The sequence below is a fragment of the Hyla sarda genome, chromosome 5 (genome assembly GCF_029499605.1).
Source record: "Hyla sarda isolate aHylSar1 chromosome 5, aHylSar1.hap1, whole genome shotgun sequence".
Taxonomy (NCBI): Eukaryota; Metazoa; Chordata; class Amphibia; order Anura; family Hylidae; genus Hyla; species Hyla sarda.
This window is the reverse complement of record NC_079193.1, coordinates 111,472,367-111,616,545: the sequence shown is the minus strand read 5'-3', so window position 1 is coordinate 111,616,545 and position 144,179 is coordinate 111,472,367. Positions and strand designations below refer to the sequence as shown.

The following is a 144,179-nucleotide window of genomic DNA, read 5'->3' as shown; positions in this document are numbered from 1 at the left end:
TGTATAGTTATCTCATTTCCCATCCATGGTACTATAGGTACATTTAGGTCAGAGTGTTTTTATACAACTGTATTGTGCACGGGTGGATCTGACTGTGGCTGGGTGAGGGTTAAGAGGGAGTTTTCTTCCTTCTTGCCCCTCCGCCAACACTTACGGATCCCCATTTATACCCTGCTGTACCTGAGAATTTGTGTGCATTGACGAAGGGTCTTACCCGAAACGCATCCACGCTGTCTCTCCTGCTGTTGCTTTTAAATTTTCTGTACCGCTTGCCTATTCGTATTGGAGTAAAGCTGTGTTGGGGATCGTGTGAGCGGACCATTTTCCTGCATCGCAAAAGTACTTCAATGAATATGATTCTTCACGCGGACCCAGCCCATTAAAAATTTTCTTTTAGATCAACTGGTGACAGAAAGTTAAACATATTTGTACATTATGTAACAAAAAAGAGGAAAAGGTCTCAGCTCACCTGGGGCATGCACGGCTACCTCCAGACATAGTAGAAAAAAAGTAGAAAAAGGCCAGCACGGCTGAATGAAATCTTCAAAACTTTATTCACGAATCCTTCACAGTGGCAGAAAGACATGGACATATACAAAAATAGAAAAAATTGCACATGGAAAAACAGTCCTAAACAAGGCTGACGTGTTTCAGGTTGCCATACCCTTACTCATAGCTTGCCAATACTCAAATGAGAATGCCTTATATACTACAAGGCCATCCTTCCCATTAGGAAGGGGAGGGACATCTTATGTCAGTGTGCAATCTAACACAAGTAAAACCAGGAAAATACATGCATCATTAAAAAACACACCCATAAAATCCAATATGACTATGTAACAGCTAAGGAAAACAAAACAAATAAGTCACTTATTAGTAATGCAATATTAGATCCATCTTGTTATTTAGGCCATGCGGATATGTGCAATTCAACAAATAAATCCACATGATCTCTCTATTGTGGAGAATGCATATAAGATCACCTCCTCTTTTACTTCTTTTAATTTTTTCAATGCCACAAAAACGCAAAGATGATGTATCTGAATTATGTTTGAGAAAAAAATGTTTTGAGACATTAGACATGCTAGGCAAAAGTGGACCTACAGCATGCCTAATATGCTCCTGCATTCTCTTTTTTAAGGTGCGTTTTGTGCTACCTACATAATCCATTTTACAAATAGTGCAGGTCACTCTGTATATTACAAGGGTACTATTGCAGTTAATAAATTTGCGAATCATATGGATTTTGCCATCTATTGTACCTTCTATTTTATTACCTTTTGTTGCATAAGGGCACACCACACACGTTACCGCATTTGTGGAAACCTTTAATTGTTAGCCAAGTTGACTGCTCCTCCTCTACACACACCATACTAGGAACAAGCAGGTTTGATAGAGTTGGAGCACATCGGGCAGAGAACCGAACTCCCGGTTTGATAATCTCCCCTACTACTGGATCTGCTGCCAGTAGAGGTAGATGTTTATTCACAATACTTTTTATTTAATTAAATTCCATACTGTAAGTGGTGACAAAAGTGGTCACTTGATCATGAGTATTGGAACATTTCCTACCTGTTAGCAGCCTGTTACGATCCATATGATCCACCCGAGCCCGGGCTTTATTCAGAAGCCAAGAGGGATATCCACGCGCTGTCAAGCGGGTGCAAGCCCTTTCGGCTTCCCTCTGATACACTTGTGGTGAGGAACTGTTCCGTTTCATACGGATTCACTCACCAACCGGTATAGCAGAAATAGTATGCTTAGCATGGCAAGAATCAGCTCTTAGAATAGTATTACCAGTAATATCCTTACGGTAAGGTTCTATTTCTACTTTTTTCGTTATTGGGTTACCCCGCAAAAACAAATCCAAAAAGGGGACCTCCTGTTTGTTGTATGTATGCGTAAATTTCAAATTACAATGATTGTCATTCATATATTGTATGAACGCAGATACTTCATTTGGATCGGACTTCCAAACTATAATCACGTCGTCCACATACCTCCCATACCATGAGAGGAATGTGGAAAACCGATTCTGATCACAAAAAATGAAGTGCTCGTCCCACCAAAAAACGTAAAGATTAGCTAACGCAGGTGAAGATTTGGCTCCCATTGAAGCACCCGTGCGCTGTAAATAAAAATCTTTACCAAACAGAAAATATTTGTGCTTTAAGACATAGTCCACCACCTCTATAATAAACTGTTTCAAATCAAAAGAATAATCTGAAAAACGATCCAAAATTTCTGAAATAGCAACTAAAGCCAAATTTTGGGGGATACATGAATAGAGCGACTCAATGTCGCAGGTAACCCACGGCAGAGAGTCACTCCATGTGAATCCATCCATAATACCTAAGAGATGTTTTGTATCTTTGATGTAGCTTGGACAGAGGCTTACAATGGGTTGGAGAACAGAATCTAACCACTCACACACATGTTCGTTTAGGGAACCGATCCCCGCCACGATGGGACGCATCGGCGGCGGGAATCGGTTCTTGTGTAATTTTGGTAGTGAGTGGAAGATTGGCAAAATTGGTGTTGGCACAAACATATAGTCCACTTCCTTTTGTGTTAGAATGGATCTTGATTTTCCCTCTTCCAGGAGTGCTTTCAAGTCCTTTTTGAACATTTCAGTGGGATCCCCACGGAGTTTAAAGTAAGTGTCCTCATCTGAAAGGAGATTTCCATTTAATTCCAAATAGAGTCCAGTATTGAGGCATACAATTGATCCGCCTTTGTCGGCGGATCGAATAGTTAAATCCTTATTTTCTTTTAGTTTTTTAATTGCGTTAGTTTGTTTCTTGGAAAGGTTGTTTTGTTTCACTTCAGCTGATGTTTTTGCTTGTAAGGTTATTAAGTCCTTCATAATTAAATCCTGGAACTGATCAAAAATGGGAGGCCTTGTTTGTACCGGATAAAAATCATTATTTTTTGTGAAAAAATTCTTTGAGCTGCAAGTTTCTTCTTGTATTGTAAGACCACTGCTTGCTAGTGTGCATAGATCTCTGTACGCTATTTGGTCAGAAAGGGTCCGCATGATTGGTAGCTCTGCACTGGTTTGTATGGATGGCTTCTCCACAGTGTTTGAAGGTTCATTATCTTGAAAAATATCATCCCCTGTTTCATTTTAAAAAAAATGGTTTTTTTACAGTTAACTGTCTCACAAATTTGTTTATGTCCAAGATGGTTTTGTACACATCAAAATGGTGCGTAGGAGAAAAGCCTAGCCCTTTAGAAAGCACGGAAATTTCATCTGCCGACATAATATATGATGAAATGTTAATGACTTGATAGTCCACTTCGTTTTATTGCGTTCTGACGCCCTTCGTCCTATGCTTTCTGCCACCACGCCTACCCCGTTTTTTGACTGCTTTTTATCCTTGCGATTTTTATTTTTGTTATTCACATTTTGCGTTTCTGATTCTCCACTGGTGTCAGTGGTATCTGATATTTCCGATGCATCGGACGTTTCATAATCTGATGAACCAAAAGTAACACGCTGAGAAGAAGTCTGATTTCTTTTACCACGTTTATTATGTTTTTTTAGGATTGATCTCTGTGTTTTAAAGACGTTTTCCCAATGCCCCCAATTGAGAAAGTGCCTCTTGAGAAAGGAATCATCCGAAACACGTGTCGAGGTTGCAGGATTATGACTGGGAAGCCGTCAGCATGTCACAACTAGGTATTGTGTTGATTTAAGTTATTATGTTTCATGTGCTGACCCAACTAATACTGTTAGACTTATATGGCATTACTGATTACTGTATATTTCCTAGTGATATCCTGCTTAGCTTTGTTTTGGGGGTTTTTAAGGGTGGGTTATTTTATGGGTGTTTTTTCTACCTGTTTTTGTATACATAATAAAGAGGAATTTTTTTGACTATATCTTTGGGCTAATTTTGTAGGTTATTAATTATGTATTGATTGTTTGTTTGAAAATCGTGCACATCACGTTGGAATTTTACTTTTTTAGTTTGTTTAATGATGTCCTCCAATGTTTTTATTTTTTCTTTCAATCGTTTATCAAACTCTTCAAATTGGGTAGTGTTGGCATACGGTTGTAATTTTTCCTGAGTTATTTTTATATTAGTTTTTACTTCTGTTAGTTCTATTTCCTCAAACTCCACGATGAGATCAATCAACTTTAAGGAACTGTCTGTTAGTATTAGGTTCCACCTTGTTTGAAAATTCTCATAAAAAATAGAGGTAGGTATCTTCTTTAATCTTAAACCGCGTGGCACTAATTGTTTTTCAATATATGTTTTAAGTGTGGTGATATCCCACCATAGTTTCGTTTCCTTAGTCTATAGTTTTTCCAAAAAGTGCATTAAACAATTTAAATCAATGTCCAACTTAACACTATCACCATTAAATAGATCTTTTGCGGCATGAATACGTTCAGTACAATCATCCACATTCCTAAGAGCTTGTGTAGATATTGTCCGGTACTGCCTCTTGAGACGACATATTGTCAAACAATTTACCCAGGGAGCACGAGGTGCTGAGGTATGCACAAGCAAAATGTAACAAAAAAAGAGGAAAAGGTCTCAGCTCACCTGGGGCGTGCACGGCTACCTCCAGACATAGTAGAAAAAAAGTAGAAAAAGGCCAGCACGGCTGAATGAAATCTTCAAAACTTTATTCACGAATCTTCGTTAAAAACCTTCACGGTGGCAGAAAGACATGGACATATACAAAAATAGAAAAAATTGCACATGGAAAAACTGTCCCAAACAAGGCTGACGCGTTTCAGGTTGCCATACCCTTACTCATAGCTTGTCAATACTCAAATGAGAATGCCTTATATACTACAAGGCCATCCTTCCCATTAGGAAGGGGAGGGACATCTTATGTCAGTGTGCAATCTAACACAAGTAAAACCAGGAAAATACATGCATCATTAAAAAACACACACATAAAATCCAATAGGACTATGTAACAGCTAAGGAAAACGAAACAAATAATTCACTTATTAGTAATGCAATATTAGATCCGTCTTGTTATTTAGGCCATGCGGATATGTGCAATTCAACAAATAAATCCACATGATCTCTCTATTGTGGAGAATGCGTATAAGATCACCTCCTCTTTTACTTCTTTTAATTTTTTCAATGCCACAAAAACGCAAGGATGATGTATTTCAATTATGTTTGAGGAAAAAATGTTTTGAGACATTAGACATGCTAGGCAAAAGCGGACCTGCAGCATGCCTAATATGCTCCTGCATTCTCTTTTTTAAGGTGCGTTTTGTGCTACCTACATAATCCATTTTACAAATAGTGCAGGTCACTCTGTATATTACAAGGGTACTATCGCAGTTAATAAATTTGCGAATCATATGGATTTTGCCATCTATTGTACCTTCTATTTTATTACCTTTTGTTGCATAAGGGCACACCACACACCTCGCGTTACCGCATTTGTGGAAACCTTTAATTGTTAGCCAAGTTGACTGCTCCTCCTCTACACACACCATACTAGGAACAAGCAGGTTGGATAGAGTTGGAGCACATCGGGCAGAGAACCGAACTCCCGGTTTGATAAGCCGTGCTGGCCATTTTCTACTTTTTTTCTAATATTTGTACATTACTTCTATTAAAAAATCTTAATCCTTCCAGTATTTTTTTAGGGGCTGTATACTACAGAGGAAATGTTTTTCTTTTTGGATTTCTCTTATGTCATGACCACAGTGCTCTCTGCTGACCTCTGCTGTCCATTTTAGGAACTGTCCAGAGGAGGAGAAAATCCCCATAGAAAACATATGCTGCTCTGGACAGTTCCTAAAATGTACAGCAGAGGTAAGCAGAGAGCACTGTGGTCATGACAAAAAGATAAACATTTCCTCCCTAAAAAGTACTGGAAGGATTAAGATTTTTTTTAATAGAAGTAATTTACAAATCTGTTTAACTTTCTGGCACCAGTTGATTAAAAAAAAAAAAAAAGTTTTCCACGGGAGTACCCCTTTAACCTCTTAAGGACGTAGGGCGTACCTGTACGCCCTATGCACGGTGTTTAAAACGGGGTCACACCATGACCCCGCATCACACCCGGTCGGTCCTGGCTGCTAATCATAGCAAATGTCTGAACTATAAAAATATATCATTAATTAAATCGCACGGTCAATGGCGTGCGCGCAAAAAAATTCCAAAGTCCAAAATAGCGTACTTTTGGTCACTTTTTATATCATGAAAAAATGAATAAAAAGCGATCAAAAAGTCCGATCAATATAACAGTGGTACCGATAAAAACTTCAGAACACGGCGCAAAAAATGAGCCCTCATACTGGCCCGTACGCGGAAGCGGAAAAATAAAAAAGTTATAGGGGTTAGAAGATGAGAATTTTTAACATATACATTTTGCTGTATGTAGTTATGATTTTTTTCCGAAGTACGACAATATCCAACCTATATAAGTAGGGTATCATTTTAACCGTATGGACCTACAGAATAAATATAAGGTGTTATTTTTACCAAAAAACGCACTGCGTAGAAACGGAAGCCCCCAAAAGTTAGAAAAAGTGAAATTTTTTCTTCAATTTTGTCGCACAATGAATTTTTTTCTGTTTCGCAGTGGATTTTTGGGTAAAATTACTAATGTCACTGCAAAGTAGAATTGGTGTCGCAAAAAATAAGCCATTATAAGGAATTTTATGTGCAAAATTGAAAGCGTTATGATTTTTAGAAGGTGATAAGGAAAAAATGAAAATGCAAAAACGGAAAAAATCTGCGTCCTTAAGGGGTTAACCTGTACAGGACCTAGGGCGTATGCATACGCCTTCTGTCCCTGGTCTTAAGGACCCAGGGCGTACAGGTACGCCCGTGGGAATTCCGGTCCCTGCCGCACAGGGATTGGACCGGGGTGACTGCTGACATCGATCAGCAGGCACCCCGCGCAAATGCCGAGGGGGTCATCAGACCCCCCCATGTCGGCGATCAGCGCAAATCGCAAGTGAAATCGCACTTGGGATTTGCTCAATTCCGGGTCTTACGGGTCACGTGTGACCCGATGACCCGGAGATACAAGGTGATCGGGGTGTAGAATACATCCCCTATCACCTACTGTATCTATGGGGAGAGCTGCAGCCGGGCAAGGGAGGGGTTAAACGGCATCCTCTGCAGCGCTGACCGTTAGCTGGATTCACTCAGCAGTCAGAGCTGCAAGAGGAGCCAGGGACCCCCCCCCCCCCCTTCTGCACCCATTGGATCACCTCAGGAGACCCGAAGATCCCCTAGATCAGGGACAGAATCCACCAGAGGGAAAGGTAGGGAAATCAATGTAATAAAGTAAAAAAAAAAAAAGTAAAAAAAAAAAAAATCCCCCCCGACCACCTAATAGGGCTCAAGAGTACGCCACATTTTATTTAGCGGCCCTATTAGGGGTTCAGGGCGCAGCAATTTGCCCCCCCCCCTTTTTTGGGGGGCCGCATAATTTTTTTCCCCATATAACGGTTATAACATTATACATAGTTACACCAAGCACTCACTACACACTCCAACCCCCCAACCACACACACCCCTCCCCCCGCCACCACCCGCCACCGTAGATAAAAGGCGATGGCTCGCCGGGCATTTTCAGCGGTGGAGGCATACGCCTTACTTGCCTCCGAATCTGCCAGTGAGGACAAAGAAGATCCAACATTGCTGTGTTCTTCCTGTCCTCCTCATCATCTATTAGTGATGATGAGCCCCCCAGAAGGCGGCAGCCAGGCGAGGCCACGCACCCCCCATGAAAGTGCCCCAGTGGCTGGCACTAGTGCGAGTGGTGATGCTGCTCTTACTAGGAGTCCAACCCCCCAGGCAATTTTACCGGAGCTCCCTTTAGGTGAACCTGTCTGGAGACCCCCAGAGGGTTATCAGCCACGAATTCAGGAGTTTGTTGGCGACTCTGGAATCCGGATTGACATGGCTGGGTTCACTGAATTTGACTATTTCAGTTATTTTTTCAGTGGCAGCCTGGTCAATCTAATGGTGGAGCAGACAAATCTGTACGCCAGGCAGTTCATCACCAACCACCCTGATTCTTTTTTGGCCAGGTCCAATGAATGGTACGCCGTCAGTGCAGCAGAAATGAGGACATTTTGGGGCCTCTTGCTGCATATGGGTCTGGTCAAAAAGCCCAGTGTCAGGCAGTACTGGAGCGGGGACATCCTATACCAGACCCTGCTGTACAGTATGGCCATGACACGTAAGCGGTTCGAGGCTATTTGGAAATGCCTTCATTATGCAGAAAATTAGGCATGTCCACCCCGAGGTGATCCCACCTATGACCCGCTTTACAAAGTGAGGCCGGTCATCGATCACTTTGGGGCCAAATTTTTGGAGGCCTACGTACCGCTTAGGGAGCTCTCGGCTGATGAGCATCTTAGCAGTTTTAAGGGGAGACTCATCTTCCGCCAGTATATTCCCTCGAAGCGGGCGCGGTATGGTGTGAAGCTCTATAAACTTTGTGAGAGTACCTCCGGGTACACTCTCAAGTTTAGAGTGTATGAGGGATGAGATTTCCGTATTGAACCCCCAGATTGTTCCTCCACTCTGGGTGTTAGTGGGAAAATCGTTTGGGACCTTATGCACCCATTGCTGGATAAGGGTTACCACGTGTACGTGGACAACTTTTATACCAGCATCCCTCTCTTCACATCCCTTGCCGCCAGATCCACGTCCACTTGTGGGACCGTGCGGAGAAACCATAGAGGCCTCCCTCTAAATTTGATCCAGACACCTATTCCCAAGGGTAAGTCCCGTGCCCTTACCTATGAAAACCTGTTGCTGGTCAAGTGTAAGGATAAGAGGGATGTCCTTATGCTGACCACAATTCATGGTAATGGCAGCTCACCTGTCCCTGTGCGTGGTACTACAACAACGGTCCTCAAGCCTGATTGTATTCTGGACTACAATCAGTATATAGGGGGAGTTGATCTCTCTGATCAAGTCCTCAAGCCATACATGGCCATGCGGAAAACACGTGTATGGTACAAAAAAGTTGCGATCTACATGGTACAGGTTGCCATGTACAACTCTTTTGTACTGTACTGGAACGCTGGCAACACAGGGGCATACCTCCAGTTCCAAGAAGAAGTACTAAAGGTCTTGATCTTTGCTGACCGGGAAAGAGCAGGCCGGACTTCCCAAGAAACTGGAGTTAAAGGTGTCAGGATCGTCCCTAGCCAACACTTTCCAGGTGAAGTCCCCCACACTGGAAAGAAGGGACGATCCCAGAAAAAATGCAGAGTGTGTCACAGGAGGGGGATTCGGAAGGACTCCACCATTCAATGTGACACTTGCCCCGATCATCCGGGCCTCTGCATTAAAAACTGCTTCAGGGAGTATCACACTTCCATGGAGGTCAAAATTTTCCCTCTTCATTTTAATTTTCCATAATTTGACCCCAATGTAACAAGCCCAGAGTACATTCCAAATTTTAACCCCATAAAACCACAAATTTGCCCCCCAAAAAAACTATTTCATTAAGAAAAAATAAAAAATAAAAAAAAAAACCTGATAAGACCTCTGGGGGTATTAAAAAAATGGTTCACTGAGTCACTATCATCAGGGACTTTTATGTTGCCTCAAATGCGCAGCGCTCTCTCTCCACCTGAGCGGGGTGCATATTTGAGGCAACAGGTTAGGGACGGCCACACACATCACATTCCCAGAATGATGATTCAGAGCTTAGGGTTTGGGGTGGGCATATTTTTTTAGTTTTGGCTATGCTCTGGGTCATCATTCTGGGAACATAACCTGTTTTATTAATTTATGTCCCACTGTACCCCTTTGTTAGTTATTAGTGTACCCCATGTAATGCCCCTTGAGGGGGGGGTCCCACTGTTCTGGCTCCATAGGCAGCTGTCTAGAAGCTCCAGGCACCTGACTTCCCTCCTGTTCCTCTGTGACCAGTGAGCAGAGCTGATCTACGCCCAGATACGAGGTATGTCCTTACTCCAAAGAAATGTATTTACAAATTTATTTATTTTTGCTGTCCTGGCACTAAATGCGACATGCCCCCCCATTTCAGCAAAATTAGCAAATGTGATTCCTTCTCTTCTGAGCATTGTAGTGCGCCAGCAGAGACCTTGATGTCCACACATGGGGTATTTCCATACTCAGAAGAGATGGGGTTACACATTTTGGGGGACATTTTCTCCTATTACACCTTGTAAAAATTTTAGGAAAAACTGCATTTTAGTAACAATTTTATTTACACATCCAAAGTCGTCAAACACCTGTGGGGTGTTAAGGCTCACCATACCCCTTGTTACGATCCTTGAGGGGTGTAGTTTCCATAATAGTATGCCATGTGTTTTTTTTTTTTTTTTTTTTGCTGTTCTGGCACCATAGGGGCTTCCTAAATGCGACATGCCCTCCCCATTTCTGCAAAATTTGCAAATGTGACTCCTTCTCTTCTGAGCATTGTAATGCGCCTGCAGTGCACTTGATGTCCACACGGGGTATTTCCATACCCAGAAGAGATAGGGTTACATATTTTAGGGGCATTTTCTACTATTACCCCTTGTAAAAAAGTAAAATTTGGGGTGAAACCAGCATTTTAGTTAAAAAAAATATATATATATTTCATTTACACATCCAACTTTAACGAAAAGTCGTGAAACACCTGTGGGGTGTTAAGGCTCACTGTACCCCTTGTTACGTTCCTTGAGGGGTGTAGTTTCCAAAATCATATGACATGTGTTTTTTTTTTTGCTGTCCTGGCACCATAGGGGCTTCCCAAATGGGAAATGCCCCCCAAAAACCATTTCAGCAAAATATGATTTGCAAATGCCAAATATGACTCCTTCTATTCTGAGCATTGTAGTGCACCAGCAGTGCACTTGACATCCACATATGTGGTGTTTCCATACTCAGAAGAGATGGGGTTACAAATTTTGGGGGGCATTTTCTCCTATTACCCCTTGTAAAAAAGTAAAATTTGGGGGAAAACTAGTATTTTAGTGGAAAAAAAAATCATTTACACATCCAACTTTAACGAAAAGTTGTGAAACACATGTGAGGTGTTAAAGGGGTATTCTGCCCCTAGACATCTTATCCCCTATCCAAAGGATAGGGGATAAGATGTCAGATCGCCTCGGTCCCGCTGCTGGGGACCCCCGGGATCCCCGCTGCAACACCGCGCTATCATTACAGCACAGAGCGAGTTCGCTCTGTGCGTAATGACGGGCGATACGGGGGACGGAGCAGCGTGACGTCATGGCGCTGCCCCTCGTGACATCACGGCCCGTCCCCTTAATGCAAGTCTATGGGAGGGGGCGTGATGACTGCCACGTCCCCTCCCATAGACTTGTATTGAAAGGGGCGGGCCGTGACATCACGAGGGGCGGAGCCGTGACGTAACGATGATCCGGCCCCTGTACCGCCCATCATTACGTGCAGAGCGAACTCGCTCTGTGCTGTAATGATAGCGCGGTGCCGCAGCGGGGATCCTGGGGGTCCCCAGCAGCAGGACCGCGGCGATCTGACATCTTATCCCCTATCCTTTGGATAGGGGATAAGATGTCTAGGGGCAAAATACCCCTTTAAGGCTCACTGTACCTCTTGTTACGTTCCTTGAGGGGTGTAATTTCCAAAATAGTATGCCATGTATTTTTTTTTTTTGCTGTCCTGGCACCATAGGGGCTTCCTAAATGGGACATGCCCCCCAAAAACCATTTCAGCCAAATTTGCTTTGCAAAAGCCAAATAGGACTCCTTCTCTTCTGAGCATTGTAGTGCACCAGCAGTGCACTTGACCTCCACATATGTGGTGTTTCAGGAGCTAATAAGTACTGGAAGGATTAAGATTTTTTAATAGAATTTACAAACCTGTTTAACTTTCTGTCCCCAGTTGATAAAAAAATAAATAAAATGTTTTCCACCGGAGTACCCCTTTAACCCCTTAGGGACACAGACCATTTTGACCTTAAGGGTGCGTTCTCACAGGGCGTATATGCAGCGTATTTGACGCTGCGCAAAATTTACGGCAGCAGTGGGAAATACACTGCGTATTCCTTGCTCACTATACACACAGGGCTTTCCGGCGGCAGCCCTATGTGTGTAGTGAGTTTTGGAGGCGGGCCGTGTGCCAGCGTGTCTGTGACGCGCGGCTCCGCCTCCAAAACTCACTGCGCACACAGGGCTGCCGCCGGAAAGCCCTGTGTATACTGTGGGAACGCACCCTAAGGACTCAGCCCTTTTTTGCAATTCTGACCACTCTCACTTTATGCATTAATAACTCTGAGATGCTTTTACCTTTTATTCTGATTCCGAGACTGTTTTCCCGTGACATATTCTACTTTAACATACTGGTAAATTTTTGTCGTTATTTGCATCCTTTCTTGGTGAAAAAAAAACCCCCAAATTTGATGAAAATTTTGACAATGTAGCATTTTTCTAACTTAGAAACTTTCTGCTTGTAAGGAAACTGAACATTCCAAATAAATTATATATTGATTCGCAAATACAATATGTCTACTTCATGTTGGCATCATAAAGTTGACATGTTTTTACTTTTTGAAGACTTTAGGGGGATTCAAAGTATAGCAGCAATTTTCAAAATTTTCACGAAAAATTCTAAATCTGAATTTTTCAGGGACCAGTTAAGTTTGAAGTGGATTTGAGGGGCTTTTCTGTGAGAAATACCCCATAAATGACCCCATTATAGAAACTGCTCCCCTCAAACCATTAAAAATGACATTCAGAAAGTTTGTTAACCCTTTAGGTGTTTCACAGGAATAGAAGCAAAGTGAAAAAGAAAATTCAAAATCTTCATTTTTTTACACTAGCATGTTCTTGTAGAGCCATTTTTATATTTTTACTCGAGAGAAATTTGTAACCCAATTTCTCTCGAGTAAGGAAATACCTCAAATGTAGATGGGGGGGGGGCATGTCAGGGGGGATGGCACAATTAGGAAGCCCCTATGGTGCCATAACAGCAAAAAAAAAAAAAAAAAAAATCAAAAACTAAAAAAAACACATGGCATACTATTTTGGAAACTACATACCTCAACGAACATAACAAGGGGTACAGTGAGCCTTAACATCCCACAGGTGTTTGATGATTTTTGATTAAAGTCGGATGTGTAGATTGAAATGTATTTGTTTTTCACTAAAATGCAGTTTTTTCCCAAATTTTGCATTTTTACAATGGGTAATAGGAGAAAATGCCCCTCAAAATATATGGGGAATGGAAATACCCCATATATGGATGTAAAGTGCTCTGCAGGCGAATTACAATGCTCAGAAGAGAAGGAGCGCCATTGAGCTTTTGTATAGAGAATTTGTTTGGAATGGAAGTGGGGGCCATGTGCGTTTACAAAGCCCCCCGTGGTGCCAGAACAGTGGACCCCCCACATGTGACCCCATTTTGGAAACTAAACCCCTCACAGAATTTAATAAGGGGTGCAGTGAGCACTTACACCCCTCTGGCGTTTGACAGATCTTTGGAACAGTGGGCTGAGTAAATGAAAAATATAATTTTTCATTTTCACGGACCACTGTTCCAAAAATCTGTCAGACACCTGTGGGGTTTAAATGCTCGCTGCACCCCTTATTAAATTCTGTGAGGGTTGTAGTTTCCAAAATGGGGTCACATGTGGGGGGGGGGGTCCATTGTTCTGGCACCATGGGGGCTTTGTAAACACACATGGCCTTCAATTCCGGACAAATTTTCTCTCCAAAAGCCCAATGGCGCTCCTTCTCTTCTGAGCATTGTAGTTTTCCAGCAGAGCACTTTACATCCACATATGGGGTATTTATACACTCAGAAGAAATTATACACATTTTGGGGAGCTTTTTTTACCTATTTTCCCTTGTGAAAAAATGTTTTGGGTAACACCAGCATTTTAGTGAAAATTATATATTTTTTTTCCCATCCAACTTTAACGAAAATTGTCAAACACCTGTGGGGTGTTATGGCTCACTATACACCTTGTTACGTTCCATGAGGGGTGTAATTTCCAAAATGGGGTCACACATTGGTAGTTATTTTTTGCGTTTATGTCAACTGCTATAAAATTAACCATATTGGTCCCTATGCAAATCATCAATTTAGGCCTCAAATTTACATAGTGCGCTCTGACTTCTGAGCCCTGTTGTGCACCCGCAGAGCATTTTACGTCCACATATGGGGTATTTTCGTACTCAAGAGAAATTGCGTTCCAAATTTTGGGGGTCTTTTTTTCCTTTTACCTCTTGTGAAAATTTAAGTATGGGGCAACACCAGCATGTTAGTGTAAAAAAAAAATTTTCTTTACAATAACACGCAAGTGTAGACCCCAACTTTACCTTTTCATAAGGGGTTAAAGGAGAAAAAGCCCTCCAAAATTTGTTAGGCAATTTCTCCCGAGTATGGAAATACCCTATATGTGACACTAAATTGTTGCCTTGAATTAGCCATGCGCCATGCGCATTTGAGGCCTGCATTAGGGATTTGCATAGGGACCAATATTATACCAAAATTACCCTACAATAAAGATGATAGGAGCGCTCCCTATGTGGTATCGGTGAGGTGTATAGAGAGAATGTCAACTGGTATAGAAAATCGCTCACCTGTGGTGGTTGTGCGGAAAAGGCACAACACTTAGAAAGGCATGCATAAGGAGAGGACTGCAGCGGCTTCCCATGTTGACTAGCAGACGTGAAGTGACTGGATACAAAAGAGAGCAGAATGGAAAAGGAAGCTGGATCGCGTTGTCACAAAGGGGGTAAGCCACGAATGTTAGGATAAGGTGCTTTTATTCTTCAACCATGCAACATGTTTCAAAACCATCCGTTTTTTTCATTTGCCTGATGAAAAAAACAGATGGTTTTGAAATGCGTTGCATGGTTGAAAAATAAAAGCACCTTATCTTAACATTCGTGGCTTACCCCCTTTGTGCGCGATCCAGCTTCCTTTTACATTCTGCTCTCTTTTGTATCCAGTCAAAATTACCCTACGGCAGTGTTTCCCAAACAGGGTGCCTCCAGCTATTGCAAAACTCCCAGTATGCCTCGACAGTCAATGGCTGTCCGGCAATACTGGGAGTTGTTGTTTTGCAACAGCTGGAGGCTCCGTTTTGTAAACAGTGCCGCACCAGACGTTTTTCATTTTTATTGGGGGGGTAACTGTGTAGGGGTATACGTATATGCAGTGTTTTACATTTTATATTGTGTAGGTGTAGTGTAGTGTTTTTAGGGTACATTCACACTGGCGGAAGTTTACAGCGAGCTTCCTGCTGGGAGTTTGAGCTGTAGCGAAAAATTTGCTGCATCTCAATCTTGCTGCGAGAAACTCACTGCAAACCCGCCTGTGTGAATGTACCCTGTAAAACCTCCAGCTGTTGCAAAACTACAACTCCCAGAATGCCCTTTGGCTGTCGTGCATGCTGGGGGTTGTAGTTATGCAACAGCTGGAGGCACACTGGTTGCAAAACACTGGGAGTTTGTTACTTAACTCAGTGTTTCGCAACCAGTGTGACTTCAGCTGTTGGAAAACGACAACTCTTAGCATGCACTTACAGCCGAAGGGCATGCTGGGACTTGTAGTTATGCAACAGCTGGAGGCACACTACTGCAACTCTCAGCATGCCCTTTGGCCTACAGCTGATGCATAACTACAACCCCCAGCATGTACAAACTACCAAAGGGCATGCTGGGGGTTGTAGTTGTGCCTTCTGCTGTTGCATAACAACATCTCAGGAACCCCCCCAGGTCTTGTCACGGGATGCCTGCTGAATGATTTCAGCAGGCATCCCGGTCCCCGCCTTGTGAGCGTCAGGGACCGGAAATGCTCAGGGGGTACAGGTACACCAAGTCCTTAAGGATTGGGGATGCAGGGCGTATGCATACGCCCTGCATCCCCAAGAGGTTAAGCATTGGGGAAGTTTTGGCCTATCCTTCAATCAGATCAAGTACTTTCCAAATATTTACCTTTAAAATCAGCAATTACTTACAAGAGATTGAGGAATCTGCATGACATTCTAGTACATGGTTATCTTAACCCCTTAACGACACAGCCCATTTTGGCCTTAAATGGGCACTGTCAGATACAAAAACTTTTGATATATTGTATAGTATGCAAAACCAATAGGTTTTGCAATTTCTTTCATTAGAAATTTTTCAGTATTTCATACTGAAAAAGCCAGTCAAACAACTGCCCCCCTCCTGTCTGCTTGGACACATACTAGTCCTGCTGTGTCCATGCGTCATCACATACGTCATGGTCACATTTCCTTGATTTACAGCTGTGAGCGCAGGGCACACAGCTGGAGGAAAAATCCTCCCACTGTCAGCTTGTGTCCCGCTACTGTCAGTGCGTACAAGCTGGGAGTTGTAGTTTTATCTAATGCTAGGGGAGATGTGAGCAGACAGCATACTGAGGGAGGGGGCGGAGACCTGCACAGTGAGGTCACGCCCCCTCCCTTTGAGAGGAATTCAGACTAGTGAGCTAAATTAAAAGTGTAATAAAAAAATAAAGGTGCTAGACACATAAAAATTTGATGTACATGGTCAGGATTAGGTACTGAGTGATAGATAAAAAAATGTTTTTTTGTTGGATCTGACGGGTACTTTTTAACCTGTTAAGGACCCAGGGCATACCTGTACGCCCTGAGTCCGCTCCTGTTCTATAACGCAGGGCCACGGCATAGCGGGTCGGGCCCGACCTCCAACAAGGGCTAATGACGCGCGGCACTGATTGCGGTGCCATGCGCTATTAACCCTTTAGACGCGGCGTTCAAAGTTGAATGCTGTGTCTAAAGTGAAAGTAAAACAATGCCGGTTAGCTCAGGGGGCTGTTGGGGATCGCTGCGGCGAAATCGCGGCATCCCGAACAGCTTATAGGATAGCCGGAGGGTCCCTAACTGCCTCCTCGCTGTCCGATCGCCGAATGACTGCTCAGTGCCTGAGATCCAGGCATGAGCAGTCAAGCGGCAGAATCATTGATCACTGGTTTCCTATGAGAAACAATTGAATAATGTAAAAGATCAGTGTGTGCAGTGTTATAGCCCCCTATGGGAGCTATAACATTGCAAAAAAAAAAAGTTACAAAAAAGTGAATAAAGATCATTTAACCCCTCCCCTAAAACCCCTTCCCATTAAAAAAAAATAAAAAAATAAAAAAACTGTGTAAATGCGGAAATGTCCAAATTATAAAACCACACGGTCAATGGCGTAAGCGCAAAATAATTCCAAAGTCCAAAATAGTGTATTTTTGGTCAATTTTACGCAGAAAAATTAAAAAGTTATAGGAGTCAGAAGATGACAATTTTAAACGTATAAATTTTCCTGCATGTAGTTATGATTTTTTCCAGAAGTACGACAAAATCAAACCTATATAATTAGGGTATCATTTTAATTGTATGGACCTACAGAATAAACATAAGGTGTCATTTTTACCGAAAAATGTACTGTGTAGAAACGGAAGCCCCCAAAATTTACAAAATAGCGTTTTTTTCCAATTTTGTCTCACAATGAATTTTTTTTCCCGTTTCGCCGTTAATTTTTGGGTAAAATTACTGACGTCATTACAAATTAGAATTGGTGGCGCAAATAATAAGCCATCATATGGATTTTTAGATGCAAAATTGAAAGAGTTATGATTTTTTAAAGATAAGGAGGAAAAACCCCAGGTCCTTAAGGGGTTAAGGGCACAGCCAATATTATTTTTGAGTTTTCGTTTTCTCCTCCTTGCCTTCTAAAATCCATAACTCTTTTAGATTTCCATTCACAGACCCATATGAGGGCTTGTTTTCTGCATGACTTTGTACTTTGTAATGACATCACTCATTTTACCCTAAAATGTATGGTAAACCCACCCCCAAAAAAAATTTTGTATAAGGAAATTTAGAAGAAAATCATAATTTTGCTAATTTGGGGTGGTTGGGTGGGTTGGTTTTCACACTGTACACTTTATGGTAAAAATGACATGTTTTCTTTAAAAAATCAAATACTTAATTTTTTTTACAAAATAAGTACGTTTCAAATTGCCCTATGTTGACCACCTCTAACTTTCTTATTTTTGTGTATTCAGGGATGTGTAAGGGCTCATGTTTTTTTGTGCCATGATATGTAGTTTGCTTTAGTACCAGTTTTGCGTATATGGGTCTTTTTGATCACTTTTTATTAGTGTTTTTGCAGTTTAAGGTGACAAAAAATTTTTTGACTTTTTTCTCTACTTTTACGCCGTTCACCATAGGGAATAATTAACATTATATTTTTTTTATAGTTTGCACATTCATGCATGCAACTATACCAAATATGCTTTTTATTTATCTTTTTTTTATATATATGGGGAAAAGGGGTGATTTAAAACTTTATTGGGGGAGGGGCTTTTTCACTTTTTTTTTTTTTTACTTTTGTTACATTCATTTTAAGCTTTTTCAGTCCCCATAGGGGACTATTTATAGCAATCAATAGATTGCCAATACTGTTCAGTGCTATGCATAGGGCATCGCACTGATCAGTATTATTGGCGATCTTCTGCTCTGGTCTGCAGGAAGGCAGATCAGTGCAGAAGACTACATAGGAAACCATTGATCGATGATTCTGCCGCTTGACTGCTCATGCCTGGATCTCCGGCACTGAGCAGTCATTCGGCGATCGGACACCAGGAGGCAGGTAGGGGGACCCTCCTCCTGTCCTACAGCCCGAGCTAACCGGCAGCAGTTTAGTTTCACTTTAGACAGCGTTCAAAGTTGATCGCCGCGTCTAAAGGGTACAGGTACACCCTTTGTCCCCAACAGGTTAAGGCATGTGTTCTTAAGGGGTTAAAGGTGCTACTCCTGCACAAGCGTTTGGATCTAGAGGTCCCAAATGGCAGACTTAAAACTTGTGGTCATGGCTTAAGCGAGACAATGTACTTACCCAACCTATCAGCGGTATGAGGTGTGCCATAACCACGCGTATATAAGGCATGACTTTAGAGGGCAAAACAGAAGCCAGCATAGGTTAAACAAGTATTTATTTAGAAATTACAAAACCAAGAATTTAAAACACATCCGACATCTCTTTTTCTGGGTTTGGAATATACCTTACATAGCACGATGATTTCCACCTGCCTAACCTTTTAATAACATGAGCTGGCACCTTGTGTTTGGATGCCGCTGAAGCTGCACCGATTCGAAAGGAATTCCCCGGGAAACTATACAGATCCATACCTAGCAAGGACAACAAGGAATGGACCGAGGCTATGAAAATACTAGTGGTGAGTGGACTGGAGCTTAACAGTAACAGAGGACAAGCAGCAGACATGTCACTTGTAGCCAAAAGTAACTCATCAAACAACCTGACAGGACACCACTTATGTCCCGTGGGAAAGTATGTAATCAACACTTCAGATTAAGATGTCTTGGTAGCCCAAAAAGTAAGTACATATCTATCACTAAGTCGAGACAACTGCTGCTTGAGTACTGCTTTATCTTTGACAGAACTAGTAGTGATTTCACTACTAGTTCTTAAAGAGGTACTCCGGTACCACAGTTTTATGGTTATCTAGCGTGCTTGTAGTGAGTTTAGCACTTTCGTAATTCACATGTTATACATCTGTCCACAGCATATATGTTTTTTACTGACCTCTTTTCTGTGACGGAAGTTCAGTAGTTTTTCTGGTTGTTTTTCACTGTTGTCCACACTCACGGCCATGTTTGTTCACTGCTGCAGGCGTTGCTGTTTTTTTTTTCTCCTGCAATGGTTTTGCCCTTTTTCCACACCCCTAATGAATATTCATTGAATTGTTGAAGGAGGATGGATGTCTCCTACCGCTGTCAGCCTGCCCTGCACCCGGCTTGAATACCCTGTATGAGCGTACACAGGTAATGACATGTAACCCCTTGCCCACCATGGGGACCGTGCGCCCGCAGGGGGAATAAGCTATCATGATCCCCCGCGGGCGCACGGTCCCCATGGGGGGGAATTAGTAACATGTCAGCCACAGCGCTATCATGAGTCCCCCTGCGGCAGTCCCCACATCAGGGGATGAATTGCCAGCCGCAGCACGCTGTCCCCACATCTGGGAACTAATCATATGTGACCCACAGGCGCTGCTCTGCTTCCTGACACCTCCCTCCCCCCCCCCCGCAAGTGATGACGCCGCAAGGGTTAACTGTGAGCTGCAGCAGCGCTGAACATTCTCCCCACATCAGGGAATGAATTGCCAGTCGCAGCACGCTGTCCCCACAACAGGGAACTAGTCATGTGACATGCGGACGCTGCTCTGCTTCCTGAACACCCCCCCCCCCACGAAGTCCCCACAAGAGTTAACTGTGTGCCGCAGCAGCGCTGTACATTCTCCCCACCCTGGATGAACAAATGAATTGGGGCTCAGGGCTTCTGATCAGCTTCTGTTCTCTGATCAGAAGCCCTGCGCCCGCGCTCACAAGTCATTCATTCCCCCGTGGGGAGAATGTACAGCGCTGCTGCGGCTTACAGTAAAAGGACATCGGTACTAATGAATGTGACATATTCCTGTGCCCAGGCTGCAAAAATAAACAAAATAAACTTTGACAAGGGTAAATAGAAAATGAAAAAACACATTTGCCACCAGAGTACCCCTTTAAGAATCCATAAAAAGCAAAGTACATAGCTTCTATAATTATTAAGCTAGGTAAATACCCATAAGGTGCCACATCAAGCAGATCAGATAACTTCCTAAATGTCTCGCCCAAAACCAGCAACCTAACCCCTTTTTTTGTTAGTGGCTGTGCTATGTATACCCCGTAATACAGCATTAATGGCATGGACTGAGAACAGCGAAGGTCGGCTCGGATGTTCCATAGACAAAAAATGCTGGATCCCTGCCAGATATAGCTTGATTGTGTGGTAGGATAATTTTTTCGTATGATGGCAAAATATGAGAAAACAAATTAAGTTAGAGACATAATCCAGTGCCAAAAAACTATTGTAAGTACTCCACGCTAGCTTGTAAGAGCAGGCAGTACTAGGTGCTAATGAATTCATCATGAGTTTACGTACCAGTAGCTTGAACCTTTCTATTCCATGGTTAGCAAGTGGAAATGCAAAACTGGAGTGCTGATCTTGCCTGCCCAGGGCAAGACCTGAAAGAAAACGTCAAACTTTAACCTAGATAGCGCATCAAATGACGCCCCATTCCAATTATCTAGTACAGGGGTACTCAACTACGCTTAGTAGGGGTCCGCTTATCCAGGTCTGCCATCCGGAGAAGGTCCGAGCTAAACGCTAAGACCTGGATCACACCTAGTGGCCGCAATGCCATGCAAGAAATAGGTGCTGCCTGCTGTAAAACATTATTTGTTAAGTCATAATCGTTCTCCAACTGCCACACTCTGTGACCCTGGTATAATACTGACACACTGCGCCCCTGAATACAATACTACTACATGCTGTGTACCTAAATATAATGCTGTCAAACACCATGCCCCAATATAATACCTCCATACACCCTGTTTCTGAGTATAATACTGCCATTTAAGCCTTTCCCCCATATGAACTGTGCCATGATGCCTCTCCCCCATATAAACTATGCCCCTATGCCTCCCCCCCATGTGATCTATCCAGCTGTTGCAAAACTACAACTCCCATCATGCAGACAGAAGAGCATGATGGGAGCTGCAGTTGTGAAACAACTGTAGAGTTAAAGGTTGGAAATACCTGTAATACACTTACTTCCAGACTGGGAGAAAAAATAGGTCCAGGAATATTAGACTATGCAGCCCATTTTTTTTTTTTTACGGTGGGGGTTGCATCAGTCAACACCCATTAAAATAAAATGAGCTGCATACTCTAAAATCACCTCGGTTTAAGTGGCTCTCCAGCTGTTGCAAAGCTTCAGGCATTTTGGGAGTTGTAGTTTTGTAACAGTTGGAAAACCACAGATTGGGGTACAGTGTCACCCATCATCACTGCAGAAATTACAAGTGACTCCAGCTCTGATGGGACAGTAAGGAGAATACACAATTGTATAATGACTCACAGGAGACGTCTTCTCTGTTGTCTTTACTTTTCTTCTTCCTCTGGTCTTCTTTCAGCTCCATCTTCTCTGCATCTGACGCCCACACATCATTAGTTACTTTGTTAGCCGATCCTCATCCTCTGTATAACAACAATAATCATTATAGCCCTGCCAGACATCATGACCCCTAAAAATAATACTGCCAGAAACAGTTTCCTCTGTTTGCCAGAATCCCACCACTGGACTCCCCCCAGACCCATTTTCCCCTCCTCCGGCAGACCCCTAAGGGCTTCTTCACACTGTGGACAGTTGGTTGGCAGAATGTCCGCTTGGTGCAGGCACCACAGAAGCCATTGGCGATAGGACTGCTCGGATGTGCGCCATCTCTATAGATTACAATGCAGTCTGGTGGAATTCCACCAGCAGAATGAACATGTTCGTTCTTTGGGTGTACGTCCATTCTGCTGTGGGAATTCCACTGTGGTGATTCTACAGTATGCACAGAGCAGCAGAAAACCATTAAAAACATTTGGACTCTGCTACAAGCAGATTTCCACCAGAGGAATGTCCTCAATGTGGATGGGCCCCCTTAGTTCTCCTGCAGACTCCTTTGCCCCCAAGACCCCTACATTATTTATCTTTACACTTTTCTGTCCCCTTCTGCCTTAACACTTCCTACCTGCATCATTCATCCCCCCCCCCAATACCCTTGCATCATTCATTCCCCCCCCCAAGACCAGACTCCTGCATCATTCATCTTCCCCCTCCACACAAAGACCCCTGCAGCATTCATCTCTCCCTCCCACCCAGGACCCCTGCAGCATTCATCTCCCCCCCACCCAAGACCCCTACAGCATTCAACCTCCCCCACCACTCCAAGACCCCTGCAGCATTTATCCCCCCCAAGACTCCTGCAGCATTTATCCCCCCAAGACCCCTGCAGAATGTATCCCCCCCAAGACCCCTGCAGCATTAATCCCCCCCAAGATCCCTGCAGCATTTATCCCCCCCAAGACCCCTGCAGCATTTATCCTCCCCAAGAGTCTTGCAGCATTTATTCCTCCCCTAAGACCCCTGCAGTATTTATTCCTACCCCAAGACTCCTGCAGCATTTATCCTTCCCCCCCCAAGACCCCTGCAGCATTTATCCTTACCCCCCCAAGACCCCTGCAGCATTTATCCTCCCCCCAAGACCCCTGCAGCATTTATCCTCCCCCCCCCAAGACCCCTGCAGCATTTATCCCCCCCCCCCAAAACCCCTGCAGCATCCCATCTCCCACCTCACCCCCGCATACTTACCTGTCCTAACACTGCTTTTCTGTGCCAGGTCCCGAGCTGCTCTGGCCTCTTCTAGTTAGGTCTGGCCAGAGCAGATGATGCAGGCAGCGCTAATCGCGCCGCCTGCATCATAGGGGAAGCGCCGGCCCGGCAGGGAGCAGAGTGTTCCCTAGCTCCGGCGGCACTCAGCTATTCATTTGTATCGGTGTCTTAAAGACAACGATACATATGAATGTGTGGACAACAGATGCCTCCTCCGGCCGGAGGTCCAGATGTGGACCTCGGTCCGCCAGTTGAGTACCACTGATCTAGAAAATGTTGCCCCATCGGCAGATCTGCCCTAGCGGCCTGCCCCAACCTAACTGAACTATGTTGGTGAGGTGTGGATGACAATTTTAACAATCTTGAAATGAACGCTCTACCCTGTGGAATCACTCTCATTGCAAAAGCCTGTCCAACAGACTCTGAAGTTCAGATTTGTTTGTGACTTGAGACCTGGAAAACTTACCAGCTATATCTCGGATACTTGTCCTCCAGTAAACTGGCTTCCATCTTTTCAGAGTCTTATACAATACACAGGAAAGTTAACACCCTGGCTGGACCCTCCACTTTTTTTGGGAGAAACTGGACCACCCAGAAGACTGAAAATTGTAAGCAATTCAGCTAACTGCCAAGGGTTCCCCTGCCCTGTGGGGGTTCAATTAACAAAGAGTCATCAAGATAATGTATGACATTACTGCAGCCTGCCACGTTTTGCTAAATCCACAGCAGGGCACATGCCAGTTGATTAAAGTCAGTTTAAAGGGGTACTCCAGTGGTCAACGTGTTTTTCCGTTTTTGACTTACCCTATTTGTTTTGTTTCATTTCTATATTTGCTTCTATTTCCTGTTTCTTGCTGTGCTGAAAACTACAAATCCCAGCATGCCACATGCCTTGCTGGTTTGGGGCAGCTCCTTTTTTTTTTTTGTTCCACCCTTTACCCACCATACTATTTTCCCGGGTTGGTCCCCTTATAAACAGCACACTAATATAATCAGCCCTGGTTGGGATACACTGGCATACACACACAAAAGGGACTACAACTCTGTCTGTGGTATAATACCAGCATGCTGCCTCTGTAGTCTCCTGGGGGTTGTAATTCACCACACCTCTATAGGGCATACACCAGTGTTTCCCAACCAGGGTGCCTCCAGGTGTTGCAAAACTACAACTCCCAGCATGTGTCATTCAGGAGTCTTCAGTCTATTATACCAGCATGCTGCCTCTGTAGTCTCCTGGGGGTTGTAATTCACCACACCTCTATAGGGCATACACCAGTGTTTCCCAACCGGGGTGCCTCCAGGTGTTGCAAAACTACTACTACCAGCATGCCTGGACAGCCAAAAGCTGTCCGGGCATGGTGGGAGTTGTAGTTCTGATACAACTGAAGACACCCTGGTTGGGAAACAATGCACTTTGTTTGTAATATACTGAATAGGCTAGGCCATTGTTTCCCAATCAGTGTGCCTCCAGCTGTTGCAAGACTACAACTCCCAGCATGCCCAAAGACTGTCAGGGAATGCTGGGAGTTGTAGTTTTACAACAGCTGGAGGCACACTGGTTTGGAAACACTGGTATAACATGATGTGTATGCTGAATAGGCTAGGACAGTGTTTCCCAACCAGTGTGCCTCCACCTGTTGCAAAACTACAACTCCCAGCATGCCCAAAGTTTGTCCACGCATGCTGGGAGTGGTAGTTTTGCAACAGCTGGAGGCACACTGGTTTGTAAACACTAGCATACACACACATAACAGAGACTACAACTCCCAGCATGTGTCATTCAGGAGTCTCTCACCCCCCCCTTCACACATAGAAATTATCCCCAGTCCAGTCCGAGATTTATTCCCCTGCAGTCTATACATCCCCAGCCCGTGCACTTTGTTATCCTCCCCTTCAGATAACACTCTTATCTTCTCTGTCTTCTTTCAGTGCAGACCTGCGTCCTCAGAAGACAAAGCAGGGGGGAGGGATGATAAGGAGCTGTGTAGGAGCTTCTTGCTCTCATGCACACCTGCGTCCTCCAGGAGGGGGAGATGAGGTGGCATGGCTTATCTCTCTCATGCCGTTCTGAAAGAACAGAAAAAAAAAGCCATGACATGTTGTCCACAGCCTAATCCTAACCTGTGGACAACAGTAAGAGATCAAACACAGAACAACAGAACTTCTTGGCCCACAAACAGGTAAGAAAAAAAGACACATGCTACGCAAACATATAATACATGTCAATTGCAAAAAACATGAACATTAAAAGTAGATGAAATATAGCCAAAAATCTTAACCACCGGAGTACCCCTTTAATAGCGAAATAATATAGCTCCTGCCATTTAACTCTGTACCATTGCCAGAGATCTTTCTTTATTGGAAGGAGCTTGAAGGCATCTGTTATATTGGCCTTAGATAACCATGCCCCCGTAGCCATGGTTAACATTATCTGGATTGCCTGGTCAATGGAAGCATATTTCATAGAAAATTCACGTGACTGGATTACAGAGTTGACGCTAGGCACTGCTGATGCGCGAGGAGCCAATAAATCATAAATCAACCGTTTCTTGTTGTTGAACTTACCCGTTACAATGCCAATAGGGCTTACTTGCCATGATTGGAACGGAAGGGACTGAGAAAGGGCCAATCAGGTAACATTTCTCCACTTCCACATTTAACAATTCTGACACAGTCACAGGGTGATTGATTGCAGACAGCAGGTTCCAACACTCATATGTGGTCTGCGGCAGTGCCACTAGCCTCAAATGGAATCCGCTGTAAAAGCCGACCAACAACCAATGCACCCACTCTGTCAGGATGAGTTGCTAGGAACCCTTGCAAAACCTCCATTTGAACTACTCCTAGATGAACCATTTTTTATTGAGCAAGCTGAACAGGGATGAGCCCGATAACAATTAAAACACACACATGTAATAGTCGGCATTGATTATAATTACATGTGTCAAGGTTATAATTATTGCATATTTGATTATTTTCTAAATACCTTATGGGTCTTCCCAGCTTATCAACTGTATCAGCCATTTTATGCCCAACCTGTGGTGCTGTAGATTTGTTAACCGCTGAGCCAGACTACACCATGCTGTGGAATGCGATATAGACTGGCACAGCGCACATGAAGGGGCCCTCAGACCCGCAAAGTGCCTACAGAACAATTCAGTGTCAAGCTTGGACCAGTCGTACGAATAATTATGTTATGCTGTGAACAATTTAGGATAACCGTAAAAATATGTGCCGCCATATATGTTGAAAAAATACGCCATATTAAACAAATATGTGTCAAGCTCTTCTCTCCTGTGCGGCTTCACAGAACAGATCACTTCCCTAAACATACTGAATTCTACAATAAATTCAAAAAGTGACAACTTCCTGTTCAATCTGGCATCGTTACTTTTAAACACAACTGATAACTCACAACATGCTATAGTCATAGTGTCAGTTATGTCACGTGTGGCAATTAATAAGGACACCAGATTGACATCCATACCTCCAGGATGTCTTTACGAACATTTGGAGGTACAAAATCAGCCTGAGTAACACTAGGCAGTAACATCACCCTTCCTGCATCAGCACTAGTTTCTGCAGCTGAACCCACCACCTGCATGCTAGTTTCCTGCATAGCTGCAGAAACTGGTACAAGTACACCTGCTGAAGCTACCTGGGGAGCATCCTTCTCTAGGGTCTCTAGCCTAGCTTGCACATTGGTGCATTCATCATAGTTGATATCATGGCATTCAACTGTCCCAAAGAGGCCGCTACAGTATCCTGCTGTCGGCTGGCCCCAGGCATAGGATTGGCCATAAGCAATTTATATAACTCAGCCTTCCCGGCGGATGCAGGAAATAGAATTCCATGTTTAATGAGCGCCTCCATCAATTTTGGGACTGTCCAGGATCAATAAGAGGAAGCACCACCCCTCTGGAAGGGTATCTAGGATGGAAAGTGAATCCTCTATATCTGAGGCATTAGACATGTTTGACCACGCAACCTGTCGGGGCCAAAAGTACCGGTGGAAAATCAAAAACAGAAATTGATGCCTAATGCTGCATGACCACTGCCATCCAATGCGAATAAAACCAACCTGAACCCCAATATCTTTACTTGACTGAAGCACAAAACAGGTACCTGTAACCAAACTAATGCAAACTGGATAAATTAGAGAAAAAAAAAAACACCCATTTGCCGTCGTATAGTAAAACACCAGTGGAAACCGGGCAGTGTACATGATTGTTATGTAGTTAGTGGAACTATACGATGAGCCTGTGGTAAATGATACAACAAACAAGGTTGTACCTGTACCTGAAGACATGTCAGATACCACCAAACGACAGTTGCTCTGAAGACAATGTTAGGAACAACCGTAAGTTTATTCCCATCCTGAAGATGAGTCAGGTAACATGGTAAGCAAACTGCCCTGTGACTATAAAAATTTTAACCCGAAATAAGTTGCTCTGAAGACGAGTCAGTAACAACTAATGAAAGAACAAAACCATAAACATAAATTGCTCTGAAGACGTGTCTGTAACAATAAATGAAACAGGTGACCAAAACATGTTGTTCTGAAGATGTGTCAGTAACAACCCCTGCATATATGTGCGCATAACCTGAAGTCATGTCAGATATAATAGATATACGTGCGTCAAGAAAAAACATGGAGAATGACCAACCACCACTTCAAACACCAACTGTCACTAAACATAAAAAATCATAATTAAAGGGGTTCTCCCGTGCTTAGACATCTTATGCCCTATCCAAAGGATAGGGGATAAGATGCCTGATCGCGGGAGTCCCGCCGCTGGGGACCCCCGGAATCTTGCACGTGGCACCCCATTTGTAATCAGTCCCAGGAGCATGTTCGCTCCGGGTCTGATTACTGTTGATCCCGGGGCCGGCTGCGTGTGACGTCACCCCTCTGCCCCCGTGTGACCTCACACTCCGCCCCTCAATGCAAGTCTATGGGAGGGGGCGTGACAGCTATCATGCTCCTTCCCGTAGGCTTGCATTGAGGGGCGGAGCGTGACGTCACACAGGGGCGGAGGCGTGACGTCACACCGTCGGCTCTGTGGTCGCCAGTAATCAGACTCGGAGCGATCAGCAGCGGGACTCCCGCGATCAGGCATCTTATCCCCTATCCTTTGGATGGGGGATAAGATGTCAAAGCACCGGAGTACCCCTTTAATGCAATGTCCAAAAAAAAAAAACCCGGGTGGAAACATCATGCGTTGGGGCTGTTTTTCTGCTAAGGGACCAGGATGAGTGATGTCTCTCATAGTTGAGGTATACCTATGATGAAAATTACAGGCCTCTCATCTTTTTAAAGTGGGAGAACTTGCACAATTGGTGGCTGAATAAATACTTTTTTTCCCTACTGTATGAAGTACCTCATGTGATTAATTTTAGTCATTGTCACACATTATTGCATAAAACCATGATGCCTGAGTTCAGCTAAGCATAGTGACAGGCACAACCAGCAACTGGCAGCTAACTTATGCAAACACCAGATCACCTCAACTGAGGACACACATCATGGTTTTAAAACACACAAACTCCAGCTGCCAGTCGTGCAGCCGGACCCCAAACATGCATGAGCACCGAACTTCCGCCCGGCGGAGCATAGATTCTGCCCCTGCCATTACATACAATGCTGTACACCGCCGAGCGGAACTCTGGCCCCCCACACTGTCACATGCCGCAATTGAATGGAACCGGAGGAAGGCTGACGTCCTTGTCCTGCGACCCTCTGCCGTCATGCAGCAAGAGCCCACCAGTGGATCGCGCCCCACCCCAACACCTCCCCGAAAACCCTCAGCAGTCTAACAAACACCACGCCGGCACTTACACACCAACGCGCACAGGATCGTAGAAACTGGAACTGACAGGACAAGTGAGCTCACTTGCAGCAGCCAGAGGAAAAACGCAAAATGCAACACCTGTCTGAGGTATCGTAAGGGGGGGGGGAGGGGTTTATATAGGACAACAGCCCCTCCCACAAATACAGCCCTGTGATCTTAATACTTGTGATTCTACTTTATTACAGGGACGAGGTATTGATCGGGTTTACCCAGGGAGTCGTGGTGGAAATTGGAAGAAAATTTTGGCTCAAAAAGAATATATATCAATTGAAAAGATTGGTTCCAGAGTTCCTGTGGGTTTGAATGAGACTGACAATTTGCTATCATTCTTGTAAGTATTCATGTTCTTTTGCCTGTATATATGCATATATTATTGTTCTTCATATTTTTGTCTTCATCCAAATATTTTTAGTTTTTAAGTGTTTTTAGAAGAACACCGCCACATTATGGGTGTCAGGTCTGAGCATTCCTAGATGAACAGTTTCCTGGAAAGTGGATTGGTAGTCGTGGGCCAATTGAATGGCCCCCAAGGTCTACTGATCTGACCCCCTTAGACTTTTATCTTTGGGGTCATCTAAAGGCAATTGTCTATGCTGTGAAGATACAAGATGTGCAGCACCTGAAACTACGGATACTGGAAGCCTGTGCTAGCATTTCTCCTGCGGTGTTACTATCAGTGTGTGAAGAGTGGGAGAAGAGGGTTGCATTGACAATCCAACACAATGGGCAGCACATTGAACACATTTTATAAGTGGTCAGAAACTTGTAAATAACTCATAAAAGAATAAAGTTAAAGTTATTTTCCCGAATGAAGGCACCTAAATTATCCTATACCTCTTAACTTGTCAAAGTTGTCTAGACTGCTAATTTTACTTCTGCCCTTATTTCGTCCTCCATTTTTCCAAAATCCCTTTTTTTCCTGTTAATCTTTAATTTTTAAAAAGGCCATTTAATGTCTGGCTCTATATTTTTCTTTTCATATAATCAGTTTCATAAAAATCACCACCACACATTTACCAATCATTTCACATTATGAAAGTTTTTACTTTTTTTCCCCCCCAAATATGTACAACTTCATCAAATACAAAATACTAAAAAAGAAAAAATAATAATATTCCATTCCAAGTATATTTACATGCTGTTATATCAATTGTTAAAAGATTTTCATGGTCCACAAGTTATAGAGTATCTGACAGCTCAATAACTTGCTCAGAGCTTAAAGGTAGGTTCACAATGCAGAATGTGTTCAATGTTTTTGGAGATTCCACAAGAAATGCATTGCAGTCTATGAGAAGGAGCATTTCCGAGCGGTCCTAGCAGCTGCAGGTCAGTCACATGTGCAAAATGTCCACACCTTTCTTTCTTGCGAACATTCTGCACATTTTACGCCCATGTGTACCTAGCCTAAGTGTCAAGGAGGCTGGGCTGAGCCTCCTCTCTTCGCCACCTCTCCCTGCCTTGACTGATTGCGAAACAGGACTCAGTGCTGGAAGCCAAGCCTTGTACATCAATCATTCAGGGAGGAGTAGGGGTGATACTAGACATGATGTGTAATAGTGCAAGTAAAAGAGCTGACAGATTTTCCTTAAATCTAGCAAAAATATGGAGAGGCTCTTGTCAGTCTGACTACCAAATCGACCTGGGCTACCCAATATAGACACCTATACCCACAGTGTCAAAAATATAGCTAAATTAAAGAAAAATATTAGGGCTCAAGGTCAAGGACATTGATAATAATAATTTTATTAGTAATTATATTATGCACAATAGATGTAAATTGAATGGAATAGCGGAGTCCGTGTCACACAGGGCCCTTGTGATAACACGGCATCAACTATAAGTGGTAATAAAATTTCAATTATATATCTAAAATATATGAATAAAATCAATTTAAACTGTGACCACTAGAGATGAGCGAACTTACAGTAAATTCGATTCGTCACACGAACTTCTCGGCTCGGCAGTTGATGACTTATCCTGCATAAATTAGTTCAGCTTTCAGGTGCTCCGGTGGGCTGGAAAAGGTGGATACAGTCCTAGGAGACTCTTTCCTAGGACTGTATCCACCTTTTCCAGCCCACGGGAGCACCTGAAAGCTGAACTAATTTATGCAGGATAAGTCATCAACTGCCGAGCCAAGAAGTTCGTGACGAATCAAATTTACTGTAAATTCGCTCATCTCTAGTGACCACCATAAAATATGTAAAATAAATTAATAACTTCTGCAATTGACAAGTGATTTGCTACAGTGACATTTTATTAATTTGAGCACTTTTGGCACTTGATCTATATGATCTACGGTATATGGACAATAAGTGACTTCTGGAGCTGATTTTTATGAACTTTGAATTTCTTATGAACTTGTAATTGAATATATTTTATTGGGAAGTTATTAATTTATTTTACATATTTTATGGTGGTCACAGTTTAAACTGATTTTATTCATATATTTTAGATATATAATTGAAATTTTATTACCACTTATAATTGATGCCGTGTTATCACAAGGGCCCTGTGTGACATGGACTCCGCTATTCCATTCAATTTACATCTATTGTGCATAATATAATTATTAATAAAATTATTATTATTATTATCAATGTCCTTGACCTTGAGCCCCAATATTTTTCTTTAATTTAGATTTCCCTTAAAAGTTGTATATATTAGATGTTGAGAGGAAGCACATTAAATAAATGCAGTGGCCATGTATGTGCTATCATACATTTATCCGCAGCCATATTAAAGCATATTTACGGATTTGAATTTATTAAAAACCAATACAGCTATTAAAAAAAAATAAAAAAAAATGACACCTCATCTACTTGCTAAATAACATGGATTAAAACTACTATAGCCATGGTCCCTAACCTGATGATCTCCATCTGTTCTGGCAGCTTGTGTCTGATAAGGAGTTTGGGGCCACTGGTCCATAATATGTGCATAAAAATAACTTTTATATAATGAACAATTGAACATGAATAAAAAGGACAGATCATCACAATCATATTGACATCTTTGGTTTTCACTCTCAGAAGCAGTTTTACAGCATAAATTGCAGACAAGTTTACTCCACTCTGGAGAATATAGCGATAGATTTAATTGTCCATTTCACTGCAGAATATCCTGCAATATAAGGATGATAGTGTAGTACATAATTCACTGCTACAAATCAGCTGCCTCACATATTTGTATAGATTCCATAGCTGTGCATCCACTATAGCCAGTGTAAGTTCACTGTTGAAAGGATCTCACAACCAGTGCAAATTGTGCTCAGACACAAGAACTTGTGCAGGATTTTCCATTTTCACTTCATCTCTGGAATCCTCTGCTGACCCGGTAGTCATAATGTAGCTCCTGGAAAATATCATGTGAGCCATTACAAAGGCGTAAAAGCTATCAACAAATACCTTTCAACTGCTACAACATCATCTAATCATCTGACATCACCATCATTTAGTAAAAGTGGAAATGGATACAGTGAAGGATGGCAATTGTTCACATTTATATTTTTTCTGTTAACACAATCATATGTGAACACAGGTTTAGGTCCACCAAACTGAGACCTCTAAGTCGATTCTCCTTAGGGAGGAGCACCACTTCCGGTGTAGAACGGAGATTCAAAAAAGCCATTAGCACTCCTTGGGCTTTCTGGGTAAGGAATATGCAAAGCAGCTCATCACACCACCTTCTCAGGTGGCATGCCCTAAGATCAGCTCTGGCTCCAGTTACAGTCTCAGAAACTGACTGGGATTTATGCCAAGCCAGAATTTTCTCCAGAAGGGAAGAGGACCCATCTGCAGACAGCTGTTTCAGGGTGCTTGCCCCTCGTCAATACAGAGCAGGGTGTTCTGGCTTGGCCTTTTTGAATCTCCGTTCTACACCGGAAGCGGTGCTCCTCCCTAAGGAGAATACTTACCCCTTTTAGCTAGTCACAGGCCTCTCACCACAGCCAAGTGATTATGCTTTCTCTTAGCACCACCAGTCCATTACATAATAAAAAAATATATAGTCTGGTTCGGGAAGGAAGGAGCGGCCCTTAAGTCTTGGCAAGACCGACTAGGAAGGATAAACTCGAAGATCGGACTGTGGAGCTCCAGAAAGCTCACGATGGAAGGCAAGGCACTTGTCCTGCGGAGTGAAGTTTTGCCTGTGCTCCAATATACCGCACAGGCCTGGCCTCCCCATACCACAGTTTGCAAGGCCATCACCCGGACAGTGTTTGGCTTCGTCTGGGGCTAAATGGACAGAGTCAAGAGGACCGTGATGTACAAGGAACCCCGCAAGGGTGGGAAGGGAATACCCGACATCCCCGCTCTGCTGAGGGCCTCCTTTGCATGTGTCACGGTGCAGCGGACTCTTGTTGAAAAGACTGGCTCAGCGGGCAGGTCCATTTCTCGCTTGCTTCTCATGCCCCTCTGGAGACAGCTGGGCTGGGACAAGTGGGACAGCTCCATCCCTTACAACTGGAACACTCCCTGGTTCTATGTTGTCCGGTTTGTGAGGGAGCACCAGCTGGAAGGACTGAAACCCGACCTATGGAAGCCGAAGACAATCCACAAGCTCATCCGAGCTAAGGACTTGACCGAGCTGGTTCCGGGACTCCCCGCAGCCACTGCAGAGACAGTTTGGAACAATGTGGCCTCAAAGCGGCTTACCAATGGACACAAGGACTTGTCGTGGATGGCCGTCATGGGAGGTCTCTCTCTCAGGTCATTCATGCATGCCCGCAACCTGTGCAAGACCCGGTACTGCCCCCGTTGCCCCTACGTGGAGGAAACATCTCTCCACGTGTTTTGGCAGTGCCCCTTTGCACAGGGTCTGTTGGACGCCCTAGAACATGAACTCAGAGACTCAGTGCCCAGGAGCTGCCTATCGTACCATTCGGTGCTTTACGGCCTGTTCCCTGGGACCCACGACGTGGAGGCCATCCAGGAGGCCTGGCGCCTTATGAACTGTTTTAAGGACGCAGTGTGGCTTGCCAGGAACCGCCTCGTGATCAACAGGGAAAACATGTCCGTCCGGGACTGCCGCAGGTTCATCAAGAACCTGCTTAGAGACTATTCCATCTTGGACAGCTCGGCCGTTGATGAGGAAGAAGAGGAGTGAAGACCCCTCTCCTTCTCCCATGTCTCCCTGAAGATACAGCCCAACAGTTTGGCCCTGTGATCCGCCCCCTCCCTACCCCCACATAGTCGCCCACACCCCTACCCCGATCACAGATTGTATTATTTGGTTTTTGTTTGATCTCTTGTGCCTTTCTATTGCAGGATTGAGCTGAATGTTAGAGTAGCATGGTGTGCGATGTATAGCTTAGGGAACCTTTGCTGTGTATTGTACTATCATGCTTTATGTGACTGTAATTTATTGTACGACTTGTAATGACTGAACGGAAAATAAAGCTCTTTCAATCAAAAAAAAAAAAAAAAAATATATATATTTTTTTATTATATAATGGACTGGTGGTGCTAAAAACAAAGCATAATCACCAGTGCCAATGTCTTGCAGCTGCCATTCTAATGACACGGAGTCCTTGTTGCTTACCACTTCCTTGTACATGTTGACCCCACAGGAAGTGTCTGCAGAAATGACCCATCTCAGCCAGTAATTGGCTAAATGGTCATTTATTGCAGGGATAGCACTGTTGGAATCAGCAGAAGCATGTTGGCACCATTGTAACTTTAGCTGTAGCGTATGCTTTTTTTTTTTTTAAAGCACCATGAGTCCGTTATATAAAAAAAAAGACATCATCAGAATACTCCTTTAAATAAAAATATACAATAAACAGTACTTACAATATAATACATCTAACATACCAGGCCTTTACATGCAGGTGCCCAAAACCCTGTTTTGTAGGTGATTCTTAACCCCTTAAGGACACTGCCTGTTTTTACCTAAATGACCAAGCCCAATTTTTAAATCTGACATGTGTCTCTTTAAGTGGTAATAAATTTGGCATGCTTTTACTGTGCAAAGGGATTTAGAGATTGCACTTTATATTAGTGGTAAATTTCAGTTGAAACATACAGCATATTTTGTGAAGAACTCTATTGTGAAAAATGTGAAAATTTCTGGCATTTTTTTAACAATATTTTTTCACGACATTCACTGTGCGGTAAAAATTAGGTTATCTTTCTTCCGTGGATGTGTACGAATATGATGATACCCAATTTCTATAGCTTTTTAGATTTTTTTTCCTTTTCACAACAAAATCTATCTTCTCTTTTTTTTGTGTTGCCATGTTCCAACAGCCATAACTTTTTTTATTTTACACTCAGCCGATGGCTGGTCCTCACAGGCTGCCGTACTAGGCAAACAGGAGGCCATCAGCTACCACTGGGACCCCACAATTGCATCCCCCAGTCAATCCCATAGAAGCAGTGTTCAGTACTGACTACGGCATTAATGGGATTAACACTGCTAAGACCATTGTGATCTTTGTCTTGACAGCTGTGGCAGGATTCTGCTGCCGATCTCCTGCGCTGCGTCCCAGAGAGCAGAGGATCGATAGGATGTATGCATATGTCCTATCGGGTGAACCTGTCTGAAGTTAGGATGTATGCATAAGTCCTATAGCAGGAAGGGGTTAAAGTTAAAATATGTGGAGCACACAACTGCTCCTTTGGATAGGGGATAAAATGTCTAGGGGCGGAGTGCCCCTTTAACAATATATACAAATTTTTTCTTTAGAAACGTAATACCTTACCACTGGATTGAGTTACAAATGTCACTTTATATGAGAGCACCATGCCTACAATACATAAGAACGAGGCGATGAATCCGAAGATCTGAAAGTAGAAAAAAAAATCAACAAATTCTTTATCAAGTTAATTAATCATTGGTCAAATAGTATCAACAGATATTTGCAGTTCTGTGAAACAGCCAAAATCCTAATTTAAGGCACTGAATTAGACTAAATCGGTTGTCTAGAGAGTATTTTTATATGAAAAGGTGCTCAGACAGAGCTAACATTTTTTTTTAAGAAAGGTGTACTCAACTCCAGCAATCCCCCGCTGCCCTCATCCCAACGGTGCCCAGTCCCACACTGCATCACTTTTTGCTCTAGGGGGTGCTCTCTCAATGAATTGATGGCTGCTGCAGAGTCCTGTCTTAGCCACCAATAGGCTGAGCGGGCACTTTCTTGTGTTAGGATCTGGTCCCTCAGATGTTTGTTACGGATGCTGCAGTGTATCACTATTTCTACTCAAATAAATACAACTCTCAGAATCACCTAAACAATAGTAGGGGTATCAAGAGAAAGCTGAGAGTTCAGGTGGCTACACACTATAATTAATCGTATGCCCTATACCGAGGTACTGAGTAGCACTTTACCTGCAGGGCCAAAAGTCAAAGGATAAAAACAGTATTAGGATTCAGACCTCAAGGTATAGGGTGAACTGGGAATGTAAGTAATACTGAAGATGTAGCTGGCTGTACAAAATTAATTATGCTTTATTTAGATTAAATATGGCTGCCTATTTTCTGAGCGGGGCCCTTGATACAGATATAGTACATACACTATATAATAAAATGTGGTAAAATCAAATATGGTCAAATATATTTGCATAAATTTATGATATGATACATACACAGATAATGCCTCCTAGTTTTGTGCCAATTTAAATGTCCAGTGTAATGCGCATATATGCATATATAGGTTTTCAAAGTCTTGCTAAATCCGTTGGTTGGAATTCACAGTGTGAATCAAGTTGTAAGTGCTGCAGCTATGGCACGGGTATTCACCCGGCATAATAGAAGAATATTACTTGCGAGTCAGATGTATACTGCGATGTGAAGATGATATCGCTGGGACTTGCCGTCTTCATGGAAGGTTGCGGTGAGATGCCGACTCTCTTAGCTGTCGGATGGCACGGACGTGCGTCCGGCTCAGTAGGTGAGAAGATTCCAGCAGGAATGGTGATGTGCCATCTTTAGCAGCGGCATCCTCGTATAAAGATTTGTATTTTGGGCACGTATCACACCACAGTGGTCCCCAAACAGGGGGACTGCAGCGCTTGCAAAAGTAAAAGTAAAACCAATGTGGTTGGTTATTGCACTTGCAGACAATGAAATAGATGGTGATATACTGGCAAACAGGTGGCAATAGAGATAAAAGTGAGGCCAGACGCATTTTGGGAAGGTGGTCTTATACAGGCTATCATTTTGATATACATGCATTTGATATAAAGTAAAAAAAAAAATACTTAAAAAAACAAAATAAAAAAGGAATATACGTGTATTTGAAATTAATATTCATTCTAAAACCAGCTAAATCTCTCTAAAGTGTTGATAAAATGAGCAGTATAAAGATTGTGATATAAAGGTGTGAAGAATGGGTATACATTTAAATGTAATTAGGAGTATAGCAGTACTGAGATGAAACTGCAGAGAAATGAGATAGGTAGATAAAATATGGAAAATAAAAATATGGAAAATATAGAAAAAAAAAAGAAAAAAAAAAAGCTAAGTAAAAATGAGTAAGTGTGAAAAATGGAATTAAAATATGGAAAAGGTAAAAAGGATAGAGTAGAAGTAGGCATATAATACAGAATAAGTGGCTTGCCAGAAGTGTGGCCCTGTGGGCGAAGACTCGGCCACTGTCCAAGCACTGGGTAAGCAACCGGGCATTGGACAGGGAGTCAGAGCCCACCAAGAGTTCTCTTAAAATAAACTGAAGATCTCCAATTCTGAATTTCGGTTCAATTGTTTCAAACTTGCATATTTTTCTCGATTCTGATCTTGACGTCTTTGCTATGAAGTCTCCTCCTCTCCAATCCTCCCTGACTATTTGGATACCAAAATATTGCAACTGTGATGGGTCTTGTCTGTGATTTACTCTGCCCCTAGAGATCTTATCCCCTATCCGAAGGATAGGGGATAAGATGTCTGATTGTCTGATCCGGCGGCGGGACCCCCGGGATCTCGGCTGCAGCACCCCGCTGTCATTACTGCACAGAGCAAACTCACTCTGTGCGTAAGGACAGGCAACACAGGGGCCAGAGCGTCACGGCTCCGCCCCTTGTGACATCACAGTCTGTCCCCCTCAATACAAGTCTATGGGAGTGGACGTGGCAGCTGTCACGCCCTCTCCCATAGACTTACATTAAGGGGGCGGACTGTGATGTCACAAGGGGCGGAGCCGTGACATCACGATGCTCCGGCCCCTGTATCGCCCGTCATTATGCACAAAGTGAGTATGCTCTGTTCAGTAATGACAGCGGGGTGATGTAGCCAGCGGCGGGACCCCCGCGATCAGACAGCTTATCCCCTATTCTTTGGATAGGGGATAAGATGTCTAGGGGCGGAGTACCCCTTTAAGGAAGTGCGCGGAAAGGGGGTGTTTTTCATTTCGTTTCCTAATATTTTATGTGTTCAGATATACGAGTTTTGAGTGGTCTTTTAGTTCTTCTTACGTATTGCTTTTTGCATAACATTAAAGAGACCATCACATGCAATACCAAACAAGACATTTATGTTTTACAGTGCAAATGCAAAAAGCAATAAGTAAGAAGAACGAAAAGACCACTCAAAACTTGTATATCTGAACACATAAAATATTAGGAAAGGAAATGAAAAACACCCCCTTTCCGCACACTTCCTTAAGAATCACAGACAAGATCAATCACAGTTGCAATATTTTGGTATCCAAATAGTCAGGAAGGATTGGAGAGGAGAAGACTTCAAGATGTCAAGACCAGAATCGAGGAAAATATGAGAGTTTGAAAAAAATTGAACCGAAATGCCTCAATTCAGAATTGGAGATCTTTGATTTCTTTTAAGAGAACCCCTGGTGGGCTCTGACTCACTCCCTGTCCAATGCCCGGCTGCTTACCCAGCGCTTGGACAGTGGCCGAGTCTGTGCCCACAGGGCCACACTTCTAGCAAACCACTTATCCTGTTATTATATGCTCGTTTTTAAGCCTATTTCTACTCAATCCTTTTTACCATATTTTCAATATTTTATTTCTATTTTTCACACTTGCTAATTTTTACTTTTTTTTCTTCTATATTTTATCTACCTATCTCATTTCTCTGCAGTTTCATCTCGGTACTGCTATATACCTAATTACATTTACACATTTATATCACAGATTTAGCTGGTTTTAGAATGAATATTCATTTCAAATGCACGTATTTCCTTTTTTTTTTTAAGTTTTTGTTTTTTTTGGTTTGTTTTTGTTTATATAAGTATCCCTATTGCAATTCCTAATTTTGAAAAGGAGGACCTATTTCTCATACTGTGATTGGCACTACCTACATGTCAATCAAAACGATAGCCTGTATAAGACCACCTTCCTTATGGTCAGTTCTATTCAGCCATTGTTAAAGGGGGACCCTCCCGAAATGCTTCTGAACTCACCTGTATCTCTATTACCACCTGTTTGCCAGTATATCACCATCTATTTCATTGTCTGCAAGTGCAATAATCAACCACAGTGGTTTCACTTAGACTTTCGCAAGCGCTGCAGTTTGGGGACCACTGTGGTGTGATACGTGCCCAAAATACAAATCTCTACAGGAGGATGCCGCTGCTAAAGAGGGCACATCACCACTACTGCTGGAATCTTCTCACCTACTGAGCTGGACGCACGTCCGTGCCATCCGACAGCTAAGAGAGTCGGCATCTCACCGCAACCTTCCATGAAGACGGCAAGTCCCAGCGATATCATCTTCACGTCGCAGTATACATCTGACTCGCAAGTAATATTCTTCTATTATGCTGGGCGAATACCCGTTCCATACCTGCAACACTTGATTCACACTGACAACTTGATTCACACTGTGTATTCCAACTTATGGATTTAACTTTTAGACTTTGAAAACCTATATATGCGCATTACACTGGACATTTAAATTGGCACAAAACTAGGTGGAGTTATCTGTGTATGTATCATATCATAATTTTATGCAACTATATTTTACCATATTTGATTTTACAACATTTTTATTATATAGCGTATGTACCTTGAGGTCTGAATCCTAATACTGTTTTAATCCTTTCATAGTAGGGGTATGCTGGGATATTTTGTTTTATTATTCACTTACAATTGACCATAGCATTGATGGGACACAAAACCCTTTGCAAAAGATCCTCATTGTGTCACGATAGCGCCACACACTTTGTCCCCGTATAAAATACTGTTTCAGGCTGTGCCTTTAAGCACAACAGCTCCACGCTCTTTCCCTCCTAATAATAGTTTTACACACTGTGCTCCAAAAATATAACACTGCCACACACACTGTGCCTCTGACAGGAATAAAATATACACACACACTGTGCCTCTGACAGGAATAAAATATACACACACACTGTGCCTCTGACAGGAATAAAATATACACACACACTGTGCCTCTGACAGGAATAAAATATACACACACTGTGCCTCTGACAGGAATAAAATATACACACACTGTGCCTCTGACAGGAATAAAATACACACACACACACTGTGCCTCTGACAGGAATAAAATATACACACACACTGTGCCTCTGACAGGAATAAAATATACACACACACTGTGCCTCTGACAGGAATAAAATATACTTTGTCCCCAAAAACTCATTATCATACACAGTATCTTCATAAATGTGTCCCACACTGTGCCTCCTGATATCAGTAATAATACACCTTGTGCTCTGTGAAATAATTTAAGTATATATTGTGCCTCCCTGAATTAACTTTAACCCTTTGGCAACATGCACTATACATTTACAGCGGTGCTGTCTAAGAATTACCATACAGCACCGTACATGTATAGAGCGCCATTAAAGGGAAAAAAAAGGCTGCACTTACTGCCCTTGTTCCCCCAAAGCCTCTATTATCTCCGCTATGCTTCACTTCCTGGTTCTGGGGACGTTACTACTCAGCTAGACACTGGCTGAGGCAGGACACTGAGCGGCAATGTTTCATGCTGACCCCAACACCTGGAAATAAAGTGCAGAGTAGACCAGGCGCTGTAATAATGGAGGCTGCGAGGAAGGTAGGTAAAAGCTTATTTTCTTTTTTCCCCACAGCCTGGACACATTTATGGAGAAAAAAAAAAGAAGAATTAAAATTGCCGTCCACCGACATAGTGATTGGGTAACAGTACGCCATCTTTTTTTTGTTTTTTGTTATTTATGTCTTTATTCTCCGTTGCAAATTTACATACACACATAATTCCATATAACATTAATTATAACCACTTAAACGCCCAACCCCCCCTCCCCCCCACCCCAGTGTGAGCATCGGGAGAAAAAAAAAATGTAAAAAAATAAAATTTTATCATAATCATCGTCCAAAACTTCCTTTATTAGGCCCACAATGCCCAAGTATTTTTGAACCATTTGGCTCTCTGTTTAGACTCCGTACTCCTACAACCTTCATATTTTTTAATCTTCTGACTCAAATTAAACCACACTTCCTTGCACGGTGGCGAAGAATTACATCAATCTCTCAAAATCGTTAGTCTTGCAAGAAAAAAAAAAGTTGTTCAATAGGTCACCAAATTTCTGCCCTTTCACAATATCACCCAATATGGTTTCCCTTGGTGAAACTACCATTTGTATCTTCAATCTCTCTTCAATGCAAGTGATGACTTCTGTCCAGAATTTTTTTATTTGTACACTTCCCAAATAAAATGCAGAAAGCCTGCAGCCTCTTCTCCAAACCTCGGACAGAAACTTTTATTCATTTAGTCCATATCCTTAAATTGTTTTGGAGTGTAGTATAACTGATATTTTAACCTCGATTGAGTACGGTAAATGGATACTGTTTATTTGACATACAACATGATTTCCCTTCTATGTCCCCAAGCTTGTGTCCCCACTTCCGCTTTATCTTCTCCATATATGTTGAGCTAATCTCTCTTATCAAAAAATTATATATAGTGCTACTAGTGCCTTTTTTTGTGTCCTCTTGTGCAATATATTCTATCAAAGAATGTGTAGCTATATGAAGAAAATTACCATCCTTCATTGTGTATCTAACTATTTCTACCAATTGAATAAACCAAAACTTTTGTTTTCCTGTCGGCCCAAAATCTCTTATCCTATTGTCTAAAGTTTTAAGACAGTTATTCTCCACTAACTGATGTACATAAACTACTCCCAGTTTATCCCAAAATGCTTTACTGGTGCTCCCAAAAAACTGTTTTAAATCCATATTATCCCATAACCGGGTGTATACAAGACTCCCTTGAATGTTGTATCTTTTTTGGACACATTTTTATTACAGTGTTTCCCCCCAATTTATCTTGTACGAGGAAACCGAATTCAGCTCATTCCACAATACTTTCTCTCTGAGCCTTTTGTAATAACCCCATCTTGTTTGTTTAAGAATACATTTTTTTTTTTACCCAATTTGAGGTTCTAAAGTTTTATTGCAATAAAATATTTTTGAAATCAGGAAAGACCCCATCCTCCTTGTCCCTCAGGTAATATAAGAGTTGCGTACTTCAACCATACATGAGATCTGTGCCAACATCAACTCCATACTCAGGAACCATTTATCAGATAACCAAACCGGGGTAGCAGTAATAACATATAGGAGTTGTGGCAAAATTAAAATTTTTAAGTAGGGCAACTCTGTCAACAATTGCTAATTGTAGTTTAATCCACACATCTGTTTTTTTTTACTTATTTCATAGGGGTTTAAGATTGAATTGAACCTGCCAACCCACTCTAATCCCCAGGTAGTTTATAAGTACGTCATCTTTACCCATCGCCTATCACAATGCAATCACCAGCACTTCCAGTGGATTCTGGGCTCGCGTGACCCAGAAGATAACGATGATTAATGCTGTCCAAAACTATATAAATTGAGTTTCGTTGTAATTGTATGGGCCTATAAATAAAGCTGAAGTGTCATTTTTAAGGAAAAGTGCACTGCGTACCTCCTAAAAGTTGGATAATTTTATTTATTTATTTTGTCCCACAAATACTTTTTTGGGAAGCTCCACTGTACATTTTGTGGTAAAATGAGTAATGTAAATACAAATTACAATTAGTCCCCCAAACAACAAGCTATATAGAAGGAAGAAATGAAATTTCAAAAAAATTAAAATCACTGTGTCATTAACCCCTTAAGGACTCAGCCCATTTTGGCCTTAAGGACTCAGACAATTTAATTTTTACGTTTTCATTTTTTCCTCCTCGCCTTCTAAAAATCATAACTCTTTTATATTTTCATCCACAGACTAGTATGAGGGCTTGTTTTTTGCGCGACCAGTTGTCCTTTGTAATGACATCACTCATTATATCATAAAATGTATGGCGCAACCAAAAAACACTATTTTTGTGGGGAAATTAAAACGAAAAACGCAATTTTGCTAATTTTGGAAGGTTTTGTTTTCACGCCGTACAATTTATGGTAAAAATGACGTGTGTTCTTTATTCTGAGGGTCAATACGATTAAAATGATACCCATTATTACATACTTTTATATTCTTGTTGCGCTTAAAAAAAATCACAAACTTTTTAACCAAATTAGTACGTTTATAATCCCTTTATTTTGATGACCTCTAACTTTTTTATTTTTCCGTATAAGCGGCGGTATGGGGGCTCATTTTTGGCGCCATGATCTGTAATTTTTTTTGATACCACATTTGCATATAAAAAACTTTTAATATATTTTTTATAATTTTTTTTTAATAAAATGTATGAAAAAAGTAGGAATTTTGGACTTTTTTAATTTTTTTTCGTTCACGCCGCTCACCGTACGGGATCATTAACATTTTATTTTAATAGTTCGGACATTTACGCACGCGGCGATACCAAATATGTCTATAAAAAATGTTTTTTACGCTTTTTGGGGGTAAAATAGGGAAAAACGGACGTTTTACTTTTTTATTGGGGGAGGGGATTTTTCACTTTTTTTTTACTTTTACATTTTTTTACATTTTTTTTTTACACTTGAATAGTCCCCATAGGGCACTATTCATAGCAATACCATGATTGCTAATACTGATCTGTTCTATGTATAGGACATAGAACAGATCAGTATTATCGGTCATCTCCTGCTCTGGTCTGCTCGATCACAGACCAGAGCAGGAGACGCCGGGAGCCGCACGGAGGAAGGTGAGGGGACCTCCGTGCGGCGTTATGAATGATCGGATCCCCGCAGCAGCGCTGCGGGCGATCCGATCGTTCATTTAAATCGCGAACTGCCGCAGATGCCGGGATCTGTATTGATCCCGGCACCTGAGGGGTTAATGGCGGACGCCCGCGAGATCGCGGGCGTCGGCCATTGCCGGCGGGTCCCTGGCTGCGATCAGCAGCTGGGATCAGCCGCGCATGACACGGGCATCGCTCCGATGCCCGCGGTTATGCTTAGGACGTAAATGTACGTCCTGGTGCGTTAAGTACCACCTCACCAGGACGTACATTTACGTCCTGCGTCCTTAAGGGGTTAAGTGGTTAAAAATGTGTCTTCAAGGCCAAAACAGGGTGTGTCCTAAAATGGTTAATGTACCAAAATATAAAAAAAATTAATAAAAAAAGTCATTCAGGGAGGCACAATATATATTTTAATTATTTTACAGGGCACAAGGTGTATTATTACGGATATCAGGAGTCACAATATGGGACACATTTAAGAAGATACTGTGTATGATAATGAGTTTTTTGGGGGACAAAGTATATTTGATTCCCTTCAGAGGCACAGTGTGTGTGGCAGTGTTATAAAAAAAAAAAACCTCAAATAAATATGTTTTTGTGCCCCAGCATTCAGAAATGCTGCACTGGCCTCAGTGATCACAGTGTCTGCATCTCACAGGAAATGTTGAATGGTGGCCCGTATCTCTGCCATCCTTAATTGTACGAGTGTCCTAAGGATGTATATACAATTAAATTCCGGGGAACAAACAGAATCAGTATCCTGGTACTGGCTGTTATTTTAACAAATGGTTTGGGAGAATGGTCCTAAAAACACCCACCCACCCCTTGGTATACTTAGTCTGCAACTACACTGCTCAAAAAAATAAATGGAACACTTAAACAACACAATGTAACTCCAAGTCAACCACACTTCTGTGAAATCCCACTGTCCACTCAGGAAGCAACACTGATTGACAATCAATTTCACATGCTGTTGTGCAAATGGAACAGACAACAGGTGGAAATTATAGGCAATTAGCAAGACACCCCCAATAAAGGAGTGGTTCTGCAGGTGGTGGCAGACCACAATCCGTTCCTATGCTTCCTGGCTGATGTTTTGGTCACTTTTGAAAGCTGGCGGTGCTTTCACTCTAGTGGTAGCATAAGAAAGAGTCTACAACCCACACAAGTGGCTCAGGTAGTGCAGCTCATCCAGAAAGGCACATTAATGCGAGCTGTGGCAAGAAGGTTTGCTGTGTCTGTCAGCATAGTGTTCAGAGCATGGAGGCGCTACCAGAAGACAGGCCAGTACATCAGGAGACGTGGAGGAGGCTGTAGGTAGGCAACAACCCAGCAGCAGGACCGCTACCTCTGCCTTTCTGCAAGGAGGAGCAGGAGGAGCACTGCCAAAGCCCTGCAAAATGACCTCCAGCAGGCCACAAATGTGCATGTGTCCACTCAAACAGACTCCATGAGGGCCTGACGTCCACAGGTGGGGGCTGCGCTTACAGCCCAACACCGTCCAGGACGTTTGGTATTTGCCAGAGAACACCAAGATTGGCAAATTCGCCACTGACGCCCTGTGCTCTTCACAGATGAGAACAGGTTCACACTAAGCACATGAGACAGATGTGACAGAAGCTGGAGACACCGTGGAGAACGTTCTGCTGCCTGCAACATTCTCCATCATGACCGGTTTGGCGGTGGGTCAGTAATGGTGTGAGGTGGCATTTCTTTGGGGGGCCTCACAGCCCTCCATGTGCTTGTTAGAGGTAGCATGACTGCCATTAGGTACCGAGATGAGATCCTCAGACCCCCTTGTGAGACCATATGCTGGTGTGGTTGGCCATGGGTTCCTCCTGATGCAAGACAATGCTAGACCTCATGTGGCTGGAGTGTGTCAGCAGTTCCTGCAAGAGGAAGGCATTGATGCTATGGACTGGCCCGTCCGTTCCCCAGATCTGAATCCGATTGAGCTCATCTGGGACATCATGTCTCGCTCCATTCACCAATCGACTGTCTAGGAGTTGGCGTAAGCTTTAGTCAAGGTCTGGGAGGACATCCCTCAGGAGACCATCCGCCACCTCATCAGGAGCATGCCCAGGGGTTGCAGGGAGGTCATACGGGCACGTGGAGGCCACGCACACACTACTAAGCCTCATTTTGACTTGTTTTAAGGACATTACATCAAAGTTGGATCAGTCGGTAGAGTAGTTTTCCACTTTGATTTTGAGTGAGACTCCATTTCCAGACCTCCATGGGATGATAAATTTGATTTCCATTGATAATTTTTGTGTGATTTTGTTGTCAGCACATTCAACTATGTAAAGACGAAAGTATTTCATACGTTTAGTTCATTCATTCAGATCTAAGATGTGTTATCTTTGTGTTCCCTTTATTTTTTCTTTTATGCAGTGTATATTTAAAGTGTACCCGTCAGATCCAACAAAAATTTGTGGATCACCTTTATTTTTTTTTTTATTACTTTTAATTTAGCTCACTAGTCTGAATTCCTCTCAAAGGGAGGGGGCATGGCCTCACTGTGCAGGTCTCCACCCCCCTCCCTCAGTATACTGTCTGCTCACATCTCCCCTAGCATTAGCAAAACTACAACTCCCAGCTTGTCCTCACTGACAGTAGCGGGACACAAGCTGACAGTGGGAGGATTTTCCCTCCAGCTGTGAGCCCTGCACTCACAGCTGTCAATCAAGGAAGTGTGTCCATGACATCCGTGATGACGCATGGACACAGCAGGACTAGTATGTGTCAAAGCAGGCAGGGGGGCAGTTGTTTGACTTGCTTTTTCAGTATGAAATGCTGAAAATTTTCTAATGAAAGCAATTGCAAAACCTATTGGTTTTGCATGCTTTACAACATATCAAAAGTTTTTGTACCTGACAGTGCCCATTTAAGTAGGTGGTGGTTATCAAACCAACACCCACATGAATGATAGGACCCGAGGATTGCCAGAAGAAAGTTGTCCAGTACACCACACTGCCTCTTTTTTCACTTGCTTGTTTTTTTTTTCCCCATAGTGCACCCTGGTGCCATCTTTTCCCCAGATAAGTCCCATGCATGCACCTGGCTTTCCACATGATGTAAAAGAAAAATGTGATTCTTCAGACCAGGCCACCTTCTTCCACTGCTCTATGGTCTAATTCTGATGTTCTCATGCCCACTTTAAGCATTTGTCAGGGGTCAGCATGAGCACTCTGACTGGTCTGTGACAACACAATTCCATACGCAGAAACGCAGAAAGTGCATAATGTGTTTTGACACATTTTTAGCAATGCAAGGCTTTTCTTCCAAGTATCAAAGGGATTTAAGGGATACTCCGGTGGAAAACAATCTTCAAACAAAGTTGAGATCCCCCGCTCTATCTGCCCCTGGAAGTCCGGGTAGAGCGGGGACAGATGGCGTCAACGGTTACCAGCCGCTTCGTTAGAGGGGGCCGGCAGCAGGCAGGACCGGCAGCGGCGGAGAAAGAGGCAGCAGTGAAGATCTGTTAAGTGATATTCACTGCTGCATTGTAGTCTCACAAATACAACTCCCAAAGGCTGTCTGGGCATACTGGGAGTTTTATTTTTGCAACATCTGGAGGGCTACTGTTTGGACAGCACTGTATAGTGGTCTCCAAACTGTGCACTTCCAGATGTTACAAAACTACAACTCCCAGCATCCCCAGCCAGTCCAGGCATGCTGAGCATTGTAGTTCTGCAACATCTGGCCCTTCAGATGTTGCTGAACTACAACTCCCAGCATGCCTGGACAGTCTCGGCATGCTGGGAGTTGTAATTTTTGCAATATCTGGAAGGGCACAGTTTGAAGACCACTATACAGTGGTGTCCAAACTGTAGCCCTCCAGATGTTGCAAAACTACAACTCCCAGCATGCCCAGGCATGATGAGCATTGTAGTTTGGCAACATCTGAAGGGACAGATGTTATAGAATCAAATTAATAAGTAAAAGCAACCCAGAGTTATTAATGCTTAAAGTGACAGTGGTCAGATTTGCAAAAAAAAACAGCTGCGTCCTTAAGGGGTTAAACATATTTGTAAATTAGTGATAGTAGTGGATGAGATCTCAAGGACTGGGGAATAAAGGGTGTGAAGTAACTGGAATGGAAGAAGATGCAGGGAGTTGAATAGATAAATAGATACAATGTAATAGATGCGAATATAGATAGTTACTATGACTCAGAATGTGTGGTGCTTAATAAATACAAGGCTGGGGATCAAGTATGGAAAATGGAGGTAGATGTATTGTGTAGATGCAAATGAATGGTGACTGTTGTGTGTATGTCTACTATGTTGCAAAATGTATCAAGTGTTTCTGAAATAACTACTGAAATAGATGTATAAATTAAATCAATGTACTAAATGTCCCGGATACAGCACATTTATTAATCAAATAAAAACAATTGTTTAGTCAATTTAAACAGTTAGAAATGTGGAGTAAGAGAGCAGGGCCCTTCACTCCTCCCCACCTGTTATAATTAAAAGGTAAAAATCATTCAAAAAAGAAAAATATATAAAAATATATAAAATGAAACACACAGTATATGTGATAAAATGACAACACACTCTTAGTTCAAAAGTTCAGTGGTGGTTAGAGGCAAATCCACTTATGTGTACTTGCAACCTCTGGACCTGAAAGGTTTTTTCAGATGTGGTAAATGTAGCAATTGCAAGGAGACGAAATTTCCGAAAAAAACCTGGAAAAAATCATCTCCACAACAAATTCGCATCAACACAGCATAGAGGAATTGATTACCTGTGACAGTACGTCCGTAATCTACATCATTACATGCCCTTGTAAAAAACAATATATAGGACGTACGAAAAGGAGTTTAAAAACGAGAATCACAGAACACATGTATAACATTAAAACTGGATTCACCAACCATTCATTATCTGCGCACTTTAAAGAATACCACAACCAAGATCCAACATGTTTAATCTTTGCTGCTATTCAAACTGTAAAAAAAAGATTGGCCCGGCGGGAACCACATCACAAAAATGTCCTGCATAGAAAGCCGTAACATGTACGAGTTCCAAACACTTGCACCTTATGGCCTAAATTCAGAATTAGAAATCTTCGGTTTTATCAGCTGATTCTATTTGTCCGATTTTTCAAATATGTTGTAATGATATTTCAGTTTTACCTTTTTATACAACACCTCTGTCTATGAGTCTTTGAATTCTGTATAATTTTTTTTTTATTTTTCCTCCCCTTTTCAACACATTTTTTTTATATATGTTTTATATTTATTATTTTTATATATTTATTTTAATATTTTTTATATTTTTAGATATACATTTTTAGCATCTTTTATTCTTTATTACACAGTAACTTATTCCATTGCTCTCTGTTTAGAGTACATTATCTCCTATCAAGTATACCTCTACTACATTTTAGAGTTAACCATTTCAATACATATCTATACCTACACCCATACTACGTCATGATCAAGATTTCAAACACATAATTGCACCTCTTAAATTTATACATTTTAATCAGACTATTATTACTATACGTTCATAACACCTTCATAATTTTATTAACTCCATTAACGCCATTACACATACATCTGCCAACATTTCCACATATTTTATCACAGATAGCTTATCCCCCATATACTTGTATCATAAGATCTCTATGTTATTAATAATTAATTATACATTCATATTTCTTTACTATATGATCCCACATCTAAATTATATAAATTTAAAACCACTATGGCATGAGTCTCACTACACACCATAACTGTTCCTCATATATAGGAACAGCTCCAACTAATAAAATTGAGACACTCCCATTATCTATTAGTGGAATTATCAACCTTAGTCAATCCAGGAGATCCAATCCGGATTTTTCCATTCCCCCACACCACAGTCCATGTCCAGGTTACTACACCAGAAATTGTATGTTTCCCAGTTTTGCCGCCAAATTTGAACACTATAAAACATGACATCAGAGCTGCAATCTGCATCACTGAGGAAGGACTATGCTAGTCCGAAACGCGTCTGATCACCCACACACTGTCTGACACACCTCTCCAGAGATCACCACAGATACACTGTTCACAATCTCAAGTCACTATCTCCTAAAAACCTACGGCTATCACAGAGCGCGCCACGGCTATCACCAAGTAGCACCAAGCATTACCAGCATTACCACAAGGACCGAGACCCCTAAAGAGAGAGAGACCGACCAATTCAGCACACCAATTCGGCAGACAGAGCGCACCGCCAGGACATCCCAGCGCCACGGACATCGGGATCCCATCTTGCAGAGCCTCGCTCCACCTACCCACAGGACGGGTAAGCAGTACATAGTACCGGAGACTTTATCTTTATGGCCGCCGAGCCGCCAATTCATTTGAACTGTAGTTCCTACAGCGCTCCATACAATCGCACAGCTGCCGCGCTGTTTATGCAGGAACCACCAAATTACACCTTCATTAGAGACATTGTCATCTATAGCTTTGAACCTACGGATTAGTGACTTGGTACATATCCCCACCGCTGTACTTTACTTAAAAACGGCTGAGCGGTACCTCTGTTTTTCCGCAACGGTGGGCACCAAACTGGGGGTCTCCAGAGGTTGCAAGTACACATAAGTGGATTTGCCTCTAACCACCACTGAACTTTTGAACTAAGAGTGTGTTGTCATCTTATCACATATACTGTGTGTTTCATTTTATATCTTTTTATATATTTTTCTTTTTTGAATGATTTTTACCTTTTAATTATAACAGGTGGGGAGGAGTGAAGGGCCCTGCACACTTACTCCACATTACTAACTGTTTAGATTGATGAAACAATTGTTTTTATTTTATTAATAAATGTGTTGTACCCTGGACATTTAGTGCATCGGTTTAATTTATACATCTATTGCAGTAGTTATTTCAGAAACACTTGATACATTTTGCAACATAGTAGACATACACACAACAGTCACCATTCATTTGCATCTACACAATACATCTACCTCTCTATTTTCCATACTTGTCATCAGCCTTGCATTTATTAAAGGACATCTGCAGCGTGATTAACACTTATCCCCGATCCACAGGATAGGGGATAAGTGTTTGATCGCAGGGGTTTCGACCGCTGGGACCCCCTGTGATCTCCTGTACGGGGCCGCGGCTGTCCCTTGCAGGGGGCATGCCAGCCGCAGCATGACATTGCGGCCGGCACGCCTCCTCCATACATCTCTATGGGAGAGACGGGGAGGCAGCGTTCACGGCAGGCACGCCTCCTCCATACATCTCTATGGGAGAGACGGGGCGTCACAGTCGACCTCTAGGTCGACGCTTTGCGCCTTAGCGCTCACTATGAGCGCTAATGGCGGCGCCCCGTTAGGGAGATCGTGGGGGGGTCCCAGCGGTCGTACCCCCCGCGATCAAACACTTATCCCCTATCTTGTAGATAGGGGATAAGTGTATATTGCGCTGCAGTTGTCCTGTAAGCACCACACATTCTCTGAGTCATAGTAACTATCTATATTCGCATCTATTACATTGTATCTATTTATCTATTCAACTCCCTGCATCTTCTTCCATTCCAGTTACTTCACACCCTTTATTCCCCAGTCCTTGAGATCTCATCCACTACTTTTTCTTTCAATTTCAAGGTGGTCTGAGGATACCACCAGGATAGAGATCTCGGATAATACATACCAAGCAGATTGAGTACCTCCAACTCAGCTTTTTCATATTTGTAAATTATTTCAATTTAAAAATCTTAATCCTTCCAGTACTTATCAGCTGCTGTATGCTCCAGAGGAAGTTCTTTTCTTTTTGAATTTCTTTTCTGTCTGACCACAGTGCTCTCTGCTGACACCTCTTTCCATGCCAGGAACTTTTCAGACAGGAGCAAATCCCCATAGCAAACCTATCCTGCTCTGGACAGTTCCTGCCATGGACAGAGATGTCAACAGAGAGCACTGTGGTCAGACAGAAAAGAAATTCAAAAAAAGAAAAGAACTTCCTCTGGAGCATACAGCAGCTGATAAGTACTGGAAGGATTAAGATTTTTAAATAGAAGTAATTTACAAATCTGTTTAACTTTCTGGCACCAGTTGATAAAAAAAAAAAAAAAAAAAAATTATAATAATAAATTGTTTTCCATCGGAGTACCCCTTTAAAACGAAAATGGTCATCCTGTTCACCCACACTAAACCCAATGTACTGGGTTACCGTGTGGGTGAACAGGAGACTGATGAGGGTCAATGAGTTAAATACGTATCTGTAGTCCGGAGCTGTATCTCTCCAAAGATCCTCTTCTATCCCTGCTGAATTGCGCACAGGAGGCGGGCCCACCGGGTCAATAAATATTCAAATTCACCCGGTAGGCCCGCCTCCTGTGCGCAATTCAGCGGGGATAGAAGAGGATGTTCAGAGAGACACAGCTCCAGACTACAGGTATGTATTTAACTCACTGACCCCTCATCGGTCTCCTGTTCATCCACACTGTGTCCCAGTGTGTTGGGTTTAGTGTGGGTGGACAGGATGACCGTTTTCCATTAACCACTGTATACTGGTAACCGCTCATATGGCCTGCCATTTTGGAGATGCACTGTCATCACAGTTTGACCCTTGTTAAAGTCATTCAGACCCTTGGACTTGCCAATATTAGCCCTTTTGGTACAACCGATACATCTCACCCTTCACAGATAGTCCTGTTTATGCGGTGGACTGGTTTATGCTTTTTTACTCCTAATTTTGTACAACTACAGATAAATACTGAGCTAAAACTGATAACTCAATGTATTATCTTACCGAGCCAGCTACTAATCCACCCATGCCATAACTTTTCACAGCAGCCACAATTGAGGCAATGAGGAGCAGGAAGGTACATATGGAATAGTGCAACAATTCCTATAATAAAAGCAAATGAATTGAGGTTATTATATACACTATTACAGATCCTTGAGGTTCAGTGTTATGCTATATGATGTACAACACCTCAGTCATTGTTTGAAATTCATTTCAGTTCATCACTGACAATCTCATTTGCTAATTATTGTGAATAATTTAATACTAGGGGCAGGAAGACATTTGCGATGCAGTTTTAATCATGAAATATAAATGGCTTACTTTTGTGCCATACAAGTGTATTACAGATGTACTTACCGCAAGAGGCCATGATACACAAGTAAGCATTCTGTAAATCCGGAATAGGTTCACCACATAAAGGATAATTATTAGTATCATGAAGCAAATTGTAACAACTTCAAAATAGCGGTAAGCACTGTAGTCTGTCCAGTCGGAGAACCTCACACATAAAAAGGCTATCAGCAAACACAGCTGGAAGACAAGAAAACAGGTCATCAAAAATAAAACATATATAGTACTGCCTGGTAAGAAAGTTGTAAGACGTGATATACTGTATTCAAAATCTTTTACTTAAAAACTATCATCAAATTATTTGGCAATTGTGTGGACAAAGAAACAGTGGGAATTGGTGCTTTATTTCAAGGGTAAAGCACTGCAACATATGAATGTGATTTGGAAATATTACTTGTAGACATTAATCAAAACTTGTCCACCGCAGTTTCCAGCTGTCACTCCTGACAGTGACATGCTAGCATTTACAATAGTTGAAGAGCCATGTGCTGGAGAGTATGACAGTCATTTTTTTGGGGGGGCTGTGTATGTTTCATTCATCTATACATATATATACATACTAGCTTAATACCCGGCATTGCCCGGTTGTTCCTTCCTAATCCTTGTTGGGGAGGAAAATAAGCAAAAGGAGGAAGCTTTTGACTTCATATCCCGACCTCCTATCCCGACCCGTAATATATGTACCAGGTATTGAAATATCTCCAGCCGTACAGAAGTTATGTGGAAACATACATTTCCCATTGATTTGCATGGGACTTTAATCAAAAACCCTGACACTCACAAATGGGGGTAGTTAACCACTTAAGTACCTAGGGCGTATGGATACGCCTTGACGTCCTGGTACTTAAGGACCCAGGGCGTATCCATACGTCCGTGGGAATTTCGGTCCCCGCCGTGCGCCGGGCGGGGACCGGGCCGGGGTGACTGCTGATATCAATCAGCAGGCACCCCGTGCAAATGCCCAGGGGGGTCATCAGACCCCCCCCCCCCCCCCCGTCGGCGATCGGCGCAAATCGCAAGTGAATTCACACTTGCGATTTGCGCCGATTCCGGGTCATACGGGTCTATTGTGACCCGGTGACCCGGAATAGAAGGGGGATCGCGGTTGTCTAAGACACCCACGATCCCCCTGTAGGCATAGGAGTGAGGTGGCAAAGGTGCCACCCCTCCTATCTCTGCTATTGGTCTGCTATTGATCGTCAGAGGCGACGACCAATAGCAGACCGGGGGCGGGGGGGTTAACTTTCGTTTTCCCCGTCCTGCCCTCCCACAATAGGCGGGGCAGAACGGGGAACCGAAGGGGACCGGGCGCCGACGTCCACTTACCCGTCCGGAGGCTGCGGCGACGTTGATCGGCGGGCGGCGTCACGTGCGTCTGAAGAGGACGGCTGCCGGGATCCTACGGAAGCCGGTAAGTAGATCTGGAGGGCTACAGTCTGAGACCGTGGTCTCTAACTGTAGCCCTCCAGATGTTGCAAAACTACAACTCCCAGCATGCCCAGACAGCTGTTTGGGCATGCTGGAATATGTAGTTTTGCAACAGCTGGAGGGCTGCAGTTTGAGACCACTATACAGTGGTCTCTAAACTATATCCCTCCAGATGTTGCAAAACTACAACTCCTAGCATGCCCACATAGCTGTTTGTTGTCTGGACATGCTGGGAGTTGTAGTTTTGCAACATCTGGAGGTCCACAGTTTGGAGATCACTGTGCAGTGGTCTAAAAACTGTAGCTCTCCAGATGTTGCAAAACTGCAATTCCCAGCATGCCCAGAAAGCAAACAGCTGTCTCGGCATGCTGGGAGTTGTAGTTGGGTACCTCCAGCTATTGCAAACTTCATCTCCCAGCATGCCCTTCGGTGATTAGTACATGCTGGGAGTTGTAGTTTTGCAACAGCTGGAGGCACACTGGTTGGAAAATATTGAGTTAGGTAACAGAACCTAACTGAAGGTTTTCCAACCAGTGTGCCTCCAGCTGTTGCAAAACTACAACTCCCAGCATGCACGGTCTGTCAGTACATTCTGGGAGTTGTAGTTTTGAAACAGCTGGAGGTTTGCCCCCCCATGTGAACGTACAGGGTACATTCACATAGGCGGGTTTACAGTAAATTTCCTGCTTCAAGTTTGGGCTGCGGCAAATTCTTTGCCGCAGTGCAAACTCCTAGTGGGAAATTCACCGTAACCCGCCAGTGTGAATGTACCCTAAAAACACTACACTACACTAACACCTAATAAAGGGTAAAACACTACATATACACCCCTTACACTGCCCCCCCCCCCCAATAAACAATTTAAAACGTCTTGAACGGCAGGGTTTCCAAAATGGAGCCTCCAGCTGTTGCAAAACAACAACTCCCAGCATTTCTGGACAGCCACTGACTGTCCAGGCATGCTGGGAGTTTAGCAACAGCTGGAGGCACCCTGTTTGGGAATCACTGGCGTAGAATACCCCTATGTCCACCCCTATGCACTCCCTAATTTAGTCCTCAAATGCGCATGGTGCTCTCTTACTTCGGAGCCCTGTCGTATTTCAAGGAAACTGTTTAGGGCCACATATGGGGTATCTCCGTACTCGGGAGAAATTACACTACAAATTTTGGGGGGCTTTTTTTCCTTTTACCGCTTGTGAAAAGGAAAAGTTGGGGGCTACACCAGCCTGTTAGTGTAAATTTTTTTTATTTTTTTACACTAACATGCTGGTGTTGCCCCATACTTTTTATTTCCACAAGCGGTAAAAGGAAAAAAAAGACCCCCAAAATTTGTAACGCAATTTCTCCTAAGTACAGAAATACCCCAGATGTGGGCGTAAAATGCTCTGCGGGCACACAACAAGGCTCAGGAGTGAGAGTGCACCATGTACATTTGAGGCCTAAATTGGTGATTTGCACAGGGGTGGCTGATTTTACAGCGGTTCTGACAAACGCAAAAAAATATAAATACCCACATGTGACCCCATTTTGGAAACTACACCCCTCACCGAACGTGACAAGGGGTATAGTGAGCCTGAACACCCCACAGGTGTTTGACGAATTTTCATTAAAGTTGGATGGGAAAATGAAAAAAATTATATTTTTTCACTAAAATGCTGGTGTTACCCTAAATTTTTCATTTTCACATCGGGAAATAGGAAAAAAGCCCCCCCAAATTTGTAAACCCATCTCTTCTGAGTAAGAACATACCCCATATGTGAATTTAAAGTGCTCTGCGGGCGAACTACAATGCTCAGAAGAGAAGGAGCGCCATTGGGATTTTGTAGAGAAAATTTGTCCGGAATTGAAGGCCACATGTGTTTACAAAGCCCCCATAGTGCCAGAACAATGGACCCCCGACACATGTGACCCCATTTTGGAAACTACACCCCTCACGTAATGTAATAAGGGGTACATTGAGAATTTACGCCCCACAGATGTCTGACAGATTTTTGGAACAGTGGTCCGTAAAAATGAAAAATAAACTTTTTCATTTGCACAGCCCACTGTTCCAAAGTTCTGTGGGGTGTAAATACTCACTGCACCCCTTATTAAATTCTGTGAGGGGTGTAGTTTCCAAAATGGGGTCACATGTGTGGGGTTCCACTGTTCTGGCACCACGGGGGGCTTTGTAAACGCACATGGCCCCTGACTACCATTCCAAACTAATTCTCTTTCCAAAAGCTCAATGGCGCTCCTCCTCTTCTGAGCATTGTAGTTCGCCAGCAGAGCATTTTACGTCCTAACATGGGGTATTTCCATACTCAGAAGAAATGGGGTTACACATTTTGGGCGTCATTTTCTCCTATTACCCCTTGTAAAAATGTAAAATTTTGGGGAAAAACTGCATTTTAGTAAAAAAAAAATTTTTTTTTAATTACACATCCAACTTTAACGAAAAGTGGTCAAACACCTGTGGGGTGTTAAGGCTCAGCGGACCCCTTGTTACGTTCCTTGAGGGGTGTAGTTTCCAAAATAGTATGCCATGTGGGTATTTTTTGCTGTTCTGGCACCACAGGGGCTTCCTAAATGCGACATGCCCCCAAAAATCCATTTCAGCAAAAGTTGCTTTCAAAAAGCCAAATGTGACTCCTTCTCTTCTGAGCATTGTAGTTTGCCCGCAAAGCATTTTACATCCTAACATGGGGTATTTCCATACTCAGAAGAGATGGGGTTACAAATTTGGGGGGCATTTTCTCCCATTACCCTTTGTAAAAATGGTAAATTTGGGGGAAAAACTGCACTTTAGTGAAAAATCTTTTTTTTTCATTTACACATCCGACTTTAACGAAAAGTCGTCAAACACCTGTGGGGTGCTAAGGCTCACTGGACCCCTTGTTACGTGCCTTGAGGGGTCTAGTTTCCAAAATGGTATGCCATGTTGGGGTTTTCTGCTGTTCTGGCACCATAGGGGCTTCCTAAATGTGACATGCCCCCCAAAAACCATTTCAGCAAAATTCCCTCTCCAAAATCCTATTGTCGCTCCTTCCCTTCTGAGCCCTCTAGTGCACCCGCCGAACACTTGACATACACATATGAGGTATTTCCTTACTCGAGAGAAATTGGGTTACAAATTTTGGGGGGATTTTTCATCTATTACCCCTTGTAAAAATTCAAAAACTGGGTCTACAAGAACATGCGAGTGTAAAAAAATGAAGATTTTGAATTTTCTCCTTCACTTTGCTGCTATTCCTGTGAAACACCTAAAGGGTTAACACACTTACTGAATGTCATTTTGAATACTTTGAGGGGTGCAGTTTTTATAATGGAGTCATTTGTGGGGTATTTCTAATATGAAGGCCCTTCAAATCCACTTCAAAACTGAACTGGTCCCTGAAAAATTCCGATTTTGAAAATTTTGTGAAAAATTGGAAAATTGCTGCTGAACTTTGAAGCCCTCTGATGTCTTCCAAAAGTAAAAACACGTCAATTTTATGATGCAAAATATTGTATATGTGAATCAATGTATAATTTATTTGGAATATCCATTTTCCTTACAAGCAGTGAGCTTCAAAGTTAAAAAAATGCAAAATTTTCCATTTTTTTCATCAAATTTTGGAATTTTTCACCAAGAAATGATGCAAGTATCGACAAAATTTTACCACTAACATAAAGTAGAATATGTCACGAAAAAATAATCTCGGAATCAGAATGAAAGGTAAAAGCATCCCAGAGTTATTAATGTTTAAAGTGACAGTGGTCAGATGTTCAAAAAATGGCCGGGTCCTTAAGGTATATTTGGGCTGGGTCCTTAAGGGGTTAAGGGTTAAATTAACTATCCTATATTTTAAGTGGATATATAAGTAACATGTGACCAAGTATTATCGAAATATCACCAAATATCACCAACATGTGTGCCAAGTTTCATTTTAATATCTTTAGCCGTTTGGAAGTTTTTGTGGAACATACATACACACACACACACGTTGAGTTTTATATCTATCTATCTATCTATCTATCTCTATATATATATATATATATATATATATATATATATATAGATATAGATATATATAGATATAAAACTCAACGTGTGTATGTGTGTATGTTCCAGCATCACGTCCAAACGGTTAGAGATATTAACATGAAACTTGGTACATGTTAATTATATGTCAGCAACAAACATAGGATAGAGAAATTAACCCCTACCCACTCCTATTTGCAAGAGTCAGGGTTTTTGTTTAAAGTCACATACAAGTCTATGGGAAATATATGTTACTGCATAACGTCCTAACAGCTGGAGATATTTTGATAATACTTGGATACATGTTTCCTATTTGTCCACTAAAAGTACAGGATAGTTAATTTAACTCTAACCTGCCCTCATTTGCGTCAGTCAGGGTTTTTGTTTAAAGTCCAATGCAAATCTATGGGAAATGTATGTTTCCACATAACTTCTGTACTGCTGTAGATATTTCGGTAATACTTGGTCACATGTTACTTATATGTCAAACAAAAATATATAATAGTTAAATTAACCCTAACCTACCCCATGTACCTTACTCCACAAGCTTCGCTCTGCATCTCCTGGTGAATGTGTCCGTTTGGCTGGCAAGCCACACCCTCCCTGCATTCCATACCCCATCTTGAAAATAAATGCCCACCCTTTAAGCCACACCCCTTTTATGTTCAGCTTACAATATCTTCATCACAACTCAGCCCCACCTGAGGACGGGATATGAGGATTAGAAATAAGGATTAGATATGGGGATGGGATATGGGGATGGGATATGAGGACAGGATATAAGGTCAGGATATGGGGATGGGATATTGAGACGGATATGGGGATGGGACATGGGGATGTGATATGGGACAGAAAACGGAGAAGGGATATGAGGTTTGGATATGAGGTCGGATATGGGGACAGGATATGAGGATGTGAAAGGAGGTTGGGATATGGGGACAGGATATGGGGATGGGATATGAGGACGGGATAGGAGGACGGGCTACAGGTCGAGATAAGGAAGGGATTTGGGGTCGGGATATGAGGAGGGGACATGGGGTCAGGATTTGAGTACGGGATATGAGGACAAACTTTTGCTCCTTTGTTGCTTTTCCTCCCCCACAAGGATTAGGTTTGAAAAATCGGGCATCGCCGAATACTCAGATAATTAAAGAAAAACACTGATAAGTAATTTACTATTCTCCTCTAAGCGCCTCTGAAATGAAAACGCCTATGTAGACCCATGTGTCTCTACATAGGATAACAGACAGTTAAAACTCAATGCAGCCTGACTTATATGCAGTCATATTCCCTTCTTTCTATTCTTTAATCCTTGTTAACAGATTAAGTTTATGTTAGCAAGACATAGGGACAAAAATAAGGGTGTATGACAAGAAGAATAAGGCTAAACATTATACACTAAAGTCTGTTACCATCAAGACACATACAAGTTGTAAATGGAAAATGAAAGGAAATTCTATTTGAAAAGTTACTTTATGTACATTAAGACAGTAAAAAAAAACTGGTTGTGAGGACATATTAGGCCTTTAAAGGGGTATTCCAGGCAAAAGCTTTTTTATATATATATCAACTGGCTCCAGAAAGTTAAACAGATTTGTAAATTACTTCTATTAAAAAAATCTTAATCCTTTCAGTACTTATGAGCTTCTGAAGTTAAGGTTGTTCTTTTCTGTCTAAGTGCTCTCTGATGACACCTGTCTCGGGAAACGCCCAGTTTAGAAGAGGTTTGCTATGGGGATTTGCTTCTAAACTAAGCAAGTTATGTGTTGTAACTGAGGAAGCATTGAACGCAATTTTGATCAATGATAAGAAACAGTTTTATTGTGTTGCACGATAACAAATCATTTTTGGTAAAGCCTGTTTCTTGCAATTTCTAAATTTAACCACTTGATGCCTCATGGTGAAAATGTACATCATGGACCTGTACTGATGCTATTGGGCCCTTCCATTATAAAAAAAACATACAAAACAAAATAATGTATTAAAAACAAGTTGCAGTTACAGGATATCAGGGAATTTACGCTCCTATATAACAATAAGTACCTTCTTTAATGTTCCGAATACACCTGCAGATAGGTAGATGTAGATAAGGTAAGTCATCTGTTGAAGCAGTTATTGGTGTACACTGCTTTATAGAGGATACTCTCACACTAAGCAGAGCTATCTCATTATCTGTGTTAGAATTTCATTTGATAAGTATAACAGGATCCCTACTCAGAAGAACCTCGGGGGACCATATTCCTTTACAACATAGTAGATTATGATTGTATAGAGACAGTAATATGATGAAATTTAAACTGAGCATGAAATTAAATTGCATAGAAAAAAATCTAAACAAGCACTGTATATCAGGCAGATTTCAGCCTACTGCTGTACCTAGACTTACCGGCTTTTTATTATTTTTGCAGGGGACTGGAGTTTGCTATAAATTACCAATTTCTACAAGACTGTTCAGTTGCAATATATCTCATCCTACAAGCTCCATTGTTGTTACTGCTAATCCGTTTTAGCCTATATGGCAGTACCCAAAATGTGATGAATAAAACTTCAGCTGAGGGCAATGTCATGTTAAGCCTGATTTTGGGCCTACATATTGTTTCGTTGCTAACCCCCCGTTTTATTGATTTTGGTTGTTAAAGGGGTTATCCAGGAAAAAACTTTTTTTTATATATCAACTGGCTCCAGAAAGTTAAACAGATTTGTAAATTACTTCTATTAAAAAATCTTAATCCTTTCAGTACTTATGAGCTTCTGAAGTTTAGGTTGTTCTTTCTGTCTAGTTTCTCGGGAAACGCCCAGTTTTGAAGAGGTTTGCTATGGGAATTTGCTTCTAAACTGGGCGTTTCCCGAGACACGTGTGATCAGAGATTACTTAGACAGAAAAGAACAACCTTAACTTCAGAAGCTCATAAGTACTGAAAGGATTAAGATTTTTTAATAGAAGTAATTTACAAATCTGTTTAACTTTCTGGAACCAGTTGATAGATAAAAAAAAGTTTTTTCCTGGAATACCCCTTTAATCCTATGTTTCAGTGTGTCATGAAGTGTCTATGTGTCACTCTGACGATGGTAAGATGATTGGTCGGCATTTATCATTGTAGGTGTAAGTGAAGCATTTTTTTACACCTTTTTTTGTGTGCTGGTAATGTGTAGGAGACCAAATTTATTAAAAGGTAACAGAGCATTTGCTAAATTTTGTGCAGGTCCCATTTACTGAAATTTCTCTCTTCACATACACCAAAAAGCTAAGCTAAGTCTGGGCTGGTGTAGTTTTAGAGACTTTTCAGTGGCTTTGCGCCTTTTTTGCGCCATTTCACAAAAAGGCGCAGTTCAAAAAACCATTCCATATCATGTGTACTGCCAAAATCAGTGGATTGCAACTCAAAATCAGCAGAAATGTGTAAACCAAAAGGCGCCTTTTTTGCGCCTTTTCTAGACATAAGAAAACGTCTAAAGACAATGATAAATGTCGGCCATTGAGCCTGTTTCCATTCAGTGACATTTTAGCTCCTTGTCTTTGAAGTCCTGTATATATGTATCTCCTTGAGACACAGGACAACATCACACCTCAAGGAGATACAGAGAGGGAGATGACACAGTTGTCCATAGCAACTAAGATCGATTCCTTCATTTTTAAAAAGGACTCTAAAAAAATTTAAGAACAATCTGATTGGTTACTGTGGAAAACTGCCCCACTCTGCGCAGGTTTTGATAAATCTCCCCAATTGTCTCTAAGCCACAGGGTGCACATATAGATTTTTAATTAGCAGAAAGTGAAATAGCATCTGGTATTTAGGTTATATCTTGATAACTATTGCAGGGAAGGTCAATCCATAGGGAAGGTCAAATATATTTGGAATCTGCAGGGTCCAACTGCTCAGAGAGACCAAACATAACGGCCCTGAGATGATGAAAGGAGGAGATATCGAGTAGTGGCATTGTGCTTGTCTCAGACTAGTCAAATTTGATCTCTAACCAACTGGCTGATATCCAGGAATAATTGTGCCAAGCACAGCGAGTGATATTGGCCATTTTCTGATCTCAGGCATAATTTGGTGGGAACTGCTTAGAGAGAGATAAAAAAGTGTGTGATTGGGGGGAGTCTTGTCTTCTGTAACTTGTAACCATCCCAACAATATGGCTGAGAAGACAACATGCCAGCGTATGATATTTGTGATTTTGTGTTCCTGCATTTTTGCAGTTAAAGTTTAACCAGTTCTGTCTCTTGCTCTCTAAGCCGAACTTAACCCAGGGAGAGTCTGTTTAGTTCACTTTACTACTGATAGTTCCATAGATATCTGGGGTACAGATAGTAATATCTATTGTTTTGGAGAGTAACCTAAAACACCCCTATTTCAAGTCTTGGCGTTATCAAGCCCAAACTTGAATCACTCTAATATACGCTGTTAAGTGCGAGAGAAAGCAATAACCTCACCGAAATTGTAGTTATATTGACTTATGGTGGTTATACTGACTTAATGCACACCCATACTCTTGAAACCTGGTCAACCGTCACAATCTGGTTATCTGCAGTCACAAATTGGTTATCTGCAATGGGATATTAGATATATCTTGATCACTAAGGAAGCAGATGCTCGAGTGAAAGGAGCGCCCATGACAGGCCACTAAACAATCCCCACGGATTTACGGCTCTGTTACTAAAATCAATTCACACTGTAAAGAGCCTATCAGAAACAAAATATAGATTTGGTAGTTACCTTGTCTAACGCTTCTCCAAGTGAGAGAATTTTATTCCACATGTAGGCCAGTTTCAGAAGTAACATTTTGTGTCTAATGACCTGATCTGAAAGTATCATTGGGATCTACATAAGTTTCATTTCTGGTCATTAGATTGTCATTCGGGCCGGGTCTCAAGTCCATAAAATGTACACAAAAATGCATGATTTTTTTTTTCAGAATATTTAAATTAATTTTTTTGTAGTTAAAATTTGTGTATTTCAAATATAAAATTGAATATCATAAGATCCAAAGCTCTCAAAAAATTAATTTACCCAAAAATACAGTTAAACTTTGCCAACTAAATTGTTCCTTCAAATGAGACCTACAAAAAACTATTTAAATGGGCACTGTCAAATATAAAAACTTTTGATATGTTATAAAGCAATGCAAAACAATATGTCTTTTTTCATGCTGAAAAAGCCAGTCAAAAAACTGACCACTAGGGGTCCCCCTGCCTTCTGGGACACATACCAGTCTGGCCGTGTCCAGCGGTCATCACTTACATCATGAACCCTTTTCTTGATTGACTGCAGCAGCGCTGCTGTGCTCGCTCCCGACCACCTCACTGCCTGTGTGAGCGCATGGCCGCCAGGAGCGAGTAAGCATGTGGACCTCAGTGAGCCAACAGCCCATGAGCATGATAAGAAGCTCCTGAAGTGTAGGAGCGTCACTGCACCCACAACTTTCGGTAAGTTTTATATTTTAGTAGTATTATATAGCCCGGCACCAGGTGGAACTCTTATTGTCCCAGAGCCAGAGATAGAGTTGGCCCCAGGCCCAGAACAGGAGCTGCCAACCCGCGAACACTGCCGGCCCTGCACTAGTTGGATGTGGTTTATTATCAGAGCCAGTGGAGCAGGAGGGAGAGGCAGCCCCGGATCCAGAGCAGGAGTTGTCGACCCACTACAGAGAGCCCGAAGTAGGAAACGCCTGGCGGGCGGCACCCAATGTATTTGTGAGTGTACCTATATTTACCTATATTGCAAGGAGTTGAAATGGCACTCGTCAATAGTAAAATCTTTTATTGAAAACAGTCAGGTCGCCGATACAGATCCTGTATCGGCGACCTGAATATTTTCAATAAAAGGATTTTACTGCTGACAAGTGAGTGCCATTTCAACTCTTTTTACCTATATTGGACACAATTATGGATTTAGCACACACAGCAGATTGGCTGGGAATATGAGTGCAGCCAGGAAATAATTGGATCCCTATATGGGTGTGGGGCAGTGCAGACATGCTTAGTTCTATATGGACCTTATTTGTGAGTGCTGTGTGGCTGTTTGGCTCTGATATATATGCAGTGATATATATGTTTAGGGTACAGTAAATGTTTAGTTTACAGTATATGTATATGTTCTCTCCTTAACTTGTCACTCTCTGAAACTACAACTCCCATCATGCCCTGACAGATATACAGGCTGTCAGGGCATGATAAGAGTTGTAGTTTTAGAGCGGCTGGAGAGTGACTGGTTGTGGATGTATCAACTAAAACTACAACTCCCATCATGCCCTCACAGATATACAGGCTGTCAGGGCAGGATAGGAGTGGTAGTACAGAAAACTACAACTCCCAACATGCCTGGACAGGCAAATTATGTGTGGTCGTGCTGGAAGTTGTAGTTTTGCAACAGGTAGAAGAACACAGTGTTATGGCTAGGTTTCCACTTCCAAAAACAGCAATAAAAAGGCCAAATCTGCCGCACACCAGCAGGTATCGGACATGGTATCCGGGACATTAAAAGAGTCCCCGATACCATGCAAATGTCGAGTATCGGCTCCGATACAGATACTAGTATCGGTATCGGGACATCCCTAGTTTTAATATTGGCCTTTTTTATTTATTTTTTTAACTTTAGCGATGTAAAAAAAAGGGATGGGCATAGCTTTTCTTGTTAACATTTTTTGTGTAACAGTAAAAAACTAATAAAAAAAAAAAAAAAAAGATACAGTAGGGATTCCTGAATTTGTAGGGAACGAATTAAATTTTTATTACAATTTTTTTTTATTTAAAGCAGGCAACAATTAATCGGGAGGGTGGGGATTAATAGCTTCCAATAGTATAAAAATTGTGAAAATGTCAGATTTTTTAATGTGTAATTTAATAATTTGTGTAATCAATGTATTTTTATGTGTAATGTGTGTGTGTGTTAATTACTTTTTTTTCACTTTTTCATTTAGGTACCTTAAGTTTCCCTCAGCGCTGCACTATTTGCATCATGGAAAAGCCTTTGTTCCATGATGGGAGTAGTAGTCCAGCTGCTGAGGGATCGATGGCCCTGGGTCTCACTCCAGAGACCTGCTGTCATCATACCTTGAAAGCCGTGGAAGCGGGCCATTCCCCTGCCAGCCAGGGCTGCTGAAAACCTTGGGGTCCCTACTAGTAAATTCACATTTCCCGGTCCAAAGCCCTCATTGGTTGCCTTCAATTGACCAAAGAGGACTTGTGGTGGGAAATATGAATTTACAGCCCTGCAAGCTCTAATTGTCCACGAAAAATCCTCATTGGTCAATCAGTGCCAGCAGGCAATATGAATTTACAAGTGGCCGTATACTTTACATACAGTATCCTGCTCTCCCTCAAGCCGCCCGTCCATACAGAGCCGCCGCTGTCACCGCAGCTGTCAGACCCTGTTCCCTGCTCACCTCTGTATCACTCCTGGCTACCTACAGACTGGACTACAATTCTCAGCATGTCCTGACACTGAGGACATGCTGGGAGTTGTAGTCTTGTCTACATTTAGCGAGGAGCAAAGTAGGGGCGAGCAGAGCTAAGGGGCTCAATAATAATGTGCTAAAAATAGATTTTTATGAAAATTCAGGAAGAAAATTTATACATATCTGCAACTGTGTATGATGCGGGACCAACGATACCCGTGGACACTTATCAAACGTACAGCGCGCTGTTTGATAACTGTCCGCAGGTACTGTTGGTCCCGCATCATACACAGTTGCAGATATGTATAAATCTTCCTGAATTGTCATAACAATCATCCTATATATATATAAAAAAAATAGAAATGCATTGTACATACCAGACTTTCTTCATAACTAGAATGTATGTTATTTGTCTGCAGCTACAGCAGTCTCTGAAACAAATACTGGATAAACCAAAATATTTTGTGCTTGTTTCAACTCATCACAAACATCATCCATCTTCATCATAAATAAATCACATTCAGTAGGTTTTAACAAGCAAACTTTACCTGGCTGCACAGAAAAGAAGACTACTGTACAGTAGCAATGAACCATGGGGGAAATAAATCAACAATAGTGTGTACAATGTAACACTGAAAATACCAGATGTACTTCCACACACATTAAAGTAAAAAGTTCTGACGGCCTAGCCCAGCTTCAAAGCAGATATGTATGGGGGAACTCAAAAGGTAAATACTAATGGTAGAGTGGGGGGGGGTATTTATCAAGGGATTTAGAGGATTTTTTTGCTCACAAAAGTCGCACAAAAAGTCGCACGTGCAGGTCAGACCTGACTAACAAACTTGCCTTTGTCAGCAATTTTAAAAAAGTCTCACAAAAAGTTGCAACTGCGAACGTGTGTGGGCCAGAGGAAGCGCCACAGTGCGTGAAACCGGTTGCCACCCCCTTCGTTCCACCCCCGCCTCACCTGTTAAATCTATTGCTCCCTGTCCGTCCTGCTATATGTATCCAAGCACTGGAATAAATCTACATTTTGCTGTTGCAACTCCGGATGCGGTGAGTGCTTTATCTTCATTGTTTTCTACATATGATGAATGTGCTGCATTTCTGGACTTTCTTTGATAAGAGCACCCATAGCAAACACTGCCCGGACAGACACATTTACTAGCGGTGTTTTATTTCTTACATCTATGCTCTCATGTACCCATTTACATTGGTGGTGCCGGACTTCTACTGCTCTTGCTAAGGGCCTGGAGCCTTAAGTGAAGGGCCACATGGGAGGCGCCTCCAGCCCGGGGAGTGTTGGAATAGGGGTTAAATAATAAAAAAAAAAAAAAAAAAAAATGATAGTTATCAAATGGTTGTTTTACATACAGCGGGTGCTGATTGGTTGCTCACCTGTATCTGGGCAGATGTTCCTGGCCAGATGTTCAGCTGGCATGGGATTGGTCGCTGAGCAACGGCGGGAACTTGTTTTGTTTATAAATAAGGATGCTGCCCCTGGTTCCAGTCAGATGCCGGCGAGTCAAGCAAAGAAGAATCCTTGTCCGCGGCCTGAAGGATGGAGAGAATGGAGTTCAGTCAGCCCGGACCCAGCTCGGCCACTAATCCAGCAGACGCCGTACAAGAGCTGTATGTGCGGCTGCTGGAGAAAGCGGAGGCAGCCGGGGGAGAGGAATGGCTCCGTAGATGCCTGAGCCTGTCACTCACCGGTGAAAACAGCAGCGCGGTTGCCGGAGAAGCGCCATCCCTGGGAGCAGCGTCCGGGACGGCGAGTCCTGGGCCGGAAGTCGCTCCGTCGCCGGTGTCTGACGTCAGCGTCGCAAGGGCCGGAAGTGACGCTGGGGCGGTGCCGGTGACCGGAGGTGACCCAGGGCCTGTTCCGGTGGCGCCCGTAGTGGAGCGGCGTTCAAAGAGGCAGGCCAGCCGGCAAAGGAAGCGCTATGCCCCGACGGTGGCCAGCGGGGGCAGAGGACCGGGAGACAGGGGTCGGCAGAGCAGACAGAGGCGTCGGGATGGACGGGGTAATGTACTTATGTATGTTTCTAGTGCCCCTGCTGCCAGTGTTATGGATTGCTTACCTCGAGTGTCCTCTTTGTCTGCTCCAGGTCACCAGACAGTAGCTACCCAGCGGCAGCCTGCGGCGGTAGGGGGTTCTTCAGTTGGTCCAGCAGCTCCCACCCCCCCGGCCCGTGATGCCAGTGCGGGTTCCTCTGCATTGCGCAGGTCTGCCCCCCTTTTGGGCGCTGGCAGGGAGCTGGTCTCTTTTCACCCCCCTGTCAATCCTGGATCTCTGCCTCCTGTACTTCCAGTGGCTGATACATCTGCTGAGCCGGCCATGGGTGAGTGCAGCAATGCGGGTCACAGTGCTCAGGCTGGGATGGATGCTTTAAATAACTTGCCAGGTAGTCAATTGTTATCTGGGATGGCGGCTTTATTTAATATGTTGGCTGCCATTCCGGGTAATAATACCGGGGCTGTAAAGGCTAATGCTGGGCAGTCATGCGCCGCAGCCTGGGTTAATCCACCCACAGCTAGTGGGGGGGATCCTGCGAGGTCTAGTTCCGTTTCCTCCCAGCTGTCTAGTTCATCTGTCTTGGATGTTGCTAACTCAGTCGTGTCTGCTACTAATGAGAGTCCTGTTAGTGTGGTTGCCACGGTTACTAATCCTTCTGTTTCCAAACAGGATGTTGCGTCAGTCTCGTCTGTTTCTAATATTCCTGTGATGTCCCAATCTGTCCCGGAGATTTGTTTGAAAGAAGCGATTACATGTGAGGTGTCGCCACTAGGGTACCATTTAGCGTTATCTGTAAAAGAAAAAATTTGGAAAGGTGATTTTGTTGATATGTTTTCATTGCTTCCATCCTTCAAGGAGCCAGTCAAAGATAAAGGGGAAAAGGAAAAGGAGGAGGATAGAAGAAGGGTGGCGGCAATGAAGACATTCAATAATTGGGTGCAAGCATTTTGCATTTTTTCTGCGGTCATGGGTGAAAAATTTCCACATAGATGTGCATTGCTGTTCCAGCACTTAGATATAATTTTAGAAGCGTACCGCAATTTCGGTGGTTCTGCATGGCACATCTATGACGAAATGTTCAGGCAGAAGCTGTCGGTGCACCCATCAGTTAAATGGGGTCAGAAGGATGTGGGGTTATGGATTAATTTGATGATTCCACAGAGAAGTAGACAGGTGCCGGGCAGCACGCCTCCTTCCTTTCGGAAGGGGGTGTGTTTTGCCTTCAACGAGTCACAGTGCAAGTGGCAGTCCAACTGTAAGTACAAGCACGAGTGCTCTCATTGTGGGGGTACCCATTCACTCTCCAGATGTTTCAAGAAGAACGCGTTGTCTTCTCAGCAGCAGCCCTCAGTCAGAGAATCTCTTTCAAAGAGCTTGGACGCCAGTGAAGGTACAAAACATGCGTCCTTGGCTAGAGCTTTACCCAGACAAAGCGAAAGCTGAATTGCTATTTAATGGTTTTACAGTTGGTTTTGAGGTGCCGGAGTTCACTGGTCGGGGCTGCTGCTGGGTGGATAATTTGCGTTCAGTTAATCTGAACCCGGTAGTAGTGCAGGAGAAGATTGACAAGGAGGTCAAGGAAGGTAGAGTGGAGGGGCCGTTTCGGTCCCCTCCTTTTCCTAATTTTAGGTTATCCCCTTTGGGACTTGTTCCAAAGAAGGAGCCCAACTCTTTTAGATTGATTCACCATCTTTCTTATCCTCTGAAGGGTTCGCTGAATGATTCTGTTGACCCTGGGGCATACTCGGTTGAGTATGCGTCCTTTGATTCTGCTTTAATTTTGTTAAGACAATTTGGTCAGGGCGCTTTGCTTGCCAAAGCGGATATTAAATCAGCTTTCCGGCTACTACCGGTTTGTCCTAAGGGTTTTAATTCGTTGGGTTTTCAGTTTAACAGTTGTTTTTATTTTGACAAGGCTTTGCCTATGGGTTTTTCTTTATCTTGTTTTTATTTTGAGAGTTTTTCGACGTTTTTAGAATGGGTGGTTTCTTCTTCATTTAAAGGGGGCGGTTTGTTACATTATTTAGAGGATTTTTAGTTTTTTGGTAGACAGGGCACTAATGATTGTCTAGACATTTTTTCTTGTTTCCTGCGCATTTCTCAGCATTTTGGCATACCTTTGGCGTCAGAAAAAAATGTTCTCCCTTGTAGCAGGTTAGAATTTTTGGGTATCGTAATTGATACTGTTGACATGGTTTTTTATTTACCGGGTGAAAAGATTCAAAGAATGTTACAGTTAATTAATTTTATGTTGTGCAGGAAAAAGACTACCCTTAGAGCACTTCAGAGTTTGCTTGGCTTGTTGGTATTTGCTTCTAAGGTGGTTCCTATGGGTAGAGTGTTTTGTAGGAGATTGTTTTTAGCTAATAGGGGCCTTAAGTCGCCTAGAGCGCATATCCGTCTGTCTAGAAGTCTGAGAGAGGACTTATTGTTGTGGTCAGAATTCCTTCAGGTCTTTAATGGTGCTTCGGTGTGGCAGCACGAGTTTGTTGAATATGGATCTCTTGGGGTTTTCACGGATGCAGCTGGGTCTCTCGGCTTCGGAGCTTTTTTCTCAGGACATTGGTGCGCTGAGCCTTGGCATGATTCTTGGGTTAGGGCTGGTTTAGTTAGTAATATTGTTTTGTTAGAATTATTTCCGGTGTTGGTGTCACTAGTGATTTGGGGTGAGCACTTTAGGGACCATAGGATAGTTGTTCATTCTGATAATAAAGGTGTCGTTTTTGCAGTCAACTGTTTGTCTTCAGCTTCCGACCCAGTTATCAAAATTCTTAGGCATTTGGTTTTGATTTGTTTAAAGTTAAATATATGGTTAAAAGCCAAGTATGTTAAAGGAGTGTCCAATGTAGTAGCTGATGCATTGTCTCGTTCTCAGTTCTCCAGGTTCCGGGAGTTGGTGCCGGATGCGGATCCAGAAGGGGTAGCTTGTCCGGACCATCTTTGGGAGCTGGTTTGGGACTAGCTGAGCATTATCTACATCAGTCTATTGCTCCTAAGACATGGTCGGACTATAGTAAGGCGTGGAAGTCTTGGTTGCAATTTTGTGTCGACCACGGTCATGATTACCTTAGATCGGATGGGGATTTGGCTATCAGTTTCGTGTCAGGTTTGTTAGCTGAAGACGTGTCGCATAGCCACATCCATAAACAGTTGTCGGGTATTTCCTTTTTTCAGAAATGGTTTGGGGTTAAGTCTATTTTGTCGTTTTTTCAGGTTAAGCAGGTTTTAAAGGGGTTAAAGTTGGCCAAATATAGGAGGGATGTTCGACGACCTATTAATTATGGTCTTTTAGAGAAGTTATGTGCTGCTTGTTTTCAGGTTTGTTTTTCCGAGTTCGAGGCGCATTTGTTTTCTACTGCTTTTGTGACTGCATTCTTTGGGGCTTTTAGGATTAGCGAGCTGGTTTCTCCCAACAAGGTTAGTTTGTCCCCTTTGCTGTATACTGATGTGTTTTTGTATGATTGTCATGTTTCTATTTATGTTTCTCTTTCAAAAACTGACATAGCAGGTAACGGATGTTTTATACGTTTGAACAAAGTAGAAGGCATTTCCTTTTGTCCATGGGGGACTATTTCCAAGTTTTTATCCATTCGTCCTGTTGGTTTTGAAAATTTTTTCATTCACTTGGATGGTTCGCCATTGACAAGAAGTCAGTTTAATGGGGTCTTGAAGAAATGCCTTTGTTATTTGGGTTTGGGTAATTTTCATTTCAGTTCTCATTCTTTTAGAATTGGTGCTGCCACCGAGGCCTCTTTATGGGGTTTAGATCCGCGGGCTATTAAATCAATTGGTAGGTGGTCGTCGGATAGATATCTGAGTTATGTTCGCCCTAACCTGGTCTTGATTTAATTTTTAGGTCCTTCTGCAAAAGTGGTATGGATTTTAGGCCATTCTTTTATCCGGTGGGCGGCTAAAAGAGCAGCTTCACGAGTGTATACGTTGAATCTTGGTTTTCAGGAGGAGAACTTCAACATCTTCTGGTGCGGTGTAAGCGGGTTGCAGCTGTGTCATATTTGGGACGTTATTCTGAAGCGTGCTGCTATCTGGCCATACCCGGATATATTTATCTTACATATTGGGGGTAATGATATTGGGAAGGTAAATACGGCAGTCCTGTTTTCTGAGTTAAAGGCTTTATTTCTGGAGCTCCAGTTGGTCTGGCCTTCTTGCTCAGTGGGGTTCTCAGAAATTGTCCCTCGCTTATTATGGGCGTCCAAAGAGCTTATATTTTTGGAGCGCATCGGAAGAAGGGTCAATAGAGGTATGGCCCGCTTCATGAGACGGGTGGGTGGTGTTTCCTTTAGGCATGTGGAGCTTGAGGGTTTCATCCCTGGTTTGTATCGGGATGACTTTACGCACCTGTCAGATGTTGGAAATGATATTTTCAATACGGGTCTTCAGACCCTGATTGAAATGGCCGCGGGTCTGGTGGTACATGGATAGTAGGCTATCCATGTTTGTGGGGTGTCACCCAGCTAGGCTGGGCGGACAGGTGGTAAAATTCACATTGGTTTAATATTTATTATTGAGTTTTTTATTATGTTATGTTATTGGTTTTCTTAATAAACGAGGACCGCGGCCTGTTTATCCAATTTAGTGTGTGGTCATCTTTATTTTAGTTTAGGACTTAATGTTAATTATAAAGTGGTCTCCTCCCTGGGTATGGAGGCTAGCCCTCCCATGCTAAGGGCCTGGAGCCTTAAGTGAAGGGCCACATGGGAGGCGCCTCCAGCCCGGGGAGTGTTGGAATAGGGGTTAAATAATAAAAAAAAAAAAAAAAAAAATGATAGTTATCAAATGGTTGTTTTACATACAGCGGGTGCTGATTGGTTGCTCACCTGTATCTGGGCAGATGTTCCTGGCCAGATGTTCAGCTGGCATGGGATTGGTCGCTGAGCAACGGCGGGAACTTGTTTTGTTTATAAATAAGGATGCTGCCCCTGGTTCCAGTCAGATGCCGGCGAGTCAAGCAAAGAAGAATCCCCCGCCCACCCTCCCTTGTTTTCTTAATGTTCCTTTTGTCGCGGTCGGAGTTTGTTAAGCAGGGTGTCACCCAGCTAGGCTGGGTGGACAGGTGGTAAAATTCACATTGGTTTAATATTTATTATTGAGTTTTTTATTATGTTATGTTATTGGTTTTCTTAATAAACGAGGACCGCGGCCTGTTTATCCAATTTAGTGTGTGGTCATCTTTATTTTAGTTTAGGACTTAATGTTAATTATAAAGTGGTCTCCTCCCTGGGTATGGAGGCTAGCCCTCCCATGTGTGAAAACTTTAATTTCCCTGCTGGGAAGCCAGGGAGCAAAATCCAATGCTGCTCTCTTCCCTGTCACCTGCTTGCGTTGCACTACTACAATTCCCAGCATGCCCTTACAGTAAGGACATGCTGGAGGTTGTAGTAGTGTAGCAGGGGCAGGTGACAACGTTGTCAATGGCCCGCACATCAGCCTGCGCCGCAAGACTTCAACTCCCAGAATGTGTTTTTTTTTTCCTTCTCATTTCAGATACGTATATCCTGTGGACTACTTCGGATTAGGTGGACTATGTTGATGACCAGCGTTTCTTTTTTCTTTAAAGGGGTACTCCTTTAAAAAAAAAACTTTTTTTTTATTAACATGTTGTGTTTTTTTTTTTTTTTTTTTATACTGTAATTGACATTACAGGCTTAGTAGTGGAAGCTGTCTTACAGACAGAGTACTCATCGGCCACAGGGGTGCCGGGAAGAGCCAGTACCAAAAGGCCCGGAGCGTCAAAAATGGCGCTCCTGGACCTAGGCGTTAACAGGCTGGTATTATTTATGCTGGGGATGGCCAGTAATAATGGTCCTTGCTTACCCTGTTGCTGCTTGGTTGGTATCTGGCTGAGAATAAAAATAGGGGGAACCCTATGAGTTTAGTTTTTTTCTTTTTTAGATTTAATTATTTATGGAAAAAAAGGGTGGGGTTCCCCATATTTTCATTCTCAGCCAGATACCAACCAAGCAGCAACACTGATTTTACCAGGGTAAGCAAGGACCATTGTTATTTGGCAAAACCTAGTTTATTAGGGAATTTTAGAAGGTCCTTTCAGGCGTAGGTTTTTATTTAATGAAAAGCAGAATTGGCAATGGGGCAATGCTAGGTTTTCAAATGAGCCCAGATCAGCAGAGGTCCTAAAGACAGCTAGTCACTGGGTGTTTAAACTCGCTCCGGAAGTTAGTCTGCTAATGAGGCTAAAAAACAAAACACACGGAGCGCTCCGTGTGGAATCAACGGTGGCAACATGATAGGTGAAGACGTCATAAGAAACTTGTTCACCTGACTGTGTTGTGCTGGAGAGGCACAGCACTCAGACAATGGTTGAAGATAATGTCGACTGCAGCGGCTTCCCACGCTGGCTAGCAGACGTGAAGACAATAGAAAGATGAGATACGCACAAGAAGGTGGATGCTGGGATCGCGCTGTCAGAGGAAAGTAGGTCCGCATTTCAAAACCAATCCGTTTGTTTTTCATCAGGAGTCAACATCTGATTGAAAAACGGATTGGTTTTGAAACGTGTTGCGTGCTCATGTATTTTAAATAAAAGTCATTTGTCACTATAGCTCTGGACCCACTTTCCTCTGACAGCGCGATCCCAGCATCCACCTTCTTGTGCGTATCTCATCTTTCTATTGTCTTCACGTCTGCTAGCCAGCGTGGGAAGCCGTTGCAGTCAACATTATCTTCAACCATTGTCTGAGTGCTGTGCCTCTCCAGCACAACACAGTCAGGTGAACAAGTTTCTTATGACGTCTTCACCTATCATGTTGCCACCGTTGATTCCACACAGGGAGCGCTCCGTGTGTTTTGTTTTTTAGCCTCATTAGCAGACTAACTTCCGGAGCGAGTTGTTTGGACCCCCTGTTTGGAGTCGCACTCTGGAAGCCTGCAGCCTCAAAAGCAGACTTTGTTACAATTGCCAGTGGTGAGAGTTAACACCTTTAAGGCTATGTTCACACAGCGGAATATTTGCAGAATGTCCAGCTGGAAAATTTCCGACAGACACTTTGCAAACAGCAGATGCAGGCAGAATCTGCCAGAGCTAGGGCAGCTTGAAAATGTGCTGTATTCAATGCATTTCAGACATGTCTATTCTTTCTGCAGAGGCCGCAATCAGGATTTCCGTGGCAGAGGTTTCCACCACGGAAATTCCGCCATGTGCACAGTGCAGCAGAATCTCATTGAAAAAAAATGAAAAATCACCTTTTTCTCATTAAATAATTTTCAAAGGTGCTATTGACATCAAATTTTCAGCAGATGTTAGTAACTACCCACGAAATCTGTACATACAAAGAAACCAAAACAAATAAGATCAGAAATTAAGTTATGTGTAATAATGTGAAATGACACAGGTAAATAGTATTTAACACCTGAAGACAGGGAGGTGCAAAAAGGCATGGAAAGTCAAGACAACAGTTGAAATCTTTCAGTAACTACAGAGGTGTGGAAATGTAATAAAAAGCTACTTGTCCACGGGACTAAAACGGAGCAAAATCTACTTGTCTCTCATGACGATCCACTTGTCCGGACCAATTTTCGCTTGTACACTAATTTTTTCCTCCTCGCCCTATAATAGCCATAACTACCTACTATAAGGATACCTTTTAATTTTTCAATAACATATGCTCCAAATAAAAAAAAAAAGGAAATATATATATATATATATATATATATATATATATATATATATATATAAATATACCGTATTTATCGGCGTATAACACGCACTTTTTAGGCACTGAGTCGGGTCCGCGCTGCTGCAGGCCTCCGTCGTGCGTCCCCGGCGTCGTTGCTATGCGCTGAACGGCGCGGCGCATGACGTCAGTGCTATGCGCCGTGCATAGCAACGACGCTGGGGACGCACGACGGAGGCCTGCAGCAGCGCGGACCTGACTCAGGTAATTATGCCACCGGGGATGGGGGGAGGCAACGGGGCAGCGGCGCCGGCAATGGGTGCCGCTGCCCCTTCTCTCCCCCTGGCTGTCGGCGCCGACACCAATAGTCAGAGGGACAGAACGGGCAGCGGCGCCGATAACCAGGGGGTGAGAAGGGCCGACAGCAGCGCTCTAGACCCCAGGAAAGGCAGGGGGAGAGAAGCGGGCAGCAACGGCCTCTCTCCCCCTGCCTTTCCTGGGGGTATATCGGGGTATACACGCGCACACACGCACCCTCATTTTACCATGGATATTTGGGTAAAAAACTTTTTTTACCCAAATATCCTTGGTAAAATGAGGGTGCATGTTATAGGCCGGTGCGTGGTATACCCCGATAAATACGGTATATATATATAAAATCGATGAAGTGAAATTGAAATAGTAAAAGATAATTTAGCAAATTTGGTGGTTTTCTTTTCTACACCATTAACCTTGTGGTCTGCTAAGATGTTGTTTTGATACTTTAGGCCCGGCCTGACTACAGCAATACCAGATTTGTATAGTTTCCGTCATGTTTTACTAATTTACCAAAAATTCAGAACTTTTTTGAAATTTTTTTATTGTCATTTTTGACCCCTGTAGGGGGGGGGGGGGGGGGGGTACGACGACGGACCATCCACCCCACTAGCCCACCAGGGAGCATTCACATATCCCTTTAGATGCCGATGTCAGCTGTGACAGTGGCGATCACCGCATGCTGGTTATTAGCGGCAGCCCCCGGCTACTGTAAACAGCTGGGGCCCACCAGGGAGCATTCACATATCCCTTTAGATGCTGGTGTCAGCTGTGACAGTGGCGATCGCCGCATGCTGGTTATTAGCGGCGGCCCCCGGCTACTGAAAACAGCCGGGGCCTGAAGAGTACGGAGCAGGCAGGAGTCTGGAGCCACTCCATACAGACTGCTGAGCGCCGCTGTGTTCGTCAGGTCCGGCCCTGCTTGCCTGAAGCAGGGCTAAGGGCCGGAAAAATTCACCTGCCCAGCACCCGGAACTGCATGTCCCGGGCATTGGGCGATAGGAATTCCACATCCCTGAACTAAAAAGCAATCCAATAAGAAATGGTGTAAACAGACTGCATAGTCTAGAAATGCACCAGCCTGAGCAACTGTAATAAAGCTTGAGCATTCTTAGACTGTCTAGTCTAACTTTACACTGTCTAAGAATGGGTTTTCACTTATCTTCCCCATTTGTGTGTGTGTGAAAGAGGCTCATGGGGAACTTCTGGCAGTTTATTTTCTAACAGCTAGAGAGCCAGCTACATGTTTACAGTGCACATTTTGTAACTACGTACATCTACAAGCATCCTACACAGCCTACTGACTTCACTTGTAAATGAAAGATATATTCATTGCAGAACAGGAGGTCAGCACATAAGAGGAAGTGTGAAAATAGAATAACTACACTCAACTTCTCATGAGCTGTGCAACAGGAAATTTCTAAGTAATGAAAAAAAGATGAATGTGGTTATCCAAGTTTCTAAAGCTGATAGGGAAGAGGAGGGCAGCAAAAACACTTACTGATTGGGTGTCTGTATGAATGAGCCAATCCCAGGGTTTGCCCAGCCATCATGTGACTGCAGTCCTCATCTTTCCATACCAGTCAGTGACATTTCAAACCATGAAACATCACTGACGTTTTAAACTGCAAAATGCCATTGACTCCCACTAAGCTCTCTGGGGAGGAAGCAAAACCTCACAGTTCATGTGACACTTCCTTCCATGAACAGTTTGCCCCCCACAAGAGCATCATGTCATGTGGCTTTTCAGAGACCTGGCCCTCTACTCCATTTCTTGTGCAGTAAAGTCTGTACTGCAGTCTGTACAGTGCTACCTCCTTAAAGGAGAACTCCAGCCAAATGAAATTACCTTCATATAGCTGCACATGAGAAAGTTCTATAACTTTGTAATATACAAGTGTAATCTTTGCTGAGCACATACTCTATTTCTCTCATCTTTTCCAGGCAGGAAGTCAAGTAGTGATTCGCACACATGATGACTGTCGGGTAGTGCTGGGCGGTATACAGGTTCATACCGAATAGCGAATTTTTTGTGTTGCACAATACGAATTTTTCCCATACCGCAATACCGGTTGGGCCCCTCCCCTTCGGGAATGAATGAATTATCAACCCAGCGCTGCGCTGTCCCCACATTGGGGAACTAATCATATGTGTCCCGCGAGCGCTGTTCTGCTTTAATTATCAGCCCAGCGCTGCGCTGTCCCCTTCGGGGAACTAATCACATGTCACCCCCAAGCACTGCCCGCCTCGTCCTCCTGTTTGTTGCGGAACTCTGTACTGTACGCTGTATCCCTATGCCCGGGCTGCAAAAGATAAAGTTTATTTTGTTTAACTCACTTTCCCCCGTTGGAGAGCCGCCAGCCCATCACCGGCCGCAGCGATGTTCCGCCTCGGCTGGTGATAGGTTGAGCGCACTGTCATGTAAGAAGCCGGCTTGTTACATGACAGTGCGCTCAACCTATCACCGGCCGAGGCGGAACATCGCTGCGGCCGGTCATAGGCTGGCGGCTCTCCGATGTGCCCGTCCCCAGGAAGCAGGTGAGGCTGGTATCGGACCAACGGGAGGTGAGTTAAAATTTATTTTGTTTATATTTTGCAGCCCGGGCATAGGAATACAGCCTACTATACAGAGTCCCAGTGCCGGCGGCCAGCAACAAACAGGAGGACGAGGAAGGCAGCGCTTGCGGGTGACATGCGATTATTTCTCTGATGGGGGCAGCGCAGCACTGGGCTGATAATTGGGGGGGGGGGGGGGGGTCGGGGAGAAGCAGAGCAGCATTCGCGGGTCACATGATGGGGGGGGGGGAAATACTGTTATATACCGTGGAACTGCCATAAGCTACAAAAATACCGTGATACACATTTTTGGTCATACCGCCCAGTTCTACTGTCGGGCAACAGTTTACTGGGTTCAACAGGTTACACTGCTCAAAAAAATTAAGGGAACACTGAGATAACACATCCTAGATCTGAATTAATTAACTAAATCGTATGAAATACTTTTGTCTTTACATAGCTGAATGTGCTGACAACAAAATCACACAAAAATTATCAATGGAAATCTAATTTATCATCCCAAAGAGGTCTGGATATGGAGTCACACTCAAAATCAAAGTGGAAAACTACACTACAGGCTGATCCAACTTTGATGTAATGTCCTTAAAACAAGTCAAAATGAGGCTCAGTAGTGTGTGTGGCCTCCACGTGCCCGTATGACCTCCCTAAAAATGCCTGAGGGATGTCCTCCCAGACCTGGACTAAAGAATCCGCCAACTCCTGGACAGTCTGTGGTGCAACGTGGCATTGGAGGATGGAGGGAGTCATGATGTCCCAGATGTGCTCAATCGGATTCAGGTCTGGGGAACGGGTGGGCCAGTCCATAGCATCAATGCCTTCCTCTTGCAGGAACTGCTGACACACTCCAGCCACATGAGATCTAGCATAGTCTTGCATTAGGAGGAACCCAAGGCCAACTGCACTAGCATATGGTCTCACAACGGGTCTGAGGATCTCATCTCGGTACCTAATGGCAGTCAGGCTACCTCTGGAAAGCACATGGAGGGCTGTGCAGCCCCCCAAAGAAATGCCACACCATTACTGACCCACCGCCAAACCGGTCATGCTGGAGGATGTTGCAGACAGCAGAACGTTCTTCATGGAGTCTCCAGACTCTGTCACGTCTGTCACATGTGCTCACGGTGAACCAGCTTTCATCTGTGAAGAGCACAAGGTGCCAGTGGCGAATTTGCCAATCTTGGTGTTCTCTGGCAAATGCCAAACGTCCTGCACGGTGTTGGGCTGTAAGAGCAACCCCCATCTGTAGATGTCAGGCCCTCATACCACCCTCATGGAGTCTGTTTCTGACCATTTAAGTGGACACATGCACATTTGTGGCATGCTGGAGGTCTTTTTGCAGGGCTCTGGCAGTGCTCCTCCTGCTCTTCCTTGCATAAAGGCGGAGGTAGCGGTCCTGTTGCTGGGTTGTTGCCCTCCTACGGCCTCCTCCACATCTCCTGATGTACTGGCCTGTCTCCTGGTAGCGCCTCCATGCTCTGGATACTACGCTGACAGACACAACAAATCTTCTTGCCACAGCTCGCATTGATGCGCCATCCTGGATGAGCTGCACTACCTGAGCCACTTGTGTGGGTTGTAGCCTTTGTATCATGCTACCACTAGAGTGAAAGCACCACCATTCAAAAGTGACCAAAACATCAGCCAGGAAGCATAGAAACTCCGTGTGGTCTGTGGTCACCACCTGCAGAACCACTCCTTTATTCGGGGTGTCTTGCTAATTGTCTATAATTTCCACCTGTTGTCTGTTCCATTTGCAAATGAAATCTGTTCCACAGCATGTGAAATTGATTGTCAATCAGTGTTGCTTCCTGAGAGGACAGAAGTGTATTTGACTTGGAGTTACATTGTGTTTAAATGTTTCTTTTATTATTTTTTTTGAGCAGTGTACTACCTGCACCTCAGCTTTCAGAGCAGAGCAGTATATAATTGTTCCTGACTGGCTGAGAGGCACATACTGCAGCCAGTCAGGAACAATTATATACTGCTCTGCTCTGAAACCTGAGGTGCAGGTAGTAAGTACACTGCTCAAAAAAAATAAAAGAAACATTTAAACACAATGTAACTCCAAGTCAATCACACTTCTGTCCACTCAGGAAGCAACACTGATTGACAATCAATTTCACATGCTGTGGAACAGACTTCATTTGCAAATGGAACAGACAACAGGTTGAAATTATAGACAATTAGCAAGACACCCCGAATATTCAAACATTCAAAAAAAAGATCCTGGGAAATATAGGCCTGTTAGTTTAACATCTGTTGTGGGTAATTTTTTTGAGGATTTCCTTAGAGTTGTTATTCTGGAATATCTTAATTAAATGAACCTTCTAACACAGCGACAACATGGGTTTATGCGGGTTTATGCGGGTTCTGCGGGTCAGACTTCAGCTTCTATGAGGAGGTCAGTTAAAGATTGGACCAGGGTGAAGATGTGGATGTTATATATCTGGGGGGACATTTATCATTGTTGCTTTGGTAAACGAGCTCTGTAGTCATTTTTGGTTTTGCTTATGTGTGACACATTTATTATACTATAACAGGGGGTTGATAAATTTGGCCCACATGAACAAAAACCAATAAATCACTTTAGAATACCACTTTTTTTTTTTTAGCACATATCAAAAACTAATAAATAAATTCAGAACACCACTTTGTAACACCACCTCCTCTCCTCCTTGACCTTTCTGCTCTAAAGCTGCAGCTGTGTTAAAAATGTGCGATATATATATGTATAAAAATTCCAATGGCGCAGCACTCCAATAAAAAAGGTGCATTTATTCCCAAATGTCTCAATACAGCAACGTTTCTGCTCCTATGGAGCCATTTTCAAGAAATAGGAGCAGAAACGTTGCTGTATTGAGAAATGTGTGAATAAATGCACCTTTTTTATTGGAGTGCTGCGCCATTGGAATTTTTGTCTAAAGGGAACCCTGATAAGGTTTTGGACGCTGGCACCCTTCCTATTTTGAACAGAGCTGTGCTGCACCTTTTTTCTACATATATATATATATATATATATATATATATATATATATATATATGTTTTATATTTTTACCAATTTTTTCCCCTAAATGTACTAACTTATTTTTCATGTTTTTTCTTTTCATACTGTATTAGTAGTAGGGCTGCAGCTAACGATTATTTTAAAAAATCGATTAGTTGTCGATTATTGTATCGATTAATCGGAAAAAGAGTCAAAATGCCAAAAAAAGGGGGTTCAGCTGATTCTACTTGAAAAACTATGTACAATGGCCATATTACAAGTTTCTAGCATGTGATGTGACCAAACAGCAGCAATGTTATAATTGTTTTTTTTTTTTTTTTTACATTTATGCCGGTTGCTGTCATTATTAATGATCCTGTAAAGAAACCAGCGTAAATTTAATACTGCCGCATGGGTAACTATGAACTGTCTGAACTATTAAAAGAAAATGTTAATGATTCACTAATATTTTAATAGTTCAGCCAGTTAGCCATGCGGTAGTATCAAATATGTAAAAGAAAAAATTATTTTCCTTTTTTTGTATAGCAATAGGAAAAGGGGGAGCTAATTTGTATTGGGGGAGCAGTAAATTTACATTCTCTTTTTTTACTTTTTTATATAGCACTCCTATACACGTGTATGTGCAGACCATTGCTTTTACAGACCCCTTTAGACAGCAGGGGCCCCTTTTTAGACAGCAGGGCCCCCCCCCCGTTTAGACAGCAGGGCCCCCCCGTTTACACCGCAGGGCCCCCACCCTTGTAGACAGCAGGGCCCTCCATTAGACCGCAGGACCCTCCTTTAGATCGCAGCCCCCACCCTTGTAGACATTAGGGCCCTCCATTAGACCGCAGGACCCTCCTTTAGACCGCAGCCCCCACCCTTGTAGACAGCAGGGCCCTCCTTTAGACAGCAGGGCCCTCCTTTAGACCGCAGCCCCCACCCTTGTAGGCAGCAGGGCCCTCCTTTAGACCGCAGCCCCCACCCTTGTAGGCAGAAGGGCCCTCCTTTAGACAGCAAGGCCTCATTTAGACCGCAGGGCCCCCCTTTAGACCGCAGCCCCCACCCTTGTAGACCACAGACCCCACCCTTGAAGACAGCTCACCTACAGCTCCGCTGCACAGTTCTCCCGTCCACATCACGTTGTGCTATGGAGGACCATGTGACACACACCTCACTCTGCTTCCTCCGTAACGTTACGCCGGGCGCAGGGGAGGAGGTGGAGTGACGTGTATGTCACATGGTCCTCCATAGCACAACGTGATGCGGACGGGAGAACGGGGCAGCGGAGCGGCAGCACCAGCTTTAGGTGAGCTGTCTACAAGGGTGGGGGGCTGAGGTCTAAATGGGGGGCCCTGGGATCCCGCCCGACATGTCCCCACTGCTGCCTTGCTCCTTCCTAGCGCGTTTGGAAATCTCACCTCACACCGGCGGTGCGCTGATTGCACTAGGAGCAGGGCAGCAGCGGAGACATGTCGGCTTCATTAATTCATTCACTGCTGCCACTGACGGCAGACAACGAATTGGGTGATTATTCGATAGCGGAATTCGTCGACAACGAATCCCGGTATCGATTACATCGATTAATCGTTGCAGCCCTAATTAGTAGTAAGCTGGAACCTGAACGCTATCCCAGTATAATAGTAACAACCAGTGGTCTGCAGTATCACTGGTTACTAAAACACACAGGAGAATATAAAAGCTGAATATGCCCCCTCTACATGTTTTGTTGCGACAGCAACGTCTTCAGGAGGGAAACGGGCATCAACCTGTGTTGCCAACTAGCTGGCTACTTTTGGACCATGCCTGCTCATTGGCGCTGCCCCAAGTGCCGTTCTAACCAATCAATGGTCAGCTTTTTTGTCACAGTGCCACACTCACCTGTATCACTGATTAGTTCCTCGGTTCCACCAATAATATTATAGCTTACCTGATACCTCATCCGTGCGCGCCTCATGACGTGTTCGCCTGTATTTATCGGCGCTTCCTTTTACTTTCATTTTCGTTTTCGCACATGCACATTATTATCAGCCTGTCTTCTACCCCCACGCCTGCGCACAGGATCCCAACCGGCACTTTGACATACTGCGATAGCGTTCAGCTTCCAGCTTACTACTAATGCAGTTATAACACACAAGGAGGCCAGATTTTAATAATTTCTTGATCACAATTATCATTTATCTGATATTCGTAATAAAAGTTATGTTTTAGGGGGTGGGAAAAAAATAAGGGTATCAGTGACCTAGGGCTCTTCCCTGGGTCAAAGGTGTTCACATTAAATTGACCCTTACCCATTCCGAGGTAAAAAGTTGTTGGGACTTACCAAAAGGGACTTGACGTTTAATTTTAGTTGGTTCACTATTACTGTTGGGGATAACTTATGCAAATTCCTCTTCCTCCCCCATTTGCTCTATCCTTAATAGGTGATGAGGGGCAGCAGTTGGATACTTTAAATATATGACCTCACGGGCTCTACCCCAAATTAGACCCACTTTTAATTGTTCTCCTTTTGGATATTATGCCGTTTTATTGTTTGTCTCCAATGTTTACGGAGTTCCCCTTTGCACTGATTAGACGAAAGGCCCTGTTAGTCTATACTACTGTGTTTTCAGGCCATATTATCTGGGGTAAAGTGTATTACATTATTTGTCATGGAGGTCTATTATGGTCTACTCTGCCCTTCTTTGTGAGGGTTATCCACAAGCAATATATGAATGATGGGTGAATGTACCTTAATGTCACTGAATGTACGGGGAATGGGTTCTCTTAAGAAACAGGAGCTGATTTTTTCACACACCAGAAAATGTAACCCCCAAATTGTATGCTTGCAAGAGACACATCTGGTGAGGGAGCGGTGTCACTTGCTCCATAAACCGTGGGTGTAGTGGCAGGCCCACTCTTTCCACACTTCCTTTTCCCGAGGTGTTTCCTTTCTGGTACACCGCTCATTGAGATTGGAACCGGCTACTACACTTATAGACCCTCATGGACGGTATATTTTTGTCCATGCTTACATCAACAATGACCCGTTTGTTCTTATGGGCATTTATAACCCCCCCCCCTGCCTCTTTGGACGTTCTCCATCGGGCAGTGGTGTTTGCGACTACTTATCTGGAAGCTAAACATATGTGTTTTGAAGATTTCAACTTGGTGCCCCAGAATGATATATATCTTCATGGAGCAGGGACTCCATCCTCATTGTCCTTTCCCTTGTCCTCATTCATATCTGAACTGGGGTGGGTAGATGTTTAGCTAGTGCACATCCCCCATAGTCTTACATACTCCTGTTTCACACTAGGGTGCAAATCCCTCTCCCGCATAGATTCGGAGATCTAGTGTCGGAGATAGCTTATAAACCTAGGGAAATTTCGGATCACTTCCCTTTGATTGTTAAACTGGTCCTTGCATCGACAAATGTCCCCCATAGGTGGAAGGTGCATCCCTTTTGATTGAAACTTAAGGGCCCCGTAGACAGAATCCCGGATCAATTGCAGGCTTTTTTGGAAGCACATGTAGACCATGGGGACCAGGGTGTATTGTGGGAAACGTTGAAGGCTTATTTAAGGGGCTGCCTTAAGTCAAATATCTCCTATTTAAAATGGGAATCCTCTCCGGGAATTTTATAGTGATTTATAGGAGTCAAGAGCCCGATACAGCACGGAGGACCTGGAATTATACTGATGATAGAGAACTTTTAGATGGAGACCTTACGATGGAGGAGATTGAGGAGGCCCTCCGGGATATGGCGAAGGGAAAGGCTTCTGGCCCAGATGGTCTAACACTAGAGGTTTATCTTACTTACTTACCTCATCGTTTACCGCCCTTGCAGTCCATCTTCAGAGAGTCCTTTCGGTCCGGTTCCTTGCCTAGGTCCCTCTTGTTGAAACCTGATAAGGATCCATTAGATTGCGACTCCTACCGACCGATTCCTCTTCTGAACATGGATTACAAAATTCTGACAAAAATTCAAACTAATAGACTTAATAAAGTTATACTCTCTATTATCCATGCTGACCAATCTGGATTTATGCCAGGTCGGTCGAACACCGACAACATTAGACGCGCCCAAACAATTGTGTAGCTGGGTTCTGCAATTGGCAGGGACTGGGCCTTGGCCTCACTAGATGCAGCCAAGGCATTTGACTCTGTTGAATGGCCATATCTCATGTCCGCATGGAGGCATTTCGGTTTTGGCGAGGGCTTCATGCGTTGGATCTCTATTCTTTACATTGCACCTACAGCCCAGGTATTGATGAATGGGACTCGCTCTCCTTCCTTTTTCCTTGGGTGGGGCATTAGACAGGGGTGCCGCCTGTCGCCGCTCTTTTTTGCGGTGGTGGTGGAGCCACTGGCTATTCGTTTAAGACGGGACGCTCTGATTCCGGGCATAGATGTGGGGGATAGGGAGGATAAAATAGGCCTTTACGCAGATGACCTTATTTTATTTCTTGTATGACTCTGCCTCAGGCTATATGTATGTTAGACATATTTGGTGACTTCTCCAGTCTCCGTATAAATTGGTCTAAATCAGTCTTTCTCCCGCTCTCCCCCACCCCGTGGCCTGCTACTGTCTATGGCCTAAGAGTGGTGGATAGCTTTAAATACCTGGGGGAGGTGATACATAGAGACTCTAGTCAGGATTTCACTTTAAATGTCTCCCTCTTCTAACTCTTGTTAAAGATAAATTCAAGGTCTGGAGCGCTCTCCCGGTGTCTGTTCCTGGCAGGATAAACCTAATTAAAATGATAATACTGCCCAAATGCCTGTATATTATACAACATGCCTCCACTCCTATCCCCACTTCGTTTTATAAGTCCCTGCATTCGTTGCTCCTCCTTTATTTGGGGCAATTCTAGATCCAAATTGAAACTCTCCACTCTGCAGAGACTGAAAGACATGGAGGGATATGCTTTGCCTGATTTTCACATGTATTACTTTGCAGGACAACTGCGCCTTTTGCAGTCCTGGTTTTTGCCCTCCGTCATGCCAAACTGAGCATCATTTGACCCATTTTATTAATATGACTGACCTGCGGGTATGGCTGGAGACCCTGTCCACTGTTAGGCGGCGGCTCTTGCCGATCCATAGGTTAGCTCTACAGGTTTGGCGGGCAGACAAAACGATTTACTCATTCTCAGATGTCATGGAAGACTTGCCACTCTGACAATATAGGTTTCTCCCATCTGTCCTCAGATCTGGACCGCCAATTCTGGAAGGAGCACAACGTTTTACGTTTGAACTCACTCTATTAAAACAATATGTTCACGTCCTTCTTCCAATTACAGGATGAGTTTGGCCTCCCTAGAACATCCTTTTTTAAGTATTTACAACTGCAGCATGCCTCTGCTAGTCAGTTTCCTCAATCAGGTCCCTCAATCTCGGAATACCCTTTGATTGGAGTGTTAAGATCTCAGGGCCCTAGGGGGCTCATTTCTGTGTTGTATACCCATTTGATCACCACTAAGCATAACAACATGCCTCTGGCATCCAGGGACTAATGGAGGTCCCGTCTGTCCTCCCTAACTGATGAGGAGTGGCAGGAGGTGACTTCTTCCCATACACTGGTGTCTCCGGCAGCTAATAATAAAATGGTTCAGCTGTATATCATTCATGCTAGTTATTTAACGCCCCTCAGGTTACATCGTATGGGTAGGATACCAGATAATTGCCATAGATGCCATGCCCCTCGTGTAGATTTTTGGCACCTCATGTGGGACTTCCCTTATGTTGCTACATCTTGGCAAGATGTTATAGCCTTGTTGTCTACACTATTCTCTATTCCTGTCCCCCTACAATCAATATTATGTCTGTTTGGGATCCTGTCTGAGGAAGACTGGACTCCTCATGTGTGTATCTTCCAGAGAGAGAGTCCCTTTTTCTTGCTCGTAAAATGATTGCTGTGAGATGGATCCCAGGCCCCTATTCTGTCTGGATGGAAACGTATGGTGAATGCTACTATTCCCTATGAACAACTGATTTTTGAACAACACAGGGGGTGCCCTGGCAAGTTCGATAAAGTATGGGGTATGTGGTGCTCTTCCTCCTTGACCCAATACACGGTCCCTCCATTTACAAACACTATGGACGCCCTGAGAGCTCAGTTTGCACGAAAACGTAAGATTTCCCTTGACATACTTGTATTCTAGGGTGCTCCTATTCCCCTCTTCATTGTATTCATTCCCATTATCAGTTTTTACAAACTCGATCATTTGTACATCATGTTCTGCGTTTTCTGATCTCCACTTTCTGACCTATTTTGGTGTACCCTATGCCTGAATACCTGTTGCCTTAATAATTCTTTCTACTGTGAAGGAACCCCTTTATATATATTCTATATTTATATTATTTTTTGTTCTTTTTTTTCTATTGTGATTTTTTATTTTGTCCCCAGTTTGGCATATGTCGTACTGTAATCATCATTGTATGACATCTGTTTCTGTTATTGTTTTTCACTTATCAATAAAGCGAATTAAAAAAGAAAAAAGATAATTAACAGTATGGGGGATTACAGTACCAAGACAAGTTATCAAGCTTGGGGTTATTTAGTTAGGAGAAAAAATATCTTAGGGACTATCTGATCACAATGGGGGAGATTTATCAAAACCTGTGCAGAGGAAAAGTTGCCCAGTTGCCCATAGCAACCAATCAGCTCGCTTCTTTCATTTTTAAAAAGGCCTCTGCAAAATGAAAGAAGAAATCTGATTGGTTGCTATGGGCAACTGGGCAACTTTTACTTTGCACAGGTTTTGACAAATCTCCCCCAATGTGCAAACATATGAATGGGCATACCAATGTCAGAAACCATGACAAGGGGGAATACTCTACATCTAGAGAAAAGGAGGTTTCACCATCATCACAGAGAGGGAGTAATCATAGTTTGAAAATGTCACCAGGACCTGGGTAACTAACCCTCAGGGTGGGTCCCAGTGGCTGCTTTCTGTCCGGCTGGCTTGAGTGACACGTTTTTCCCTATACACTGCTAGGGAGAGACTTCTCACTCAAGCCGGCTGGGTGGGGAGCAACTGCCGAGACGCCTCCTAGTTACCCAGGTCCCGAGCATATCAGAGTAATTCATAGTGTCTTGGACAGGTGGTGCCTGCACCAGTTTTATGCTACCAGCCGTTTAGTCAGCATTAAACTGATGAAAGGTTCCATGTAAAGAGGTATTCCCACAATTAAAAATTATTTCCAATCCACAGGATTGGGAGTAAATACGTGATCAGCAAGGGTCGGATCACTGAGACCCCCCCTGATCACCAGAATGTTAGTGAAATGTTTCCTGAAATGAAGGGAGTGGACCAGCACGCCATTCATTCTCTAAGGAGAGGCACTTTTTTTATAATCAATGAATTGAGTGTTGACAGCGAATGTGCGATGCAAACAGCAAAATATTGAATATATAAAAGGAGGGTGGGTGTGATGAGAAGTGAATGTGGATGTTGTTAGGGACATGGCTAAGGGAATGGTTGGAGGCATGGATTTTGGGTGCCCATCCTAATTAAATAGGTTGTGCAAGCCTATTGTAGCAGAGCTGAATTTGCATAAAAGGTGTGTTATTCTTAAGGGCAAGGTCACACGTGGTGCAACCGCCACAGGGGCCATATGCTCCGGAAGTGCCGACAGCAGTCAGAGGGACTGCAGAGCGAATTTCCAGCTGGGGCAAAGTAGCTCTGTATGTCTGCTCGTAGAGGCAGATTTCCCACTGTAACAATCCACCACTACGAACGGACATGCTGAGCTACTCAGCCGCAGCCAGGAGCTCTCTCTGCAGTCTCTCTGTGACTGCCGCCGGCACATTTGCCGCAAGATATATGATGCAGATGCGCCCGTGTGACCCTGCCCCAAAGCACTATTTTCCAACTTTGTTGACAAATTCAGCTATACTACGTCCACTTCATATATGTGCACCTGTGCTGAACATTCCTTCTGGTATATGCAATTGATTTCAAGCTAGAACTAAAAGGAAAGTTTGTCCCAGGTGCACGTACCCAAAGTGTGTGCAGCAGAAGCCAATTTGTCATCATAGCACTTTAAAAACAATAAATGCTAGCTCTGCTATAACATCTACATGTATGTGACTCAAGCTCATGCACACTCACTGCGCGGTAAACGTGTAGAGGTTAGAAGACGGAGCCACCTAGGGTCAGGTGGCAGAACCACCACTCTTGAGCCCTGAGGAAGACAGGCTGCAGCACTAGACTATTATGGGTGAGATGAGGTCACTGCACATTACTGTGAGCAGGGGGGTGGCTATATGAGGGGGGGATTGACTATATGAAGGGGGAGGAGGAATGACTACATATGGCGGGGAATGACTATGTAACGGGGGGGGGGAGTCACTATATATAGGGAGGGGGAGTGACTATATATAGGGGGGGGGGGGAATGACTATTATGAATTTCGTACAGCCATTCCCCCTCATATAGCCGAACTCCCCTCCTTCCTGATTTAGCCATACCCCCTTACATAGCCATTCACCTCTCCTCCCTCATTTGGCCGTCCATCCCTACCCCTTATATAGCTGTCCACCCCTCCCCCCATATAGCCACCTCCCCCACTCAAATAGCTGTTCCTACCTCATATAGCCCTTTCCGCCCAATTTTATATTGCCAATTTGAGGCCTGTAATTTTCATCATATACCTCAACTATGAGAGACATAATGATAAAAAAAATCCATAAAATCACATTGTCTGATTTTTAAAGACCTTATTTGCAAATTATGGTGGAATATAAGTATTTGGTCACCTACAAACAAGCAAGATTTCTGGCTCTCACAGACCTGTAACAACTTCTTTAAGAGTCTCCTCTGTCTTCCACTCATTGCCTGTATTAATGGCACCTGTTTGAACTTATCAGTATAAAAGACACCTGTCCACAACCTCAAACAGTCACACCCCAAAAGACCAAAGATCTGTCGAAGGACACCAGAAACAAAATTGTAGACCTGCACCAGGCCGGGAAGACTGAATCTGCAATAGGCAAGCAGCTTGGTGTGAAGAAACCAACTGTGGGAACAGTTATTAGAAAATGGAAGACACACAAGACCACTGATAATCTCCCTCGATCTGGGGCTCCACGCAAGATCTCACTCCGTGGTGTCAAAATGATCACAAGAACGGTGAGCAAAGATCCCAGAACCACACGAGGGGGACCTAGTGAATGACCTGCAGAGAGCTGGGACCAAAAGTAACAAAGGCTACCATCAGTAACACACTACACCACCAGGGACTCAAATCATGCAGTGCCAGACGTGTCCCCCTGCTTAATCCAGTACATGTCCGGGCTCATCTGAATTTTGCTAGAGAGCATTTGGATGATCCAGAAGAGGATTGGGAGAATGTCATATGGTCAGATTAAACCAAAGTAGAACTTTTTGGTAAAAACTCAACTTGTCGTGTTTTGGGGAGAAAGAATGCTGAGTTGCATCCAAAGAACACCATACCTACTGTGAAGCATGGGGGTGGAAACATCATGCTTTGGGGCTGTTTTTCAGCATAGGGACAAGGACTACTGATCCGTGTAAAGGAAAGAATGAATGGAGCCATGTATCATGAGATTTTGGGTGAAAACCTCCTTCCATCAGTAAGGGCATTAAAGATGAAACATGGCTGGGTCTTTCAGCATGACAATGATCCCAAACTCACCACCCAGGCAACGAAGGAGTGGCTTTGAAAGAAGCATTTCAAGTTCCTGGAGTGGCCTAGCCAGTCTCCAGATCTCAACCCCATAGAAAACCTTTGGAGGGAGTTGAAAGTCTGTGTTGTCCAGCGACAGCCCCAAGACATCACTGCTCTAGAGATCTGCATGGAGGAATGGGACAAAATACCAGCAACAGTGTGTGAAAACCTTGTGAAAAGGTATTGGAGGTAAAAGGTGATCTGCAGTGGCACTGCCTTTCGGAGACCAAATTCAGTTCCAGTCCGGTTTAAAAAACAAAGTATTCACATTTATTGATGCATACATGTGATGGACAATCATGCAAGATGCGTTTTGGGGTTAAGTTCCCCCTTTCTCAATTGCAGAATAAACTATGTCTAGATTTTTACAGTACTGTTACGATTAAATAGTTAAAATGGCGCCAAAAAACAGGATCGGGGCCAGCCCAGGGGGCGTGACATGAGTGGTTTGAGCGCTTCATTGAAACAATGTCATACATTAAAAAAACTTATTTAATAAAATATATAAGTTAGCAGACATACAATAATCTTTGTAGTGAGTGCAATATTCTTTATGTCGTGATTACTCGTGTATCCATGGTGCTCCATCAGATGTTCTCAAAAAGAAGATCGCCAATCATAGTGATGCTGGTTTGGATAATACGTGATAACAGTATGCTGTATTGTTGATGTCATTTCAACCAATCAGATACTTGCCGATGTAGAGGCGCCAATCGATCCATTCAAAAAGGAGCTATTCGGTCAATCGGGTTTAAGCTGGTTTTCTGTGAATGTGGTCGTATTGGTACGTCTGAGAAGGAGACCAATCAGTTGTAACTTGATGACAGGATGGTAGCCAATCAGCGTGGTGCCTCTCTGGTGCTGGATAAAAGGGGGGATTATGAATTTCAGACATGCTAAGATTATACTGTGTGTTCAATATATTCGTTCAAACCCAGCGGTATTAAAAAGTTTTAAGCCTAAATATCCCAAAATTCTCACTTCTGCACAGCTCTGTGTATCGTCGATGGATGATAGATAGAATATGCTCAATAAGTATTACAGAAAAGTTGGAAAACTGGCAGTCATGTTTCAGAGCAGCATGACGGGACACACTATGTAGGCGATAGCTGTTTTTGACATTTGGTGTTTATTTAGTCTGGTGCACAGCATTTGGGTGATGCATCCTATATATTGGGTCCCGCAAGGACATTCCAGTAGATATATGACGTAATTTGATTTAAATGACATAAGAGATTTAATTTGGAATGTTTCCCCTGTTTTTTATGTAAACTCTTTGCACCGATTTTTTTATATTTTTGCAGCATTTGCAGTTAGGGGTGCAGCAACGGAAGGATCCTGTTATGGACTCGCTCAAGAAGGTAGATTTTTGAATATTCTTCAATTTGCTGGGAGCCAGGATATTCTTTAAAGACATGTTCTTTCTGAATGTAACTTGGGGAGTGATGGTAAAATGTCTTTCAGGAAGGAATCCATCAGGAGTACATTCCAGTGGGTCTGAAGTATTTGTTTAATCATTTTATGATCGGTGGAATATGTTGTAAGGAAATTGTAGGAATGGGAATTGATTGCAGGTGTATCATCGGTGGAGTTAATCATTTTTGGCTGAAGGGAAGTTTTTTGATTCAAAAGACTGGCTTTATATTTACTGTTTTTAATGATGGATGTTGGATAGCCCTTTGCCTTAAACCTGCTATCCAGAATTTTACTCTGGTTTTGGAAGTCTGCCTTGGATGTGCAATTACAGCGGATACGTTTGATAGGGAATGCTTCTTGTCCATTTCTCGAAATGGCAGCTGGTATAATCTAGATAACTATTCCAGTCAATGGCCTTAAACATTTTTTATGATCTTGGGCGTTGTGTGCGACTAAAACATCTAGGAATTCCGCATTATTGCTGACATGGATATATGTGAAATGGACACTCCAGGACTTTTCATTCAGAGAGGAGTGGAATTGTTTGAGATCTGATTCACCCCTATCCCATACAATGAAGATGTCGTCGATGTATCTACGGTACGTAATGCAGTGCTTGCAGAGGGGGTTCTGATAAATAAGAAGCTCTTCTCAGACGTAACAATACAACCACATTCACAGAAAACCAGCTTACACCAGATTGGCTGAATAGCTCCCTTTTGAACGGATCGATTGGCGCCTCTGCATCGGCAAGTATCTGATTGGTTGAAATGACATCAACGATACAGCGTACTGTTATCACGTATTATCCAAGCACGCATCACTATGATTGGCTATCTTCTTTTTGAGAACATCCGATAGAGCACCATGGATTGGCTGAAGGCTTGAACACATGACTACATAAACACAAATAGAGCATCCGATAGAGCACCATGGATTGGCTGAAGGCTTGAACACATGACTACATAAACACAAAGTTTCCGGCCCCGTCCACCCGGAAAGAAAAGGACGTCAGGGCCGTCGAGCAATGCAAATGGTCGTCGCTTCTATGAATGAACGAGTGTGAACTTAGTACGGGAATAGCCCGAAGTCTCGCCCATACTATAAAACTGTCATATCCCGTTATACGAGTAATCACGACATAAAGAATATTGCACTCACTACAAAGATTATTGTATGTCTGCTAACATATATTTTATTAAATTTGTTTTTAAATGTATGACATTGTTTCAATGAAGCACCATACAAACCACTCATGTCACGCCCCCTGAGCTGGCCCCCGATCCTGTTTTTTTGGTGCCTTTTTAACTATTTAAATGTAACAGTACTGTAAAAATCTAGACATATTTTATTCTGCAATTGAGAAAGGGGGAACTTAACCCCGAAATGTGTTTTGAATGATTGTCCATCACATGTATGCACCAATAGATGTGAATACTTTGTTTTAAACCGAACTGGAACTGAATTTGGTCTCCGAAAGGCAGCGTCACTGCAGATCACCTTTTACCTCCAATACCTTCTCATCCTTCTGCCGACCTCGGCCCGAGATCTCTCGTCTGACCCCATACGGAGGGGTGACACGCTTTACCAAAACATACCCCAGGTGAGTGCTTATCACAGCCGGGGGTCGTGTGGGACGTAATACACATGGAATTACACGAGGTGCTGTCCTCTCTATTCTTTTTTCTTTCCCCTAAAACCTTGTGAAGACTTACAGAAAATATCTGACCTCTGTAAATGCCAACAAAGGGTGTATAACAAAGTATTGAGATGAACTTTTGTTATTGACCAAATACTTATTTTTCACCATAATTTGCAAATAAATTCTTTAAAAATCAATGTGATGTTATGCATTTTTTTTTCTCATTGTGTCTTTCATAGTGGAGGTATACCTATGATGAAAATAACAGGCCTCATCTTTTTAAGCAGGAGAAATTGCACAATTGGTGGCTGACGAAATACTTTTATGCCCCACTGTCACGATGCCGGCTGGCAGGTAGTGGATCCTCTGTGTCAGAGAGGGATGGCGTGGACCGTGCTAGTGGACCGGTTCTAAGACACTACCGGTTTTCACCAGAGCCCGCCGCAAAGCGGGATGGTCTTGCTGCGGCGGTAGTGACCAGGTCGTATCCACTAGCAACGGCACCTCTCTGGCTGCTGAAGATGCTGAAGATAGGCGCGGTACAATGGAGTAGGCAGAAGCAAGGTCGGACGTAGCAGAAGGTCGGGGGCAGGCGGCAAGGATCGTAGTCAGGGGCAACGGCAGGAGGTCAGGAACACGGACTAGGAACAGACTAGGGAATGCTTTCACTAGGCACTAAGGCAACAAGATCCGGCCAGGGAGTGCAGGGGAAGTGAGGTATAAGTAGGGAGTGCACAGGTGGAAACTAATTAAGCTAATTGGGAAGATTGGGCCAGGCACCATCATTGGTGCACTGGCCCTTTAAATCGCAGAGACCCGGCGCGCGCGCGCCCTAGGGAGCGGGGCCGCGCGCGCCGGGACAGGACCGAGGGAGAGCGAGTCAGGTACGGGGACCGGGATGCGCATCGCGAGCGGGCGCTACCCGCATCGCGAATCGCACCCCGGCTGAAGGCGGGACCGCAGCGCACCCGGTCAGTGGATCTGACCGGGGCGCTGCAACAACGAAGATGAGGCGAGCGCTCCGGGGAGGAACGGGGACCCGGAGCGCTCGGCGTAACAGTACCCCCCCCCTTGGGTCTCCCCCTCTTCTTGGGGCCAAAGAACCTGAGAAAAAAAAACTCAATTTTTCCGTGAAGAGGTCCGATGCAAATTAGGAGGGGTCTGGCGAGACTGGTCACAGGAACGTAGAACCTGTTGATGAGAGAGGCCAAAAAAAATTTTCCTGCAGATCCGGAATCCAAGAAGAGCATAGTAGAGAAGGAGAAGGTAGAGGCAGATATCCGCACAGGCACAGTAAGGCGTGGAGAAGCAGAGTTGACATCAAGAACTGTGTCACCTTCGTGCGGAGTCAGCGTGCGTCTTTCCAGGCGGGGAGGACGGATAGGACAATCCTTCAGGAAGTGTTCGGTACCGGCATGGTACAGGCAAAGATTCTCCATGCGGCGTCGTGTCCTCTCTTGAGGTGTCAAGCAAGACCGGTCAACATGCATAGCCTCCGCGGCGGGAAGCACAGGAACAGATTGCAGAGGACCAGAGGAGAGAGGAGCCGGGGAGAAAAAACGCCTCGTGCGAACAAAGTCCATATCCAGGCGGAGCTCCAGACGCCATCCGGAAGAACGCATGTCAATGCGAGTGGCTAGATGAATGAGTTCATGTAGGTCAGCAGGAGTCTCTCGTGCGGCCAGAACATCTTTAATGTTGCTGGATAGGCCTTTTTTAAAGGTCGCGCAGAGAACCTCACTATTCCAGGACAACTCGTAAGCAAGAGCACGGAACTGAATGGCGTACTCGCCAACGGAAGAAACACCCTGGGCCAGGTTCAGCAGGGCAATCTCGGCTGAAGAAGCTCGGGCAGGTTCCTCAAAGACACTTCGAATTTCCGAGAAGAAGGAGTGTACAGAGGCAGTGACGGGGTCATTGCGGTCCCAGAGCGGTGCGGCCCATGACAGGGCTTTTCCAGACAGAAGGCAGAACACGAAAGCCACCTTAGACCTTTCAGTAGGAAACTGGTCCGACATCATCTCCAAGTGCTGGGAACATTGCGAAAGAAAGCCACGGCAATACTTAGAGTCCCCATCAAATTTGTCCGGCAAGGACAGGCAGAGGCTAGGAGTGGCCACTCGCTGCGGAGGAGGTGCAGGAGCTGGCGGAGGAGATGATTGCTGAAGAAGTTGCGAATGTTGGCGCACCATGGTGGACACTTCCGACAGCTGGTGGGTTAGAAGGGCGACCTGTCGGGCGATATCAGAGGCAACTGGCAGGGGATGTTGGTGCAAAATGGTGGACACTTCCGACAGCTGGTGGGTTAGATGGGCGATCTGTCGGGCGATATCAGAGACAACTGGCAGGGGAACCTCAGCGGGATCCATGGCCGGATCTACTGTCACGATGCCGGCTGGCAGGTAGTGGATCCTCTGTGTCAGAGAGGGATGGCGTGGACCGTGCTAGTGGACCGGTTCTAAGACACTACCGGTTTTCACCAGAGCCCGCCGCAAAGCGGGATGGTCTTGCTGCGGCGGTAGTGACCAGGTCGTATCCACTAGCAACGGCACCTCTCTGGCTGCTGAAGATGCTGAAGATAGGCGCGGTACAATGGAGTAGGCAGAAGCAAGGTCGGACGTAGCAGAAGGTCGGGGGCAGGCGGCAAGGATCGTAGTCAGGGGCAACGGCAGGAGGTCAGGAACACGGACTAGGAACAGACTAGGGAATGCTTTCACTAGGCACTAAGGCAACAAGATCCGGCCAGGGAGTGCAGGGGAAGTGAGGTATAAGTAGGGAGTGCACAGGTGGAAACTAATTAAGCTAATTGGGAAGATTGGGCCAGGCACCATCATTGGTGCACTGGCCCTTTAAATCGCAGAGACCCGGCGCGCGCGCGCCCTAGGGAGCGGGGCCGCGCGCGCCGGGACAGGACCGAGGGAGAGCGAGTCAGGTACGGGGACCGGGATGCGCATCGCGAGCGGGCGCTACCCGCATCGCGAATCGCACCCCGGCTGAAGGCGGGACCGCAGCGCACCCGGTCAGTGGATCTGACCGGGGCGCTGCAACAACGAAGATGAGGCGAGCGCTCCGGGGAGGAACGGGGACCCGGAGCGCTCGGCGTAACACCCACTGTAGTCATTTCCTTCATTTCATATTATGACATGAGGGGAATGGCTATATGCAGTGGGGGAATTGGACATGAAATGGAAGGGATTTCACCATTTGTTTATTATATCGCAATCGCATAATGAAATCAAAATATTTGCCTCCGTTATCGCACATTTTCCCCACATCGTGGAGCCCTAATCTGTATGTATAAATACTGTAAACAAGTCTGTATATATACACACACGTACTTTTAACCCCCTCCTGCCACAGGATATATGCATACAGCCTATCTTCTGACACGCTGTCACAATAGGTTGTATGCATGTATTCTATTGATCTCCTGCTCTGCACAATAAGCTGCAGGAGATCGGCAATGGGACTAGTGCAATACCGGTTGCCCCCCCCCTTGAATTAATTAATTATCAGCCGCAGCATGCTGAAAACTAATCATATGTGACCTGCTACTTTCCCCCCCTCCCCCGGTTTATCAGCCCAGCACTGCGCTGTCCCCCACAGGGGACTAATCATATGTGACCCGCGAGGAGAGAAGCAGTGCCCACGGGTCACATGATGATGGGGGTAAATACCGTTGAATACCGTGGAACCGCTATAATTTACAAAAATACCGTGATACACATTTTTGGTCATACCACCAAGCTCTATATGGGACCAGCTGTCAGTCCCGCTGCAGCTGACCAGACCAGGATCGCACGAGTCTCAGCAGCATTAACCCGATAGATGCCATGATCAGTACTGATCACAGCATCTATGGGATTGACAGGGGGAGGAGCAGCTGATGGCCTCCTGTCCGCCTATTACGGCAGCCTGTGAGGCCCAGCCATTGCCATAGGCTTAGGCATACTGATAGTTACTTAGGCATACTGTTTTGCAGTACCAATGAACTGTAGCATAGTATAACAGTTAAAAAGTGAAAGGTATAAAAATGAAAGGTTTTTCAATAAACACAAGTGAAAGATATAAAGAAGAAAAAAGGTATTCCAATGCTAGTGTAGTATGCTTTCAAATAAAGTTATTTTCAATAAAATAAATAAACACTGTGGTTTCCTAGCATTATCAAAACTACAACTCCCAGCATGTACGTGATTAGGATTATGTACTGAGTTACAAATTACTTTTTTGTGGGATCTGACAGGTACACTTTAAAGGATTAATGTATGTATATGTATTTACTTAGTTTTAGGAAGCTTTATTAATAGTGTACACATTACTAAAAGGTACTGTGATGCTGTGTCTGCAGTTCAGTGGTTGAGGACAGTGCCATGGTACCACTAACTGTACAGCAGCTGCAGTTGAATCAGGGCTAGGAGCAATATGCTACAATAATATGGCAGTTTAGAGTGGGGGGATAAAGGAAGACTGAAGAATCATGGGAAGTGTAGTCTTCAGTGGATAAGTAATGTTATTCTGTAGAAGCAAGAGGGGTATTATTCATCTAAGGATCTTTCTAAAAAAATCAATAAAAACTCTTCTAGGCCCAGAGATGATATATTATGTTCCACACGCACTGAACCCTGAACAGAGATCCGACACAGATGGGAACCTAGTCTGTGGCTCTTTGCCTGTGGAAATAGGGGAAAACAAAATGTATTAGTTGTATTGAGTCATTTTTTATTTTTTTGCAAACAGCTGAAAATTTTAGGATTTCCAAAATAAATGTTGTTATTTGCACTGGGGGGTTGTTTAATATTTATTGCAACTATATTTACCAGTAGAAAGCTAAGCACAAGCCAACTTTATTACCTTGGAAAGTAAATCACAGCGTTCTGCTAACATGTTTACTCCTCTAAATATGGAAAATAAAAGCAGGTCTGCTCTGAATCCACTAGAAGTCTAGCCTGAGAACTCTGTAAAATAGAATCGAACCGAATAAATAACACAGATGAAATGCTTCACAGAAGCTGCACAAAAAGGCCCTTTATTCTGCAACCTGATCCTTCCACTGTGAAGAGAAACTGTACTGCTTAATCTTCGAGAGAAAAGTCAACTCTGCTGCTTCAGCTAAGGCCCCTTTCACACTATAATTTTATCCGTTTTAAAGACCCGTTATAATATTCCGTTTTGAAAACCCTTAAAATCGTCCGTTAAACGGCCGTTACAAAATCCCATTATAGTGGGATTTTTATATTACCCGTTTTAACACATCATAGCCCGTTATTAATAACGGACGTTATTTTGTGATGGGAGAAAGTAACGGTAGAAATAGTGCATGCACGACCGATTTTATGGGTTTTCATAATGGAACAATTCTGTGGTTTAATATTTTTTAACATTAACGCCATTGACCATATGCAATATAAAATGTTATTTTAATACTTTAGACAATTATGCACATGTCAATATCAAATGCGTTTATTTTATGTTTACATATTTTTATATGGAAAAAAAAAAGGAAAGGGGGGGTCATGTGAACTTAAAGGAGAACTCCGGAATATAAAAATTGTCACCCATACTGCCGGCAGTAAAAAAATAAAGATGTACATACCTTCCTCCGCTCCCTCGGGGCCTCCGGTAACCGTCTCCGGTCTCCGCCGCGATCCTCTTCCTGGTTGCCGGTGGTCGGAGAGTCTTACTGCGCTCAGCCAATCACCAGCCGCAGTGAAGTCCCAACTCGGCCGGCGATAGGCTGAGCGGCAGTGTGACGTTTTCGGACCCGGCAGCAGGTGCCGGTGTAGTGAAGAATTTTGTGTCCTGAAGTGTTCTCACACTGCCGCTCAGCCTATCGCCGGCCAAGTCGGAACTTCGCTGATATTGGCTGGTGATTGGCTGAGCACAGTATGATTCTCCGACCACCAGCAACCAGGAAGAGGATCACGGCGGAGACCGGAGACGGTTACCGGAGGCCCCGGGGGAGCGGAGGAAGGTATGTACATCTTTATTTTTTTACTGCCGGCAGTATTGGGGACAATTTTTATATTCCAGAGTTCTCCGTTAATATGGAAGAGGTTAACGTGTTTTATTATTTTATTTTTTTTACACTTCATTAGTCCCCTTAGGGGACTTTTAGGATGAATCATTAGATTCCTCATACAGATCAATGCAGTTCTATTGAAATCGGTTGATCTGCGCCCATTTGATTGAGCCAGGCAGACTCAATCAAATACAGATCCACAGCAGCCATGGATGAAGAGATAAGCCCTCCAGCTACCTCCACAGTCGCCCCCCCCCCACAGTCAGTCATCGCATGCTGGATATTAGCGGCGACCCCGAGCTACTGAAATCAACTGAGGGCTGCCCGGTATGGAGCGGGCTCAAGTAAGGAGCCTGCTCCATACAACCTGAGCACCGTCATTTTAAAATCAGAGGGGGAAGTCGGCCCGGTGTGAGGTGCATATTCACCAGCCCTGCTTGCCCGAAGGAGGGCTAAATGTTTGAAAAATTCACCTGCTCGGCACCCGGAACTGCATGTCCCGGGTGTCGGGCGATAGGATTTCCACATACCTGAGACCAGTGTTTCTCAACATGCCTAGTGCCCCCTACTTATTACATCAGGTTAAACATCATAGCATGAGGACAGTAGAAATAACCCTAGAGTTCTGGTATGGACCCCCTGGGGTACATGTCTAACAGGTTGAGAGCCTAGGCTGTAGACTACACTGTACATTCTATTAATGAGTTAAGAAAAAAACCCGACATGTTTATGTATTTTACATGCGATTCTGTGCTCGTAAACACATGGAAAGAAGACACATTTCATGGTTTTCAATAGGAATACAGACCACAGCTCATACTGTAAATGGTTACATTAATATTTTCGGCCACAGACTTTAAAAAAATTTCCCTTTTTGATGCGTATTCCATGTGGGGTAGCCACTGCAGCAAAAAAGGGAGCACAGCCAACTATTTATAATGTTTCCAGTGAGTAAGGATCAGGTCATTACAGACAAATATCTTTACCACTTTTACCACTGTGCTCCTATCATCTTCTTTCTGGATGGTATATTACTTTTTATAACATCTACATGAGGTTACTATAGTAAGACCCAGGGGACCCTTGCAATCAAACACTACAGCCTACAAAATGGGGACTCACTAGATTTTTTTCGAATGATAGTAACCAAGTAAAACTTTTACAGCACATCAGGTTTATTATTTTTTTCAAATACATTTATTTAGCAAATGAGCTTCCTTCTCCCTATATTCTGCACCTTTACTGCCCCACTCCACTCTAGAAGCAGTGGTCGGGCTGGTGTGTGTGTGTCTGTGTATAGGCAAAAATAATTAACCTGATGTGCCCTACACGATTAACTATGTTAGTTGAGATGGGAATATAAGGCAGGAATACTGTACTTCTTTAAGCACCAGGAAAGTAAATTGGGCTGATGGTAGATCTGTCCGCTAAGAAACTACAACCTACTGGTCTGAACCACATAAAGGACAGCAATTCCGGCTGCTGAGAGTGAGACCCCAACTGATCGCTAGAACAAGGTGACACTGTGCTTGTGCCACTTGGTTCTATCGATCGTGGTGGTCTTAGCAACTGGACCTCCACTGATCACAATTAATGACATGTCAGTAGTTATGTGAACAGTTTGGTAAAATTTTATATTGGGTCTGAAAGGGGAACATGAATAACAGTAAGCAGTTTTCCTAGGACTGGGCGGTATGGCCAAATATGTGTATCGCGTTATTTTTGTAACTTATGGCGGTTCCACGGTGTATAATGGTATTCCCCCCCCCTCCCCAAAAATTAATTATCAGCCCACCACCGCACTGTCTCCATCGGGGTACAACTCACGTCACCCGCAAGCGCTGTTCTCCTCGTCCTCCTGTTTGTTGCGGCGCCCGCCGGCGCTGACACTCTATACTTGGCGGTATCCCTATGCTGTATGCCTATGCCCGGGCTGCAAAAGGTAAACAAAATAAACTAACGCATGTTCCGACGTCTGCTTTACGCTGGGGACCTAACGTCGGTAGCCATCAGCTTATCACCGGTCACAGCGATGTTCCGCCTCGGCCGGTGATAGGCTGAGCCCTCTGTCATGTAAGAAGCCGGCTTCTTATATGACAGTGGACTCAACCCATCACTGGCCGAGGCAGAACATTGCTGCGGCCAGTGATAGGCTGACGGCTGTCTGTCGTTCCATTCCCTGGGAAGCAAGTCCGGACTGATGGGGAAGGTGAGTTAAAGTTTATTTTGTTTACCTTTTGCAGCCCGGGCATAGGGATACAGTATAGAGCAGTGGTTTGCAATCTGTGGACCTCCAGATGTTGCAAAACTACAACTCCCAGCATGCCCGGACTTGGCTGTCCAGCATGCTGGGAGTTGTAGTTTTGCAACATCTGGAGGTTGAAGACCACTGGTATAGAGTGCCAGCGCCGGCGGCAGCAACAAACAGGAGGACCAGGAGGGCAGTGCTTGCGGGTGACATATGTGAGTAGTAGCGCTGGGCTGATAATTAATTGGGGGGGGGGGGGCAGAACAGTGCTCGCGGGTCACATATAATTAGTTCCCCAGCGCTGCTGATAATTCATTCCAAAGGGGGAGGGGCCAAACCGGTATTGCGGTATGGTTTAAAATTCATATCGTGCAGCACAAAAATTTCGTTATTCGGTATGAACCGGTATACCGCCCAGCACTAAGTTTTCAATGTGAGCTCGATAATCCAATATATTGTAGAATCATCTTATTATGCTGTTTTCGGCCATAATATATTAAAAATGCAAATATAAACATCACAAAAAACATGTTTTTTTTCAGCAAAATGTAAACATAGCCACACGCAGACTGCACAGATGGAGCTGCTGGCGGAAGGATAGTGTGACGGATCACCACTGGCGCTGCATCCAGGACACACTCAAGCCATTTACAAAGTCTTTTTTACCTATTTTTTGGCCACCAAAAAGAATAATAATAAAAGGTATAGAAGGCATTTATATTGCACAGTGAATTGCATCTTTCGGTCAGTGCTTTGAAATTATTGTTAAGTATTTAAAGGGGTACTCCGGTGAAAACCTTTTTTCTTTTAAATCAACTGGTGGCAGAAAGTTAAACATATTTGTAAATTACTTCTATTAAAAAATCTTAATCCTTCCAGTACTTATTAGCTGCTGAATACTACAGAGGAAATTATTTTCTTTTTGGAACACTGATGACATCACGAGCACAGTTCTCTCTGCTGATGTTATTATAATAATAACGCTTTATTTATTGTTGTCCTTAGTGGGATTTGAACCCAAGTCCCCAGCACTGCAAGGCAGCAGTGCTAACCACTGAGCCACCATACATCTGCTATGCACGGTTGCTAAAATGGACAGAGATGTCAGCAGAGAGCACTGTGTTCGTGATGTCATCAGTGTTCCAAAAAGAAAGGAATTTCCTCTGTAGCATTCAGCAGCTAATAAGTACTGGAAGGATTAAGATTTTTTCATAGAAGTAATTTACAAATATGTTTAACTTTCTGCCACCAGTTGAGTTAAAAGAAAAAAGGTTTTCACCGGAGTACCCCTTTAATATATGGTTTTCTATTGGTACAGCCATTATACATAAACTCCACATACAACACATTGTAGTAGCTTCTGTATTGTAAATATAATATTGTAAGCATTATAATGTTGATTTTTTTGAGCATTTAGACTCTGCTATAATAGTTACCGGCACACAACTGGTAAGTTCTCCCTTCTGTAAGTTCATGTAATATTTTAAGGAAGAGCATTAAAAGAGATGACTGAAAAAGTTCGGACTGTTCTATATGGCAAGGGGAGGAGGCAGAATGTGCTATTGTGAAGTAAGGGCGAGTTTCACAGTGTTTAGTGTTTTTTTTTTTTTTCTTCTTTAATATGTTTTACACACTTGAAAAGAAAAAAAAAAAACCTTTACGTTAATAGATGCTGTTGAAGGTTTCCTATTAACTAACATAATAAAAAAAGGGATTGCAATGTATACTTTTTTTCTGTACACAGCGGCACAGTTGACTATTTTTTGCATATAGTAAAATTAAAAGGACAGTAAAGAGAACAGTGAAAAAACAGAAATAAAAACACAGTGTGAACCCACCCTAAGCAGAGAGTAAAGGAAGTAGAGGAAGCATTGTTTTCCACCCATATATAGCTGTGTGGGCTGTCATCTACTGCAGCTCACTGAACTCCTGTATGCCCACATATGTTGACAGAGACACATGACTTATCAAAACCTGTTCAGAGGAAAAGTTGCCCAGTTGCCCATAGCAACCAATCAGCTCCCTTCTTTCATTTTTAACAAGGACCCTGCAAAATGAAAGAAGTGATCTGATTGGTTGCTATGGGCAACTGGGCAACTTTTCCTCTGAACAGGTTTTGATAACTCTCACCCATACACTTGACAATGCAGGATGAAAACAGTCAAACACAGATACAGGATAGACAGACCTGTCCTTACTGCTGCAATTTTTTTTCATATCCCCCCCCCCCCCCAAAGTTTCAAAGTAAAAAGGCAAGTTTTAGGCTGGGTTCACACCACGTTTTTGCAATACAGTTCCAGTATCAGGTTTTTGATTCCTGAAAACCTATCTACACTGTATCAAAACGTGTGTACACATGTTTATCCATATACGGTTTGAAAAATGATGTCCGGTTGCATAAGTTTTTTAAGAAAAAAATGTATACGTTTAACTTTTTACTCCACTATGAATAAAGTTTCACTTGTTTGATTGAAATTCCAAGAAAAAAAACTGTGCAAAGTCTGAAAACCCTATGGTGAAAACCAGATGGAACCGTATACACATACAGTTTTGTACGCTTCCCATTGACTCCCATGTTAAAAAAAAAAGAAAAAAACGTATACAGTTTAATACGCAGCGCACATTAGAAGTGGAGGCAGCGCACATTAGAGAAGTGGAGGCAGCGCACATTAGAGAAGTGGAGGCAGCGCACATTAGAGGAGTGGAGGCAGCGCACATTAGAGGAGTGGAGGCAGCGCACATTAGAGAAGTGGAGGCAGCGCACATTAGAGAAGTGGAGGCAGCGCACATTAGAGAAGTGGAGGCAGCGCACATTAGAGGAGTGGAGGCAGCGCACATTAGAGGAGTGGAGGCAGCGCACATTAGAGGAGTGGAGGCAGCGCACATTAGAGGAGTGGAGGCAGCGCACATTAGAGGAGTGGAGGCAGCGCACATTAGAGAAGTGGAGGCAGCGCACATTAGAGAAGTGGAGGCAGCGCACATTAGAGAAGTGGAGGCAGCGCACATTAGAAGTGGAGGCAGCGCACATTAGAAGTGGAGGCAGCGCACATTAGAAGTGGAGGCAGCGCACATTAGAGGAGTGGAGGCAGCGCACATTAGAGGAGTGGAGGCAGCGCACATTAGAAGTGGAGGCAGCGCACATTAGAAGTGGAGGCAGCGCACATTAGAAGTGGAGGCAGCGCACATTAGAAGTGGAGGCAGCGCACATTAGAAGTGGAGGCAGCGCACATTAGAAGTGAAGGCAGCGCACATTAGAAGTGGAGGCAGCGCACATTAGAGGAGTGGAGGCAGCGCACATTAGAAGTGGAGGCAGCGCACATTAGAAGTGGAGGCAGCGCACATTAGAAGTGGAGGCAGCGCACATTAGAAGTGGAGGCAGCGCACATTAGAAGTGGAGGCAGCGCACATTAGAAGTGGAGGCAGCGCACATTAGAGGAGTGGAGGCAGCGCACATTAGAAGTGGAGGCAGCGCACATTAGAAGTGGAGGCAGCGCACATTAGAAGTGGAGGCAGCGCACATTAGAAGTGGAGGCAGCGCACATTAGAAGTGGAGGCAGCGCACATTAGAAGTGAAGGCAGCGCACATTAGAGGAGTGGAGGCGGCGCACATTAGAAGTGGAGGCAGTGCACATTAGAAGTGGAGGCAGTGCACATTAGAAGTGGAGGCAGTGCACATTAGAAGTGGAGGCAGCGCACATTAGAAGTGGAGGCAGCGCACATTAGAAGTGGAGGAGGCGCACATTAGAAGTGGAGGCGGCGCACATTAGAAGTGGAGGCGGCGCACATTAGAAGTGAAGGCAGCGCACATTAGAGGAGTGGAGGCGGCGCACATTAGAAGTGGAGGCAGTGCACATTAGAAGTGGAGGCAGTGCACATTACAAGTGGAGGCAGTGCACATTACAAGTGGAGGCAGCGCACATTAGAAGTGGAGGCAGTGCACATTAGAAGTGGAGGCGGCGCACATTAGAAGTGGAGGCGGCGCACATTAGAAGTGGAGGCGGCGCACATTAGAGGCGGCGCACATTAGAAGTGGAGGCAGCGCACATTAGAAGTGGAGGCAGCGCACATTAGAAGTGGAGGCAGCGCACATTAGAAGTGAAGGCAGAGCACATTAGAGGAGTGGAGGCGGCGCACATTAGAAGTGGAGGCAGTGCACATTAGAAGTGGAGGCAGTGCACATTAGAAGTGGAGGCAGCGCACATTAGAAGTGGAGGCAGTGCACATTAGAAGTGGAGGCGGCGCACATTAGAAGTGGAGGCGGCGCACATTAGAAGTGGAGGCGGCGCACATTAGAGGCGGCGCACATTAGAAGTGGAGGCAGTGCACATTAGAAGTGGAGGCAGCGCACATTAGAAGTGGAGGCAGCGCACATTAGAAGTGGAGGCAGCGCACATTAGAAGTGGAGGCAGTGCACATTAGAAGTGGAGGCAGCGCACATTAGAAGTGAAGGCAGCGCACATTAGAAGTGAAGGCAGCGCACATTAGAAGTGGAGGCAGTGCACATTAGAGAAGTGGAGGCAGCGCACATTAGAAGTGGAGGCAGCGCACATTAGAGAAGTGGAGGCAGCGCACATTAGAGAAGTGGAGGCAGCGCACATTAGAGAAGTGGAGGCAGCGCACATTAGAGAAGTGGAGGCAGCGCACATTAGAGAAGTGGAGGCAGCGCACATTAGAGAAGTGGAGGCAGCGCACATTAGAGAAGTGGAGGCAGCGCACATTAGAGAAGTGGAGGCAGCGCACATTAGAAGTGGAGGCAGCGCACATTAGAAGTGGAGGCAGCGCACATTAGAAGTGTTCTCTGGCTCTGAACTTTGAAGCTTCAAGTGGTTATTCAGGGAACTACCGCATACGAAGTACTGAATGTAGACCTGGCTCCAGAGTAGTGACTGTTCGGCCCCCGGTCACACATGACAGAAGACATACATCGAGTCCTTACCGCCTGGCACAGCTTGAGGGTGGCGCCGCTGGAGCGGGGGTAGCTTCGGTCTATGAGCCCCGGGCTGTTGTACTGCACGTTACTGCTGCTGGCCGTGGTCCGGATCACCGTCACACTATGTTGGGACATGATGCTGCCCCGGTCCTGTATGGAGTGCAGGCAGGAGAGCGGCGGGCGGATGCTGGAATGACGAGATTCGGCTTCACTTGTGGGGGGGGGGGGCCGGCGCTGACTCAACCGCTGCTCCGCCCGAGTGCAGCCCCTTTCCTGGCTATGTGCGCCTCCAGAAGACGTGCAGACGCCATCTCCTCCGCCCCGTACTATAGCGGTACTGGAGAGTACACACATACAGATACCACCGTGTCACCTAGAAGAAGAGTTCAGAAACTTCAGATAGGATGGGTTAAGACCCCATACTGTATCAGAATACTCCCCACCCTACAGTGCCCACTTACAGTGTCAGAATGTCCCTTACCCTAGAATGCCCCTAACCTTTAAGTTTCGCCATAGTCTCAAAATGCCCCTTACCTTTGAAGTACACCCATAAAGTGTTAGAATGCCCCCAACTCCTAATGTACAGTGCCACCACTGAATGCCACCTTGAAGTGTCTCTGTACATAGTCAGTGCGCCGCCATTAAAATTTAAATTTGTTGGCATGTGAAAATGCCCGTCCTTGGTCAAATAAGCTATATAATCTCTATATATATATATAAAACTCAATGGGGGACATGTATCATTATGTGTGTATGGTAGAAGCAGTTTACCCCTTTGCCGAATTCTAAATTAGGCGCAGATGCGCTAAATTTATCAATCTAGCGCAATGAGTTTCTTAAATTGCAGGTAAATATAGTAATCTCCTCATACCTCCACTCTTTGAAAAATGAAATCGATGATTTAGAGCTTCTTGCTACGTGCAGTCCAAGATGGCTTATATTTGCATAAAAAATATGGTCATTGCGCAAGATTTATGCGGGTAAATGAAATGTACGCAGTTAATCAATTCGTGCATACTAAATATGTCACTCCAAAGTACACCGAAACATACATATGTGGAGGAAATGCTCCACCAGAATGTTACGCAAAAAAACAGCTTACGCAAAAGCATGAATTTAAACACAAAATAGGTAAAATCTTTGATACATGTCCCCCAATGTGTGTGTGTGTGTTCCAGCATCAAGTCCAAACGGCTAAAGATATTAACCTCTAAAGGACGCAGGGTGTACCTGTACGCCCTGCGCCTGGTCCCGGTATAAAACGCGTGGTCACACTGTGATCCTGCGTCATACAGGTTCAATCCCGGCGGCTAATGACTGTCGGGACCCTGGGCTAATAGCGTGTGCCACTGATCGTTGTGCCATGCGCTATTAACCCTTTAGACGGGGCTTACAAAGTTGATCGCTGCGTCTAAAATGAAAGTAAAAGCTTCCTGGCAGCTCCCTCAGTCGGGCTGATCGGGACCATCGAAGTGAAATCGCGATGTCCCAATCAGCTAGAACGCAAGCGGAGGTCCCCTCACCTGCCTCCGTCGTGTCTGATTGGCGATTGATTGCTCCAAGTCTGAAATCCAGGCTTGAGCAATCGACCGCCGATTAGGCTGGGTTCACCACGTTTTTGCAATACAGTTCCCGTATCAGGAATAGGAGGTGGAGATATGAGGATGGGATATGAGGACGGGAAATGAGATCGGGATATGAGGCTGAGATAGGAGGTCAGGATATGAGGTTGAGACATGAGGAGGGGATATGGGGTTGGGATATGACAACAATATATGAGGACGGGATATGAAGTCAAAAGATTCCTCCTTTGTTGATTTTCCTCCCCAACAAGGATTAGGAAGGAAAAACTGGGCAATGCCGGGTACTCAGCTAGAATATCTATAAATAATTTTGCTGCTACAGTAGAAAACTATGCAGGGATGTAAGAAGTGTTCTAGAGGAGGCTATATATGGCATCTGCTCACTCTACCCCACATATAGCAGAAATAACTTACAGCACTTGGGTCTCATGTGTCACCCCAATCATGGCCTCCCTTATAATATAATAGAGGAGGCAGGTGCAACTACAACCACTGCATATATAAACACAAATGTGCCCACATATATAGTGCTGTTTGAAAGTTTGTGAACCCTTACAAAGTACCTGTCACCAAATGAACTTTTCTAAACTAACTCAGGCTATGTTCCATAACTATTAAGTTTGGCTGAGAAAAGTTGGGCAGGCACTATTGCTGGGTTATAAGGGGTTAATATGGTAGGAAAGCTGGAGAAACCATTCGTAGCGCAGGAGTGCATAGGTAGTGACACGCCAGGGGTGCGGATCAATAGTTAGCTATAGCACCTGCAGTACTGGATAGAAAATTGTAGATCGCACTCACCTGGTGAAGTTAAAACGTCCTCTTTATTAGATAATTTCTTTAAAACATGTCCAAGGAAAGGTAGAGAGATGCGGTCAGCATAAGCTGACTGACCGGCCGAGGCGAGGCAGCGCTCCTTTCGCGGTTCAGCCCGCTTTCTCAAGCCTCAGAGAGGAAATCCCTGATTGGAAGTGAGGCAGTGATGTCATTGGCATACCATATAAAAGGAACCATTTTTTTACTAACACTCAATGCTGTCATTTGTCCTCGTGTCGGGGTGTGACAGTATCACTTTTTAATGTGCAACCCCTAAGTGTCCTAGATAATGCACAAAATGATAGGCTGAAAGTACACTGGTATTTGACCTGCGGTGCACAGCAGGCGAATGGCATAAAATCTATAGCCCACATGAGAGCATTATATAGGGAAGGCATGAAATGTCTCCAAATCTTGATCTAATGGTGTGTATATAAACACCCAACAAGCGCTCTCAGACTATATTGAGACTACCAGTGGTTACTCTAAATCTTTAGAGACACATAGGGGGGTTGTGTTTTTAAATGTGTGTTTCTCACCGTTTACTAGATTAGAATTATTCAAATAAAGTTAAGTTTAGTTTGGACACATATTATATAGAGGTTTTGTTAACCCCTGTGGGGTTAAATTGTTGCTAGGGTTTGATACCTCTTTATGTGTTCTGAGGCCGGTTTATAATAGTTTGTTTCAATCCCAGCACAGGCGCAGCCCTCCCCTCCCTAACCGATATTTTTAATTATGTAAAATTGACAACGTATTATGCCTCACAATACAAGACTCTAAAAGCAGGATCTTAAATCTTAAAAGTAGTGACTCACATCTTAAGTCATTCTTCTATCTGTCCCCATATTGACATAAAGCTTCTTAGTTCCAGCTTTTACATTCCAAATATCATTCAGTAGTGCCCTGAATAAAATAAAATAAAAAATTGCAAACAATTAATGTTTAAGTCAAAATATTAAAAAACAAAACAAAAAAACAGCATTTTTAAAAGTAATTAAAACTGAGGTTCTTGGCACACAATTTCTTCGAATTGCGTGAGCCCACCTGCCACGACAAGGCAACCTCATTCAGATGGGTACAAAAAAACAGCATGGACAGAATTATTTTCATAACAGGAATAAAATATTTTTAAAAGAAAAACCCTTTCAAGTCATTGATATCAGCAACAGATTTTTTGTAAAAATACAATGTAGTACTGTGGTACTTGTTTTCTAAACAGGACTGGAAATGTAACAACACAAAACCCTTAAAGGGGTACTCCGCCCCTGGCATCTTATCCCCTATCCAAAGGATAGGGGATAAGATGTTAGATCGCCAAGGTCCCGCTGCTGGGGACCCCGGGGATCGCCGCTGCGGCACTCCGCCATCATTACTGCACAGAGCGAGTTCGCTCTGTGCGTAATGACGGGCGATACAGGGGCCGTAGCAGCGTGACATCATGGCTTCGCCCCTCATGACATCACGGCCCGTCCCCTTAATGCAAGTCTATGGCAGGGGGCGTGACGACCGCCACGCCCCCTCCCATAGACTTGTATTGACGGGGGCGGGCCGTGACATCACGAGGGGCGGAGCCGTGACATAACGATGCTCCGGCCCCTATATTGCCCGTCATTGCGTGCAGAGCGATCTTGCTCTGCGCAGTAATGATAGCGGGGTGCTGCAGCAGCGATCTCCGGGGTTCCCAGCAGCGGGACCCCGGCGATCTGACATCTTATCCCCTATCCTTTGGATAGGGGATAAGATGTCTAGGGGCGGAGTACCCCTTTAATGTTAGCATATAGTGTCCCAGGCAGGCTAACTAACTTTCTGTGGGTTTACCAAGGTTTATATTGCTTATAAAGAGCACTTGTTAGGCTGCGTTCACACGGGCGTCCTAGACCTGTCCCGTTCTTCTCCCATCAAAAATAAAAATGAACTTTAAAAGTAAACGGACAATTACGGATGAAACGGATGTTATCTGTTTGTATTTGTTATTGTTCAGTTAATAAACCAAAAAGAAAAAAACACTTTTTTTGTTCTGAGCATGCTCAGAAGTAAAAACGGATCAAAAAACGGATGCAAATTGATGACATTAAAGGCTCATCTGTTTTCCATAGACTTACTTACTTGACATGTCAGAAGAGAAAAGTTGTTATCGCTTGGGGTCTAAGTGATTAGAAGAAGTGCACAGCTGCACGATTTGCTCATCAGCTTGAAGCAATCTTTTCCTCTCTGGTCCATAGACATAATAGAGCAGGTCCATAGACAAAGATCGCTACAAGCCTGGGAGTTTTATTAGAAAGGTTCCAGTGTTTAAAACTTTAAATCAAACTAATCAGCTTCTCTGTTCTATAACAAGAATGGACTGAAACTTTAACATCACAGGTTTACATTTAGCTAGATCCAAGTAGAGCACAGCATTAGTGAAATATTAATTATATAAATATATTATATTAGCATATGGATGTGCACAACATTTTTGTTACCTTCAGTTAAAGAGAAAAAAAACTTCACAATGCTCCCTGAAAATAACTTGAAACTGACAAAAGTAATAACGTTTACTAAAAAATAAACTAGTGAAGATCAGACTTTGCTTTTAAATTGAGGTTCAACAGAAAAAAAAATAATGATGAAACTTATCTGGACAGAAATGATGGTCCCTGAACTTAGTATTTGGTTGTGCAACCTCTTGAGACAGTTGCTGCCACTTAGTGATTTCTGTAACTCTCCGTGAGACTTCTGCACTTGTCTCCAGGTATCTTAGCCCACTCCTCATAAGATCCTGCTCCAGCTGTCTCAGGTGTGAAGGTGTCTTCTTCAGACAACAGGTATCTTAGCCCACTCCTCATAAGATCCTTCTCCAGATGTCTGAGGTGTGAAGGTGTCTTCTTCAGACAACAGGTATCTTAGCCCACTCCTCATAAGATCCTGCTCCAGCTGTCTCAGGTGTGAAGGTGTCTTCTTCAGACAACAGGTATCTTAGCCCACTCCTCATAAGATCCTTCTCCAGATGTCTGAGGTGTGAAGGTGTCTTCTTCAGACAACAGGTATCTTAGCCCACTCCTCATAAGATCCTTCTCCAGCTGTCTCAGGTGTGAAGGTGTCTTCTTCAGACAACAGGTATCTTAGCCCACTCCTCAAAAGATCCTTCTCCAGATGTCTGAGGTGTGAAGGTGTCTTCTTCAGACAACAGGTATCTTAGCCCACTCCTCATAAGATCCTTCTCCAGCTGTCTCAGGTGTGAAGGTGTCTTCTCCAGACTGCAGGTATCTTGGCCCACTCCTCATAAGATCCTTCTCCAGCTGTCTCAGGTGTGAAGGTGTCTTCTTCAGACAACAGGTATCTTAGCCCACTCCTCATAAGATCCTGCTCCAGCTGTCTCAGGTGTGAAGGTGTCTTCTCCAGACTGCAGGTATCTTGGCCCACTCCTCATAAGATCCTGCTCCAGCTGTCTCAGGTGTGAAGGTGTCTTCTTCAGACAACAGGTATCTTAGCCCACTCCTCATAAGATCCTTCTCCAGATGTCTGAGGTGTGAAGGTGTCTTCTTCAGACAACAGGTATCTTAGCCCACTCCTCATAAGATCCTGCTCCAGCTGTCTCAGGTGTGAAGGTGTCTTCTCCAGACTGCAGGTATCTTGGCCCACTCCTCATAAGATCCTGCTCCAGCTGTCTCAGGTGTGAAGGTGTCTTCTTCAGACAACAGGTATCTTAGCCCACTCCTCATAAGATCCTTCTCCAGATGTCTGAGGTGTGAAGGTGTCTTCTTCAGACAACAGGTATCTTTGCCCACTCCTCATAAGATCCTGCTCCAGCTGTCTCAGGTGTGAAGGTGTCTTCTCCAGACTGCAGGTATCTTGGCCCACTCCTCATAAGATCCTGCTCCAGCTGTCTCAGGTGTGAAGGTGTCTTCTCCAGACAGCAGGTATGTTGGCCCACTCTGCAAGAAAATGTAAATATGTTAGAACAGCTGTACTCAAAAAACAAAATGTACATATTTAATCGCAGGATTGTCAAAACAAATAAAATGTAATATGTATAATCCCACACGTTAACGGCGTAAACATAAAAAATACCAAATGCCAAAAATTTACATTTTGGTCACATCTAGAGATGAGCGAACTTACAGTAAATTCGATTCGTCGCGAAGTTCTCGGCTTGGCAGTTGATGACTTTTCCTGTATAAATAAGTTCAGCTTTCAGGTGCTCCCGTGGGCTGGAAAAGGTGGATACAGTCCTAGGAGACTCTTTCCTAGGACTGTATCCACCTTTTCCAGCCCACCGGAGCACCTGAAAGCTGAACTAATTTATGCAGGAAAAGTCATCAACTGCCGAGCCGAGAAGTTCGCGACGAATCGAATTTACTGTAAGTTCGCTCATCTCTAGTCACATCATCAAGCAGAAATAAATTCATAAAAAGAAATTAAAAATTCACATCAAAACAAAAAATGGTACCGATAAAAATTACAGATCACAGCGCAATAAATGTATACGGGGCAAAAGAGGACAATTTTAGGCATACTGATTTTGATAAAAGTAGTTTCAAAGTAGTACAATGGGGAGATCAAAATTTGTTAAGAGAAAGAGTTGCCCATAGTAACCAATCAGATCACTTCTTTCATTTTTGAAAAGGCCTCTCAAATTGGTTGCTATGGGCAACTAAGCATCTTTTCCTCATGACAGGTTTTGATAAATCTCCCCCTTAGGCTAGAATTCCACTGAGATTTTTGCCCTGCGATTTTTTTTTGGCATAAAAACGCCAGAAAAAACACCAGAAAAACCACCATAGTTTAACTAAATGTTTATTTTTTTATTAAAAAAAATTGAATACATTTTTAATAAAGTGTGTGTGTGTTTAACTTTTTTTTTTTTTATGTAGTACTAGTACTCGCAGCATGGGACACACTGTTCCATGATGGGAGTAGTAGTACCTGTACTATAGACATATAGCCCCGGGTGTCAGTCTGACACACGATGCGATCGTCCATAATATAGCAGAGATACGGCTCTATACAGTGCTCACATCTCTGATCTGTACTCCGGCCAGTGATGTGAATAGAACATCATTCATATTTTCCGGCCAGAGCTGTGATTGGCCGGATGGTTGCAGCCATTCACAGCTCTGAGGAAAATATGTATGAGTGAGTGGCCGGAGTACAGAGCAGGGATGCGAGTGCTGTATACAGCCGCTCCATCTCTGCTATAGACAGGATGATCACAGCGAATGTCAGAAGTGATACCCGCTGTGATCTGTTCTTAACTGCAGGTATTACTACTCCCAACATGGAGCACACTCTGCTCCATGATGGGAGCTGTAGTACCTGCCTTAATAGACAGATCGCAGCGAGTGTAACTTCTGACACTCCTTGTGATCTGTCTATTAATGCAGTTACTACAGCTCCCAGCATTGAGCAGAGTGTGCTCCATGTTGGGAGTAGTAGTACTTGTAGTTAAAGGAGTACTCTGATTCATAAATTTATATCCCCCAAATGTTCCCCATGGCTGTACCTCTCTCGCATGTACTTCTTGTTGCAATTGGTCCAGCCGTTCTCCCGGTACAGCGCTCCGTATTTCAGGGCACTTCCTGGTTATGGTGGTGTGGAAGGTGACGTAAAAATCATCATCCCCCATGCTGCCTTGCTTCAAGTTCCTGTCCCTCCGTGCCTCCCTCCTCCTCCTCAGCCCCTCCCCTCCCTCCTGCTCTCCCCTCCCCAATAGGCAGACTATTGTGAATCATTAGGTCCATTTTGCATTTAGTCATGCGCATAGGATGGGTGAATAATCCTGATAGTTACGCCAGCGTAACTATCAGGGATATTACTGGACAAGGAAGATCACATGCCTGGTCCAAAGTAAATGCTGAGTGCGCAGGCGCGTGCAGCTCAGCATGATAGGAGGGAGGCTGGGGAGGCATTTACTCAGCCGAGCGAATGTCGGCTGAGCAAATGAAGGGGGCATGCATATTTAGGAGTGGGAGTGACGGTCTCGAGGGTGTGGGGGCCGGCATACAGTGGGGAGGAAACAGAGAGCGATGACGCTTCGTTCCTAAGATGGCTGCGGACGGCTGCATAATGGGGAACGAAAGTCATAATCCACACAGACCAGCTGTACTTCCGGTTTTCACAAAACACAGTGATGGCTGCCTGCAAGTCAATGGAGGTGATTTATTATGTTATATAACTTTGGCAATGCTTGCTATTGGTGGAGAAAAGTTTTGCTTTAGAGTACCCCTTTAAGGAAAGATCACAGCAGATGTCACTCCTGACACTCGCTGTGATCCTCCTGTATAATGTATGGATGCGGCCGGCGCTCTTCTATGGTCCCCTGCACTGCCGTATATATACACGTTCCTATTTCCCACAGAGAGCTGTGATTGGCTGGAACCATCTGGCCAATCACAGCTCTCTGCGGGAAATATGAATAGGTGTATATATATACCATTGCAGGGGACCATAGAAGAGCGGCCAGCCGCATCTATAAATTATACAGGAGGATTGCAACGGGCGATCTGTCAATTAGTACAGGTACTACTACTCCCATCATGGAACAGTGTGTTCCATGCTGGGAGTAGTAGTACTACCTAAAAAATGTTTTAAAAAAAAGTGAAAAAACACACACACACACACACACACACTACATTTTTATTATTGTCGGCTACATTCTTAGTGCTTTACCCGCCCACATAAATTGATCCCTGTTTAAAAATTAATAAACATTTTGTAATAAAAAAGATAAATTTTGTTAGATACAATTTTTTACAATCACTACTGTATCTTTTTTTATTATTTTTATTTTTTTATGGTACCCTACGAAATTTTTATAAACAAGGTATCTCCATCACTTTTTTGGATCGCTAAAGTCCAAAAAATATATAAAAACCACCTGCAAAATGCTAAATTTAAAACCAACATGGTGTTTTTCTTGGCGTTTTTGCTCTCCCATAGACTTCTATGGGAGGAAAATGCCACGATTTCAGGGCAAAAAACGCCAAACTAGGTTTTGTCAGGCGTTTTGAAAATCCAGCCTCTGAGCCCGAAATTGCTGAAAAATGCCAAAAGGATTTAAAAAACGCCAAACTGAAAAACGCCAAGTGAATCTGGCATTTTGCAGTTTACTATTGACTTGCAGCTAACATCTGGACGCAGCGTTTTTTCAGCATGAAAATTGGTGTTTTTTACGGCGTTTTTGCAAAAAAAACAAAAAGCAAAAAATTTTGTCTAAGGCAAAGGAAAGGATTTTTTACACTAAGAACAATAAGGATGTGGAATCCTCTGCCTGGAGATGCGGTTTTATTAGTCTGTACAGACATTTAACCCCTTAACGAAGCAGGACGTATATTTACGTCCTGCGCCGGCTCCCGCAATATGTAGCGGGATCGCGCCGCGATCCCGCATCATATCACGTCGGTCCCAGCGCTAATCAACGGCCGGGACCCGCGGCTAATACCACACATCGCCGATCGCGGCGATGTGCGGTATTAACCCTTTATAAGCGGCGGTCAAAGCTGACCGCCGCTTCTAAAGTGAAACTGAAAGTATCCCGGCTGCTCAGTCGGGCTGTTCGGGACCGCCGCGGTGAAATCGCGGCGTCCCGAACAGCTGATGGGACACCGGGAGGGCCCTTACCTGCCTCCCCGGTGTCTGATCGGCGAATGACTGCTCCGTGCCTGAGATCCAGGCAGGAGCAGTCAAGCGCCGATAATGCTGATCACAGGCGTGTACATACACGCCAGTGATCAGCATAGGAGATCAGTGTGTGCAGTGTTATAGGTCCCTATGGGACCTATAACACTGCAAAAAAAAATGTAAAAAAAAAGTGTTAATAAAGGTCATTTAACCCCTTCCCTAATAAAAGTTTGAATCACCCCCCCTTTTCCCATAAAAAAAAACAGTGTAAAAAAAATAAAAAATAAACATATGTGGTATCGCCGTGTGCGTAAATGTCCGAACTATAAAAATATATAATTAATTAAGCCGTACAGTCAATGGCGTATGCGCAAAAAAATTCCAAAGTCCAAAAAAGCGTATTTTGGTCACTTTTTATACCATTAAAAAATGAATAAAAAGTGATCAAAAAGTCCGATCAAAACAAAAATCATACCCATAAAAACTTCAGATCACGACGCAAAAAATTAATCCTCATACCGCCCCGTATGTGGAAAAATAAAAAAGTTATAGGGGTCAGAAGATGACATTTTTAAACGTATAAATTTTCCTGCATGTAGTTATGATTTTTTCCAGAAGTGCGACAAAATCAAACCTATATAAGTAGGGTATCATTTTAACCGTATGGACCTACAGAATAATGATAAGGTGTAATTTTTACCGAAATATGCACTGCGTAGAAAGGAAGCCCCCAAAAGTTACAAAATGGCGTTTTTTTTTCGATTTTGTCGCACAATGATTTTTTTTTTCCGTTTCGCCGTGCATTTTTGGGTAAAATGACTAATGTCACTGCAAAGTAGAATTGGCGACGCAAAAAATAAGCCATAATATGGATTTTTAGGTGGAAAATTGAAAGGGTTATGATTTTTAAAAGGTAAGGAGGAAAAAACGAAAGTGCAAAAACGCAAAAACCCTGCATCCTTAAGGGGTTAAGGATCGGGGGGTTTTCCGTTTTTGTATTTTTGTTTTTTGCTCCTTGCCTTTAAAAAATCATAACTCTTTCAATTTTGCACCTAAAAATCCATATGATGGCTTATTTTTTGCGCCACCAATTCTACTTTGTAATGACGTCAGTCATTTTGCCCAAAAATCTACTGTGAAATGGAAAAAAAATCATTGTGCAACAAAATTGAAAAAAAAACGCAGTTTTGTAATTTTTGGGGGCTTCCGTTTCTACGTAGTACATTTTTCGGTAAAAATGACACTTTATCTTTATTCTGTAGGTCCATACAATTAAAATGATACCCCACTTATATAGGTTTGATTTATACGTTGAAAATTGTCATCTTCTGACCCCTATAACTTTTTTATTTTTCCGTGTATGGGGCGGTATGAGGGCTCATTTTTTGCGCCCTGATCTGAAGTTTTTAACGGTACCATTTTTGCATTGATAGGACTTAAAAAGTGACCAAAAATGCACTATTTTGGACTTTGGAATTTTTTTGCGCGCACGCCATTGACCGAGCGGTTTAATTAATGATATATTTTTATAATTCAGACATTTCCGCACGTGGTGATACCATATATGTTTATTTTTATTTTTATTTACACTGTGTTTTTTTTTTTTTATTGGAAAAGGGGGGTGATTCAAACTTTTAATAGGGGAGGAGTTAAATGATCTTTATTCACTTTTTTTCCCCACTTTTTTCTTGCAGTGTTAGGGACCTATAACACTGCACACACTGATCTTCATCATTGATCACTGGTTTCTCATAGGAAACCAGTGATCAACGATTCTGCCGCATGACTGCTCATGCCTGGATCTCAGGCACTGAGCAGTCATTCGGCGATCGGACAGCGAGGAGGCAGGTAGGGGCCCTCCCGCTGTCCTGTCAGCTGTTCGGGATGCCGCGATTAGCCGCGGCTATCCCGAACAGCCCGACTGAGCTAGCCGGCCACTTTCGGTTTTGCTTTTAGCCGCGATCGGCGCTGCGCGCTATTAGAGGCAGGTCCCGGCTTCACTATGACGCCGGGCCCGGCGTGATATGATGCGGGGTTACTGTGTAACCCCGCGTTATATCAGGAGAGCAGGACCAAGGGCGTGCCTGTACGCCCTTGGTCCTTAAGGGGTTAAACAGCAACTGGATGAATATTTGCAAAAACATAACATTAAGGGATATAGGCCCTGTTTTTTTAGCATGTTGTGATGCACGCGCTGTAGCATGTTGTGATGCCCGAGCTGTAGCATGTTGTGATGCACACGCTGTAGCATGTTGTGATGCCCGAGCTGTAGCATGTTGTGATGCCCGCCGTGTAGCATGTTGTGATGCCCACGCTGTAGCATGTTGTGATGCACGAGGTGTAGCATGTTGTGACGGCCGCGCTGTAGCATGTTGTGATGCACACGCTGTAGCATGTTGTGATGCACGCGCTGTAGCATGTTGTGATGCACGCCGTGTAGCATGTTGTGATGCCCGCGCTGTAGCATGTTGTGATGCCCGCGCTGTAGCATGTTGTGATGCCCGTGCTGTAGCATGTTGTGATGCCCGCACTGTAGCATGTTGTGATGCCCGCGCTGTAGCATGTTGTGATGCACGCGCTGTAGCATGTTGTGATGCCCGAAGCTGTAGCATGTTGTGATGCCCGAGCTGTAGCATGTTGTGATGCACACGGCGTAGCATGTTGTGATGCCCAAGCTGTAGCATGTTGTGATGCCCGCGCTGTAGCATGTTGTGATGCCCGCGCTGTAGCATGTTGTGATGCACGCGCTGTAGCATGTTGTGATGCACGCGCTGTAGCATGTTGTGATGCACGCGCTGTAGCATGTTGCAGAATATTATTTCCAGTATAATAATCAAATATACCAATTGCCACAGAATTGGAAAGTGCTAAAGAAGTTTTTACCATTTAAAACTACAGCTCCCAGTATGACCATAAGTATGTGGTAAGGTTATGCTGGGAGTTGGTGTTTCACCCATCATTACTGCAGAACTTACAAGTGACTACAGCTCTGATAGGACATAGAGAGGAGAATACAGAATGATATCATGATATTATGTCTGATACTTGTCTTTGTTTGTACCCCATAATTGTAAGCGCTGCAGAATCTGTAGGCGCTATATAAATAAATAAAATAAATAAATATCAGTGACAGCAGGTGACGTCTTCTCTATAGTGAGGAGAATACACAATAATATCAGTGACAACAGGTGACGTCTTCTCTATAGTGAGGAGAATACACAATGATATCAGTGATTACAGGTGACATCTTCTCTATAGTCTTTCCTCACTACATCAATTCTGATCCTCTATATGAAAACAATAATTATTATAATACTGCCAAACACTGTATCCTTTGAATATAATACTGGCACACAGCCTCTGAATATAATTCTGACACACTGTACCCTCTGAATATAATACCGCCACACACCGTACCTTCTGTATATAAAACCGCCACACACCGTAACCTCTGAAAATAATACTACTACACACTGTGCACACTCTGAAAATACTACAACATACCGTACCCTCTTATATAAAACCGCCACACACCGTAACCTCTGAAAATACTACTACTACACACTGAACCCTCTGAATATATTACTACAACACACTGTACCCTCTGAATACAATACCGTAATGTATTGTGGCCCATAAAAACCATACTAGCCCAAAAATTCCTTATAATATACGCTATGGCCAACATGTATAATTGTCTTTAGACAGTTTTTTTGTGTCTAAAAATGGTGCAAAAAAAGGCACAAGCAGGGTTTATTTGCGCCTTTTTTGCACTTGAGTTGCAATCCACTGATTTTGGCAATACACATGATATGGACGGGTTTTATGAACTGCACCTTTTTGTGAAAAGGCGCAAAAAAGGCTCAAAGCCACTAAAAAGTCTCTAAATGTACACCAGCCAAGACTTAGCTTAGCTTTTTGGTGTATGTGAAGAGCGAAATTTCTGAAAATGTGACCTGCACAAAATGTATCAAATGCTCTGCTACCTTTTAATAAATTTGGTGCTCCTTCACATTACAAGCACACAAAAAAAAGGTGTAAAAAAAATGCTTCACTTATACCTACAATGATAAATGCCGGCCTATACCTCTGAAATGCAAAACACTCTGTGCCCCTGATATATATATATAGTAATAATGCCCCATCCTGTGCCCCCACATATAATAATTGTTACCTGTCCTGTTCCCCCCCACATAATAATGCCCTCTGTACTGTGCCCCTCACATATAAAGGCCCTGTCATGTTCCCCTGACATATAATGCCCCCTGTCCTGTCCAGGACAGGGGCCCTTATATGTGAGGGACACAGGACAGGGGGCATTATATGTGAGGGGCACAGGACAGGGGGCATTATGTGAGGGGCACAGAACAGGGGGCATTATATGTGAGGGGCACATGACCGGGGGGCATTATATCTGGGGGCACAGGACAGGGGGCATTATATATGAGGGGCACATGTCAAGGGGCATTATATGTGAGGGGCACATGACAGGGGGCATTATATGTGAAGTGCACATGACAAGGGGCATTATATGTGAGGGGCACAGGACAGGGGGCATTATATGTGAGGGGCACATGTCAGGGGCATTATATCTGGGGGCCCATGACAGGGGGGCATTATATGTGAGGGGCACATGACAGGGGGGCATTATATGTGAAGGGCACATGACAGGGGGGCATTATATGTGGGTGGACATGACAGGGGGGCATTATATGTGGGTGGACATGACAGGGGGCATTATATGTGAGGGCCACATGACAGGGGGCATTATATGTGGGGGCACATGTCAGGGGGCATTATATGTGAGGGGCACATGACAGGGGGGAATTATATGTGGGGCACATGACAGGGGGCATTATATGTGAGGGGCACATGACAGTGGGGCATTATATGTGGGGGCATATGACAGGGGCCCCCCTGTCATGTGCCCATATAATGCCCCCTGACATGTGCCCCTCACATATAACGCCCCGTCATGTGCCCCTCTCATATATTGCCCCCTGTTCTGTGCCCCTCACATATAATGCCCCATGTCCTGTGCCCCTCACATATAATGCCCCCTGTCCTGCCCCCTCAGGGGGCATTATATGTGAGGGGCACAGGACATGGGGCATTATGTGTGAGGGGGAACAAGACAGGGGGTATTATAAGTGAGGGGCACATTACAGGGGGGCATTATAAGTAAGGGACGAATGTCAGGGGGGCATTATATGTGCATTATATGGGCACATGACAGGGGGGCCCCTGTCATGTGCCCCCACATATAATGCCTCCCTGTCATGTGCCCCCAGATATAATGCCCCTTGACATGTGCCCCTCACATATAATGCCCCCGTCATGTGCCCCTCACATATATAATGCCCCCTGTCCTGCCCCCTCAGGGGGCATTATATATGAGGGGCACAGGCAGGGGGCATTATATGTGAGGAGCACATGACAGGGGGCATTATATGTGAGGGGCACATGACAGGAGGGGCATTATATGTGGGGGGCAACAAGACAGGGGGTATTATAAGTGAGGAGCACATGACAGGGGGCATTATATGTGAAGGGCACATGACTGGGTGGCATTATATGTGGGGGCACATGACAGGGACCCCCCTGTCATGTGCCCATATAATTCCCCCTGACATGTGCCCCTCACATATAATGCCCCCCTGTCATGTGCTCCTCACATATAATGCCCCATGTCCTGTGCCCCTCACATATAATGCCCCCTGTCCTGCCCCCTCAGGGGGCATTATATGTGAGGGGCACAGGACAGCGGCATTACATGTGAGGGGCACATGTCAGGGGGGTATTATATGTGCATTATATGGGCACATGACGGGGGGGGGGGGCGCTGTCATTTGGTCATATAATACACATATAATACCCCCTGACATGTGCCCCTCATATATAATATCCCCTGTCCTGTGACCCCCACATATAATGCCCCATGTCCTCTGCCCGGGTGCCCCTCACATATAAATTATAATGCTCCCCTGACAAGTGTCCTTATAATTTACCCTTTTCTTTGCAAATCCTTTGCCCAACCAGCTCTAGTGGTCACCTCTTTCACATGCTGCGCTGTTCTGAGAGTGAGAGCTACGGGAACGTGATCTCCGTGCGCCGGCGTGATGATGTAATGTCATCGCGCTGACCTGCCGTGGATGGTGTCCCCGCGGCTCCCACTACAAGAATGGTGAATAGAGCAGCCGCAGCGTGTAAGAAAGGTGAGGGAGTGGTGGAGCGGGACAGCTGACAGCTCCCGCTCCACCATGCTATAGTAGGGGAGCGTCAGGAGGGGTAAATAATCTCGGGGCCCCCCCCCCTGGATCCGCCACTGGGGTGGGCAGCAGCGGGTCGGGGCCCCCTTCTATTTACTCAGTGCACGGGGCATGAAGCAGGTGCTCCGTTTTTTGTTTTTTTTTAGGGGTGGGGGGAGTGTTTGGTTTTAAAATTTTGAAGACAATGTACTCTGGACTGGTATTTTGGAGTAGACTTCTGGGGAATTAAAATTAGGGAAAAGGATTCAAAATGTAGTGCTCCATGGAAGTGTGATACTACCTGAAGCGATCTCTAATGCAGAGGCCTAGATGATCGGGGCAAGTGTCACACTGAGTGGTGGTGTCCTTCCGAATCCCCCTCCTGTGACACACACTGCATTTTTTCTGGGATCGTCCCTTCTTTCCAGTGTGGGGGACCTCACCTGGAAAGTGTTGGCCAGAGATGATCCGGGGAACCACAATTCCAGAGGTGCTCTGACCTGCTCTTTGGCAGTCATCAAAGATTAGGGCCTTTAGAACTTCCTCTTGAAACTGCAGGAATGTCCCTGTTTTGCCAACGTACTGGGACAGTACAAAAGAGTTGTACATGGCAACCTGTACAACTGTCTTTGGGTTTGGAAATTTTAGTTTGTAACTGGATTGAACACTGGCTCATGGATCGTACCCAGAGAGTGGTGGTCAATGATTCGTACTCTGATTGGTCCCCGGTTATTAGTGGTGTACCCCAAGGTTCTGTACTGGGACCGCTGTTGTTTAATTTATTTATCAATGATATAGAGGATGGCATTAACAGCTCTGTTTCTATCTTTGCAGATGACACCAAGCTTTGCAGCACAGTACAGTCTATAGAGGTTGTGCATAAGTTACAAGATGACTTGGATAGATTAAGTGTCTGGGCATCCACTTGGCAAATGAGGTTCAATGTGGATAAATGTAAAGTTATGCATCTGGGTACTAATAACATGCATGCGTCGTATGTCTTAGGGGGGATTAAACTGGCAGAGTCACTGGTAGAGAAGGATCTGGGTGTACTTGTAGATCACAGACTACAGAATAGCATGCAATGTCAGGCTGCTGCTTCCAAAGCCGGCAGGATATTGTCATGTATAAAAAGAGGCATGGACTCGAGGGACAGGGACATAATACTACCCCTTTATAAAGCATTGGTACGGCCTCACCTGGAATATGCTGTTCAGTTTTGGTCGCCTGTTCATAAAAGGGACACTGTGGAGCTGGAAAGGGTGCAGAGACGTGCAACTAAACTAATATGGGGCATGGAACATCTTACCTATGAGGAGCGATTAAAGGAGTTACAATTGTTTAGTCTTGAGAAGAGACGTTTAAGGGGGATATGATAAACGTATATAAGTATATTAATGGCCCATACAAAAAATATGGAGAAAAACTGTTCCAGGTTAAACCCCCCCAAAGGACGAGGGGGCACTCCCTCCATCTGGAGAAGAAAAAGTTTAGTCTCAAGGGGCGACACGCCTTCTTTACCATGAGAACTGTGAACTTATGGAACAGTCTACCTCAGGAACTGGTCACAGCAGGAAAAATTAACAGCTTTAAAACAGGATTAGATACATTCCTGGAACAAAATAACATTAATGCTTATGAAGAAATATAAAATCCCATCCCTTCCCCAATATCGCGCCACACCCCTACCCTTCAATTCCCTGGTTGAACTTGATGGACATATGTCTTTTTCGACCGTACTAACTATGTAGACCACAACTATGTACTATGTCCGTGTTTTCTACATGGCATCATATGGCTTCAGGACTTGATCAGAGGGATCAACTCCCCATATATACCAATTGTAGTCCAGAATACAATCAGGCTTGAGGACCGGTCCCATGGTACCTCGCACAGGTGAGAATAAGGACATCCCTCTTATCCTTATACCTGACCAGCAACAGGTTTTCATGGGAAAAGGCATGGGACTCACCCCGGGGGACAGTTGTGTGTAGGAGATGGGCCGAAAGGCCTCTTTGATTCTTCCGGACAGTCCCACAAACGACCGTGGATCTGGCGGCGAGGGATGTGAACAGCGGGATACTAGTGTAAAAGTTATCCACATAAAGGTGGTAACCCTTATCTAGCAATGGGTGCAAAAGGCCCCAAACGATTTTCCTGCTAACACCCAGAGTGGGGGGACATTCTGGGTGTTCAATAGGGGAATCGCGTCCCTTATACACCATAAATTTGCAAGTGTACCCTGAGGTACTCTTGCTAAGTTTATACATCTTCACGCTATACCTCGCCCGCTTAGTGGCAATGTACTGCCGGAAGCTGAGTCTCCCCTTAAAGCTGATGAGAGACTCATAAATAGCGACCTCCCACCCAGGGACATAGGCCTCCAAAATTTGGCCCGGAAGTTACATAGTTACATAGTTAGTATGGTTGAAAAAAGACATACGTCCATCAAGTCCAACCAGGGAATTGAAGGGAAGGGTGTAAGGGGATAAGGGAAAGGGATATAGTTTTATAATTCTGCATAAGCATTAATGTTATTTTGTTCCAGGAATGTATCTAACCCTGTTTTAAAGCTGTTAATTGTTCCTGCTATGACCAGTTCCTGAGGTAGACCGTTCCATAAATTCACAGTCCTCACGGTAAAGAAGGCGTGTCGCCCCTTTAGACTAAACCTTTTCTTCTCCAGACGGAGGGAGTGCCCCCTCGTCCTTTGGGGGGGTTTAACCTGGAACAGTTTTTCTCCATATTTTTTGTATGGGCCATTTATATACTTATATACGTTTATCATATCCCCCCTTAAACATCTCTTCTCAAGACTAAACAATTGTAACTCCTTTAATCGCTCCTCATAGCTAAGATGTTCCATGCCCCATATTAGTTTAGTCGCACGTCTCTGCACCCTTTCCAACTCCGCAGTGTCCCTTTTATGAACAGGCGACCAAAACTGAACAGCATATTCCAGGTGAGGCCGTACCAATGCTTTATAAAGGGGGAGTATTATGTCCCTGTCCCTCGAGTCCATGCCTCTTTTGATACATGACAATATCCTGCCGGCTTTGGAAGCAGCAGCCTGACATTGCATGCTATTCTGTAGTCTGTGATCTACAAGTACACCCAGATCCTTCTCTACCAGTGACTCTGCCAGTTTAATCCCCCCTAAGACATACGACGCATGCAGGTTATTAGTACCCAGATGCATAACTTTACATTTATCCACATTGAACCTCATTTGCCAAGTGGATGCCCAGACACTTAGTCTATCCAAGTCATCTTGTAACTTATGCACATCCTCTATAGACTGTACCGTGCTACAAAGCTTGGTGTCATCTGCAAAGATAGAAACAGAGCTGTTAATACCATCCTCTATATCATTGATAAATAAATTAAACAGCAGCGGGCCCAGTACTGAACCTTGGGGTACACCACTAATAACCGGGGACCAATCAGAGTACGAATCATTGACCACCACTCTCTGGGTACGATCCATGAGCCAGTGTTCAATCCAGTTACAAACTAAAGTTTCCAAGCCCAAGGACCTTAACTTACCTGTCAGACGTCTGTGAGGGACAGTATCAAACGCTTTGGCAAAATCCAGAAACACTATATCCACAGCCATTCCTCTGTCAAGGCTTCTACTCACCTCTTCATAAAAGCAAATTAGATTGGTTTGACAACTTCTATCCTTAGTAAACCCATGCTGGCTATCACTTATAATACTATTATCCCCTATGTATTCCTGTATGTAATCCCTTATAAGTCCTTCAAACAATTTACCCACAATGCACGTTAGACTTACCGGTCTATAATTGCCTGGCGAAGACCTAGAGCCCTTCTTGAAGATTGGTACCACATTAGCCTTGCGCCAGTCCCTTGGCACAATACCAGACACCAGAGAATCTCTAAATATCATGAACAAGGGTACAGATATTACTGAACTTACCTCTCTAAGAACTCTTGGGTGTAGTCCATCCGGCCCTGGAGATTTGCTTACATTTACTTTACTTAACTTACCTTGTACCATCTCTACATTAAGCCAGTTCAATACATTATATGATGTGTTACCAGCACTGACCTGTCCAATGTCAGCTCCTTCTTCCTTAGTATATACAGAACTAAAGAACCCATTCAGTAGCTCCGCCTTCTCTTGATCGCCCGTGACAACCTCCCCATTATCATTATTAAGGGGTCCTACATGCTCTGTCCTTGGTTTTTTTGTATTTATATATCTAAAAAAATATTTAGGATTAGTTTTGCTTTCTTTGGCCACCTGTCTCTCATTTTGAATTTTTGCTGTTTTTATTACATTTTTACAGATTTTATTAAGCTCCTTGTACTGTTTAAATGTTATAGCTGACCCATCAGATTTGTATTTTTTGAAGGCTATTTTTTTTGTTGTTTATTGCTCTTTTAACCTCATTTGTCAGCCATGTAGGATTTAGTTTTAATCGTTTATATTTGTTCCCCTTTGGTATATATTTAGCTGTATAGTTATTTAGAGTTGATTTAAAGATGTCCCATTTACCTTCTGTATCAGTATTTAAGAACACCTCCCCCCAGTCTATGTCCTGTAGTGCGGCCCTCAGCCCAGGGAAGTTTGCCTTTTTAAAGTTATATGTTTTTGCTTTCCCTGTCTGTCTTTGTTTTCTACATTTTAAGTCAAAAGTAACTATATTGTGGTCGCTATTACCAAGGTTTTCCCGCACAGTCACATTACCAACCAGCCCTGCGTTGTTGGAAATGATCAGATCCAACAAGGCATCACTTCTTGTTGGGTCCTCCACAAACTGGCCCATAAAATTATCCTGCAATAAATGTAGGAATTTTCTCCCCTTTTTAGTTTTAGCCAACACCCGGCCCCAATCTATATCTGGATAGTTAAAATCTCCCATTATTACCACTGTACCTGCCCGGGCGGCCCTCTCTATTTGTTTATACAGCCGACCTTCTATCTCTTCAGTGATATTAGGGGGTCTGTAGATTACACCAAATATTATTTTTTCAGTATTTCCCTCCTTTTGTAATTCTACCCACAGTGATTCCACATCCTCAGAATCATCACACACTATGGCACTGTTCACACTGACTTTCATACCACTTCTTACATACAGACAGACTCCACCACCTTTTCTGTTCATTCTATCCTTGCGAAACAATGTAAACCCCTGCAGATTAACGGCCCAGTCATGCGAGGAGTCCAGCCATGTCTCAGTGACCCCAACTATATCAATATGTTCCTCCAGTAACAAGGCCTCAAGCTCCCCCATTTTATTTGCTAGGCTTCTGGCATTTGTGAACATACACTTTACATTTCCATTAAGTTTTACACATATAGTCTCACTAATGGGATTTTCAGAGTTATTGGGGTTAATGTTATTATTTGAGTTATAAGGGCTAATTGTACTATTTAAGTTATTGGGGCTAATGGGATTTTTTGAGTTATTGGGTCTAACATTATTATTTAAGTTATTGGGGCTAATGGTATTTTTTGAGTTAATGGGGCTTATTGTAGTTATTGAGTTATTGGGGCTAATGGAATTTTTTGAATTATTGGGATTACAATTTTTCGGGCTACATTTATTTTTACAGCTGGTTTGTAATGCATGAATCTCCTTATCCACTGCTCTTAACCTCCCCCCACAGGACTCCTCTCCACCCACCATTATGTGCTGATCCCTCTCTAACCTATCCATCCCACTGTCTGCTTTCTTTGCTTTGCTTTATTATCCTCCCCCCACTCACCTAGTTGATGACCGGCCTGATTTTATACATCACTTCACATGCCGAATTATCAGCATAATGCAAACATTTCCAAATGGCCTCGAACCGGGGACATGTTATGGCCATACAGTAGAGTGGGGTCTGGTAGGACATCCCAGCTCCAGTACTGCCAGACACTGGGTTTTTAACTAGGCCCATATGCATCATGATGCCCCAAAAGGTCCTTATGTCGGCTGCCTTGACGGCGTACCATCCATTGGGTCTAGCTAAAAATTAGCCCGGGTTTGCAGTGATGAACTGTTGGGCGTACATGTTCGTCTGGTCAACCATCAGATTGACAAAGTCATCAATGAAAAAAAAACTAAAATAGTCCATTTTAGTGAATCCGACGATGTCACTCTTGATTCCTGAGTTGCCAACAAACTCAGGAATCACAGGCTTGTGGTCCGCTGGCTGAGTCCAGACAAGTTCGCTGGTGCGGGGCATCGGTAAACTTGGCTTGGGGGTTTGACTAGTATGAGTGCCAGAGGGACTCCTACTAGCATGGGGCACACAACTTGGTGGCTCCTCATCAGAAGATGATGAGGAAATAAGGAAGGTGGGATCTTCCTCATCCTCTGTGGCGCTTTCAGTGTCGGAGGCAAGTAAGGCGTATGCCTCCTCTGCTGAAAACACCCTGCGGGCCATTTCCCTACTCTAATGGGGTGTGAAGTGTATGTATGCGTGGGGGGAAAACTTTATTTGTGTATGTGCTGCGTGTGGTGTGTGCTTTACTTCCTGCCCTACCCTAACCCGCCCTAACCCACCACCTAACAGAAAAAATATAAAAATATAAAATAAAACTAAACTAAAAAAAAGAAAAAGAAAGCATTTTATTTAATTTTTTCAAAAAGAATTATAGCGCAAAAAGCCCTACGCTCAAAAAAAGTGTTTCCCTAATCAGTGATGTGCGCACTGATAAGCACTTGGTGGCGACTGAGGGTGCAGAAGACAGTGGGGGGTCCTGCCACTCAGCCCAGAACAGTGGCTGGTGGCACGTACACAGACCCCTACACACACAAAAAAGAAAAAGAAAATAAAGAAAGCTAAAACCCGAAAAAAAGCACCCGCCTGAACCCAAAAAAACGCTGATCAGTGATAAATTACTGACAGCAGTGAGGCAGGCCACACACACAGGTACGGTCCATCCACACAGCACAGGCCTGTGGCACTTACCGACTATAGGTGCAAAAAATAAAATAAAAAAGACACTAATCCCCGAAAAAGTGCCTGCATCACAAAAAAGCACTGATCAGTACTACGGGACTGATCAGCAGTGGGTGGTGCTTTAGCTAGTGGTGGCAGGCCGCTCTTTTATACCGAAGAGGGCTCGGACACACGATTAGCAAAAAAAAGAAAGACTGGGGGCAGACCGCAGCGACCCTGTAGGGCCTGGGTCACGCAGCTAAAGGTGCTACGGACCTGCAGACACTTATAGATGGTACGTTGGGGGAAAAAAAATCTCCAGGTGCCGGCGCGATTATGTGACACCATCCCGCCAAGCTGCCGTGGATCGCGTCCCTTTGGCTCACACGCTGTGTAGTCACAGCGTGTGGTGAGGAAGGTTAGTGAATGGAGGAGCGGAGCAGGAGCTTACAGCTTCCGCTCCACCATGCTAGAGTACGGGGGCGCCCCCCCCCCTTGCTACGCCACAGTGCAGCAGGCCGCAAAATTTCGTTCCACGGCCCTCGGGCAAGAAGTCTGAGACCCCTGATATAAGCCATAGTGGCCAGAATGAAAACTGCTAAATTTAAGGATGATTTTATCATATAAATAGTTAAATGAAAAATATAAATAAACAACAATAAAAAAAATGTTTAACCCCTTAAGGACCAAGGACATGTATACACGTCCTGGGGGGATGCACGTCCCCGCACCAGGATGCACATATATGTTCTTGGATCTTGTGGGTACTGGCCAGTGTACCCACAAGATCGCAGCAAGGTCTCAGCTGTAACACACAGCCAGGACCCTGCCACACTGCCAGGCCCGAAGTAAACTTTGGTCCCGGCCATTTAAACCCTTACAGCCGCGGTTGGAAGTGACCGCGCATCTGTAAGTGGTTTTACAGAGGGAGGGAGCTCTGACGCGATTGCAGGGTGCTGCTTGTGATCCCCGGCAGGCAGGGGCCTGCTGCACTGCCAGGACCTAAATAAACTTCGGTCCCGGCAGTTTAACCCTTACAGTCATGGTCAGAAGCAGGAGGGGGCTCCTGGCTACCCAGCCGAAGCAGTTAGCTCACTCTTGTGACTATCAACTGGGCATCCGCAGTGTGAAATACACTGCAAAAGCGCTCTGTGTGACCCTACGCTTATTAAATATTACAAATATTACAAAGGCCCCATTCGTAATGTGTTTCTGCAGTATGTTAGAGGGATCCATCAGCATCACGTCAAAAAATTTGATGCTGACATATACTGTAGCAGCTCTAGTCATTTCCGAATTAGACTGCTACAGTATACATTGGCATGCTTTTTTTGACATGATGCCAATGGACACTTCTGACATACTGCAGAAATGCAGTATAAATGGGGACTCTCACCCCCCCACCCAACAAAATAATTAAATCAGTTTTTTCAGTATTTTTTTTTTTTAATGCCCAATGATGTATATAAATATTAGCCATCAGCAGGTGCTTATTCCCACAACATGACAAATATATCCATCAGGAACTTGAACTGTCACAGACAACTGCTTCCCACTGCTAGCTGACCAAGGACCGATCAGAGCGGTCGCTGGTCAAGCTAATACATATTTCTGCAGTCCACATGGGGTCACTTGTAGGGGTGCCGTATCCAGTGGCATTGCTAGGGTTGGTGTTACCCGGGGTGGCAGAAAATGGTGTCACCCCCGCCAATGGCAAACACCTATCCTTGACAAAGTTTTTTTTTCAAAACGCTACGTTGGGGTGGTGCTACTCCTGTGTCCTGCAGCCATGTGATATTAGGTATGTTTTGTATTGCTGTTACCATGCTATGACTTTCTGCATATGTGTGATCCAGGGATAACATTTGACTCTGATGCATGGATCTTGCATATAATATACTCTACTGTTTCAGGCATGTTCCAAGATATGGAGTGTCACCCTGTTGTTTAAAGGAGTACTCTGGTGCAGAGTATTCCTGCTCCATCCGTCCACTACAGCTGATCGGTCCTATGGTCCATCCTCTTCATACTTCCGTGTGTAACGAAGCGATAGGCTGAGCGCCATGTGACGCTTCTTTACACACGGAAGTATGAAGAGGATGGACCAGAGGACCGATCAGCTGTAGTGGCGCTCCGCGGGAACCCAGGAAGGTGAGAGATGTTTCATTTTCATTTTTTTTGCAGCCCGGGCAGGACGGAGCAGGAATACTCTGCACCAGAGTACTCCTTTAATTTCTTTAAAGGGGTTCTCCGGTGCTTAGAAATCTTTTCCCCTATCCAAAGGACAGGGGATAAGATGCCTGATCGCGGGAGTCCTGCCGCTGGGGACCCCCAGTATCATGCACGCGGCACCCCATTTGTAATCAGTCCCCGGAGCGTGTTTGCTCCGGAACTGATTACAGGCGACCACCGGGCCGGCGGCATGTGACGTCTCCTGTAGGCTTGCATTGAGGGGCAGAGCGTGACGTCACACGGAGCAGGGGCGTGACGTCACACGCCGCCGGCCCGGTGGTCACCTGTAATCAATCCCGGAGCGAACACGCTCCGGGGACTGATTACGAACGGGGTGCCACGTGCATGATCCCGGGGGTCCCCAGCGGCGGGACTCCAGCGATCATGCATCTTATCCCCTATCCTTTGGATAGGGGAAAAGATGTGTAAGCACCGGAGAACCCCTTTAATTAAGTGGAGTACCTCTAATTTTTTTCTTTTTCAAAAGAGGATGTATTGAAGGATAAGGTATACCTCTAATTTTTATGTGTATTGCATTGATTATTAAATTGACTTTTTGTACAATTTAAGTTTTTGTAATGACTCCAATTTTTGCCTGTATGCTGAATTTTAGGAGTTCATAGATATAGCAATAGATATATTAACTTCTTTGTAGAAATTTACACTCTACCTCTGGTTATGCTAACCAATATTATTATCAACTATACCAATTGCCAAGTAAGGGTAAATGCTACAAAAGTTTTTACCATGTGAAATGACAGCTCTCAGTATTGCCCAAGTAGTGGTAAGGATATGCTGGGAATTGTTGTTTCACCCATCATCACTGAAGAACTTACAAGTGACTACAGCTCAGATGGGACATATGGGACATTGATATAAGTGACTCACAGTTCTTGACGTCTTCTCTGTTGTCTAATTCAGCTAGTACATACTGCTGTGACGTCTTCAAGCTTAATTTTCTGTCTGTAGAACTTAATGCCCAGATGGCATTGGCTCCTCACTTTGTCACATACTATATGAAAACAATAATTAATACTACCACACACTTTACCCTCTGAATATAACACTACCACACACCGTGTTCTCTGCAATATAATACTGCTACACACTGCGCTCACTGAATATAATACTGCCACACACTGCGCCCTCTAAATATAATACCGCCACCCACTGCACCCTGTAAATATAATACAGTTACATACTGTAGCCCATAAAAATTCCCCCCCCAACCCTCACACTGTACTCTCTGAATATAATACTACCATGCACTGCACCCTGTGAATATAAGGCTACCATACACTGCACCCTCTGAATATAATACTGCGACACACTGCACCCTCTGAATATAATACTACCACACACTGTGCTCACTGAATATAATACTGCCACACACTGCGCCCTCTGAATATAATGCCGCCACTCACTGCACCCTGTAAATATAATACCGCTACAGACTGTGCCCTCGGACTATACTTCCACACACTGTGCCCTATGAATATAGTACAGTTATATACTGTAGCCCATAAAAATCCCCCCCAACCCTCACACTGTACTCTCTGAATATAATACTACCATGCACTGTACCCTCTGAATATAAAACTACCTCACACTGTACCCTCTGAATATATTACTACCACACACAGCGTTCTGTGAATATAATACTGCCAAACACTGTGTTCTCTGCAATATAATACTACAACATACTGCACCCTCTGAATATAATACTACCACACACTGCACCCTCTAAATATAATACAACCACACACTGCGCTCACTAAATATAATACTGCCACACACTGCACCCTCTGAATATAATACCTCCACCCACTGCGCCCTGTAAATATAATACCGCTATACACTGCGTCCTCTGAATATAATACCGCCACCCACTGCGCCCTGTAAATATAATACCGCTATACACTGCGCCCTCAGAATATACTTCCACACACTGTGCCCTATGAATATAATACAGTTATATACTGTACCCCATAAAAACTCCCTCCCCAACCCTCACACTGCACCCTCTGAATATAATACTACCACACACTGCGCTCACTGAATATAATACTGCCACACACTGTGCCCTCTGAATATAATGCCACCACCCACTGCGCCCTGTAATTATAATACCGCTACAGACTGCGCCCTCAGAATATACTTCCACACACTGTGCCCTATGAATATAATACAGTTATATACTAAAGCTCATAACCCCCCCCCCAACCCCCACACTGTACCCTCTGAATATAAAACTACCTCACAATGTACCCTCTGAATATAATACTACCACACACTGCGTTCTATGAATATAATACTGCCACATATTGTATTTTCTGTTTATAATACTACTGCACACTGCGCTCTCTGAATTTTCCACTTTCACACACTGTACCCTCTGAATATAATACTACCATACACTGCACCCTCTGAATATAATACTGCAACACACTGCATCCTCTGAATATAATACTACCACACACTGCACCCTCTAAATATAATACTACCACACACTGCACTCACTAAATATAATACTGCCACAGACTGCGCCCTCTGAATATAATACTGCCACCCACTGCGCCCTGTAAATATAATACTGCTACAAAATGCGCCCTCAGAATATACTTCCACACACGGTGCCCTATGAATATAATAAAGTTGTATACTGTACCCCATAAAGACCATTGAAACACAAGAATTTTAAATAGAAATCTAAGATTTTGAAATTGAGGATTTTGAAATGGAACTTTTAACTCCCAAGTTTTAGTGGCCTGGGCCCCGGCGTGTGGGTTCAAAGGACCTAATCTAACAAGAAGTCCCATGTCACATGTCAGCACAATGACAGAGCCTGGAGGTGGCATCAGTAGGAGGAGACCATATAGTGTCTGAATGGCACAGCCTGGGTTGGCTGAAGCATGAGGAGACTCCGGGGCTTCACAAAAATTGTCAGAATACCACCTGACATTCAAAATAATAAAATGATAGATACGTTCTCTGAAGAAAAGGATACTTCATTAGATGACAATATGAGTATTGTATGTTCCAGCTCATCGGAGGAACAGGAAAACATAATACAACTTAAAGGAGTACTCCAGCGCACACTTTTTTCATGTTATCCCGTCCGGGCTGCAAAATAAAAGAAAACACACTTAATCTTACCTGCCAACGAGCCCCCGGAGCTCTGGTACAGGTATTCGGTCCCCGGGCTGTATTCTTCTTACTTCCTGTTAGCCCGGCACGTCACACGGAGCTTCAGCCTATCACCGGCCGCAGCGATGTCCCGCCTCGGCCAGTGATAGGCTGAAGCTCCGTGTGACGTGCCGGGCGAACCGGAAGTAAGAAGAATACAGCCCGGGGACCGAACACCTGTACCGGAGCTCCGGGGGCTCGTTGGCAGGTAAGATAAAGTGCGTTTTCTTTTATTTTGCAGCCCAGACGGGATAACATGAAAAAAGTGTGCACCGGAGTACTCCTTTAATTCTGCAACTGAAGAACCACAACAAAGAATGAACGACTAAAAGCCTACTGGAACTGAGGGACTTCAAAATGGTAAATCTACCACCTGGGATAGTCAGTCAATTCCAACAGCCGGTGCTCAGTATCCACAGTTCCCTGTTTTTGCTTGTCCTTGGCAATATTCCTTTTATTACTGGTCTGGTATCAACATGCAAATAATGCTGGGAGAGTAACTCAAGGATAGCCACATGTTTCCTATAATACACAGTCAATATATGGAGACCATATAGTGCCTGAATGACACAGCCTGGAGGTGGCTGAAGCATAAGGAGACCATATAGCGTCTTAATGGCACAGCCTGGAGTTGGCGGCAGATGAGGGGACAATAGGGCCTCTCAATCTCTCAGAATAAAAGATGAATTTTGAAATTTTCATTGAAGATGTATGGTACCTAGTGCTACCATAAACATATATAGGTAATGTCCTAGGCCCAGAAGCATCACTAAATCATGTAGTTGCTGAATGACACAGTCAGGAGCAGTCAGCAGCAGGAGTGCACAAGAGGGTTTCATAACCCCTAAGATTGAAAGATCATTGTTGAAATCTCAATAAGCTTGTATGTAAGCTAGTGCTAACATCAAAAATGTTATGCCCATGCCCAGCAGCATCACTAAGCCAAGTAGTTCCTGAAATACACAGCCTGGAGCAGGCATCAGCATAAGTTTACAATAGGGCTATACAACCCCTAACATTATGTTAATGTTAAAATCTGTATAGAAGATGTATGTTAGCTAGTGCGAACATCAAAACATTTTAGGCACAGGCCCAGCAGCATCACTAAACCATATACTTGTTAAAACACACAGCCTGGATCAGTCAGCAGGATGTGTACATAAGAGGGCTTCACAACCCCTAACATTAAAAGATCAATGTTGAAATCTTTATTGAGCATGTATGTTTGCTAGTGGTACCATAAAAATTGTAGGTAATATCCAAGACAGTCCCAACAGCATCAGAAAACAATATATTGGCTGAATGACACAGCCTGGAGGTGGGGAAAGCATAAGGAGCCCATATAGTGTCTGAATGGCACAGCCTGGAGGTGGCTGAAGCATGAGGATACCATATAGTGGCTGAATGGCACATCCTGGAGATGGCATCAGGAGTCCTGAAAGTGACCATAGAGCAGCAGAATGAGAGCCCCTGGAGGTGGCAGCATCAGCATGAGGAGACCATATTGCGGCACAATGACAGAGCCTGGAGGTGGTAGCAATAGCATGAGGAGACCATAGAGCAGCACAATCACTGAGCCTGGAGGTGGCAGCAGCAGCATGAGGGCCATGCAAACTGAGGGTTGAGTGTGAGGAACCGACCGACTGTTGACCGGGGGTGTCGGATGTCACTAGAGATGAAGTGGATGACCGAGTGAACTGATCAATCATGGCTGCTAGGTTGCTGGTCGCGACACGACTGCTAGCTGACACTGGGAGCTCAGACCTCTCGCTGCGACTTCAGCTGGCACACACCCCTACTCTGCTGCGACCTCTGCCTGCACCCGTATAAATTTAGGCCTCTGCCACTCCTCTGTGCACGTCCTGGCAATACACTTCTTGACATACTTATTGCATATATGAGGGGAGTACAATACGCTTCACTACACTTAAAACAGTATTTGTCTAGAACAGCAGCAGGTGTGTACTGTTGGCTGTCATTTCACAGTATCTAGGCCCTTGAGAGATTAACAAGTACAAAATAATACACTACTTAGATGTAGGTATGCGGTATGCACTGATTAGGGCAGAATAATGTGCTACAATACGCCTAAAAACTCTGTATTTTTGTAAAACACCAGCCGGTGAGTACTATTGCTTGGACTTTCACAGTATGTAGGCCCTTGACAGTTTAACAGGTACAAAATGGTACACTACTTAGATTTAGGTATGTGGTATGCACATATGAGGGCAAAAAAAATGCGCTACAGTACACTTGGAAAACATATTTTTGTAAAACACCAGCCGGTGATTACTTTTACCTTGACTTTCCCAGTATCTAGACTTGTTACAGATTTACAGATACAAAATGGTAGACTGCTTTGATGTAGGTATGTGGTATGCACTTATGAGGGCAGAAAAATGCGCTACAATGAGCCTAAAAACTCTGTAATCTTTGTAAAACACCAGCTGGTGAGTACTATTGGTTGGACTTTCACTGTATGTAGGCCCTTGACAGATTAACAGGTACAAAATGGTACACTACTTAGATGTACGTATGCGGTATGCACTGATGAGGGCAGAAAAATGCGCTACAATGAGCCTAAAAACTCTGTAATTTTTGTAAAACACCAGCCGGTGAGTACTAGTGCTTAGACTTTCACAGTATGTAAGCCCTTGACAGATTAACAGGTACAAAAATGGTACACTACTTTGATGTACATATGAGGTATGCACTGATGAGGGCAGAAAAATGTGCTACAATATGCCTAAAAACTTTGTATTTTTGTAAAACACCAGCCGGTGAATATTATTGCTTGGACTTTCACAGTATGTAGGCCCTTGACAGATTAACAGGTACAAAATGGTACACTACTTAGATTTAGGTATGTGGTATACACATGAGGGCAAAAAAAAGTGCTACAGTTCACTTGGAAAACGTATTTTCGAAAAACAACAGCCAGTGATTAGTTTTCCCTGGCCTTTCAATGTATGTAGGCTTGTTACGGATTAACAGGCCCAAAAAGTGCACAACGTAGATGTAGGCATGTGGTATACACGTATGAGGGCAGAAAATGCACTACAGTCCGCGGAAAAAAATTATTTTTGCACAGCAGCAAGGGATGCGGGTGTACAGGCTCTAGACATCAATAGAGGCAAGTTTTTATCCCTCTTGCTAACAGAAACCATCCACTTGATGTCCCTGATGTATGTAGGTGTCTCTTTTAGTAGTGGTTTTAAAAGCCACTCAAGATATTCGGACAAAGCCTCAGTCGCAGAGCCGATCCCCGCGACGATGGGACGTCCAGGGAGTCGTACCATCTGGCAAATTTTGGGCTGCTAGGTAGCCATTTCTCAGTGGTGCGTTGGGAGATAAGACCCTGTTCACACTGCAACCTCAGGAATGTACGTAATGAGGCTAAGGTTTTTGGAATTGAGTTAGAGGATAGGGGCTCGTAGGTGGTTCTGTCTCCTAATAGACACTGGGTATCTTCTAGGTAATAAAGTATAGTCATAACAACTCTACTGCCGCCTTTTTCGGCTCGTGAAACCTTCAGGTCTGGTCTGGAGGACAGCCACCTAAGAGCTCTCTCCTCTCCAACAGTTAAATTATTTTTAGATTTTGGGTAAAGAAGTGGACATCCTGACGGACAGCTCTACTAAATAAGTCTAGCGGGCTGCCCGCAGGGATAGGGGGGAGAATTTGGATGGATTGCCACCTTTAAATTGGAGAACCTCAATCTCACTATCGCTAGGATTACTAAGTACTGCTTCTAATAGGGTACACAATGTATCCAAATACTCTCTGTCTTTTTGGTCTGAGGCATTAATTGGTGAAATACCCAAGGGTCCTATTATTGCTGGGATCTCTCCTTCTTTTGGCTGATTACAAGTAGCAGACTTAGTGGCATTGCTGAATATCTTGTGAAAATTTATTTTTCTGGTTGCTCTATACGTGTCTATCTCAAACTGTGCGAAGTCAAATGCCTTGCACAGTCCGAAATTGAGACCTTTGGAGAGAAGTGAGACACAGTCACTGAATAATGGTACATCTGTGATATTGATGACATTGTCATTCATAATTAAGGGTCTGGCTCCGGTCAAGGTCGGGTCAGTCTCTGATACTGTATTTAATCCTTCCATGACATCCCTTTTCTCTTTAGTACCACCGTGCCATCTTTTCCTCCCTCGGCCCCTCCTAGTTTTTCGCCTAAAGGGGTAGCACTTAGATTGGAGGGGGCAGAATTCATTGTATGGTGTGTGGATTCATCTGACTGTGTTGTATCGGAGTCAATCATCCATCGATCGAAAGATGATCTTCTTGAGTTGTTCCATCTTCTATTTGGTTGTCCTCTACGGTTACGTCTCAAGGCTTTTTTTTTGGTGTTCCAAGTGAAGACTTGACGAGAATCATAGTACGCTTTATCCCTAACAAATTTTTCTCTCTTTTTTTCTTTAATTTCAGCTTGGGTCACGGTAATTTATTGATCTAATTTTTTGAAAAATGCTACAGCTGTTGTTTCGCTGACTCAGGTGCGATATTTAGTTTTTGTACGGCATAACTCGGCTGTGATGTTATTATACTCCTTTTGGTTTTGACATAGAACAATGCTAGTTAGTCTTGCGGCATGATCTTGGTGGGCTTGTTGCCACTCAAATATAAACTCACTGTCCTCAGTAAATTGGGATGGATATTTTTAGACTCTTAAGCCTCTCTATTAGTTCTGGAGCTGCTTTCGCAAGCTTGAAGAGAGTTTAGCGTCCAAAAAAGACGACACTCCTTGTCCGCAAGAGAAATAATTTTCTGTTCTAGGGCTCTCACACCTAGAACGGTAAGTGGATCCATGATAGAAAACAGTCCCCTACCTCTGCCCTGCCCGCTTGCAGTGTGTAATCTGAAGTCGTGTTGGCATTATTAGTATCCATATTCATATGGGTTATCAAATAGTCGGATTCTCTGGTAGGTGCTCAGGTGTGTAGAAAGACAGACGAAATGGATCCGATAAGACAGGCGTACATCGGCAACTCCACCACTAGTATTCACAACAATTTCCCTGGATTTGATTCTGGATTAGACTCCTAGCACCTCCCCTGGTTACGGCTGTGCACAATGCTAAATGATGTATATACAACAGATGCACGAGAAGAAAGGACAGTAGTCAGCACTCACCATCCAGGGGTCCTTTATTGCTTGAAGCGGTGCGTGTTCATACAGACAGCGGGGATGGAAGGGAACAGGTGGTATAGACAGGTGACCAGGACCACGATGGGGACCCTGGTCTTCTGTACATATGCCAACCTCTTCCTATCGGTCTTTGAAAGAAAATACAGCTTTTGCGAATCCAACCCCTTTATCAAATACATCAAGCTATTTGTACATTTTGTAGATGACGTGTTAGTCATATGGGAAGGTCCACAACCCCTTTTTGAAAAATTTGTCCAATATCTGAATGAGTGCAACACAGAAAATATGCTATTCACTAGTGTGTTCGGTGGGAACGAATTGGATTTCCTAGATGTCAAAATGAAAATGACTCGTTAACTACTATGGGTTACCGTAAACCCATAGCCCGTAACTCATCACTTCATTATAAAAGCTTCCACCCAACACACGTCAAGAACAGCATACCTTACTCACAATTTCTACGGTTAAAGAGAATCAATAGCCAACCTGAAATTTTTCATAAACAAGCCTACGATTTGAAACAAGGTCTCATCAAATGTGAATATCCTGTAACAGTTATAGAAGAGAGTCTAGAAAGAGAACATAAAATTTATAGATCTGTTCTATTAAAAACGAAACCTAGACCTAATAATAAACAAAAACGCTTCACTTTCTCTCTGAATATTTCCAACCTGAACCACATTGTCACTAAAGCAATACATACAAATTGGTATATGCTTGAGGCTGACGAGAATTTAAAAACCACTGCAACACTAAAACCCCTTATAACATTCAGAAAAAATATCCCTTTAGGCAGGGCTCAAGTCCTGCAGGAACTAATGGGAACGGAGTTCCTGCACTTTTTCCACAGCAGGAATGCAGTTCCCATTAGCAGAAGTCCTGCAGGACCAGCCCTTAAAGGGATACTCTGTCCCTCGACATCTTATCACCTATCCAAAGTATAGGGGATAAGATGTCAGATCGTGAGGGTCCCGCTGCTGGGGACCCCTGCAATCTCGTCTGTGGCACCCCAGACATCCGGTGCACGGAGTGAGCTTTGCTCCGTGCTAGATGACTGGTGATGCAGGGCGGAGGCTTGTGACGTCACAGTAATGTCCCCTCAATGCAAGTCTAAGGGAGGGGGCGTGACGGCCGTCATGCCTCCTCCAATAGACTTGCATTGAGGGGCCATGACTGTGATGTCACGAGCCTCCAGCGCTGCACCCAACACTCTAAACGAATGCCAGGTGCAGCAGGGAGAACGTGGGGGTCCCCAGCGTCTGGACCCCCCAGGATCAGACATCTTATCCCCTATCCTTTTGGATAGGGTATAAGATGTCTCGTACCACTTTAAGTGGAAATTTTGGGTGAATTCCCACACTTTTTTTTCCCCAGGACTTGACCCCTGACTTTAGGGGATAAAATTAAAAAGATGAAAAATGCTAAAGAAAAAGACACAACAAAATCTACCTGGCTAATGAAATATTATCCTAGAGGAAATTATAAATGTGGGAGCTGCTCCTTTTGTTCTTACAATATGGCTAGTAGACAAATAATATTGGGAGGATATACCCACATTGTAGATCAGCTCCTTACATGTAGGACAACTCATGTTGTATACTCATTAATATGTACATGTGGAAAATTCTATGTAGGTAAAACTATTAGGCCACTGTTTGTTCGGATACGCGAACACTTTCGGTCAAATAAAAAAGGCCATGGCGCCCCGAAATTAATCTCCCACATACAAAACGTACATAATAATGATCCATCATGCCTAAAATTTGCTGCTTTGGAGAGAGTTGATCCACCAAAATATGGAGGAGATCGAGGTAATCTGCTTCTACAGAGAGCAGCAAAATGGATTGTTCGCCTAGACACAACTGGTAGTCTCGGTCTGAACGATCGCAATGAACTGCTTCCGTTTTTGATATAACATTTAACAATAGTGATTGAACTGAATCGATTACCTATGACATCACTATGATGCTCATATTACCTTATTTTTTCTTTTTGATCCCTATGTTTCATGTTACGACCTTTTGTTTACATGTTCCCATAACAACCCTGGTGACGTGAGGCCCGGCGCCCGGAACTGCATGTCCGTCGTGCGATAGGATTTCCACATCCCTGAATCAATTTTTGAACTTCCTGCAGGCTAGTACGACTCTTACCCATCCTCCTCCTGCTGTATACTGAATACTGAAAGTCACTCTAGTCCGCCATCTCCCTTGCTGCTGGAAGTTTCAACCAGGCCTAAACAACCCGTGGTCCCCAAAGGAGATAATTTTTTTTAATTATTTAATACAAAAGTGTATTTTTCTTTACTATGTTGGGCCTCCAAGCTCCAGGAAAATTATGGGAACCCTTGACAAAATCCATGCCATCTTCTTCACTTTTTGGAATATTAAAAAGCTGCTGAAAAACCATTTAAAAACTTAATTACTGTGTAGAATATCTTCAATTTCAAGCATAAAGCAACTCCTATAAAAGGTAGAATTTAATGATTTTTTTTAACAAATTTAAACACTTCATTTAAAAACTGTAAATTTGCACGGAGTTGCCTTCCAGAGCAGGAGGACATCACACGTCAGTGCAGCCCCGCCGAACGGGATGCGCTGCGTGAAGGAACACCTAACAGGGGACCGCAGAACCCCAGGTAAAACGGAAAAAAAAAGTTAAAGACAATTGTTTGGGACGGAGCACAAGGCATTAAGATGGAGGGGGATGGGGAGTAATAAAGCACAAGGCATTAAAATGTAATGGCTTGTGCTTTATTTCTCCCCATCCCCCCTCACCCCCCCCCCTCTGCCATTATCCCTCTCCCCTTTCATCTTAATCTCTTGCGCCATTTCCCCCCTTCATCTTTATCCCCTTGCACCATTCCCC

General features: G+C 43.8%; 1 protein-coding gene across 5 annotated transcripts; it reads right to left on the bottom strand.

Moving 5' to 3' along the window:
* Positions 1–31,645: 31,645 nt before the first annotated feature.
* On the bottom strand, positions 31,646–108,228 carry CMTM7 (CKLF like MARVEL transmembrane domain containing 7). Of its 5 annotated transcripts, none has more exons than XM_056520099.1 (6): positions 107,585–108,228; positions 99,233–99,336; positions 53,278–53,451; positions 52,924–53,022; positions 35,769–35,850; positions 31,646–32,419 (listed from the first exon to the last, which is right to left on the bottom strand). In XM_056520099.1, the coding sequence occupies exons 2-6, from the start codon at positions 99,263–99,265 to the stop codon at positions 32,406–32,408; spliced, it is 402 nt and encodes a 133-aa protein (XP_056376074.1). In that variant the 5' UTR covers positions 99,266–99,336; positions 107,585–108,228; the 3' UTR covers positions 31,646–32,405. The 5 variants fall into 5 exon arrangements, with proteins under 5 accessions (XP_056376074.1, XP_056376072.1, XP_056376075.1 ...); XM_056520097.1 differs by lacking the exons at positions 99,233–99,336; positions 107,585–108,228 and adding exons at positions 86,675–86,854; positions 104,487–104,609; XM_056520100.1 differs by lacking the exon at positions 107,585–108,228 and adding an exon at positions 104,487–104,605.
* Between the last annotated feature and the right edge of the window lie 35,951 nt (positions 108,229–144,179).

Bases quoted from the DNA above. Each gene is read 5' to 3' on its own strand.
- CMTM7 (XM_056520095.1), bottom strand. From the start codon at position 107,932: ATGTGTGTACTCTCCAGTACCGCTATAGTACGGGGCGGAGGAGATGGC. The intron at 53,452-107,584 runs GTAAGGACTCGA...CTTGTCTTCCAG, and splicing joins CCCTCAAGCTGTGCCAGGCG to CTGTGTTTGCTGATAGCCTT. The intron at 53,023-53,277 runs GTAAGTACATCT...CTTTTATTATAG, and splicing joins GTGTATCATGGCCTCTTGCG to GAATTGTTGCACTATTCCAT.